We start from the raw sequence: 144,179 nt of genomic DNA on the forward strand, positions 1-144,179 counted from the left end.
CTGTTTCTTTTTCAAAATAAAGAATAAAAAATAGGGCTGGGGATGTAGCTCAGAGGTCGAATATCCCTGAATTCTACCCCCAGTACCACACACACACACACACACACACACACACACACACACACACACACCATAACATTGGACTGGAGGTGAAACTCGGAGGTAGAATACGCCTGGGCTCAGACCCCAGCTAACTATAAGCAGTACGAGGGTGGAAATGGGTCAGATTGCCCTGCTCAGCCATAGCCAGAGACTTCCAGCCTATTACTTTTCAGCTTTTTCTTTTCTTTTTTTTTTTTTTTTTTTTGGTGGTACTGGGGTTCCTGGAAGCCCTTCTACCTCGGGGCTACACTCCCAGACCTATTTTTACATTTTTTTATTTGGAAACAGGGTCTCCTAAGCCAGCGCGCGCGGCTGGCTTCGAACCTGCGTGATCCTCCTGTCTCTGCCTCCCAAGCGTGGGGATTACAAGCGTGCGCCACCACGCCCGGCAACTTTTCAGCTTTAAATTTTCCACAAGACACAATCGTACGCAGTTGCGCTAAGTCAGGGCGCGAACCCCAAAAGTAATCATCTCAAATTACTATGCGTGAGGAGGGGTGGGATTTCTGGACAGTGTAAAAATTCATCTTGTACTCAGGCATGGTGGCGCATACTTGTAATCCCAGCATTTGGGAGGCTGAGACTGGAGGATCATGGTTCGCAGACAGCCTCAGCTACTTGGTGAGACCCTCCGCCACTTAGTGAGACCCTGTCTCAAAATGAAGAATTAAAAAAAGGGCAGGGGGTGCAGCTCGGAGGTCAAACACCCCTGGGTTCCATCCTCAGACCCACACACACACACAAAATTCATCTTATAGCTTGGGCGTGGTGGCATGTGCTTGTAATCCCAGCATTTGGGAGGCTGAGATGGGAGGATCGCAGTTCTGGGACAGCCTCAGCTATTACTTAGTGAGGCCCTTTGCAACTCAGTGAGACCCTGTTTCAAAATAAAGATTAAAAAAATGACTGGGGATGTAGCTCGGAGGTAGAATGCCCCTGGGTTCCATCTCCAGTAGCACAAAAACAACAACAAAACAACAACAAAAAATAAACTTGTAGCCGACTGGACCCTTCACTCTCTCTCTTTACTCTGCTCCCAGACTAGCCAGCTCCGGAACCCTCCTGTGGAACTTACCCAATAATGCCTCTCATGTCTACCCTCTCTGTGTCCCCGAATGAAAGCTTTCCTTTGGGGAGACAAGAACAGAGGAAAACTCATGGCCCTGTAACAATATCACAAAACAGAACAAAACAAAACAGAACAAAAAAGCTACTATATCCCAAGCACCACCACCAAACACACACACACACACACACACACACACACACACACACACACAAAATGCCTTTGCAGCTGGGCGTGGTGGTACATGCCTGTAATGCCAATACTTGGAGGCTGAGATAGGAGGATCAAAGTTTCTCAAACTGCCTCAGCAACTTAGCCAAACACCTGCGACTTAGTGAGACCTTGTTTCAATATAAAAAATAAAATAGGAGCCAGGTATGATGATGCACGCTTGCAATCCCCGCAAGGATGAGACAGGAGGATCGCGGAGGTTTCAAGCCAGCCTCAGCTATTTAGCGAGGCCCTCCGCAACTTAGTGAAACTCTGTTTCCAAATAAACTATAAAATAGGTGTGGGGGTGTAGCCCAGAGGTAGAAAGCCCCTGGGTTCCATTCTCAGTAACACACACACACACACACACACACACACACACACTAAAAAAAAATAGCCTCTCTCTTGCAGCAGCCAGCACAACGTTCCTCCCCTCTGACTCTTTAAACAGCTCACTAGCACCTCGCTCCGGCTTTGCCTTCTATTTGTAGAAAAGGATCTGAGGTGCGGATTAAGATCGCTATGTCTGCTGGGGCCGGGTGCAGCTCAGTGGTAGAGCATACGATTAGCACGTGCAGGCTCTGAGCACAGCACAGTGCATGCTGTGTGGTAAGTCCTATGAACATCATACTTGAGCTTTCTGCTTTGTGAATGTGCCTGCAATATCTCACCTTACAAGACTCACAATAAGACTTTATTGTCAGGACTCACAATAAACTAGTATGCAAGGACTCTTATTATTGTTATTTGTATTTTGGTATTGGGGATTGAACAGAAGTGGGAGTTCTACCTCTGAGCTATATCCTTGGGCCTTTTTATTATATTATTTATTTTGGGGGTACTAGGAATTGAACTTAGAGGCAGTTTACCTCTGAGCTACATGCCTAGCCCTTTTTAGTTTTTATTCTGAAACAGGGTTTCCTGAACCTGTGATCTTCCTGTCTTGGCCTCCTAAGTACTTGGATGACAGGTATGTGTCACTGCTTCCTGCTCACTTGCTCAGGTTCAACCAGCCAGGCAGACAGTGGAGTCTGGATTTGAACGCAGAACAACCCATAAGCCTTCTAGAGCACCAATGGTCTCACAGGATAACAGACTTATTTCTTTATTTCTGATACTGGAGATGGAACCCAGGGGCATTCTACCTCTGAGCCACACACCCCCAGCCCTATTTTTTATTCTTTATTTTGAAACAGGGTCTCACTGAGTTGCAAAGGGCCTCACTAAGTAGCTGAGGGTGTCCACGAACCTGCGATCCTCCTGCCTCAGCCTCCCCAATGCTGGGATTACAAGCGTGTGCCACCACACCGGGCCCTCACTACTAATTTCTGACCAAGAATGGAGAAGCCGGCTAGAATGGATAATGGCTGTGGGGGGTGGAATGAGGGAGAAGGTAGGCTGGCTGCCTGGCTGAGAGGTTGGGGGTGGGAGGAGAGGAACTGTCTCAGTCCTACTGTGTGCATGAGCACACGCCACGTGTAGCAGACACATATATTGAGCCTCACACATGTACCTGTCATTGTATACACCAGGAGCACACAGACCATACCTACATCACACAACACTGCACACCACAGGTGCACAGGCACGCGGAAGCCTGTAGGAGTTTCAGGGAATAACAGCGACACCTGGTGGTCATTCGTGTGCAAAGACACTCTCCTTCCTTTAACTGGAGAAGTTAAAGCACCCTTGTAAAATCCCAGCATTTGGGAGGCTGAGACAGGTGGATCGCGGTTTGCAGACGGCCTCAGCTACTCAGTGAGGCCCTTTGCAACGCAGTGAGCCCCTGTTTCAAAATTAAGAATGGAAAATAGGGCTGGGGGTGTAGCTTGGAGGTCAAATGCCCCTGGGTTCCATCTCCAGTACCTAAAAAAAAAAAAGGGCTGGGGATATTATTCAGAGGTAGAATGCCTCTGGGTTCCAGTAACACACACACACACACACACACACACACACACACACACACACACTAAATAAATAAATAAATAATAAAAAATAGGGCTGGGGGTGTAGCTTGGAGGTAGAATGCCCCTGGGTTCTATCCCCAGTAACACACACACACACACACACACACACACACACACACACACACACACATAAATAAAATAAAAAATAGGGCTAGGGGTGTAGCTTGGAGGTAGAATGCCCCAGGGTTGTATTCCCCAGTACCACAAGGGGAAAAAAAAGAAGGAAGAAAAAAAAAAGAAAGAAAAAAAGAAAGAAAGAAAGAAAGGAAGGAAGGAAGGAAGGAAGACCAAGCAAACCCCAGCGGCCCAAGGAGCGCAGGCTGCTCTCATCAGCAGCAGGGTGGCCTCCCCATCCCCCCAGAGCCCAACATCTGCGGCCACTCCATCCCACAGCCCCTCCAGCATGGCCCACTTGTACCCATAAATGAGAGCAGGCCTCAGTTACAAAAACAAAACAAAACAAAAAACAATAGCAAACATTCAACAAAGGGAAATAGCCAGGCACTGGGCACAAACACCTCAGCCCAGACCGCAGGCCCTGGGCCACAGGCTGCCCTTTCTGTTGTTAAGCGTACCGGGTGCTGATAACGCGCAGACGTGGGCTGTCACCAATTAGAGGGCCGCTCACTGCGCCTCCCTCGCCACAATGCAGCAGGCCTGGGTCGACGGAGGAGGTCAGCTAGAGAGCCCGAGAGAGGGGAGGTTAATTGAGGCCACGGTGTGCGCAGCTGCCCGGGCACCTGAAATATTGTGTTCAAGTCTTTGTCTTCTCCACCTACCACTTGCTTGAAATATGAGCACTCAGATGCTTTAAAAAGAAATACCCAGTACAGAAAATTAGAAGAGTAGTCCATATCTTCCATATTTTCTGTTCTGTATTTTTTTTTTTTTTTTTTTTTGTAATGGGGATGGAAGCCAGGGGCATTCTATCTGTAAGTGACACCCCCAGACCTATTTTTTTTTGTGGCACTGGGGGTAGAACCCAGGGGCTTTCTGCCTCCGGGCTACATTCCCAGACCTATTTTATATTTTATTTGGAAACAGGGTCTCACTAAGTTTCTGAGGGCCTCACTAAGTAGCTGAGGCTGGCTTTGAACCTGCGCAATCTTCCTGTCTCAGCCTCCCAAGTATGGGGATTACAAGCGTGCGCCACCACGCCTGGCTTGAACTGAAAATATTTTTATCTCACTAAGTTGCTGAAGGCCTCACTAAGTAGCTAAGGCTGGCTTCGAACCTGTGCGATCCTCCTGTCTCAGGCTCCCAAGCACTGAGGTTACAAGTGTGCACCGCCACGCCCGGCTCCCAGCCCTAATTTTTATTCTTTATTTTGAAACGGCCTCACTGAGTTGCAAAGGGCCTCACAAGTAGCTGAGGCTGTCCTCAAACCATGATCCTCCTGTCTCAGCCTCCCAAATGCTGGGATTACAAGTGCATGCCACCATGCCTGGCTATCCTGTTCTGATTTTTTCTCCCTACCTCCCTTTTTATCAGTGGTAATGGGGATGGAACCCAGAAACAGTCTACCTTTGAGCTACACCCCAGTCCTATTTTATTTTTTTGAAATAGAGTCTCGCTAAGCGTCTCAGTACCAGGCAGTCCTCGAACCTGCGATCTTCTTGTCTCAGTCTCCCAAGTACTGGGATTATAGGCATGTACCACCACATCCAGCCTCTCTGCCCCTTTTTGGGTACTGGGGATTGAAACTAGAGGCGTTCTGCCTCCAAGCTACACCCCCAGTAGTCTAATTTTATTTTTTATTTGGAAACAGGGTCTCACTAGCTTGCTGAGAGCCTCGCTAAATTGCCAAGGCTGACTTTGAACCTGCAATCCTCCCGTCTCAGCCTCCCAAGTACTGGGATTACAAGCACAAGCCACAATGCAGACAGCCCTTTTGAATCAAGAAATAACACCATCCCTATGAGCTTCTCCTCCACCTGGGCTCAAGTCCTATAAACAGCTGGAAAGCAAAGTGTAGGGATGAAGAGGAGGAAGCGGCAGAGGAAGGACCTCCAGAGGCCGTACATCCCAAGATGTCTGGGTATCACAACATCCCAGAGCTGGACCAGGCTCCGTGGCACACGCCTGTAATCCCAGTACTTGGAAGACTGAGGCAGGAGGATCACAGGTTCAAGGCTAACCTGTGTGATTACTTAATGAGATCCTGTTTCAAATAAAAAAGAACGCTGGGCATGGTGGTGTATGTTTCTAATCTTAGTACTGGGGAGACTGAGACAGGAATATTGCAGGTTCAAGGTCAGCCTCAGCAATTTAGCGCCTTGTTTCCAAATAAAAATAAAAAATAAAATAGGGCTGGAGGTGTAGCTCAGAGGTAGAATGCCCCTAGGTTCAATCCCGAGAGAGAGAGAGAGAGAGAGAGAGAGAGAGAGAGAGAGAGAGAGAGAGAGAGAGAGAGAATCCTTCAAACAAGTCAAGTGGGAGGCCTTGGGCCCCCTCCTGACTTGACACCCGCTTGGCGTCCACCGCAGTCCTCCTCTTTCTGGTTGGGTGGGGAGATCTGGAAGCGTGGCCAGGACCCTGGAGTCTTTGTTTCTGGGGGCCCGCCTTCCTCCAAGGGCCCCATCTTCTTGCCTGTCCTTAAAGCAGAGCAGAGGGGGTCCCGGGCGGCGTGGCCCCCTGGATCGTTGCTTCTGGGCAGCTCTCTGCCCCTTTGGGACTGGGGTCCTCAGGGCAGGGTGAAGGAGAAAGAAGAGGCGTGGGGGGCTCCTGCCGCGTGTCTGCCCCCCCCGCCCCCCCGCTGCCACCCTGAGGTCCCCCAGCTCTCCTCGCCCCTCCTCCCCCATCGACACAGCCGGTATCTCCCGGGTCTCAGGTCACAGCGCAGGACGCGGGGCAGGTGCAGGCGCTGGGCAGGAGCCAGGGCGAGCGCGGGCCTGTGCTGCCCTCTGCCGGGCATCCGCGCTCACGGCACCCAGAACTCGAGGAGGAAGGAGCCCAAGGCCAGCCGGGTCGGCCGCGCTGGGGAGCCCAGCCCCTGGCTCGGCAGCGCCACCTGCTGGGCCCCCGCGGGGCTGCAGGCTGGGGACGCCCAGCCGCGTTTGCGGGTCACCAGCACTGTGGCCTCCCTCCCTCCCTCCCGGCGACTGAGCCTCAGCTTCCCTGGGCTCTGGCTCCTGCAGGTGGTGCTCCGACCGCGACCACACACCCTCCTATTCCAGAACAGAGTTACTGGGCCTGCGACTCTCGGGAGGAAAGAGCCTTGGAAGAGCGCTCCGCGCGGCCAGAGGAGGGATCCTTCCATAACAGTGATCTGATTCGGCCAGGCTTCTGCAGGACCTGCAAGGTCTGCGGATGGCCAGGGGGTTGTGTCCAAGCTTAGCGGGAAATACAGAGCCCTCGAGGTCCAGTTCCTGCTTCTCCTCCATGTTTAATCACAGCGTTATCCTCTCTACGTCTGTCGCCTTCCTGCCATTCAAAGAAGAGGCCTAGCACCCTCCAGTCCTACTGCGCGGATTTCCTGAGCAAAGCTGTACCGTTCATTAGCTGGGTTTTTGTTTGTTTGCTTTTGCGGTACTGGGGATGGAATCTAGCGGATTCTACCTCTGAGCAACACTCCATGACGACGACGACGACGACTACTTATTATTAATTATTAATTATTATTATTATTTTTATTATTATTATTGCTTTGAAACAGGGTCTCACCGAGTTGCAGAGAGGCCTCACTAAGTAGCTGCGGCTGGCCGGGAACCTGCAGTCCTCCTCTCTCAGCCTCCCAAGTACCGGGATTACAATTGTGTGCTACCACATCCAGCCAGTGTCTTCACCTAATAAACTGGGGGTGGTGGTGCACGCTTGTAGTCTCAGTGTTTGGAAGGCTGAGATAGGAGGACTGCAGGGGTGCGGACAGTGTGCGGTAACTTAGCAAGATCCCATTTCAAAATAAAAATAAAGGAAATGAGCCGGGCGTGGTGGCGCACGCTTGTCATCCCAGCATTCGGGTGGCTAAGACAGGCGGATCGGGGTTCGCGGACAGCATCAGCTACTTAGCAAGGCCTTTTGCAACTCAGTGAGACCCTGTTTCAAAATAAAGAATAAAAATAGGGTTTGGGGTGTCTCTCGGAGATAGGCTGCCCCTAGGTTCCATCCCCAGTAGCTCAAAAAAAAAAAAAAAAAGAAAAAAGGAAGAAAGAAAGAGAGAAAAAGAAAAAAGAAAAAAGAAAGAAAAGGAAAAAAATATAGAAAGGAGACAAATTGGATTGAACCGCGATCCTATTGTCTCAGCTTCCCAAATGCTGAAATTATTACAAGCGTGCACCGCCATGCCTGGCTTATTTTTATTTTTCCTATTTTTATCTCAAGAGGGCAGGAGGAGGAGGAAGAATGAGTAGAGAGAAATGTGTGTGGAAGATGGTCGTGGCTGCAATGTTGTCAGTTAAAAGAAAATAAAGGTTGGGAGTGGTGGCAGGCGCTTGTAATCCCAGTACTTTAGAGGCTGACAGAAGGATTGCCTTGTCAAAGCCAGCCCCAGCAAATCAGTGAGACCTTCAGCAACTTAGTACCACACACACACAAGTAAAGAAAAAAGGGAAAAAAAGAGAAAGAAATTATTGGATGCGATCTCTGGATGTGTTGGAGACGGGAGACAGGAGTGGGTCACGGGAGCTGGTGTTTGTGAGAGGGTAAGATGAGCCCAATAAGATGAATTTAGGTTATATCTAAGAGAAAAAGCTAAGCTGTCTTGACTTATTGGAGGAGCGCTTGTGAAACTGAGTCATTGTGGTCAGAGAGGCCAGTCTTAGGTGTATAATTTTGGAAGTGGGCAATTTCCATGGTGATGAGGTCCAGGTATCTGCAGTGATGTGTGTGGCTGGGTTACAAGAAGACGTCTCTGTGGATGAGAAATTCAAGCATAGGAGAGACAGGTTGGTAGACAGGCCGTCAGCAAGGAGTTGAATTCCCCAGGAATGGTGGGAGAGGACAGGCTGGAGCATCAGACCTCAGGAAAGTGCTAAGGCCTTTGCTATTCTTTTAGGACAGGGGGAAACCACTGGGCTGTGAGGTCGGACTGTCCAAGCAGGAAAGTGGGGTGGGAACAGAGCCACTTAGCCAAGGTGGGGCAGAGGAGAGACAGATGGCAACGAGGTCAGATAACAGCGTAGGAATCTAGGTCTGGAAGCAAGAGGAATGCGTACACGTGAATTGTTGAGTGTGGTGGCGCACGCTTGTAATCCCAGCATTCAGAAGGCTGAGACAGGAGGATCGTGGTTAGTGGACAGCCTCAGCTACTTAGTGAGGCCCTCTGCAACTCAGTGAGACCCTGTTTCAAAATAAAGAATAAAAAATATGGCTGGGGGTGTAGCTTGGAGAAAGAATGTTCCTGGATTCCATCCCCAGGAAAACACACACACACACACACACACACACACACACACACACACACACACACAGTTATTGGAAAACACTAAATTTTTTTTTCTTTTTTCTTTTGCAGGTCTGGGGATGAAACCCAGGGGCATTTGACCTCTGAGTCACATCCCCTGCCCTATTTTTATTCTTTTATTTTGAAACAGGGCCTCACTAAGTAGCCGAGGCTGTCTGCAAACCACGCTCCTCCAGTCTCAGCCTCCCGAATGCTTGGATTACAAGCGTGCGCCACCACGCCCGGCTCCAATTTCTGGCTTTGTTTCATTTTTCAGTGCTGGGGATGGAACCCAGAGCCTCACACATGCTAGGCCACTGCTCTACCCCTGAGCCACACCCCCAGTTCAGATACTAAAATACTAAGTCTTTGTGATACAAAATGACCGTTCTACACAAAGTTGGAAGTGGTAAAACTAAAGCCTATAACAGTACTTAAAGATATTCTTTGGGGTACTGGGGACTGAACCCAGGGACATTCTATCCCTGAGCTACATCCCCAGCCCTATTTTATTTTTACTTGGAAGCAGAGTCTTGCAGAGTTGCTGAGAGTCCCACTAAGTGGCTGAGGCTGGATTTGAACCTGTGATTTTCTTATCTCAGCCTTCCAAGTACTAGGACTGCAGGATTGTGCCACCATGCCCACCTTAAAGAATGTTTTTAATTACTTACTTAATATAGTCATTATTTATTTTGTGGCACAGGAGGTGGAACCTTGGGGCATTCTACTTCCGAGCTGTACCCCAGCCTGATTTTTAAAAATTATTTTGAAACAGGGTCTCACTAAGTTGCAGAGGGACTCACTAAGTATCTGAGGCTGGCTGCGAACCTGTGATCCTCCTGTCTCACCTCCCAAGTGTTAAGTTGGGTCCTGCACTCATGTGACTTTGTGTCACATGACCTCTGCAGGGCAAGGGAGGGGCTGAAACCCCCGCGAGAATTGGGCATTCCCGCGAGTAAACCCTCATCTCGCGAGATGCATGCCTTTAAAAGGAGAGCCCGCGTCCTCAAGCTTCGGACAGGCGCGCGGGCCCCACAGTGCCTCGCCCTGATCCCCGGGAGAGCCGTGCCATTAAAACTTTACATGCCACGTGTACCGGACCTCTCTCGTGTTTTTCACACTCCGCCGTACTCACTTATTTTTATTTTACTCGCATTTAATTTTTTATTTTACTTATCATTTGGTGCCGAACCGGGAGAACTCTTGGGTCCCTCCCCATTTTTTTCCTTTTTTTTTTTTTTTTTTTTTTTTTTTTCTCTTTTTATTTTTACTCTCTTTTTGAGCCCCGGACTCTCCGACCCGCCAGCAGCTCGACTGTGAGGTCCCACACCAGCGCTCCGCTTGCAGGCGTTGCTCCCACCACTGCCGCCGCTGCCGCCCCATGCCTGCCTGGACCGTAAGCCTTCTTTCCCAGCCCCGTGCTCTCCGGGAGAGCCGGCGGCCTTCTTCCCGCCCCGGGCTCTGCTGAGAGTCCGCAGCCATCTTTCCAGCCCCGAGCTCTGCTGAGAGCTCACGGCCATCTTTCTGGCCCCGCACTCTGCTGAGAGTCCGCGGCCATCTTTCCAGCCCCGAGCTCTGCTGAGAGCTCGCGGCCATCTTTTCGGCCCCGCACTCTGCTGAGAGTCTGCGGCCATCATTCCAGCCCTACGCTCTGCTGAGAGCCAGTGGCCATCTTTTCCTGCCCACGTGCTCTCTTCTGGAGTGCCGATGGCAATCTTCCACTGCCACTGCGGCCGCAGCCACCACCGCCGGGGCGTGCAGGCTCCGCCGGCCGCCAGGCTGCCAGTTCCACCCGCCCGGAGCCAGGCTCCTTGTGTGATGCTGGCACCTGCTCTGCTCCTGCCTGCCGCTTGGACCTCCTAAAACCGCTGTTCCCGCTTGCCCACGCTGCCTGCCGCTGGAATGGGACCGCGCCGCCCGTGGACTGCGCCACACCGCGCGCCTATGTCTTCTCCGCGCCTGGCGTTGCTTAGACCCGCCTGCTGGGGCCGCCTGCCTCCTCCATCTAGGTGGCCGCCACTCTGCTAAACAGCCCCCAGCCCGCCAAGTCCAGCCCGCGCTCCAACTGGTTCCTCCACTCAGACTCGCGCCCTGGCGCCCTTCACCCTGTGCCTGCCCACCCCTGCTGCCTGGGCCTGGCCATTCCGGTAAGCAGCCACATGGATTACTGGGGGGGGGGGGGATCGCCAGCTTTGGCCCGCCATCTTGCACACGTGGAATCACTGGGGGGCCGCCATCTTGGCCCCACCATCTTTAACCCCTCCCACCTCATGGCCTCACTGGAGGCCTCGCCATCCTTAACCCCTCCCACCTCATGGCCTCACTGGAGGCCTCGCCATCCTTAACCCCTCCCACCTCATGGCCTCACTGGAGGCCTCGCCATCCTTAACCCCTCCCACCTCATGGCCTCACTGGAGGCCTCGCCATCCTTAACCCCTCCCACCTCATGGCCTCACTGGAGGCCTCGCCATCCTTAACCCCTCCCACCTCATGGCCTCACTGGAGGCCTCGCCATCTTTAACCCCTCCCACCTCGGCCTCACTGGAGGCCTCGCCATCCTTAACCCCTCCCACCTCATGGCCTCACTGGAGGCCTCGCCATCTTTAACCCCTCCCACCTCATGGCCTCACTGGAGGCCTCGCCATCTTTAACCCCTCCCACCTCATGGCCTCACTGGAGGCCTCGCCATCTTTAACCCCTCCCACCTCATGGCCTCACTGGAGGCCTCGCCATCTTTAACCCCTCCCACCTCATGGCCTCACTGGAGGCCTCACAATCTTTAATCCCTCCCACTTTCCACTCCTAACCAATCCTAGGAGTCGGCGGCCATCTTTCTGGCCCGAGCCAGGCAGCTTGGCACTTGCTCTGCCTGCCAACCGCCTGCGCGGGCCAGGACCTCTGCCTGCCGCTTGGACCTCCTAAAGCACCATTCCAGCTTGGTTCTCTGGTCACCGCCGGGACCTCTGGCCGGTTTGCCCCACCCGCCCCGAGCCAGGCTCACTGGCGGTGCTCCTCGGGGCCCAGCCTCAGCGTCTGGCGTGTGCCTGGAAGCCATTTTGTCTCCACACCGCGGGCCCGGCAAGCCATGCCGCCTGTGCACCCCCACTGATCCCACCTGCGCCAGCCGCCAGTGCCGTCCACACCAGCCACCGGCATCTGCGCGCCCTGGCTCCACCGCGCCCCCAGCAGCTTCTCAGCGCTTCTGTCACAGCCAGCGCTGGCCGACATCACTATACTCCGGTAAACTGCCTCCTTCCCTTGGTTAGCGGGTTCCGGACTTGGGTCTTCCGGTCCACTGGGACCTTAAAATCCAAGCGCTTGGTGACCCATTGTCCCATGGTCCACTGGGACCACGCTGCGGATGACCAGGTCATCCTCCGGTTTTGAGAAGGAATGAAGACGTTCTTCCCTATCTCTTAACCTCTGTTTCCGAACGATTGAGCAGGGAAATCGGGGACGCCCATTTCCTGTTCTTCGTTTCCGCCCGCGAACCAATTATGAGGAGTCGAACCTTTATACTAGCAGATGCCCTGAGAGCCTGTCTGCCTTGATACGAGTTGGGAAATAGGTTGCGGTGGCCCAGGAACAGTTAGGAACTTTTCTAAGTGGTCTGGTATCCCTCCAAATGCTCTCCATCAGCTTCCATTTATTTTCCCGCCAGCTGCCATTTTGTGATGGCGCGTAGTCGCTGCCTGGTGATGTCACAGTCGCCATCTTGGCCTGCGCCAGACTGCAATTTTGCTGGGCGGCCCGCGTGGGCGCGCCCTAGGTGCTGTGGGAAACGCCGGGGCTGGGGCGACACCCTCTGCCCGTGGGGAGTATGCGTTGCCATTCTTGCCAGACACCAGCCCCTGGGTGCTCTTTGTGAGTATAGGTCCGTCACAGCTGACAGAACCTTAACATAGCATCTAAGTTTTAATTCCAGAGAGAAACAGGCGGAAATGGAGCATACACTCCGACTTTGCCAAAAAGCAGATCCCTGGTAGCTGCCCTTTGGCTGGCGGTGGCGGCTCAGCCCCCTGGAGCGCCACCTATGTGTGGAGGACTGCAACAACAACTACCTCCAGGAGCCTGCCTCAAGTGGGGCAAAGCCACGCCTACCAATCAGACTGCTCGGCGTGTGGCCAGGAGGGCCACTGGAACAGTGCCCTTGGAAAAGGGTGAGCCCCAGGTGCCTCAACACAGGGGGAGCACCTTTCCAGACCAGGCCCCGCCGCTGGCCCTACTCAGCCTGGCTGAAGACTGATGGCTCCTGGATCCCTCAACCTCCATCCTCTTTGCCAGCTCAGGGTAGCTCTCCAGGTACTGAGTAAGCCAGTCTCCTTTTTGGTCGCCTGCTCAATCTCATGATTTGTTTTTTTCTTTAATAGCCCTTGCCTGTTCAAGCCTCCTCAAGCGCACATCACTAAGCTGTCCAGGGTAACCTCCAATTCGCACTGCAGCTATGCACCCACCTGCACCCCCTTCTGGGGGACTGAACTCCCGACTCCTCCCGGCCTGGGGCCCCTGACGACGCCCCTTGACAGCAGGAAGAAGCTAGAGGGTCCAACGTCATCCATTATCCCTACCATCAAAAGGCCGGAATGTTAAGTTGGGTCCTGCACTCATGTGACTTTGTGTCACATGACCTCTGCAGGGCAAGGGAGGGGCTGAAACCCCCGCGAGAATTGGGCATTCCCGCGAGTAAACCCTCATCTCGCGAGATGCATGCCTTTAAAAGGAGAGCCCGCGTCCTCAAGCTTCGGACAGGCGCGCGGGCCCCACGGTGCCTCGCCCTGATCCCCGGGAGAGCCGTGCCATTAAAACTTTACATGCCACGTGTACCGGACCTCTCTCGTGTTTTTCACACTCCGCCGTATGCACATTATTTTTATTTTACTCGCATTTAATTTTTTATTTTACTTATCACCAAGTACTAGGATTAGAAGGTTACACCATTGCACCCAGCTTATTTTCTTTTTTATTTGGAAACAGGGTCTCATTAAGTTGCTGAGCCTGACTTGGAATCTATGATCCTCCTGCCTCAGTCTCCCAAGTACAAACATGTGCCACAGCTGGTTTAAAAAATGTTTTTAAAAGCCCATTTTTCTCTATCAAAACAGATTTCTCCGTGGAGCAGAATATAGCAACATTAACTTTAAAACCAGTACCACACACATACACACACACACAAAAGGATAAAATAGGGCTAGGGGTGTAGCTAGGAGGTAGAATGCCCCGGGTTTCCATTCCTAGTACTGGAAAAAAATAAAAAAGGGTGGGTACCAGTTTTTATGTTTGGTAAAATTCAGTAGTAAACCTTTCTGGGGCTGGAATTTTTTCAATAAGACTTTTATTTTATTAATTTTTTTTTTTTTTTTTTGCGGTACTGAGTATGGAACTCAGGGTCATGTTACCTTCGAGCTATACCCTATACCCTATTTTTTTTTTTTTTTTTGTGGTACTGGGGGTGGAACCCAGAGGCTTTCTACCTCCGGGCTATACTCCCAGACCTATTTTATATTTTATTTGGAAACAGGGTCTCACTAAGTTGCTGAGGCTGGCTTCAAATCTGCGTGATCTTCCTGTCTCAGCCTCCCAAGCATGGGGATTAAAAGTGTGTGCCACCATGCCTGGCTTGAACTAAAAATATTTTTATTTTACACACACACACACACACACACACACACACACACACACACACACACAGACACACACTCACACACAGTTCTTCCAAACAAATCAATTCGCAAAGTCTTAAAGAAGAAAAAAGAGCAAAAGGAAGCCTGTAATTAAATCGTTTAATTCTCACATCTCAAAGTCCCAGCCTGTAATAAGACAGCTGTCATTAATGTTCTCTCTGCAAACACGTACTTGACTTTTTACAAGCCAGGCGTTGAAATTATGCTACCTTCCCCAAATGAGAAGGTCCCTTTGCAGAAACCCTGAGCCTGCCAGAGAATCTGAGTGGCATCCTTTTGTTTTGAGAAGGGGTCATGCTGCCCAGTCTGGCCTCATTGCTGGGTTCAAGCTGTTCTCCTGTCTCCCTGATCCAAAGAAGTGGTCAGCTGGTACCAGGGCCCTGGTTTAATCCTGATTCTGATTTTTTTTTTTTTTTTCAGTACTGGGGATGGAACCCAAGGGCATTCTACCTCTGAGCTACACCCCAGCTCTATTTTTTGTTTTTTATTTATTTATTGTTTTTGGTGGTACTGGGGTTCCTGGAAGTCCTTCTACCTCCGGGCTACACTCCCAGACCTATTTTATAGTTTTTATTTGGAAACAGGGTCTCTTAAGCCAGCACTGCTGGCGCGATCCTCCTGTCTCCGCCTCCCAAGCGTGGGGATTACAAGGGTGAACCACTACGCCCGGCCTTTGTTCTTTATTTTGAAACAGGGTCTCACTGAGTTGCAGAGGGCCTGGGATTACAAGAGTTCACACTTTGGGTGTGCTCCTCCAACTAAACTGGTGGTCAGTGTGGTTACAAGACTGAGTGTTTACAAGCCTGGTGAGCTAGGCTTGCTTATGGTATGGTGGTTGCAGTGGCATTCACATGAAAAACGGACACATTACATTATACAATAACTCAGGCATCTTGCCACAGTGAATTTTCTTTTTCTTTTTTGCAGTACTGTGGATGAAACTCAGGGGAGCATTCTTGCTCTGAGTTACACCCCAGCCCTAGTTTTTTTATTCTGTATTTTGAAACAGGGTCTCACTGAGTTGTAAAGGGCCTCACTAAGTAGCTGAAGCTGTTTTTGAACCATATTCCTGTACCAATACTGGGAATGGCCTAGGGAGATTTGAGAAAGCTATGATTTTTATATTTAAAAAATCTGTGAAAGGACTTGGTTTCTGTCTAAAAGCAGGCAATGATTCCAATGTAAATTGACTTAGATAAAAGTAATTAACAAGTCAATAGGAGAGGGGAGCTAAGGTAGGGCTTCCTCTTTCTAAAAGACAGATCTATACAATCTATCTAGGTGCCTCTGTCAAAGTCTGGACACAGCACTGGGACATGGGAGTGAGGAACAGCAGAGGCAGCCCACCCTGTAGCTGGAACTTGACCTTGTTCCCTTCTCCCTCTCCCTGTGCATGCCCCTTGGGCATCCCGCCCAGACCCCAGCTCTCATCTTCCTGTGGGTGCAGTGCACCAGCCTTCAGGACCTCCTGGCCCTAGTCACTAGGTTGAGCCCTGTCGATGCCCATCCACCCTGTGATAATGGCCTCAATGCCCTGTGCCTCTGCCTTGCCCCTCCCCACTCGCCTCTGTAAAAATGACACACAGGCGTGACCCTGTCCCTGTCCATGGTCCTGAACCAACGCTCTGAGCTCAGGTGTGATTCCCTTGTCCTGCCCCTGCCAAGCCACGCAGTACGGTTCCGAAGAGAGGAGTGAGGATTGAAGAATTCCAGTCATCATCTTGTGGGCAAGCCAAACAATACCCTGGTATAACACACCCCAATCGTATCTCACAGACAGAACAACAGCATCAATCATTCTGAGAGAATCTTATTTTCATGACAACACACCTTGTTGACTCTGGGCCAAGGACAGTCAGAAGTACTCTTTTTAGTAAAGATTAGGGGAAGATCTTAATGGTTGCCCACACTCTACCCTCCATCAGCACATCCAGGCCCTTTCCGCGTGATACGTGAAGCTGATCTTACTCTCCGGCATCAAGTGGCCTGGCTCCCCGCAGTGTTGAGATACTGGCTAATGTCATGACCTCACGCTCCTCTCCCCTGTCGGGTCACAACGACACATCCCTCCTGTGCAGACCCACCTGCTGATGGGCCCCACAGAGCCGCAGTCCTGCAGCCCGGCCTGCCCACCAGCTCAGTCACTGCTGTAGTCATGATAGTTAGTCCTCTGTGCTGTTTGGAGCCTCAGCCCCTTTGCCCTGTGCCTCTGCCCCCAGCCTGGCTCCCCAGCCTCGTCGTTTGACTCCATGTCATCTGAGACCTGACATTCCACTTGACCTCCTTTATGGTGGAAGTCCTGAGCTTAATGTGATGGCCTAAGGCTGCCTGGCCCTCCCCCAGCACCCTGACCCTCCATCCCCCATGGCAGACTCACTTTCCAATGGACCCTGCCTAAATCCCCTCACCCAGGCCCTGTACTCCTCGCTGGCTGTATGACCTAGGGTCGGCCGTCTAGGACCAGGCCTTCTCTGTTATCTCCCTGTGGCTTTTGGTGCCTGAACTTGTCCCTCTGGGCCTCGCTGTGGGCCTGTCCCCAGGACTCCTGTAGAGGCTCCAAGCCAGCAGCTTCTTCCCAACCCCACCCCAGCCCTTCCCCAGCCCACTGCTGCCCCGGGCGGACTCTCCTGACCCCTTACATGGGGTGTTCACATCTTGTCATTAACCTGCCAAATTTCTCATCCCAGCACCTCACGAGCCCCCAGATCACCAAGATTTATTAAGCCTTAATGTCTTTTTTTTTTTTTTTAAAGATGATTGGATTAGAAACCTTTTATTTTTAGTTTTTATTTTGGCACTGGGGAATGAAGCCAGTAGCATTCTACTTCAAGTCACATCCCCATCTCCCCTTTTCTGTAGTACTGGGATGGAACCCAGGGTTATTCTACCTCCAAGCTGTTACGGTTTGGGAAACTGTCCCCAGGAATCTTTGCTAGACCCCTGGAAATAATTTCCCAAAAACTCCCCAAAGAAACAAAAAAACAGAAAAACAGAAAAAGAGGAAAAGATAGAAATACAGGAGACAGAAATACAGGTCCATACCAGACTGGCATGGAGGGGTGACTGGAAATGAATTCACCAAAGGGCTTACACGTGGACCGGACTTTTTATACCTATGACCTCCATCTTGTTTACTTAATTCTGACGTAGTCAACATCCCTGTAAGGTACCTCCCCTTACCCTATAAGGTACCTCCCCCAACAAGGTGTGGCAGGGTGTCTCCTTTCATGAAGGCCGACCCCTTCTACCATCTTAGCTAGCTTATCCAATCATGCAGATCTGTCTTTAGATATAGGCCTAGTTCTCCTCAATTAAGATCTGTCTTTAGATAGAGACAGGCCTAGCTCTGCTCTCCTATTGACTGGTTAATTGCTTTTAGCTAGGTTAATTTACATTGGAATAGTTGCCTGCTTTTAGGCAGAAACCAAGTCCTTGCATAGATTTGCCCCTCACCCAATTTTTGAAATATATTAATAATCATAGCTTTCTCAAATCTTCCTAGGCCATTCCCAATATTGGTATACAAGCTACACCCCTAGCCCTATTTTTTACTCTTAATTTTTTTTTTTCAAGGTCTGGGGATGGAACCCAGAGGCATTTGACCTCTGAGCTACACCCCCTGCCCAATTTTTTATTCTTTATTTTGAAACCGGGTCTCACTGAGTTGCAGAGGGCCTCACTAAGTAGCTGAGGCTGTCTGCGAATCGCAATCCTCCGGACTCAGCCTCCCAAATGCTGGGATTACAAGCTTTGTGCCACCACGCCTGAAACAGGGTCTCACAGAGTTGCAAACAGCCTAGGTTGCTGAGGCTGGCCATGAACCACGATCCTCCTGTCTCAGCCCCCCCAAATGCTGGGATTACAAGTGTGCAGGACCACACCCGGCTCCCCCATCCCCTTTTATTTATTTATTTATTTATTTATTTATTTATTTATTTATTTTTAAAACAGGATCTCACTAAGTTGCTGAGGCTGACCTTGAACCTGCAATCCTTCTGCCTCAGCCTCCCTAAAACTGGTATTACAGATGTGCGGCACCATGCCCAGCTTAGAATCCTCGTGAGAGGAAAACCTGGACATGGACGTGGGTGTGGAGGGAGGCAGCGGGCGAGCTGGAGGCAGGTCTGCAAGGCCGCAGTACTGGTGTTTGCCCCGGGGGTGACCAGGAAGCAGAAGCTGGAAGGGGCGGGGCTCGATGCCTGAACAGGCTTCAGAGAGCACAGCCCTCCCGACAACTGGAGTTTGTACTTACTTTCCAGACCTGTGAGACAATGAATTTGCTTTTCAAGCCACTCCTGTACAGTACTTTGTTCTGGGGGGCCCAGGAGACAAGTATGCCAGTGAGCAGTGACTTCTCCCACCGCCAGGCGGCCATCGTCCGCTTCCTGTGCCTGTTCCTGGTGTAAGTGGAATCGCATCGTGTTCGCCTACCGCATCTGGCTTGCTTCGCTTCTCGTCAAGTCCTCAGGGCTCGCCCACGCCGCGGCGCGTCTCAAAACTTTGTTATGGAGGAGCAACATCCTGCTGCGGATGCCAGCGCAGTCACCCGGCCACCTGTGGGTGCACCTGGGGCTATTCCGCCTCTGGTTTCTGTGACCGCGGCTGCTCTGGACGCCGGGGGTGAACAGGCGTCTGGGCTGGCTCTCGGCTGTGAGGTGCACTGGGTAGCGGCCCATCCACTATTTCTTTCTTTTATGACTGTGCTTTGGGGTCGTACTGAAGGAACCCCTGCCTAGTCAAAAGCCTAGAAATGTTCTTCCTCTGGAAGTTTTATAATTGGACCGCTTGTACTTAGGCCCACGGTCGATCCTCTTAGAATTTCCTTTCCCTCCCTCCCTCCCTCTCTTCTTTTTTACCTTCCTACTCCTGTGAAATTCCAGTTGTTCTGCCACATGTTGGAAAGACAAGCTTCTCCTCCACTGAGCTAGCTTGTCAACTCTGTAGAAAACAAAACCCCCAACACATGCTCCGCCCCACAGTGACAGCGAGCAGTCATCGTTCTGTCCGAAACCAAAGAGCAGACAAAATACACAAAACCATTTTCCAGGCTAGATATCAGGCAGTAAAGACCCGCAGCCCTGAGAGATGGACGCTTGGATACGAAGGGAGCCCTCCGCTGCCTGGCTTGCAGCCCTACCTGACAGTGTCCCCAGGACTGGGCCCAGGAGGGAACCATGGGGTCCAGCGGGTTCTCGGGGTGAGAAGTGGTGGTGAGTGCAGAGACAGCAAGGCAGAACACGGCCGGGTGCAGGGACCACGGGAGCCCCCGGGAGAACACTGAGCCTCAGAGCCAGGCGAGGGCCACCAGGGCCGAGAACCACCCAAGCTCAGGCTCGCCCTAGACCAAGAGAGGTGCTGTTCCCACCTGCCAGCCAGGCTGGGCCAACTCGCTGGTAGCTGGTGACAATTAGCCTGATGCTGCTGCTGCTGCTCTGGGCCTGACAGACCTCAACCACACCCTGAAAGGACTGTTTCCAATAAGTTACCTGTGTCCCAGAACAAGCCCAATAATATTTAGCAGTAAGTACCCAGCACCTACGAAAGTCCAACAAGAGGCTCAGGTATGCAAGGAGACAGGGATTATTAAGACATATAATGAGGACAGATCGCCCTCAGCTGCTCCTCATCTCAGGCAGGAAGCAGACAGCCTTTTACCATTAAATATCAGAATATCTCTAGGTGCTTTTGTAGATGCACCTGTTATGTTGAGGAAAGTCTGTCCTGTCCCTACTTTTTATCAAAAAAAAGTTGAGTTTTTTTTTTTTTTATCAAACATGAGTGTTAGATTTTTTTTTTTTTTTTGTGGTACTGGGGGTGGAATCCAGAGGCTTTCTACCTCAGGGCTATACTCCCAGACCTTTTTTACATTTTATTTGGAAACAGGGTCTCACTAAGTTGCTGAGAGCCTCACTAAGTAGCTGAGGCTGGCTTCGAACTCATGCGATCCTCCTGTCTCAGCCTCCCAAGCGCGGGGATTACAAGCGTGTGCCACCACGCCCGGCTATGAGTGTTAGATTTTTGTCAAATAATTTTTCCATGAATAAGAGCACATTTTCATTCGTTCTACTTAACATGGTGATTCATGGTAATTAACTTTTTAATAATAGCCTATAGATGTCATTCTCTTAAAGGCATATCATTAAAAGGTTTTTGCTGTAGTCAGAGCTGTATAGCCATTACCAAAACTCTGGGATGTTTCCATCACCCCGGCCTGCACCCTGTACCCTGCGTGTCCTCTTCCCATCGTTGCTAGTCCCCGGGAGCCACCTCCCTGCTTTCTGTGGCCAGGGCTATTCGACGGTCTGTAAAGACCGGCTCACTCGGCACTGCCGTTTCATGGCTGGATTCTTGCAGTTAGCCTGTTTTGAAGGCCCACTCAGACTCTAGCAATGGATTGAGATTTCTTTTCTTTTCTTTTTTATTTTTATTTTTGGTGGTACTGGGGTTCCTGGAAGCCCTTCTACCTCCGGGCTACACTCCAAGACCTATTTTATATATATATATATATATATATATATATATATATATATATATATATTTTTTTTTTTTTTTTTGTAGCCAAGAGATTTATTGGAGGGGCCGGAATGAAAGGAAGAGAGAGAGAAAGAGGGAGGCAGAGAGACAGAGAGACAGAGGGGGAGAGAGAAAGAAGAATCCGGAGCGACCTATTTTATATTTTTGAAACAGGGTCTCTTACGCCAGCGCGGGATCCTCCTGTCTCCGCCTCCCAAGCACGGGGATTACAAGCATGCACCGCCACGCCTGGCTGCATGCGATCTTATTTGGAAACAGCGTCTTGCATGTTTAAGATGAAGTCACTAGGCTTGGACTAAGTATGACTGGAACTGTAGTAGGGACACTGAAAGACAGGCAGATGTGTCAAGGATCCGGACCATAAGCGGGGGCTGCCCAGACGCCCCGAGGGACCGAGGCGAGGGAGCAAGCCTTAATGTCTTGACCTTCGTATTTTGGCTTATAACCACGGTGCAGAGCCCTTCCCCTTCCCCCTGTTCTGTGCAGAACTGCTGCCTCTTGGTCTCCGCCATGTCCTGGCCTTCGTCACTAGGACTTAAACCTTTTTGATGCCCGTTTACCCTTTGTAACTGGTGTTACATCCCCGGCCTTGTGACTCTGCCCGTTCCCGCCAGCCATGCCCCTCTGGCCTTAACATTGGCCTTACCCCGGCCCTGGCTTTGTGTCCTGATACAAGGGCTCGAGCGCAGGTTGGATCAATGTCCTCTCCCACCCAACTCCACACTGACTCTTTCCATCTACCCAAGAGCCTGCTGATCTAAAGATCCCACATTATATGACTTGGGATTCCAGATGAGCTCTTACACCAGACTGATTAAAATCCTGGATAATGTCACGACCCCAAATTCCTCGTCCTTTCCCCTGCACCTGTCACAGTGACATAACCCTTGTGTCCAGACCCACCTACTGACTGACCCTGCCCAAAGCCCCGGTCCCACACCCCTGGCCGTGCCCACCCAGCTCTGTGCACTGGTCTTTAAACCTCATGGTTGTACTGAGGTTTGTTATTTTTCTGTGCCAGTTGACCTGGCTCCTTGGTTTATAGTGTATCCATGCCAAAGCTGCTTCTCCCACCCTTTTACCCCAAGCTCACCCAAGCCCCAGACCAGCCCTCTGACTTACCTCCTTACATGTGGTTTTTGAACAACACTCTTGTGTATAACGACCACATTTGAACATTAAAAGAAATCCACAGCAGTGGGTGGGAAGTGAGATTCCTGGGTTCACCTAGCCCTGGATGGACCAGCTCTGAGCGTGAGCCTGGCCCTCCGTCCACCCAGCCCACAGGGACCTGCAGTGCCTCACCTGCAAAGAGCTCTCAGGTCCACCTGTTCATTCCACAGGTGCGCAGGGGAGATGATTTCTTCATTATTTGCATTTTGTGGACCAGACTTTAATTCTTTCTTAGTGTCACAGATAACCCAACATTGCTATAGTACTGTTCCAAAGAGCAGCACCAAAGATGAAGCTGGACATGGGAAGAGTTTTAACCCTTTCTTCTAGACCTGGTAGCCTCCAGCACTTTTAGGTTGCTGTATGAATGTAATGCCATCGGGGATATGGTAAGTACCTCGTATAGCTTTCTTGTCCTCTAAGTAACTTTGGAATCCTTTTCAACTTGTTTCTGTTGTATTTATGAGTTTATCGGTGGACAGATGAATTTGGAAATAACCGGCAGCGCACAGAATGGGCGCCACGTGCCAGCTTCACGTCGCTGGCTGTCTTTCCAAGAGAGGTCACACTCCTTGTGCGAGTCTGTCTCCTGGTTATATCTTGGTCTCTAGAAGTGACGCCGTCTGGGAGTCCAGTGGCCTTCAGTGTCTGGACTCCTTCAGAGTCCCCGGCGCAGACGCTGCTGCGTGGGCTTCGCTGCTCACAGCGCTACGAGCTGAAAAGGTGAAGCAGAAAAGTGCTGAGCAAAAGGGCTGATATTCTTTATGAGGCCCGGGCTTTCACTGGGAAACTCATACCGTTTTGTATCACATTGTAGGAAAACACAAAGTGTTGGGACCAGTGTTGGTTCAATAATCCGCTGCAATGGGTTCCCATCCCTGTAGCCCAAGTCCCTTCCTGATGTGATCCTCTAAGGCCTCCCATTCACAGGAGATTGATAGGTCAGGTCCCTTCCCCTCCCTTCAAGGGACTCTGCAGCGGGGACTGCAGGCGGAAACCCGGAAACCAGAAGTGGACACGTTGCTAGACTACAGGTGTCGCAGGAAAGACTCCAGATGACCGGCATTCCCATGCCGCTAGCCCCCACCCCTAAGACCCTGACCACATAAATACCCTCCCTTCCTCTCTGCTGCAAGACTGCTGACCGATCATCGGCTCCCTCCCCCATGGTTGGCAGACCTCACCCAAAGATGCCAGTTAATTAAAGAAGCCTGGTCTCACACAAAAACTTGGCTGGTTTTTGCGTTCTTTGCGACCCCCAACTCAATTTCAGTGCTACAGAGGTGACTTCTCCTTTTCTTGGAATCTGGGCTGGTTCCGTGACTTGATCTGGCCACTTGATGGAGTGCTGTGGATGTTGTGCATGCCCGTTTGGAGTTCATACCTCAAGAGTCCTTGTCTGCTCGGTGACTTGGCGCCTGAGCCTGGTCTAGCCTGCTGGAGGTGTGAAGCAGCACAGAGGAGGACCAGTCTCCCGGCAGACAGGGAGTCACCCTGTGGCTGATGCATCCTGCCAGCTGGCCCAGGGAAGACCAGAGGACACACCCAGCTGGTCCAGCCCCAGCCCTGGCCCACACAATCCTCAGTTCAATAAATATTTGGAGTGGCTTGGTCTACATCCAACTTTATTGTAAGTGTCCCGACTGCTTAAAACTTTGAATTAGTTCCTTGGAAGAATAGCAGTTATCCTCATTCTTCTACTTCTACTTTGTTTTTTTCTTTTCTTTCTTTCTTTTTTTTTTTTTGGTGGTACTGGGGATGGAACCTAGGGGCCCTCTACCTCTGGGCTACACTCCCAGACCTATTTTATATTTTATTTGGAGACAGGATCTCTTAAGCCAGCTGAGGCTGGCTTTGAACCTGCACAATCCTCCTGTCTCTGCCTCCCACGCGCGGGGATTACAAGCGTGCGCCACCACGCCCGGTTCTACTTCTACTTTGATGTTAGAAAATTTGAAAATGGCCGGGCGTGGTGGCGCACGCTTGTAATCCCTGCGCTTGGGAGGTGGAGACAGGAGGATCGCGCAGGTTCGAAGCCAGCCTCTCTGGCTTAAGAGACCCTGTTCCCCCCCCCCAAAAAAAATAGGTCTGGGAGTGTAGCCTGGAGGTAGAAGGGCTCCAGGAACCCCAGTACCACCACCAAAAAAAAAAAAAAAAAAAAAAAAGAAAGAAAAAAAAGAAAATTTGAAAATGAAGTGCAGGAAGAGGAATAAAATCAGTATATAACTCCTGAGATGTTTATGGACATTTCCCAGTCCATTTTCTAAATAAATTCCATTTTTATTTAATTTGAGATATTCTGTTTTTAAACAAAACATTTATTCTGAAATGTTCCTAAAACTTTTCCGTGCAGTTGATATTCAATAATCTTTAAATATTTGCTTAGTATTCCATCCTACATACAATAATTAGCTTGAAAAGACTGTCCACTTAAGCACTCAATTCTAATTAATTGGCATTATGAATAATGACATAAACATTCACATGGTAATATTCCTATCAATAATGTGTAGCAATATCCCCTCCACTGAACTCTAGCCCATGCTATATATTTACACAAACACTAACTTTGTGCAGATTGAAAAAATTAATTGTACACATCACTAGCTAGGAATCAATATTAAAGACTGTTATATCACTGTAATCTTATGATGCGCACATACGTTGCACTAATAAAAACTGCTGACTTAAGCCGGGTGTGTGAAGCACACTTAAAATCCCAGCATTCAGGAGGCTGAGACAGGAGGATCGTGGTTCATGGACAGCCTCAGCTACTTAGTGAGGTCCTTTGAAACTCAGTGAGACCCTGTTTCAAAATAAAGAATAAAAAAAAATAGGGCTGGGGTATAGCTTGGAGGTAGAATGCCCCTGGATTACATTTTATGAAAAAATTGCTGACTTAAAAAATACTCTTTAAAAGTAGAATTAAGTGAAATAATTAAAATTTAAGTGCACCATTTTGAAAGTGTTGAATGTATAACTCAACCCTCTATCAAGATATGAACCGTTAGTTGGGTGTGGTGCCCCCCTCCCCCCCCCCCCCCGCCTCTAATGTAGTCCTTAGGAGAATTGCAGGTTCAAGGCCAGCCTCAGCAATTTAGCCAGATCATATTTCAAAAAATGTACTTTTACGTACTTTTCTTGGTGTGTTATAGTCTCCCACCATGATGTAGTTCACAGTGATAGTGTCATATATGCACACACGGCGAGTTTTCCTCAGCTCCCTTCCCAGGCCCCCTTCCTCATACACTGGAGGTTGACATGGGTACTCTCACATTACACATAACAGTGGAAGCCTTTTCTTCATTAATCCTCTCGCCCGCCTCACCCTGGCTCCACTGGAGCTTTTCTTCCATTATCGAGATCGTCTCTCTGGTATCCCGATGACTTCATAGCTTCTACGTTTGAGGAAAAACAGGACGCTTTGATTTCTGTAAGTATCTAATCTCACTTTACATAATGTCCTTCAGGTCCACTCATTTCCTTTTAGATGATGTAATTTCTTTTTTTTTTTTTTTACCATAGCATTGAGTTTTCTTAGGGATTTCATTAAGGTTCAATCTCTAGGATTGAAGGAGTCCTAGTTAGGGACACAAAAGCCCATGAAGACTCCTCAGATCTCATAGTTAACACTGGCTCGGATTCTTTGGTGGGATCACCGCCTTGTTCCAGGTACATATTATAAAGACACTGCCTTGGCCCCTCGGGCTGGTAGGCAGGGTAAATCTCCCCCGAGCAGAAGATGAACATCATAAAGGCCACGAAACTGAAGAGATGCTTACACATGACATCCCAAGAAACGGGTGGAGGGTGTGTCCACACAGTCCCTGATATGCTTGTCTAGATCCCACGTATCAGTTCACCCCAATTCAACCTTAGGCCTGTGTGGTCCCACTGATACCACAGATCCCTCCTGTACTGTGAGCAAGCAGGGAGCTTGGGGTAGTCACCAGACCCCAAGCCATCATCCGGGTAAGGCTTGTAGTCTTCCACATGTATACTATACTTCTTGGCAGTGGCAGTCCATTTTTTGGGGGTCCTGGCAGCATGTCCTCGAACATGTGGAACGCTGTCCATGCCCCTAATGGCACCGCGCTCTGGACTGCCCTTCGCAGTCACTAAATTCCCAGGGCCCCAGCCCTGGCCGCTGCCATCTCCACCTTCCTCTAATTTTGTTCTTTATTGCTGAGTAAATTCTATTATGTGTGTGCATCATAATGGTGTAATCCATCTGCTGACTGATGTCTAGGTTGGTTTTTAAATTGTGCTGTTATAAACATGGATGTACATATGTCACTATAGTAACTTGGTCAGTCTCTTTGGAAAGATACCCAGGAGTGGTATTGCTGGACCATTTGGTGGATCCGTTCCCAGTTTTCTGAGGAATCTCCACACTGATCTCCATAGCAGCCGGACTAGTTTGCACTCCCACCCACAGCGTAGAAGAACTTCTATTTTCCCATATTCTCGCCAGTATTTATTGACATCTCGATGGTTGTCATTCTGGTTGGAGCTAAACAGAATCTCAGTGTAGTTTTAATTTGCATCTCTCTGATTGCTAATGATGTTGAACATTTTTCATATATTAGCCATTTGTATGTATTTTGCAAAGTGTCTATTTAGTTCAGTTGTTCATTTTTTGATTGGGTTTTAGTGTAAAGTCTTTTAAATACTTTGTATATTCTAGATATTAGTTCTTCATTAGAGGAATAGCTGGCAGAGATGTCTCATGTAGATTCTCTCTTTCCCTCTCTCTCTCTCTGCAATACTGGGGATGGAACACATAGGCATTCTAACTCTGAGCGACACCCCCGGCCCTATTTTTTAGTCTTTATTTTTTTAAAACAGTGTCTCGCTGAGTTGCAAAAGGCTTCACTAAGGCCGGGCGTGGTGGCGCATGCTTGTAATCCCTATGCTTAGGAGGCGGAGACAGGAGGATCGTGCAGGTTCAAAGCCAGCCTCAGCTGGCTGAGAGACTCTCTTTCCAAATAAAAATATAAAATAGGTCTGGGAGTGTACCCTGGAGGTAGAAGGGTTCCATCCCCAGTACCACCAAAAAAAAAAAAAGGCCTTGCTAAGTAGCTGAGGCTGTCTGCGAATCGCGGTCCTCCTGTGTCAGCCTCCCAAATGCTGGGATTACAAGCGTGCCACCACGCCCAGCTGGAGTCTCAGTCATTTTGAAGTGTGAGGAGAAGCTGCGGACTGGGGTTTTGTCACATTTTGCACTCACCAGAAGCAGCCAGCAGAGGGCAGCAGAGGCGGCCATACGAAGGCGGTTCCTTTGCCTCTGCGCGGTAGACCTGGAAGACCTGCGGGTGTGTGTGACCCAGGCCCGGGGCTGGGCACGCGGGTAAAGCCGAGAAGGAGCTCACAGAGACATGCGATCAGACCCTGCAATCAACAGCAGAGGGAAGAAGTAGAGGCTCCCTCTGGTGAGCGTGCGAGGGTGCTGGAAGAGGGGAGGCGTGGCCTCCCAGGACCGGGAGCCCCCAGGACCGGGGAGGGGTCAGAGGGCAAGTGAAGGCCCCAACATTTCTAGATGAGCCATACGAGGGAGAATGAGACCAGAGGCTTCTGTTGACTAATACCGATGTCCCAATGCCACCCCAAGCCTTCTAACCCAACGAGAGAGGGCGCGCGGGACATGGACCTTCCTCACCTGTGCCTTTCCCCGGGTGGTCCTCACTTCCCCCCCCTCAGTGCCAGGGCCGCCTCCGCCCCTGCGCTCTCCCTTCCATGCACCTTTCAGCTTGAAGTCCTCCTAATGCCGCCAAACCTCTGCCTTTCTGCAGGCATGCAGCCCGTTGCCATGGACACCAAGTGCTCCGGATCCTGCTCCCCAGGGTGCACAAAGGGATCAGGGCTTCTCTTGGCAGCAAGTGCCCACCCCAGAGGACAGTCCCTCCCCTTCCCCTAGCCCCTGTTAACTGGGCTGCACTCTCCTTCCTCCGGTGGGCCCTCCTGTGGCTCCCTCCCACTTTCTTCTTTAATAGCCAAATCCTCTTGTTCTTGTTTTTTCTCTCAATAGCCAAATTCTTTTATTTATTTATTTATTTATTTTTTGGTGGTACTGAGGGTGGAACCCAGAGGCTTTCTACCTCCAGACCTTTTTGACATTTTATTTGGAAACAGGGTGTCACTAAATTGCTGAGAGCCTCACTAAGTAGCTGAGGCTGGCTTCGAACCCGTGCGATCCTCCTGTCTCAGCCTCCCAAGCGCAGGGATTACAAGCCGTGCGCCACCACGCCCGGCAATAGCCAAATTCTTAACCTGGGATTCTCCAGTGTCAGCCTCCCAAGTACTGGGATTACAGGTATGCACCGTCAGTCATATCCAGCTAAAGATTTTTTTTTTTTTTTTTTTTTTTTTTGTGGTACTGGGGTCCTGGAAACCCTTCTACCTCCGGGCTACACTCCCAGACCTATTTTATGCTTTTTTTTTTTTTTAAATTTGGAAACAGGGTCTTTTAAGCCAGCCAGGCTGGCTTCGAACCTGTGAGATCCTACTGTCTTTGCCTCCCAAGCGTGGGGATTTCAAACCTGCGCCACCACGACCGGCTTAAAGAATGTTTTTAAAAACATTTCCCAGCCCGGCGTGGTGGAACAAGCTGGTAATACCATTACTTGGGAGGCTGAGACCAGAGGGTTGCAGGTTTAAAGACAGCCTTAGCAACTTAGTGAGACTCTTGTTTCAAAACAGTAAAATAAGCCGGGCGTGGTGGCGCACGCTTGTAATCCCCGCGCTTGGGAGGCGGAGACAGGAGGATCGCTCAGGTTCGAAGCCAGCTGAGCTGGCTAAGAGACCCTGTTTCAAAAATATAAAATAGGTCTGGGAGTGTAGCCCGGAAGTAGAAGGGCTTCCAGGAACCCCAGTACCACACACAAAAAAAAAACAAAACAGTAAAATAAGCCGGGTGGTTTGTAATCCCAGCATTCGGGAGGCTGAGACAGTTTGGGGACAGCCTTAGCTACTTAGTGAGGCTCTTTGCAACTCAGTGAGACCCTGTTTCAAAATAAAGAAGAAAAATACAGGCGCTGGGGGTATAGCTCAGAGGTAGAATGCCCCTGGGTTCCATCCCCAATACCGCAAAAAAAAAGTTAAAAAAATAAACAAAACAATAAAATAAAATGGACTGGGGTGTATTTCAGAGATAAAATGCCTGTGGGTTTAATGCACAGTATGAAAAAAAAACCCCACAAATAAATGAACAAACAAGAAAACACATTTCTCTCTCAAAACAGGATTCTCCATGGAGCAGAATTTAGCAGTATAATTAACTAGGACAAATCCTTTGGAAATTTTTATTTTTGTGGTACTGGGGGTGGAACCCAGGGGCTTTCTACCTCCGGGCTATACTTCCAGGCCTATTTCATACTTTATTTGGAAACAGGGTCTCACTAAGTTGCTGAAAGCCTCACTAAGTAGCTGAGGCTGGCTTAGAACCTGTGCGATGCTCCTGTCTCAGCCTCCCAAGCCCTGGGTTTATAAGCGTGTGCCACCATGCCCGGCTGGAAATTTTTAAAATGTGATTTTGGAGCCGGGTGTGGTGGCACACGCTAGTAATTTCAGTACTTGGGAGGCTGAGACAGGAGGATCATTCAGGTTTGCAGCCAGCCTCAGCATTTAGTGAGGCTTTTGTTGGGGTGCCAAAGATGTTGGGGTGAGTTCTCAGCTCAGGAACTCGGGGTCTGCAGGGTCCTTGGCTAATGTGATGGAAAGAATTTCAGCACGCGCCAGTTAGAGACATGGACAGAGGTTTATTGGGGAAAAGGGGAGGAAATTCACATTCAGGAGAGAATGCGGGCCCCTCAAGATGAGGAAGGCATTTTGGGGAGTTCAGGGTTCTCTTCTTTTTTTTTTTTTAATTTATTTATTTTTATTGGTGCACTGTATTCATACATCATAGTAGGATACATACTTTTGTAGACATACATGCACACTTTTCCCAGTCAGCCCCCACCCAATCCCCACCCCATTCTCTCCCTATCCCTCCCTCCCATGCTTGGCTTAGTAGTTGACATCTAGTATTATGGCAATTTATCTAAAATTAAAAATGATAATCTCACATAACAGTTTCATTTGTCTGATACCAAGCTTTTGATGACTTAAAGATAACATTTCAATATTTCTTTTTGCTTTCTTTCTTACCAGAGAATATTTTTTTTCTATTTTTTAGGTGAAACTATCATATATTTATATATTTATTTTTCAGAAAAAAATCTATCCTAATATGGAATATGGACTCTAGGTACCCAAAACGATCTTGAAAAAGAACAAAGCTAGGAGATATATATTTTCTGATTTCAAACCATATAAAGCTACAATAATTGAAACAGTGTAGTACTATTCTAAAGGCAGATATATAAACCATGGAAGTTAAATAAAAGCCTAGAGCTAAATTCTTCCCTATATTGTCAAGTTATTTTTGACAAGGTTTCCACAAACATTTGGTGGTGGAAATATTAATCTTTTAACTAAATATTGTTAAAAAATAATAATTACATGGAAAAGAATAAAATTGGACCCTTACCTAATCCCATATACAAATATTAACTCAAAATAGATAATAGACCTAAATATAAATCTTAAGACTATAAACTTTTAGGAGAAAATCTGGGTCATAAAACCTCACAACATTGAAATTGGCAGTGATTTCTTGGTTATGATTTCAAAGGCACAGGCAACAGAGGAGTATACAAACTCCCTAAAAAAAAAAAAATTGTATATCCAAAGACAATGTACACAGAGTTAACAGTTACTAATAGAATGGGATAAAATATTTCCAAATGCTATATCTGAAGGTGTATTAATATTCCAACTAGGAATCCTAAAAATTAACAACAATAAAGGCAAACAATACCCTTTAGAGATAGGTAAAAGACTAACATAAATAATGAATCTCCACAGATAACCAATCTTAGTTGTTTGTTGGATGGAAAATCTTGTTTCTCTAGTTCTGGAGTGTGTTACCTATTTCTTCTTTGTAGTTAATCTCTTTGAGTATTTTCTCTAGTGCTGGTTTTGAAGACATAAATTCCTTCAGTTTCTGTTTGTCATGGAAGCTTCTTATTTCTCCTTCTAATTTGATAGAAAGTTTTGCTGGGTAGGACATTTTTGGCTGGAAGTTGTTTTCTTTCAGAGTTTGGAATATGTTACTCCAAGCCCTTCTGGCTCTCATAACTTGGTTTGGGAAGTCTGGAGTGATTCTAATTGGTTTGCCTCTGAATGTCACTTGGCCCTTTGCTTTTGTTGCCTTTAAGATTCTCTGCTTGGCTTCCACATTGGTCATTTTGACAATTATGTGGCGTGGGGATCCTCTTCTCCGATCCTGTCTAAAGGGAGTTCTATAAGTTTCCTGGACCTGTGTATCGACCTCTTGCTCTATGTCTGGAAAATTTTCTGCTATTACTTCCTTGAAGAGATTGTTGATCCCTTTGGTTTCACTTTCTTTTCCCTCCTCTATTCCAATTATTCTTATGTTAGCTCTCTTAAAATGGGCCCATATTTCTTCAATATCAGATTCCTGCTGTCGGATATTTTTTTCTAGATTAGAAACTATGCGTTCATTTTTGGATTGCTCATCTTCTAAGAGCGAGATTCTGTTCTCCATGTGTTCTAATCGGTTGTTTGTGCTTTGAATTGAGGCCTTTACTTCATTAATTGCATCCTTTATCTCTTTTTGGCTCTCTCTGAGTTCTTTTCGAAGCACCTCTATTATTTCTACAGTTATTTTCCTGATTTGATCTTCTAGAAATCTCTGATTTTCAGTTTTATCGGGTTCTGATGTTGTGGGGTTGTGGGCATTTATTGCTCCAGTATTATTCCTCTTTCCCATGATTTCGGATGTTTGTGCCTTCTCTGGGTTCTTCCCTTGGGTCACTATGACTTCACTTAAGGTGCTCTGGATCTCGAGTCAGTAGTATCTCAGACCCCACTACACCTTTACTGGGTTGTATCACAGAGTCTCCGACCCAGAGAGTCGATAGAGGCTGCTTTAGACTGTGGGGGGTGCCAGGTTGCACGTTCTCCTATGGTGTGATATCTCTGCCACCGCCCCTCCCCCACTGGGTCAAGTCCCAGGGAGTACAGTACTGGGATTTGACTCACTGTTCTTGAGCACGCAGATGTAGCTGTACTGAACTCGTTGAATTCTCTGCTGCTGCCGCCGGTGGCAATATGGCGCCGCTGCTACGCCCTCGGCTGTGGGGCTGGTGTTTTTCTTCTTGGTTTTGGTTTCCACTCTGAATCCCTGCAGCGTGTGCTGAGCTCGGCCACTGGGAACTTTAGATGCTCTCTACGCGGAGAAATCCCGCCTGGCTGTTCCGCAGTGGCTCACCTCGGCTTGCTGTAGCCGTCCCGTGAATTCGCCGGCAGTATGGTGCTGCTGCCGCTGCGTCTGCCGCGTCCTCGGGCGATAGGCCGGTTATCTCCTCTGTGGCTCTGTTCTCAGTCCGCTTTCTCTCTGGAGCCTGGTGATTTTTTGTTTCACTGGTGATGGTGTTTTCTGGCTATGAAAGGCGCTGATTTTGTGGTAATGGAGGTTTGTTGTTAGCGGGGCTCTTAAGCCCCGCTTTTCTCGGTCGCCATCTTCCCGGAAGTCCCAGGGTTCTCTTCTTATAGGGGACTTTCGTGAGGGGTGGGCTAGAGACGGTATGTGAGGATGAGCTCAGTCCGGTAGTCCCGAGGCGGTTTATGGTGGGCAGGTGTCTGGCAGCCTGAGGGTGGATGAGCTCAGTCCAGTCGTCCCCAGGCGCTTCCTGATGGTCTGTGGTCTGGTCAGCCTTAGGGTGGATGATCTGGGGTTGATTGGGGTCCTCATTAGTTGATTGACAGCTAAGCTGGGATATCCTAAATTATAGGTTTTCTCAGAAATATTGTTAATTCTAGGATCTACAGGTTTCCCAGGAATTTATGGTAGAGTCAGGCCTGGGAAAGAGAACTGGTTTGTGGACTAGAGGCAGAAGCACTTCAGCTCCAGGTTCTTATATCAAAGTTATATTTTTTACTTTTCCTTCCTGTCTGTCTCCTTTCTACCTACTTGTTCCTTCTATCCTACATCACTTTCAGTAACTTAATGAGACCCTGTTTCCAAATAAAATATAAAATGGGTCTGGGAGTATGGTCTGGAGTAGAAAGCCCTGGATTCCATCCCCAGTAACACACACACACACACACACACACACACACACACACACACACACAATGTGATTTTGGTTTTTACAGTAATAGCAAATCACTATCTTCTATACACAATGAGTCAGTATTAAAATATTTCTCATGGAAGAATGAAATAGTAAGACATTATCGCTGTAAGAAAGGAAAGCAATATTTTCTATGGAAGTTACAAGATCACACAGAAACTGGCAGGCTTCATTTGGTAACCGTGGCTAAGGTGGCTATTTTGTGGCTTTTGTTCATGTGTCTATAGGTTCATGTACAAAAAATCCTGGATGTATTGTTTTTTCTTTTTTTGTAAAATCTACCCATGGAAAAACCAGCCAACAGGATTAGATTGTGAAGTCTTACTCTAGTCAGTGGGGGACAGCACAGTGGCCTCTGCGTTAGGGGATAAAAGACCCCGCGGACTGCCCGTGCTGGGTGTTGCTCAGGTTCCTGGCATTTCATTGGTGGGTGCTGGGTGATGCTTGGGCTGAACCAAGGGTCAGACAATTTTCGAGATGCTGAGCGAGGAGGACTGCAGGTTCGAGGCCAGTCTCAGTATTTAGCGAGACCCTCAGGAACTTAGTGAGACAGTTCAAAATTAAAAATATAAAAAGAACTGGGGGTGGAGCAGGGTGGTGGGGTGTCCCTGGGTTTAATCCCCAGGAGGAATAAACAGACAAGCAGGTAAACACATGTTGACTGTCCTAGTGTAACGGTAAAAATATGTCCTTAGAACAAATTTATTGAACCCGAGTATATTTACATTATACATTTGTATACATGGGTATTTAAAAATTGTACAATAGTTTTTCAATGTGCAAAATTTAGAAAATACAGGTAAGCAAACAAAGAAAAGCAACCTTAGTAAAAGTAAACACGTTTTTAGTAAGTCATCGTTCAGAGTTGGTGTGGGGGTTAAGAAAGCATTTTATACAAAACTGAGGTAGGATCGGAAAAAATAAAAATAGATACAAAGGAGACAAACCATAGAAACTAGTTTTTAATTAATTAATTAATCTATTTGTTAAATTTATTTTTTTTTTTGCAGTTCTGGGGATGGAACCCAGGGACATTCTATCTCTGAGATATACCTCCAGCCCTATTTTTTAGTCTTTATCTTGAAACAGGGTCTCACTGAGTTGCAAAGGGCCTAAGTAGTACCCGAGGCTGTCCGGAACCTCGATCCTCCCGTCTCCTAAGCCAGCGTGTGCGCGGCTGGCTTCGAACCTGCGCGATCCTCCGGTCTCTGCCTCCCAAGCACGGGGATTACAAGTGTGTGCCACCACGCCCGACACAAAACTATAGTTTTAAAACGTAGAAGCTTTCTGATCTTATCATCCCCTACAGGGCTGCTGCTCTCCAGGCACGAGTCCTCAGCAGCCCTGCGCCCTTGATCCCAGAGGCCCCTCCACCCACGGAGGTTCCTGAGGTGCTGGGTGAACAGAGGAGCCACAGCAAGGCCTGACACTTGCTGGGGTTCAGGTACCCCTGTACCCCCCCCCCCCAACAGGGGCTCTGAGGAGGTCCAGACCCCGACCCCACTGCGTGCCTCGGGCCACCCACTCACGGGGTCTCCTATAAAGAACCGCAAGACCCCAAAGGCCCCCTCTCCCTCTTGAGGTGGCCCGCGGTCTCCCTTGGGTCTGTAGCCCCCATTTTCCTAAATAAACCTCTTCGTCTCTGATTGGCATGTGCTGAAATTCTTTTCTGCCTCAGAAGCCAAGGAGCCCACCGATCCTGAGTTGCTGAAGTCAGAAATTAAACTACCCCCCATACTAACAACTGTGATGCTAAATCTCTGTTGTTGTCTTTCCCTAAATTTTGTAGTCGTAGCCGGGCGTGGTGGCACACGTTTGTAATCCCCGTGTTTGGGAGGCTGAGACAGGAGGATGGCTCAGGTTCGAAGCCAGCCTCAGCTACCGAGTGAGGCCTCAGCAACTTAGTGAGACCCTGTTTCCAAATAAAGTATAAAACAGGTCTGGGAGTGTAGCCCGGAGGTAGAAAGCCTCTGGGTTCCACCCCCAGTACTACCAAAAATAAATAAATTTTGTAGTATTAGAGATTAAACTCAAAGATGCTTTACGTTTACTGAGCTATATTGTAGCCCTTTTTACTTTTCTTTTTCAAATTTAAAACAAGTTCTTAAGTTTAGCTCTCACTAAGTTGCTGATGCTGGCCTCAAATCCTCCTGTCCCAGCCTCCCAAGTACTAGACAGGTGTGGCTACCACACATGACCTGTATGTTTTTTTTCTTTTTTTCTTTTTTTGCAGAAACCAGGGGCATTCTACCTTTGAGCTACACCCCCAGCCATATTTCTTATTCTCTGTTTTGAAACAGGGTTTCATTAAGTTGGGGAGAGCCTCACTAAGTTGCAGAAGTTGGCCATGAACCTGTGATCCTCCTGTCTCAGCCTCCCACATACTGGGATTATAAGCGTGCGCCACCACGCCAGGCGCCGCCGTGCAATTCTAAGCCCTCTGATGTGACCCTACTTTGCAGGGAAGGAAGCAGAAGCACGGACAGGTGGCGCGCTTCAAGTCCCACCATTAGGAAGTGCTCAAGTCTGGAGTGGCCTCCAACTCCTCCTGGGTAAAGCCGAACTCCTGTGTGACTCTGATGTGGTTTAACGTTGCCAAATAAGAAAAAAAGACAGTATGCACATCCAGATCAGATTCCCATGTTCTGGGTATATTTTTCTTTACTTACATTGTATTAATATTAGAAATATGTTATATAATTGAAAGGACAAAAATGTGAAAAAAAAATCGGGTTGAGAATGTAGCTCTGCAGTAGACCTCTGGTCTATCCATGCTTGAAGCCCTGAGTTTCATGTCCAAAACGGGGGGAAAAAAGCCCCCAAAAAACAAAAACAAAAAAAGCCAGGTGTGGTGATATACTCCTGTAATTCCAGTTCAGGTGAGGCAGGAGGATCTCAGGTTAAAGGCTAGCCTCAGCAATTTAGCGAGACCCTTGGCAAATTAGTAAGGCCCGGTTTCAAAAATAAAAAAAATAAAAATAAAAAAGGGCTAGGAGTGTAGCTCTTAAGTAGATTGCCCCTGGGATCTATCCCCAGTACCAAACAAAAGAGAAAAAGACAAAAAGGTAAAAAATATATTTTTGTTGGGCCTTGGTCTGGATAAAATTCACAATATCAAACTGAAGTTTTGTTTGTGTGGCACTAAGAATTGAAGCCAGGAGCGTTCTACCTCTGAGCTACACTCCCAGCCTGTTTTATTTTGAAACAGGGTCTCACTAGTTGTTGAAGCTGACATGGAACCTATGATCCTCCATCTTAGCCTCCCAAATATTGGGATTACGGGAGTGTGCCAATGCACTTGGCTGTGATTTTTAATTTTATTTTTTAAATTTTTTTGTGGGTTTGGGGATGGAAGCCAGGGGCATTCTATCTTTGAGCAACATCCCCTGCCCCCCCTTTTTTTGGTGGTACTGGGGTTCCTGGAAACCCTTCTACCTCTGGGCTACACTCCCAGACCTATTTTATATTTTTATTTGGAAACAGGGTCTCTCTCTTTTTTTTTTTTTTTTGGTGGCACTGGGGTTCCTGGAAGCCCTTCTATCTCCGGACTACACTCCCAGACCTATTTTTACATTTTTATTTGGAAACAGGGTCTCCTAAGCCAGCACGCGCGGCTGGCTTCAAACCTGCGCGATCCTCCTGTCTCTGCCTCCCAAGCGCGGGGATTACAAGCGTGCGCCACCACGCCCGGCTAGAGTGGGTACCATTTTAATGTTTGGTAGAATTCAGTGGTAAAGCCCTCTGGGCCTGGATAATTTTGAGACTTCTAAAATTATGAAGTCACTCTTTTCCCTTGCTATTGCCAGCTGCCATTTATTTATTTATTTATTTATTTATTTATTTATTTATTTATGGTACTGAGGATGGAACCTAGGGGCATTCTGCCTGAGCTTCACCCTCAGCCCTATTTTATTTTTTATTTGGAACAGGGTCTCACTAAGTTGCCAAGGCTGGCTTCGAACCTGCGATCTTCCAGTTTCAGCTTTCCAAGTACTGAGATTACAGGCATGTGCCACCATGCCTGTCTGCCAGTTGCCTTTAAACCTGTTTTTAGGTAGACTAGATATTCTCTCTTATGCCCACTTGAAATTAGTCTTCTCCCTTGTTATTCCCTGCCAGTTGCTTTTTAATCCTTTGAGGTAGAACTGAAAGTGCTAAGAATATTATCTCCTAAAGTCCATAACGAAGAAAATACATGTTCTCAAGGAAGACACACTGTTTGGAAGATTCAGATAAGCAGCTACCAAACGATCCAGTTATATCTCTATTCCTAGTCTTTGCTGTCTAGCTTTAATACAGACGAATATTTCTCTGTCATGTGGTTTCATAAACTTATGAACCAGAAATTTCATCGGGAGGCTGAGACAGGGAGATCGCGGTTGGCAGACAGCCTCAGCTGCTTAGTAAGGCTCTTTGCAACTCAGTGAGATCCTGTTTCAAAAACAAAAAAGACAAAAAAAAAAAAAAAAAGAAAGAAAAAGAAAAATGATAAAGACTAAAAACTAGGGCTGGGGATGTGGCTTGGAGGTAGAATGCCCCTGGGTTTTGCCCCCAGTACTGAAAAAAAAAAATGTCAGCCTGTCCTACATAAGATTTATATAGGAACATCTTCACTGACACTTGCAGCAAAGTTCTATCAGCACAAACTCAAGTTTTTACATTCCTCAGGAAAACGTGCACATATGCATATCTAGCTAGCTACCTGCCTATCTTTCAACCTATCTATGAAAATAATACCAATTCTCAACCTGTCAGAGGCAGGAGAGTGTGGAAAAACACTGAAAACAGAATTCTGCAGGGCTCAGCTCTGGTGCAAGCTCACCAGAGACCCCAATCTGTTTCTCCCACAGATAAAACTAGGTTGAAACTGATGGCCACCGAGTTCTTTGTGGTGCTAAATATACAATGACTTCTACAATAATACCATTCCTATTGCCCTTATTCAGAGTGGTTGAAATGAAAATACTTTTATTATATACACGCGTGCACACACACACACACACACACACACACACACACACACACACATTTCATTCTTGCAGAACAAATCAACCAATTTACAAAGTTTTAAACAAGAAAAAAGAGCAAGCAGGAGTCTGTGATGAGGGCCTGGGCCTGAGTGAGGCCATCCTCGCCCATGGCCATCCTCGCCCATGGCCGTCCACTGCGTCCACGCACCTGCCTCTGCACAGCCTCTCATCGCACTGAGGCGTCTGGTAAGTCCGCTGCCCCTCTAGCCCGAGAAGGTCACTTTTCAGAAATCCTGAGCCTGTCAGAGAAGCTGAATGGCACTTCGTCGGTGGTCTCCACGGGGACGTTACTTCTACCAAACCGGCAGGAGTAATGGTGGCTGTGGTAACTTGGGATGAAGGCGCTGGGCGTGCGGCTGCAGTGACACCTGTCCGGCGGCAGGACACTGTCTGCGTTCCCGAGATGTGAGCGGTAGACCGGGTGGAGCGAGTCCAGGGACGAGTGGTAGCGCGCGGCGCCGACGCTGGCCGTGGAGCTGTGGAAGGGCCCATCGGACATGAGGCAGGTCTGAAAGCAAGTCTTCCCGCCCAGCGCCCGGTGCATGTCCAGCTTGGCGATGAGGGGCTTGCCCACGTTCACCTCCTGCTTCTCCTCCACCGTGTCTTCCAGTCCCGAGTACTGGTAGGACAGGCACACAGTGAAGACTAGATGCTCCTGGAAAGGAAGAGAAATGAGGCTTACCTTTTTTGTGTGTGTGTGGGTGTGTGGTACTGGGGATGGAACCTCGGGGGCATTCTACCTCTGAGCTATACATCCCCAGCCCTGTTTTTTATTCTTTATTTTGAAACAAGGTCTCACTGAGTTGCAAAGGGCCTCATTAAGTGCAGAGGCTGTCCTCGAACAGTGGTCCTCCTGTCTCAGCCTCCCAGAGGCTTACCATTTTTATCTACATGAAAACATCAACCTTAAGATGTCATTCCCACACACAACAACAACAAACCACTCAGCCCCCTCCCCAGGCTCCAAATCCTTAAGGCATCTGCTCCAGCTCCCTTAAACCAAGAAAAGGCCGGCCACAGTCATCTTCCTTTCCCTTCATTCAACAGCTTGCAGTTTAGCAGAATTTCAGATCTTACTGCTAGGAAGAGTGAAAATTACAGAGGTCTACTCCTGATGAAGAGTAAAAAGGTATTTCTCTAAGCAGCGGGGCTGTGGCATCTCGTCCTCCCCTACTATCAGAGAGGGGGAATTATCCTTTCATGTCAAAACAATCTGGCTTTACACCTATGTCAATAGCTTAAGATAAAAAATATTATGAAATAACAACCCAAATCACAGGGAAAAGTATAACTGAGTACTAAAATAAAGAAATATAATAAGATAATTATAATAGACAATAAGTATAATAATAATTTTATAATAATAAAATAAATATAACTGGCTATATCTCAAGGTGAAGAAAGTTTTTTTTTTTTTTTTGTACTGGAGAAAAAAGAATATGAAAAAGGCCACTGGGAAGACCCGCTGCAGATCAGTTATCTCAACTTCAGGTTCTGTGTGTGGGTGTGTGTGTGTGGGTATTGGGGATTGAACCCATGGGGGTTCTAACTCTGAGCTATACCCTTGGCCCCATTTTTTTCTTTATTTTGAAAGTGTCTCACTAAGTTGCCAAGAAGTCTGGCCTTGAACCTGCAATCCTCTTGTCTCTGAACCTACAATTTTCCTGTCTCAGTCTCCCAAGTACTGGAATTAGAAACATGTGCCACCGCCCCGAGCATCTACTTCAATTTTCTTTTTCATACTGGGGATTGAGCCCAGGGGCATTCTACCTCTGAGCTACAGCCCCAGCTCTATTTTATTTTTTTTGTTTGAAACACAGTCTCACTAAGTTGCAGATGGCTCACTCAATTGCTGAGGTTGGCTAAGAACCTGTGGTGCTCCTGTCTCAGACTCCCAAGTACTGGAATTTCAGGTGTACACCACCATACTCGGCTGTGTGTGTGTGTGTGTGTGTGTGTGTGTGTGTTACTGGGGATTGAAGCCAGGGGCATTTTACCTCCGAGCTACATCCCCAGCTCAATTTTATTTTTGCTTTGAAACGGTTTCGTGAGGTTGTTGAGTCTTGCTGTTGCTGAGGCTGTCCTTGAACCTGCAACCCTCCTGTCACAGCCTCCTGAATACTGGGATTACAGGTGTGTGTGTGACACCACACTCTGCTTACTTTAGTTTACTACTTAGTAAAGCAGTACATCTATAGACTGGCAAAAAAATTTTCAGTTTCATACTGTTTTTCATTAGTAGCTATAAAAGTAGTGAACCGAGTGAGGTGGCACACGCCTGTAAGCCCAGACTTGAGAGGCTGAGACAGGAGGATCACAGATTAAAGGACGGTCTCACTCAGCAATTTAGTGAGGCTCTCTACAACTTAGTGAGACCCTGTTTCAAAATAAAAAATAAAACAGGGCTGGGGGTGTAGTTCGGAAGTACAATGCTCTTGAGTTCAATCCCCAAGGCCGAAACACAAAAACAAAGAAAACCAACAAAACAAACAAAAACACCCCCAAAAACAAGAAAAGTAGCAACCTTTAACTTCTGCAGTGAACTGAGTCGGGTATAGAGGCAGTGCTTGGGAAGATCCTTTGATACTAAATAGCTGCCGGTTTCTTCCGGAGTCCCTTTATTTGCCTCTTTTGGGTCAATATCTAGGTCCTGTATAAAAAGAGTCAGTGGATATCAACGGTGAGGTCGCTGAAAGTCGTAACACTACCTACGACATAAAACATCCCGACAGGTGCTGCGCTCGTGACTTTTACCTGAATAAGTAAATCCCTTACCCAGGACTGAATAAACAGGGAAAACCACATTCTATGATTATAATAGGAATTCCAAGTTCTCTACTCATACATTTTAAAAGTAAAGTTAGTCCTGAAAGGATAGTTTGCTTTTAAACTATTTCTCCAAGAACCAAGAACTGCATTAGTGTTTGACACCTAGAGTCTTTCTCTTTCTCTCATTTTGGGAAGGTACAGGGGGATTCTTTTGTTTAGTTTTTTGTTTGAACCCAGGGGGCATTCTACTTCTGAGCTATAACTCCAGCCCTATTTTATTCTGAAACAAGGTCTTGCTAGGTTGATGAGACTCACTACTTGTCCTCGAGCATGTGAGCCTCCTGACTCAGCCTCCCAAGTACTGGGATTACAGGTGTGCGCCACCACACTGGGCTCTGTCTAGAATTCTTTAAAAATAAATAAGCAAGCTTAAGTCAGTGTTTCTGTTTCTTTTTTTTCCCCCTTTAGAACCAACTGATTGGTGAAGGGTAAGAGGTGTTCCACTCCTGCAGAGGAAGCCCATGACTGCCCAGCCCAGTACACAAGGAAGGCTGCCATGAGTGGGGTGTGGTGGACCGACCTAATTGTGAGGCTCTGTGCTATGCCGTTACACTCACTGGGCAATGTTCTCTTACAAAGCCTCTATCAGGAGTAAAGGTGATATTTTGGATTTGTTTACAAATCTAAATATCTTTTTTTTTTTGTGGTCCTGGGGATGGAACCCAGGGGCTTTTTACCTCTTATCTACACTCCCAGACCTACTTTATAATTTTTTGGAAACAAGGTCTCACTAAGTTGCTGAGAGCCTCACTAAGTAGCTGAGGCTGGCTTCGAACCTGTGCGATCCTCCCGTCTCAGCCTCCCAAGCGCTGGGATTACAAGCGTAAGCCACCATGCCTGGCTAAACCTAATCTTATATAATATTCCTGCTAACTTCTTTGATTAGTCCTCAATTTGTCATACCTAAGTAGGAAAGTGGGGAACTATTCACAGGCTTTAGACCAAGACAAAATAAATATAACTAAATCCTTAGAAAAAACAGAACTAGATTTATATTCTTTCCATATACTATCAGAACTTGAGAAGTCTTATGCTTTTTTCTTTTCTTTTTTTTTTTTTTTTTTTTTGGTGGTACTGGGGTTCCTGGAAGCCCTTCTACCTCCGGGCTATACTCCCAGACCTATTTTTACATTTTTATTTGGAAACAGGGTCTCCTAAGCCAGCGCGCGCGGCTGGCTTCGAACCTGTGCGATCCTCCTGTCTCTGCCTCCCAAGCGCGGGGATTACAAGCGTGCGCCACCACGCCCGGCAAGTCTTATGCTTTTGAATAACTTACATTGGAAACAATAGTTTTAAAAATTATCTTGATATATGTAAGGCATATTGTATTCTTTCACATTTGATATTTAGGGTATAAAAATAAAGGCATCTTTTCTGAGTGAACTTTAGATATCTTAAAATTTGACAAACTCAAGGTATTTTTGCAGTTACTAAATGTTATGTCCAACAACTATAAATAAATATACACACACATAATTACAAAAATACATTTCCTCTATATTTACCATCAACTTTTTAAGTCCTTAAAGGTTTAGTCTTTAGGTTTTTCCCCCCCTGTGCCAGGGACTTAACCACAGCCTCACACAGGCTAGGCAAGCTCCCTACCACTGAGCTACAGCCCCAGCTCAAAAGTTTGGTCTTTAATATCAACTGATTTTAAATAAAAGAAAAAAGGCCATACTTACAAGTGGGAAATCAGTAACATAGGCATCGCACATTGTTATCTCAGGTGGTTTGTCGACTATACTTGTATAGATTATCATGACATTGGAAAACTCGGCTGCAAATCCTAATTGAATCTGAACACCACATTGAAACTTAAGGCACATACTTTCTGGAAGTTCTAAAAAAGAGCAATAAGAACAATTAATAGAGTGCTTAGGAGGTTTTCTGATAGACAATAAATATCCTCTATGAGGCAGAATATGGTTAGAGCCTTTTGCTTAATAGTAACACATAACCATTTTTGTTTAAGCACATACACAACATTTTTTTTGCTTTTTATTTTATATATCTCTATTGTTTTATATACTTTTATCAGGGCACATTTTTTTAAAAGCTCATTCTGCTGTATAAGCAAACCAAATAAAATAAAAGCTAGAATTCTTGTGTATTTGCATATGTAATTTTCTTAGTAAACAAAAGTATACAGGGCTGAAACAGGGCTGCTGGGTGTGGTGGCACACACTTGTAATCCTAGTACTTGGGAGCCTGAGAAAGGAAGATTGCAGGTTCTCAGCCAGCCTCAGCTACTTAGTGAGGCCTTCTGCAACCGAGACCCTGTTTCTCTTTTTTTTTCTTTTCTTCTTTTTTTTTTGTGGTACTGGGGTTCCTGGAAACCCTTCTACCTCCAGGCTACACTCCCAGTCCTATTTTTTTTTTATATTTTTATTTGGAAATAGGGTCTCTTAAGCCAGCAAGGCTGGCTTCGAGCCAGCACGATCCTCCTGTCTCTGCCTCCTAAGTGCAGGGATTACAAGCGTGTGCCACCACGCCCAGCAGCCCTGTTTCAAAATAAAGAATAAAAAATAGGCTGGGCATGGTGGCGCACGCTTGTAATCCCAGCATTCAGGAGGCTGAGACTGGAGGATTGCATGCTCGTGGACAGCCTCAGATACTTAATGAGGCTCTTTGCAATTCAGTGAGACCCTGTTTCAAAATAAAGAATAAAAAAGTGGGCTGGGGGTGTAGCTTGGAGGTCGAATGCCCCTGGGTTCCATCCCCAGTACGTACACACACACACGCACACGCACACACACACACACACACACACACACACACAGAATAAAAGTTAGGGCTGGGCATACACCTTGGAGGTAGAATGCCACTGGGTTCAACCCCAGTACTGGGGCGGGGGAGTACACGAATGATTGCAGGCGGATTTCGCTGTGGCCTCCATCTTCGAGACAAGGCTGTTGGCTTTGTTTCTTTGCTTTTCCTGTGCTGGGGATGGAGGAGCCAGGTCCTCAGGCATGTTAGGCACGTGATCCACCATGACAAGAATTCCCAAATGTCTAAGGACTCCAATTGTCACTGAATGGCCACCCTATAGTTTGTTAACCTTAATTATTCGGCTACTCTTGAATATCTGTACTATTTCTGGGTTTATTCTTCTATTAGTCAATATTTCTTACACATATTTAATGATTTAGGATTGTTGGATATAGATAGTTGATGGTTTCTTACATATGGAACAACTTGGTTCTATTTAGATGGAATGTAAGTATACTAGTTTCACCATAACATTTCTGAAACAGTATTATTAATTTTTAAAATGTGTCTACTCGATGGCATAAAAAATACATCATTTAAAAATCTTCTTTAGCCGGGCGTAGTGGTGCACGCTTGTAATCCCCGCGCTTGGGAGGCAGAGACAGGAGGATCGCGCAGGTTCGAAGCCAGACGCGCTGGCTTAAGATAGCCTGTTTCCAAATAAAAATATAAAAATAGGTCTGGGAGTGTAGCCCGGAGATAGAAGGGCTTCCAGGAGCCCCAGTACCACCAAAAAAAAAAAATCATTTGAGATTGTTAGTTAGGATTATAAGCATGTGTCACAACACCTGGGCTACGACTTTACAAAATAAGTGTATGATAGAACAATCTCGCAAGAAAGAAGCGGCCATACCATGAGCCTTGGCCCACTGCAGGTTCCGCACCATGGACTCTGCCGAGCAGGCCGTGCCCTGAATCGGGTCCGTGAGCGCTCTCTTCTCAGACAGGCTGCTCCGGATCTCTAGGGCCTGCTTGCCTTTGGTCAGGTGGCACTTACCCATGTCTGAAAGATAAGAAAGTAGACAAATGTTTAAGACCCCAAATTCTTTCGTTATGTTTTAAATATTTAAGCCAGGTTATATCCTCAGGATTATCTATGAACTCAATAAACATTCACTGAGCACCTGCTAACGCCTCAGGCATTGTTCAAAGTCCTGGGGATGTTGCAGTGGGCAAACCCATAAAAATATGAGACCATTTCCAAAGAGCTGAAAGCACAGATTTCCTCTAAGAGAGCAGCCATGATAATTATGTCTATATTCTGTTGAGAAGTACATTCAGTTAGAAAAACAAACAACTACAAACATATGAGAAAAGTTAAAGTACTGTGCCACGCTTACCTCCGGTACCTTTATTTTTAAAACAGGAAATCATGTGCTAAAACCACCTGGTTCCTCAGGCCCCGTCACCCCCACCCCCTGAAATAACCATTTCCCCATGCAGTATACACACTTAATTTTTCTCATGGTTAGGTACTTGTAAATAGCATCTGCTAAGGTTTGAGGTTTTGTTTTGTTTTGTTGGTACTGGGGCTGAGCCCAGAGGCATTCTGTTGCTGCTGGTGTTGATGCTGATTGACTGATTAGAAGTCTCTAGCATGAACAATGAAGTCATAATGATTTTTAGAGGAAATTATTATTATTAGAGAAAGAGGGCAGCTGAGAGGGCTGTGTATGGGCGTAGAGATATCGCTCCTACCTGTCCTTCTGCCAGCATCTTGCTTTTATTGAGAGTTTTAATTAAAACATTGCAATCACAGAAGACAGCAAAGCAGTCATGGGGTGAATCAGGAAAAACATCAAGGTAGTCATGGGTGAATCAGGGAAGGAAAGGGTAAAACTCTGGGAAAGAAGGAAGCTGTCAGGGTCCCTGCCTATCAGTCGTACTTGGTCCCTGGGTGGGCAGTTTGCCCCTCCCAAGCTGGACCCAGATGACCTCAAAGCTGATAAGTAAGAAGGCTCTCAACAGCATTGTAACTCCAAGACACATCCCGGCCCCTTTTATCTTTTACTTTTTTTTTCTTTTTTTTTTTTGGTGGTGTTGGGGATGAAACTCAGGGGCATTTTACCTCCAACTGACATCCCTGGCCCTATTTTTTTAATTACCTATTTTGAATCAGGTTCTCATTGAGTTGTAAAGAGCCTCACAGGGTAGCTGAGGCTGTCTGCAAACCACGATCCTCCTGTCTCAGCCTCCCAAATGCTGGGATTACAAGTGTGCGCCACCTCGCCTGGCTTATTTATTTATTTAATTTATTTATTTGCAGTACTGGGGATGGAACCCAGGGGCATTCTACCTCCGAGCTACACCCTATCTTTTATTCTTTATTTTGAAACAGAGTCTCACTGAGTTGCAAAGGGCCTAAGTAGCTGAGGCTGTCTGTGAACCGTGATCCTATCTCAGCCTCCCAAGTATTGGGATTATAGGCATTTGCCACAGCACCCAGCTTGTATTAGGTGTATTTTAATTTTAATTTGTTTTTGCAGTACTGGGGATAGAACCCAGGGGCATTCTACATCTGAGCTACACTCCTGGTCCCAATTGTTAGTCTTTTTATTTTTATTTATTTTATTATTTATTTATTTATTTTGTGTGTGGTACTGGGGGTGGAACCCAGAGGCTTTCTACCTCCTGGCTATACTATACTCCCAGCCATATATATATATATATATATTTTTTTTTTTTTTTTTTTTTTTTTTTTTTTGCGGGTTTGGGGATGGAACTCAGGGGCATTCAACCTCCGAGCTACACCCCCTGCCCTATTTTTTATTCTTTATTTTGAAACCGGGTCTCACTGAGTTGCAGAGGGCCTCACTAAGTAGCTGAGGCTATCCACAAACCGCGATCCTCCGGTTTCAGCCTCCCGAACGCTGGGATTACAAGCATGCGCCATCACGCCCGGCTGCCCTATTTTATATTTTTATTTTGAAACAGGGTCTCACTAAGTTACTGAAAGCCTCACTAAGTAGCTGAGGCTGGCTTCGAACCTGCGCGATCCTCCTGTCTCAGCCTCCCAAGCGAGGGGATTACAAGCGTGCGCCACCACGCCTGGCTTAGTCTTTTTATTTTTGAAACATGGTTTCACTGAGTTATGTAGCTGAGGCTGTCCACGAACTGTGATCCTCTGGTCTCTGCATCCTGAATGCTGGCATTACAAGATTGCGCTACCACGCCCTGCTTGTTTTAGGTTTTGAATTAAACAAAAATACATAAGCATAAGCATATTTTTGTAATGTGCCATTTTCATCCAACATGTTTTAGATACACACTTTTGTATATGAATACACATCAATTTAAATTTAAAACTCCATTATATTTTTCATATGTTAGGCCACAGTGTATTTATCCTACTTCTGTTTACTATGCTACTATTTTTTGTGTGTGTGTGTGTGGTACTGAGGGTGGAACCCAGTGGCTTTTCTGCCTCTGGGCTATACTCCCAAACCCATTTTATATTTTATTTGCAAACAGGGTCTCACTAAGTTGCTGAGAGCCTCACTAAGTAGCTGAGGCTGGCTTCAAACCTGTGCGATCCTCCTGTCTCAGCCTCCCAAGTGCTGGGATTACAAGCGTGCTCTACCACGCCCAGCTTACTATGCTACTATTAATAAATAAGAAAGCTAAGCTAGGTGTGTGGTGTGTACCTGTACCCCAGACACTTGGGAAACTAGGAAAGAGGGTCATTTACTTGAGCCCATGAGTTTGAGAGCAGCCTGAGCAACAGTGGGATCCCATCTCAAAAGAAAAAAAAACCCAAATGCTCAAGTAAATAAATAAAGTTAATAATATCTAGTCTGGCCTTGGGAAAGTAGATTGTTCATCTGGGGAAAAAAGTATAAAAGTAAGATTTATCCAAATAAAAGATAAGTCGGGCATGGTGGCGCACACTTGTAATCCCAGCAGGGGGGCTGAGACCTGGAGGATCGTGGTTCGCGGACAGCCTCAGCTACTTAGTGAGGCCCTTTGCAACTCAGTGAGACCCTGTTTCAAAATAAAGAATAAAAAATAGGGCAGAGGATATAGATTGGAGGTCGAATGCCCCTGGCTTCTATCCCCAGACCTGCCAAAAAAAAAAGATTATCTTTAGACACATAAAAAAGATTTTTTTTTTTTTTTTTGTGGTACTAGGGGTGGAACCCAGGGGCTTTCTACCTTCAGGGCACACTCCTAGACCTATTTTATATTTTATTTGGAATCAGGGTCTCACTTAGTTGCTGACAGCCTCACTAAGTAGCTGAGGCTGGCTTCGAACCTGCGTGATCCTCCTGTCTCAGCCTCCCAAGCGCGGGGATTACAAGCGTGCGCCACCACGCCCGGCTCATAAAAAAGATTCTACACCATGTTTCTGTTTTTCAACAACAGGAAAATTTTAAAAAAAGAAAGACATCAATATTTCTATATTTAACAATCCCAAACGAAGTCTAAGTTATATCAGCATGTTGGGGATTGGGTGGGAAAACCAAGAATGACAAGTGTGTACTGAAATTATTAGTTATTAGAGGAAGAAATAAAAAAATAAAAAATAGAAGAAAGAAGGCTGGGTGTGGAAGAGACTGCTCACTGAACAACTTTTTTTTCCTTTTCCAAGTAGGCAGACTGGGAAGCACCAAGGTCCCAGGCACAGCCATAAGTTACAATAGCTGAGGCTCAAACTTTAATCTGTCTGACCAGTGTCACCTCCTAAGTGATGCTGTTCAGACTGCCTGCAGCTAAGTCAGCAGAGAGAGGCTGAGGAGCTAGGGCAGCGCGGCTGAATGTCATGTTGAAAGCTGTTTTCTAGCCAGGCCTGGCGGCACAGGCCTGTGGTCTCAGTACTTGGGAGGCGGAGACAGGAGGATGGCAGGTTCGCAGCCAGCCTCAGCCACGTGGTGGAGGCCCTTAGCAACTTAGTGTGACTCTGTTTCAAACTCAAAAATTAAGTAAGGCTGGGGTGTAGCTCAGAGTTGGAATGCCTCTGGGTTCAATCCCCTGCACACACACAAAAGTTTTATAAAGTCAATACCACTTTCCAAAAACACACAGTACCAGTAAAAGCATAAAATAATCACCAAACAGGGAATCCTGAGTGGGTTTATCACCTCCCCCTCCTCTGCCCAAGTGGTTTTCTTTTTTTCTTTTTCTTTTTACCTTCTGCAACTTCATCCAGTAACACAGTAATTTTCTTTTGTTCTAATAATCTATCTTTCAAAAATTTCATGAAGATTCCATTTGCCAATCCAGAATGTTGGATTTCAAAAGCTTCTGCTCCTTGACACCTTAAAACACCAAGGAAGAGAGATGAAAAAGCCAGGCACAGAAAAGCAAATACCCACGTCCTTCCTGACATGTGGAAGCTAAAAGAATCGAACTGTAGACACAGCCTGGTGGGTTACCCGGCTGGAGAGTGGGGGAGGAGATGCTGGTCAAAGGGCAAAATCCTTCCAGGAGAGGAGGGGTGGGTGAGCAAGTATCAGAATTAATATGTATCTGAGGTGATGAACATGTTAATTAGCTCAGTTCCATCATCATACATGGCATTACTTTCTACTCCATACATATATAATTATAATTTTTCTTTTTTTTTTTTTGGTGGTACTGGGGTTCCTGGAAGCCCTTCTACCTCCGGGCTACACTCCCAGACCTATTTTTTTACATTTTTATTTGGAAACAGGGTCTCCTAAACCAGCGCGCGCGGCTGGCTTCGAACCTGCGCGATCCTCCTGTCTCTGCCTCCCAAGCGCGGGGATTACAAGCGTGCGCCACCACGCCTGGCTATAATTATAATTTTTCAAAACCCAATAACATCCGGACGTGGTGGCGTACGCTTGTAATCCCACGCTAGGGAGGCTGAGACAGGAGGATCGCACAGGTTCGAAGCCAGCCTCAGCTACTTAGTGAGGCTCTCAGCAACTTAGTGAGACCCTGTTTCCAAATGAAAATATAAAATAGGTCTGAGAGTGTAGTCCGGAGGTAGAAGACCTCTGGGTTACACCCCCAGTACCACCAAAAAAAAAAAAAAAAAAAAAAAAAACCAAACAAAAAAAACCCCCCAATAATAAACAAATAAAAAAAAAAACTTTAAAGAAGTAAACACTTGCCATATGGAGCGTCCTACGTACTGATGAGCCGCATCCTCTCCTCTGCCCCTAAAATGGCATCCTTAAGGAAAGAGTTCATCTTTGTTCGTTTTTTGGTTCTGAGGATTGAACCTAGAGGCATTCTGCCTTCAAGTTATCCCTGCAGCCCAATTTTATTTCTTATTCAGAAACAGGGTCCCACTAAGTGGCAAATGGCCTTGCTAAGTTGCCAAGACTGGCCTTGAACCTGCTAGCCTCCTGTCTCAGCCTCCCAAGTGCTGGGATTACAAGCGTGCGCCACCACGCCTGGCTAGGAGTTCATCTTTAAGCGAGAACTAGACATGTTGGTGTGCAGTGCTAAGACACCGGGGCGTGAGGAGCGAGCGCCAAGCATTTAAAGCTTTGTACCAAGAAGATGAAGGAGGCAAGTTTATGGGAGAGCTCTACCAACGCCTCCAACCTACATCTGAAAAGGAAGCGTGAAAGAGAAGCAACACACACACACACACACACACACACACACACACACACACACACACGAGGACTCTCAACATAAACCAAGCCTTCTTACGTGGCATATCCAAACACAATGTTGGCAGTGACTTTAAGTGCATCCAAGATTGGAATGGTGTCATCGTAGTCGTTTCTATTTATGAAGAGAGAAGGGGAGATACAAATGTAAAATGTTAAGCAGCATTCTTCTTCTTTTCTCCTGGTGCTAAGGATGGAACCCTGAGGCGTTCTACCTCTGAGCTACACCCCCCGCCTTTTTTATTTTAAAACAGAGCTCACTAGGTTATGAGACTGTCCTCAAATCTGCAATTCTCCTGTCTCAGCCTCCTAAGTACTGGGATTATAGGCATGTGCCACTATGCCTGGCTTTAAACGGTATTCTCCAAATAATATAAACGAAATACTGAAAAAATATAATACTATTTTTAGTATATATAATTTAAAATTACAGATTAAAAATTCTTTCATCTGTTCAGCTACTTATCTACCAAAAAAAAAAAAAAAAAATCTGGGGCTCCTATGCTGTGCCCATATCTTCTCTTTTGTTAGCTTATAACTGGAGGTGTGTTTGAATGCTGGCACTGGATTCTTTTTTGTTGTTGTTGTTACTGGGGATGGAACCCAGGGGCGTTCTACTTCCGAGCTATAACCTCATCCCTATTTTTTATTTTGAAACAGGGTCTCACTGAGTTGCAAAGAGCCTCACTAAGTAGCTGAGGCTGACCACAAACCTCCTTGTCTCAGCCTTCCAAGTACCGGGATTACAAGCATGAGCCACCACACCTGGCTTCTTCATTTTTTAAAAAAACTTTTTTTTTTTTTTTTTGCAGTACTAGGGATTGAACCCAGGGGCATTCTACCTTCGAGTTACACCCCCAGCCTGATTTTTTATTCTTTATTTTGAAACAGGGTCTCACTGAGTTGCAAGGGCCTCAGTAAGTAGCTGAGGCTGGCCTTGAACCGGGATCGTCCTTTCTCAGCCTCCCAGGTACTGGGATTACAAGTGTGCGCCACCACGCCTGGCTTAGTTCTCCTCTCTCAGTTTCAGTGTATCAGAAATTCACAAACCCAAACAGTTCTTAGTATCTCCCAGGTTTGCCTTACGTTTAACTTGTCATGGTTGATATTTAAGTCCAATGCTCTTGTAATACATATTTGAAATTTTACCTTTTTCTACACATATCCAACAAGAACACATTGAGTCCAGTGTCTTTTTCTTGCATCAGTTTCAATATATTTTGCACACATAGACAATTTTCAGACCTATATGGATTTGGGGCATCAACAGGGACCATAAAGCTGTTCCCAAAGTTTTCGTAACCATGTCCTGCATAATATAACAACCCTGAGAGGAGAGAGGGGAAAATGGTAGATGTTAATTCTGCATGAACTCTGCACCTAGAGTAGCACATTAAAAATAGAGCTTTGATTTCTTCAAGTTGATGCAGCATATTTAATAAGTTTGCCATTACAAGATGGGTGAGGTGGCGCACACTTGTAATCCCAGCATTTGGGAGGCCGAGACAGGAGGATCGCGGTTCGTGGACAGCCTCTGCTACTACTTAGTGAGGCCCTTTGTAACTCAGTGAAACCCTGTTTCAAAAATAAAGAATAAAAAATTAGGGCTGGGGGTGTGGCTTGGAGGTAGAATACCCCTGGGTTCCATCCTAGTACCGCAAAAAAAAAAAAAAAAAAAAAAAAAAAAATATATATATATATATATACACACACACACACACAATTACAAAGACAGTCAATGTTAATTTGCATTTTAACTTACTTCAGCATTTTTTTTTTTTTTTTGGTGGTACTGGGGGTGGAGCCCAGAGGCTTTCTACCTCTGGGCTATACTCCCAGACCTATTTTATATTTTATTTGGAAACAGGCTTTCACTAAGTTGCTGAGAGCCTCACTAAGTAGCTGAGGCCGGCTTCGAACCTGTGCGATCCTCCTGTCTCAGCCTCCCAAGCGCGGGGATTACAAGCGTGCGCCACCATGCCCGGCCACTTCAGCAAATTATTTACTTAAATTCTGAATTTTTTTGGGGGGGGTACTATGGATTGAACTCAGGAGCGTTTTGCCTCTGAATTATACCCAAACCTATTTTATTTTTTTAGTTTCAATCAGGGTTTCACTAAATTGTGGAGGGCCTCACTAAGTTGCTGAAGCTGACCATGAACCTGTAATCCTTCTGTTTCAGCCTCCCAGATACTGGGATTACAAGTGTGCGCCACCATGCCTGGCTAAATTCAGCATTTTTTTTTTTTTGGTGTGTGTGTGTGGGCTTGGGGATGGAACCCAGAGGCATTTGACCTCTGAGCTACTCCTCTTGCCCAATTTTTTTAATTCTTTATTTTGAAACAGGGTCTCACTGAGTTGCGGAGGGCCTCACTAAGTAGCTGAGGCTGTCTGAGAACCATAATCCTCTTGTTTCAGTCTCCCAAATGCTGGGATTACAAATGTGCACTACCATGCCCAGCTCTAAATTCAGCATTTTAAAACATCAAAATGCTGTCTGAAGTAACATTTTAATTCACAGAAGCAATACATTTGTAATTAATGATATAACATGAAATGCAATTTCATCTCATGTTGTAAAAAAAATAGGCAGCTAGGATATTTTTCCTGAATCGCCTGCCTCCTCTCTGAGGCTCGGACAGCCTGCTGAGGACAGTCTAAGGTTCATCTTTGTATTCCTGGCACGGGGAAGGAGTTTAATAAATATCTAAAGAATGAACAAGTAAACACAATTCAAGACGCTCAACATCATTAGTCACTGGGGTGTGAGGAACAAAACCACGCCAAGATACCGCTTCACAATGGCTAGTATCAAAAAGACAAAGACAGGTGCAGGTAAAGATGGAGTCACCAGCCGGGGCGTGGTGGCGCACGCTTGTAATCCCCGCGCTTGGGAGGCAGAGACAGGAGGATCGCGCAGGTTCGAAGCCAGCCGCGCGCGTGCTGGCTTAGGAGACCCTGTTTCCAAATAAAGATGTAAAAATAGGTCTGGGAGTGTAGCCCGGAGGTAGAAGGGCTTCCAGGAACCCCAGTACCACCAAAAAACAAAACAAAACAAAAAAAAAAGATGGAGTCACTAGGACCTCCGTCCATTTTTGGATGGAATAGACAGTGTCAAAACTCTGGAAAGAGTTTAGCGGTTCCTCAAAAGTTAAACAGAATTACCATATGACCCAGCAATTCCACTCCCAGGATACCAAAGAGGACTGAAAAGGTAGAGTCCCCCAAAACGTGCACATAAATGCTTACAACCGCTTTACCTAAAATATCCCCAAAGTGAACGCAACCCAAATGCCCCCCTGTTGATGAAAGCAAAGCAAACGTGGCATGTCCATGGAATGGGCGACCATCCAGCCTGAAAAAAAGTTTCTGATACAGACTCCACAGGGGGGACCTGAAAACATTATACTGAGTGAGAAAACCAGACAGAAAAGGCTGAATGATTCTCGACAGGTGACATAAGAAGAGGCAGCCTCCCAGGGAGGGAGTTCTGTGGGCTCGGGGGAGGAGAAATGTGAGTGGCGGCTGTGGGGAGTTAGGTATCGGTACCCAGGCACAATTTGGGGAATATACTGGTCCACTGAAAAATATACTTTTAAGAGAAAAACTGAAGGGCTTCTCAAATGTTCAAAATATGACGACTTAGCCGAGCGTGGTGGCGCACGCTTGTAATCCCCGCGCTTGGAAGGCAGAGACAGGAGGATCGCACAGGTTCAAAGCCAGCTGCGCATGCTGGCTTAGGAGACCCTGTTTCCAACTAAAAATGTAAAAATAGGTCTAGGAGTGTAGCCTGGAGGTAGAAGGGCTTCCAGGAACCCCAGTACCACACACACACACACACACAAAAGACAACTTACCACCAGTCCCTTTTACTGCTTCTAGGATAAGACAAGCTAAGTTTGAAATTCCATGTCTTTGCTTAAATTATTTATTCTTCTATCTCCCCAAATCTTAACCCATTTTTTTTCTTTTTTTTTTTTTTTGGATACTGGGGATGGAACCCAGGGACATTCTATATCCGAGCTACACCCCCAGCTCTATTTTTATTCATTATTTTGAAACAGAGTCTCATTGAGTTGCAAAGGGCCTTGCTAAGTAGCTGAGGTGGTCTGCAAACCGCCGTGCTCCTGTCTCGGCCTCCTGAATGCTAGGATTACAAGTGTTAAGCCAGGCGTGGCTTAACCCATTTTCTTTCTTTTTTTTTTTTAATTTTTTATTTGCGCATTATATTCATACATCATATTGGGGTAAAAAACTTGTGTGTACATACATGTACACATCACTGATTTAACCCCTACCCAATTCCCACCCCATTCCCTCGCCTTCCGTCCTTCCCTTGCTTGGCTTAGTGGTTGACTTCGATATGTTTAAGTACATTGTGTGTTTTAGAGATTTTCCTCTTCCCCCCTCCTTTCTCCTCCTTTAGGTTGTCTTGTTTGCTCCTCCATAGGATTTCCTTTTTCATCTAGAGTTCCTCCTATGACCCATTTCTCCCTAACTCTCACATATTAGGGAAAGCATCTGATTTCTTATTTTTTGTGACTGACTAATCTCGCTTAGCATTAGGTCCTCCAGTTCCATCCATTTCCCTGAAAATGATGTAATTGAGTTTTTTTTTTTGATGGCTGAGTAAAATTCCATTGTGTACATATCCCACAGTTTTGTAATCCATTCATCTGTTGATGGACATCTTGGCTGGTTCCATAGTTTGGCTATGGTGAATTGTGCAGCTATAAACATAGATACACATGCATTAGCCTGGTAGTTTGGTTTCTTTTCTTTTGGGTAGATATTAACCCATTTTCAAGGGGTATCTTGAGGCAAGTTATTACCTGGCTTTTTCTTTTTTTCCTTTGGTGGTACTGAGATTGAACCGAAGGGTTTCTATCTTCAAACTACCCTCAGTCCTCTTCTATTTTTATTTTGAAACAGGGTCTCTCTCTCTCTCTCTCCTCTCTCTGTCTCTCTCTTCTCTCTCTCTCTTCTCTCTCTCTCTCTCTCTCTCTCTCTCTCGGTGGTGATACAGTTCCAGCTCTTTAAAAAAAATTTTTTTTTAATTTAAAATGGGGTCTTGTTAAGTTGCTGAGGCTGAACTTGAATTATGACCCTCCTGCCTTAGCCCCCCAAATACTGAAATTATAGGTGTGTGCGCCACTCTATCCAGCTAAGGGACTATACTTTTCTTAGGAGGATAGATCATGTTCTTTTTGTTGTTGTTGTTCTAGGGATTGTATTCAGTGGTGTTCTATCTCTGAGCTATACTCCCAGACCTTTTCATTTTTTATTTTGAAACAGGGTCTCACGAAGTTTTTGAGGGCCTTGCTAAATCGCAGAGGCCGTCCTTGAACTTGTGATCCCCCTGTCTCAGCCTCCCTAGGACTGGGATTACAGGCATGTGCCACCAAACCCGGCTAGATCATGTCCTTTATTCTCGGTCATGTTCTTCATTCTCTAAGTCTCCCTGAGCACACTCCTGATCACGACTAGAGATATAATAGGGACCCAGTACGGTGAATTGCAGTGCACCACAGCACACAACCAATCAGGGCAGAGCCTGACTGGAAGCCCCTTTGTAAAAGGTCTGCTTTTCAGAAGTGGTATCATTCTGCTAACTTGAAACCACTCTTCTAGTAGTATAGGGCTGTGGTTTAGCTGGGAGGTAGAATGGCCCTGGGTCCCATCCCTAGCAACACACACACACACACACACACACACACACACACACACACACACCAGGAGATTTAAAAAAGGAAGTCACCAAAGAGATTAATTACTACGGACAGCATATTCTGTCTCTTTAAAAATTCTTCACCAGACATACCATGTTCTTAATATACTTAGGTTAAAAAAAAAAGAGTGAGAAAAACCATTCAAAATTTGCTAAAACTTTTTGCAGAAGTGTATCTTGAATCATATCTCTATAAACGTTTAGTTCACAAACCAATAGAGAGAGGCGCGGGGTTTAGCCAGTGCTAGAGCTTGCCTAGCATGCACAAGGCCCTGGGTGATTCCCTAACACACACACACACACACACACACACACACACACTCACACACACTCACACACACTCACATGCCTCATTCACCAACATTTCCTTTCTAAATTCTAGTTCCCACTAGGAAAATCTAGAAAATACCATGCAATAGTTAAAAAAAGGAAAATAAACACAATGTACATTGTTATAACCTTTTATGTTAAAAGCCCCATAAAGTATTAATTTATTTGTGTGTGTGTGTGTGTGTGTGTGCGCGTGTGTGTGTGTGTGTTGGGGGTAGACGACAGACTGAACCTGGAAGCTACCTCCAAGCTATACCTTCAGCCCTGTTTGTTTATTGTGTGTGTATGTGTAAGTAAATTGCTAGGTATTGAGCCCAGGAGCATTCTACCTCCAAGCTGTACCCTCAAATCCTTTTTATTTTTATTTTTTGTGGTACTGTGGATGGAACCCAGGGGCATTCCATCTCCCAGCCCTATTTTTTATTCTTTATTCTGAAACAAGGTCTCACTAAGTCGCAGAAGGCCTCACTAAGTAACTGAGGCTGACTGCAGACAGCCATTCTCCTGTCTCAGCCTCCCAAATTCTGGGATTACAAGAGTGTGCCACTACGCCCGGCTCTTATTTTTTGTTTTGAAATAAGGTATTATTAGGTTGTTGAAGGTCTCACTATGTTACTGAGGCTGTTCTCAAATATATGTTCTTCCTGTCTCAGCCTCCAAAAACTGGCGTTATAGGCATGCACCACCAGGCCCAGCCTATTAATTTACATATATGAATCTAGTTTTGCTATTTGGTCAACCTTGACTATGTGGTAAATAAAAAGTAGAATCATGAAAGTCAGGTAAGAATCCTAGTAAGAACAATATTGTTTTGACAAAACGAAAAACAGAAACATAAACACATGAAGCTAAATAGTTATGTTATACATATAATGAAGATAAAATTTACCTCCTTTATAAGAAAAATACAACTCTTCCACAGTGCGTTTACCTTACCTTTATCTGATTTTCAACTCTTACCCTAATTAGTACAATGAGAAGAATAGCAGATAATTGTAAAAGACTCTATCTCACCATAAACTCCTTTGTCCAAAAGTAGTAGAAATTCACCCACAGCGTTCCGCATCTCGTACTCAGTCAGGTCCAACAGTGAAACCACCTTGAAGTCGAGCTGTCTCAGTAAGTTGGTCAGTTCATACACATCCACCAGAGGCGCTTTCAGCTTGGGGTGCTCTCGGTAATTCATATTTCCAATCAAAAGAGCGACCTTGTCCTTTGCTGTGAAGAAGGAGGAACATTTAAAGGAAGAGATAAATATGAAATCCTATGGATATTATTATAATGAGAAAGTTGCTTTAAGACTGCTGCATTATTTCATTTCAAATAAGCTTATTACCTAATTTCAGTGTGTGTGTGTGTGTGTGTGTGTGTGTGTGTGTGTGTGTGTGTGTTATAGGGGACTGAATTTTGAATTCAGAGGCATTCTACCTCTGAGCTACACCCTCAGCCCTATTTTTCATTCTTTATTTTGAAACAGGGTCTCACTGAGTTGCAAAGGACCTCACTAAGTAGCTGAGGCTATCCTCGAAACACGATCCTCCTGTCTCAGCCTCCCCAGTGCTGGGACTACAAGTGTGTGCCACCACGCCTGACTCTGAGGGCCTTTTTAAGTTGAGGCTGGCTTTGAAATTGCAATCCTCCTGTCTCAGCCTCCCAAGTACTGGGATGATAGGCATGCGTCACCACGCCAGGCCCTAATTTCATTTTAAAAATATTAATTTATGCAGGAGGCTAATATACCACCAGGAACACAGGAGGCTAAAACACTAAACAAATGAAACTTCACCAGGGATGCTTTGAAAACCAGGTAAAGGATATTTGTTAGCTGCATACGAAACAGAATGGTAACCAATATAAAATATGCTTTATTTAATCACAAAAAGTAAAGAATATAATATTTAACTAGACTTTTAGAGCAAATTTAAACAAGCAATATTTAGAATTAGGTTCTCATCAAATTAGGTTTTGCTGAGAATGGAAGAGGTAAAAACAAAAGTAATACATGAAACGGGGATGGAAAAAGTTACATGGGCGCGAGCAAGGGGAAAGACCAAACTGGAGAAAAGCAGAGAATTTGCAAGGGCTGTATTCTTTGTTTCTGCAGGGGCCACAGAAGGGATGGTCTCCTCCCAGCTTCTTTTAAAAATATTTCCTGTTTGCAGGTTGATAAGGCTGCTGGAAGGGTCTGGGAAGGTTTTTTTTTTGGTGGTACTGGGGGTGGAACCCAGAGGCTTTCTACCTCTGGGCTATACTCCCAGACCTATTATATATTTTATTTGAAAACAGGGTCTCACTAAGTTGCTGAGAGCCTCACTAAGTAGCTGAGGCTGGCTTCAAACCTGTGTGATCTTCCGGTCTCCGCCTCCCATGCGCTGGGATTACAAGCGTGCGCCACCACGCCTGGCCTGTGAGGGCTTTTGGTTAAATGTCATTCTGTACTTCATCTTTTAAACTTAATGACTTTGCTCAAAGACAGTGGGTTCTGATAGAAACAGGTTTTGGGGGGCGGAGGCGAAAGACTTGTATCTATGACTTAAAGTAGCCGGACCTGGGGGTGCATGCCTGTAATTCCAGTACTTGGGAGGCTGAGATAGGAGGATTGCAAGTTTGAAGGCAGCTTCAGCGACACAGCAAGACTCTTGGCAACCTAGTAAAAAGGGCTGGGTATGTGGCTCAGAGGTGGTCAATCCCCATTACTAAAAAAAAAAAAAAAAAAAAAAAAGTAGTTGCTAGTTTAGTCAGTACTCGGGTCTGGCCTGAACAGCTGTGACAGCTGGCTGCAGCTTAGGGCTTAAGAGATTTCTTTGATGGCCTAAGGTGGGGCCAAAAGGTGTAAACAAGTCTACTGTGTCTCCAGTCGTATGAAAGCAGAATGCAATGATGTATGCAACACAATATTTAATAACAATAACTGATTGAGCCACTGGCTTATATATTTCCTATCCTATACTTCTCATTTTTTTTAACTTAAAAAATTTTAAATTCAACATTGTTGAGCATACAGCTTTTTCTCTTTCTTTGTTTCTTTTGTGAAACTGGGGATTGAACCAGGGGCATTCTATATCTGAGCTACCGCTCCAGCCCTATTTTATTTTTTTATTTTGAAACAGGGTCTCACTGGGTTGCTAAGGGCCTCACTAAGTAGCTGAGGCTGGCCATGAACCTGCGATCCTCCTGTCTCAGCCTCCCGAATACTGAAATTACAAGTGTGTGACACCATGCCTGATGAGCCTTTTTCTTATTAAAAAATACTGTATGTTTGTATATATATTGTATACATATGCATATGTCTATGTCTACGTATGCGGACAGCAGCCTCATACATCCTGTTGGGCTCACAATCGTTGAATAATCGATCTATATGGCCACCTTGAAGCATTTCTCAGATTTCATGCCAGTCATTGTCATAGACTGTGTATAGGAAATAAAAGTACAATGTACAGAATGTCAATTTGAGAATTACATGTCGTAAAATGTATGTATCAACAATAAGTGCCCATAATCCTCTTAAAAATTTTCCCCAATGATAATTTTTCTTTGTGGTATTGGGGATGGAACCCAAAGGACATTCTACCTCTGAGCTACACTCCCAGCTGTATTTTATTTTTATTTTGAAACAGGGTCTCGCGAGGCTAATGAGAGCCTCATTACTTGTGGAGGCTGAACTAGAACCTGCGATCCTCCTGCCTCAGCTTCCCAAGTACTGCGATTACAGGAATATGACACCATGACCGGCTTCAGTACTTTTTGATAGGTAATTCTCACGATGTCTGAGAACACTTTCTTCAATTTGACGGTAAGAAGATAGAAGGTAAGTAAATCTTACCTTGCCCAATCTACTTGTAAAGCAGTTCCTGGATGATGGGGAACAGGGGTGGATTCAGAACAAAGAAGCAGAGCCTGTGGTTGAGATAAGGGCCGACAAAGACCTATTCCAGGAGATTAGTTGAAGAAAGGGAAAGAGTGAGGCTTTAGAGAGGAGACAGAGGGAGTAAAATCTGAATTTAAAGAAGTACAGAGCAATAAAGAGATCTCCCAACAGCAGCTATACGAGCAATTTATGAACAGGGGCGAGAGGTGGCGCTCAGAGCGCACGTGAGCACGCAGGAGGCCGGGCGCGGGCGGCACTGTTCCAGTGCAGTGTCACACTGAGCGGGACATTCTGATGGGAGCAGACCTCTTCCTTTTTCATCTTGACTTAAATCCCTAACAGCTCCTCAGGGCACTCGCTCCGTCAACTGTCCTCTCTTTGATGAAGCCCCGAACCCTCTAACCTTCAATCTCAGGAGATCCCTCTTCTCAAAAGCCAATAGCCTCATATTTTCCCAATCTCTAAAAGAACTTTGAACATATAACCTGTCTACTGAATCTCGGATCACCACGTTATTCCTGAACAAATTAATATGTGTGGTACGTTTTCATGTGTTCACTTCTGGATCCTTCTTTACCCAATTGATGATGTATTTTACCCACATTTGAAGCCCAGCATAACTCCGTAACTGGCTCATATTTAGGAAAGCACTTTCAGTATTTCACTTAAAAGCATCAATCAGTGAATTTAACGAATCACTGAATCCAGTGGACGCATTTGAACCTCCAGCATAACCCCGTAACTGGTTCATATTTAAGAAAGCACTTTCAGTATTTCACTTAAAAGCATCAATCAGTGAATTTAACGAATCACTGAATCCAGTGGACACATTTTAGACACCATTTTACCTGACTTCTGCATGCATCAAAATGTTGACTGTTTTTATGCCTCTTTTAAATGGTAATCTGCTAAGCTTTTACCCCATGAATCTCTTGAATTTTCCATTTTCTTGGTTTTCTACTTAATATATTCTTCTCCGTGCCATTCTTTAAAGGTAACTGTTTATTTACATTTTCTGCTAATTCTTCTCTTCCCACTGAAGACGGGGAAACAGACTCCAGAGCTTACTGCACCTCTGCAGTACATTCCTAATCTCTGCCCCACTGGGGAAAGGTTCGTCATTTCTTCCCCCTGTGAACTACCTAACAAGCACCTGTTCCTTTCTTTTTTTCATTACCAGAAACACAGATATCATTTCATCCCAGAAGCAGAATCCATAATCTTTTGAACGCCTTCTACAATTCTTTACAAATATCAAAAATAAAAATATGGTCCCAATGTTATTCAAATGTTTATAAAAACAAGTTAAAATGTCTTAGATCCTTTCATGGTCATGATGAAATTGAGTTAAACGCTATCATTATATTTGATCTATATTTGATTTAACCTCTACTCACCCAAAGGCTGATCAGTAGTTTGTTCTTTATTATCTATATAAAGATTTAAAAAAAAGAAAACATGTTATTGTTCATAAACACTGGGGCAGTCTACCTCTGACCTACACTCCCAGCCCTTTTAATTTTGAAACACCGTCTCGCTAAGTTGCTGAGGCTGTCCTTGAACCTGTGATTCTCCTGTCTCGGCCTCCCGAGTACTGGGATTACAGGTAGGTGCCACAGTGACGGCTTTGGACCACTCTTTAAACTCAAATATTTGGTTTCCCTGAATCTTGGGTAGTGAAGAAAAAGAAAAAGGGCTGGGGAAGAATTTAAAACTCAGTAGTTCATATATGCAAAAGTTTTAATGAAATTAACTTTACAATGTTCATTAACATATCTCTTTTGTTGTTTTATTTTGGAGGTACTGGGGTGGAATCCAGGGGTATCTACCTCTGAGCTACATCCCCAGCCCTTCTAGTTTTTTATTTGAAAACAGTTTCCCAAAGTTCCTGAGAGCTTTGCTAAGTTGCTGACACTATCCTTGAACCTGCAAGACCCTCCTGTCTCAGCCTGCCAAGCACTGGGATTACAGGCATGCACCAGCACACCTGGCTTGTGGTGTTAATGGTCATGAAAAAAACACAAATTTTGGAAAAGGAATTCTCTATCTACCAAGAGAAATAATTTCTAGGGTGGTTCTCAACAGTTTATTTTTGGATGTTTGAAGCAAGTCTAAGGTTTCGTGTGAATCTGAGAATAGTCCAGCAAGGAGAGCGGTACGTGAGTAATGGTGGCTTTCTGCTTTATTTGCCTACGCACAGTCAGCACAATCGAAAAAGCATTCAGGATTATATATGTTCATTCATGAAATAAAAAACTAAGCAAACTGAGGTTGGCGAGGAGCTCAACAGTAGAGCAATTGCCCAGCATGTGTCATGTATCACATACACAAAAAAGGCAGAAACAAAGAAGAAAAGAGAAGGAAGAAAGAAAAAACCAAGCAAAGCAATTGTGCTGGTAAGATAATAAGAAATAACAGGACTTTCTACAAATCTTAAGTGATAGAACTGCCTTCCTGATATATTCCTGGACAAATTTACTTTCAAATAATTTCTAGGTTCTATCACTACCTTTCAGATGGCAATGTCCGGTATTAATGTCCTCTATCTTTATATTATTCTCACTACTAATATGCCTTTTAATCCAGTTGAAGGCGTTCTGCATACCACTACCAACTGTCAGTCTCTCTCTCTCTCTCTTCTTTTTTGTGATACTGGGAATTGGTATCCAGGGGCATTCTACCTCTGAGCTACATCCCCAGCCCTTTATCATTTTTTTTATTTGAACGGGCTCTTGCTAGGTTGCTGAGAGTGTGGCTATTCGCTGAGGCTGTCCTCAAACCTGTGGTTTTCCTGTCTCAGCCTCCTGGGCAGGCATGCATCACCACGCCTGGCACTGTCAATCTCTTATGGCCCAACTACTCTGCATCACGCCAGCTAGCCCCACTCACGCACCTCTTACTTCAGCTGAAGGCGCTCGCCCAGCGACTTCAGATGTATTCTAGTTTGAGTGCTAGAGCCCAGGTCTGACCTGATTGGGAATGTGGTCCAACACTCTTTCATTTTTGCAGTGCTGGGGAGCAAATCCAGGGCCTGTTGCGTGCTGGGCAAGTACTCTCCCACTGAGCTCTACCCTCGCCCATCACACGTTCAAACATGCCTCCCTTACTCCAAATTAAAGATCATGCACTGTCCCCAGTAACTTCCTTCTTATAAGGATAAAAAATTAAAAACACTGATAAAATGTACATCGATGTTTTCTTGCCTCAAATATTTTCTACATTATGGTTTTATAATAAAAAATATTTTTGTTTCACTTCCATGAAATTGAACTTCAACCCTAAACTTCATTGTTTCCACAACAACAACAACAAAAAAGTTAGTAAGAGTGTATCTACAGGATCTTTATTGTATTTTATTTTTTATCTCTCTTTTTAAAATTCCTTATTGGTGTACTGTAGTCATACATCTTAATGGGGTACAAGATGGTGGAGGCAGACATGCACACATCACCCAATTAGCCCTTCCCCAATTCCCACCCCTTTCCTCCCCCTCCCCCTTCTCATGCTTGGCTCAGTGATTGACTTCGATACGCTTGTTAATGTACATCATGTACATTAGAGAATTTCCCTCATCTCCCTCCCATTCCCTCAGTCAGGTCGCCTCTTTATTGTATTCAAAAACTTAAAACAAATATTTTGTTTGTACTACTCACCAGGATGCCCCAAATTATTTAATTCATCTAAAAGAGAATAAGAGAAAATTGATTAACTTTAAATAATCTGCCAATTTAGCACAAATAGTAAGATTAACCAAACAAGTTGTTTCTGTGTTCTTAAACCATATTATAAATGTTTTTATCAATTTAAAGCTTTTCAAATCAAATAAATAAGTCTTACAAATAGAGAACAGAAGAGAACACTGGTGGACATCATTCTGAACTATTGCTGATTTCACGAGATGACAAAAAGCTAAATAAACTCACTCAGAGTTCATTCAAAGTTTTGGTTATTCTGGCCAACTATGGATAAAAAAGAGAGAAGGTCTGTCTATGGCCTCAACTATAAGCTTTTTGCACCTAACTAACAATCTCAAATGATTTATTTATTTATTTATTTATTTATTTATTTATTTATTGGTGGTACTGGGGTTCCTGGAAGCCCTTCTACCTCCAGGCTACACTCCCAGACCTATTTTTACATTTTCATTTGGAAACAGAGCGCGCGGCTGGCTTCGAACCTGTGCGATCCTCCTGTCTCTGCCTCCCAAGCACGGGGATTACAAGCGTGCGCCACCACCACGCCCGGCTATCTCAAATGATTTAAAACATAAACGTTGAGTTTTAGAAGATAAAATCTAAGAAAGCACTGCAGGAGAGTGCAGAAGGTGCCTGTGTAGCCGAGCCTAGTTTCTCGGTAGTTAGCATCCTCTGTGAGCACGGTGTATTCGTCAGACTAATGGGCCGCTCGTGTTCTTCTTGGTCTAGACTCCCTTTTGGTCACTGACAGCTGCTCGGATGTTCCTTCCTCTGATGACTTAGATGGTTCTGAGAAGTCAGACATCTTGTAGGATGTTCCTTCCCTGGGATTTTCCTGATATTTTCTCAGGCTTACTTGTGGTTTCTCAAGGTACGACATTGTTTTGGGGAATGAAGTGGTTTCAGAGTAACATGTATCACTGTGGGCCATCTCATCATGGCCAAAGGATAGTTTAAACTATCCAAGCAAATATCCATGAAATTAGAGTCATTTATTATTTTTTTCTTTAAAAATTTTATGGGGAGGCCGGGCGTGGTGGCGCACGCCTGTAATCCCCGTGCTTGGGAGGCAGAGACAGGAGGATCGCGCAGGTTCGAAGCCAGCTGCGCGCGCTGGCTTAGGAGACCCTGTTTCCAAATAAAAATGTAAAAATAGGTCTGGGAGTGTAGCCCGGAGGTAGAAGGGCTTCCAGGAACTCCAGTACCACCAAAAAAAAAAATTATGGGGATAAAAATTAACTGTAAATCTTACACTAATTTTTTTTTTTTGTGGTACTGGAAATTGAACCTGGGAGCATTCTGCCTTTGAGCTACACTCCCAGCCCTATTTTTCAATTCTTATTTGAAAACAGAGTCTCATTAGGTTGATGAGAGTCTTGCTTCTTGCTGGCGCTGCCCTTGGACCTATCATTCTCCTGTCTCAACCTCCCAAGTACTGGAATTACAAGTGTTCACCACCACACCTGGCTCAATGTTATACTATTCACGGTGTTGTACAAGAATTTTATCCTTCTATATAACATAAAATCAATTTAAGAGGGTCTTTACTTAGGGCGCAGCGTATGCACAACTTCTTCCTTCAGTCTTAGACTAGACTCATTTCCAGATGCTTAGGTCAGCACCTTAATCTACTTTCTTTCAGTGTGGTTGTTTCATACATTAGATTTTGACATATTCTATATTCCATCTCGGAGCTTCTTCCTCTGGCTTCTTAAATGGTTGTTTAAAATCTGTACACGTGCATTCACTATTAGGATTATCATACAGGATAGTTTCACTGCCTAGAATCCCTTCTGTTTCATCTACTCAGTCCCACACCTTTTCCTAATCAAGAATAGTTAACAAAATACATAAAATGAAATAAACAGCATAGTATTTTGTAGGTCAAGAGAGATAAAATATAGGACACTGTTCACAGTATGTGTCCATCCATCAACTATAAAATATCTTAATTTTATAGACTTTTTAGAAAAAAAGTTGGATTTAATTTTTCTGTCTGGAATTTTTGGAGCAACTTCACAGTTTTTATTTTGCATGTTCTGAACAGAAAAACAAAACAAAAATAAAACTAGTAGTTTTTACCACTGAAAAGATCACACTGTGCAGGTACAGAAGCAGCACCGCAGGGTGATTATCACATGCATTACCCAAAGCCCAACAGCAGCGCTCACATCTACTGTTAGAGGTGTCCGGTGTTAGGGTGTTTAAAAACCATGCAGTCAGGCAAAAGGAAGCAGGAGAGAAAGAAATCATGTGGCTTCCCTTACACAGGGCTAACAGACCATGGGGTTGGAATTCCCTCTGGTGAGAGAATTCTTGTTTACAAGTACGTATCAGGAATGAATACAGTATTATTGCATTTCAAAGTAGATAGATAGAAAAACCAGGAAAAATATGATTTAATATTATTTTCTTACTTTAATCACGTAAAGCCTAAGATTATGTAATAGTTTGAAGAGGCAGAAAATGAAAAAAATACTTTGCTATCCAAAGACCTAATTTTGTAAACTAATGTAATATCATAGTAAGGGGAAGTGATCTGAGTTTTAATATTTACTCTTATAATTTAAGTACAATGCTTTGATTAATTAAGACAAATAAGCAACTTGTATTTAAATAGATTTTCAGTTCTATTTTCAGTTCAGTTACAGATTATGGTCAAGGTCACATGATAGATTTATCCAGTCTCATAGCTTCAAAAATCTTAACATTATTTTAAAAATATTTAATATTTGATAAAACATGTATTAAACACTAAATATTCTATTTTGAAACCTTTTATAGAGTTTACAGACTCATTTGAGAGCTTCTTATCATACCTAAGGGATAAAATAATCTGAACAAATGTTCATGACAATATAGCTATTTTCATACATTTTATTAACACTAAAGATTAACACTAAAGATTAATCACAATGTTCATTGTTAAAAACATGTTATACAGGGGCTTTGTCCGTTTTTTTTTTTTTTTTGGACTAGGGATTGAACTCAGGGGCAATCTACTTCTGAACTGCACCCCTAGCCCTTTTCATTTTTTGTTTTGAAACAGGGTCTCGCTAAGTTGTGGAGAACCTTGCTAAGTAGAAGCTGAGACCGGCCTTGAACCTGTGATCCTCCTGTCTTGGCCTCCCAAGTACCGGGATTACAGGCGTGTGCCACCGCGCCTGGCAGGAGTTTGTTTGTATATGCAACAGAAAATCAACTGAAGATTATTTTTGTGGTGTCTGTGGCAATTTATAAGACTTCAAGAACTAAGATACAATATCCTTTAAGCAAAATCATTTCTTAGCAGCAGTATTTTTTCCATCCCGGCACCCAGTAAGTTAGAGCACTCCGCCAGTCCCCAGAGTAACCAGCATGCAGGAGACTTGGTCTCAAACCAAAGAATTACACTACCTTCAGTGCATTCCACTGCCTCATCTGTTCTTCCTTGTTTCAGAGAAAACAAATTTGAATATATTATAACGTGTGATCTTAGGAAGGGCCGTCATTAAGCAGAGAGATAAACACGCAACACACGTATTAACACCTTCTACTTCTCACAACGTAACTGCAAACATATTAAACTTAAATCCAAGCTCCCAAATTATGCCGCTCATAATGGGGACTGTTAATGGATAAATACTTTTTTCTTTTATATCTCAGTGATGTTTGCTTTTTAAAATGTTTTATTACAAATCTTTTCCTACCAGATTAAGTTTTTGTATTTGAAGCTTTAAGGAAACTGTTTTTGATATATCTATTTAATTTTTTTTTTGTGTGTGTGGATCTGGGGATGGAACCCAGGGGCATTTGACCTCCGAGACACACCCCCTGCCCTATTTTTATTCTTTATTTTGAAACCGGGTCTCACTGAGTTGCAGAGGGCCTCACTAAGTAGCTGAGGCTGTCTGCGAACCGCGATCCTCTAGTCTCAGCCTCCCGAATGCTGGGATTATAAGCGTGCACCACCACGCCTGGCTATTGATATACATATTCAAAATAAAGGATAACATACAAAAATAACAAAAGTTCTTTAAACAGCTCTCTTTCTTGTTCTTTTTGCTATTTGTATATGAACTCAGATTATGATTTTAGTCTCAAATTTCTACATAAACAATATTAATTCCTCATACTTAACACACTTTTTTTTCTCTTTTTTTGGTGGTACTGGGGTTCCTGGAAACCCTTCTACCTCCGGGCTACATTCCCAGACCCATTTTTATATTTTTATTTGGAAACAGGGTGCCTTAAGCCAGAGAGGCTGGCTACAAACCTGCGTGATCCTCCTGTCTACGCCACCCAGCAGCAGGGAATACAAGCGTGTGCCACCACGCCCGGCCTTAACACACTTTTTTTTTTTTTGGTGGTACTGGGGTTCCTGGAATCCCTTCTATATCCAGGCTACACTCCCACATCTATCTATGTGTGTGTGTGTGTGTGTGTGTGTGTGTGTGTGTGTGTATATATATATATATATTTTTATTTTTTTATTTTTTTTTAAACAGGATCTCTTAAGCCAGCGAGGCTGGTTACGAACCTGCACAATCCTCCTGTCTCTGCCTCCCAAGCGCAGGGATTACAAGTGTGCGCCACCATGCCCGGCCTTAACACACTTTTAAATAATACTGGGTAAAAAACAGAATTTCCTTTGCTTAGATGTTTCCGTTTCAGCTTGTACTACATCCCACTTGCTGTGTGAGTGTCACTGCTTACCTATGGTGACTTCTGCCATCTTGCTATCTTGACTGTCTTGATCATTGTATACACGGCACCAGTACGTTCCCTGATGTTGCAAATCCACGTACGGCACCTGTGTTAATATTAGAGCACGCAGATATTTCCTCTTGAGTTTTAATGAAATTGGCTTGGAGAAAAAGTCATTCTGTATTAAGGAAAACTCCAAACATAACATTTCAAAAGACTGTGAGCATCCTTAGACTATTCCATTCACCAACCTAAACACTGGCAAGTGAACAGAAACACGACTTCACCAATGGCACATTTGGTGTGATTCTGTCTGACATTTTACACGGAAGTCTGGGTTGAATTCTAACGCCTTTGCAAATCTTAACAACCAATTATTAAAGCGCAAAAAACTTGAAATAAAAGCCGGGCGCGGTGGTGCATGTTTGTAATCCCAGCATTTGGGAGGCTGAGACAGGAGGATCACGGTTCACAGCCAGCCTCAGCTACTTAGGCCCTTTGCAACTCAGTGAAATCCTGTTTCAAAAATAAAGAACAAAAAATAGGGCTGGGGGTGTAGCTCAGAGGTAGAATGCCCCTGGGTCCCAGCCCCAGTACTGGAAAAAAAATTGAAATAAAAATATTAAAAATACAAAATACCCCAAAGAATATAAATTTTAGTATTTACTTTTCATTTTCATTGTACCGTTTTATACTTTAACCTTCAAAAAACTCCCATTATTAAAGTACCTACCATGTATAGCTTCTTTGTTTCATGAATTAATGGCGATTCATCTTTGAACCATTGGTAGTAAGGAATAGGGCTTCCAATAGCAACACACTGTAAAACCAGTGTATCGCCTGGCATCAGCCTTTGGGACTTTGGATCAACACAGATTTGCAGCCTGGATTCAGAGAGGCCATCCACACTTTCTTAAATTGGAAGAAAAAAAACCTCTAGGTTAAAATTAGAATAATTTCTCTCTATAATAAAAAAACAATAGATGTGTCCAAGTTCATGATTAGTTTTGACACCTCTCAATCTCGGTACGGTGGAGCACACCTGTAATCTCAGTATCTGGGCGGCTGAGACAGGAGGATTTAAAGTTTGAGACCAGCCTCAGCAAGTTAGTGAGACCCTGTTTCAAAATAAAAAAATAAAAAGGACTTGGGTGTAGACTGGAGTTATAATGTCCCTGGGTTCAATCCCTAGTACCACATGCATGAAAAAAATCTCAAAACAAACAAAAACACTTCTCTAAGTTTCAAGAAACCACAGTACTCCCAGAAACATTAAGAGATATTCTGTGGATAAAAGAATGATGCGGGTAAGTTTAGAAAATTCTGGGTTAAAAAAGTTAACCGGCAGGCGTACTCAAGAAAATAGAAGTAATGAGGAGAAACTATTTTGAGTTACACACACATACAGGCACACTCAACAACCCACGTGGGATCAAACATAAATGGGCAGTGACTTTGCATTGGACACAGTCCATCTGAGAGCTTGTGGTACTATGTTGATACTTTGAGGTTCTTTTAAGAAAAACAAGTTAAGACAACCAACCGACCGACCGACCAACACTAAATTTCTTTTGTCACTTACTCTGGAGGCTCTCTGTTACTTCTGTCACATCCAGCTGCGACCACTGGCTGAACTCAAAGGTGAGATTATTATTCACGCGGCAGACATAAAAGCCTGCATCTTTTACATGCACCGCGTTAAAAATAAGTTCTGAGGCATTTCCGTATGGAATCTGTGAAAGAATCAACAAGGGAATGAAGGTGAACGACTCTTCAAAAACACATCTAAAGCATGCTGCACAGGACCTATGAGGTCAGCATGGAGCTTGGCGAGTCTGTCTCTTTTTTCCCCTCCAAGTTCTAAAATAGCATTTTATTATTTAGGGCTGATCAGAAATCCAGTCTTTCCTAAAAGCAAAGTGGGTTGTCCCCCAAATGCCTTCCAGAAGCTTGCCAACAGAAAACCACCTGCTCTGCCATTCAAACGCTTCAGTTGCTCAGTACTCAAAGAATTTGCGACTGCAACCTGTGTTAGCTAAGTCGCCTATAACACGACACACATCAGGGCGGCGAGAGAACCCAGAGGGTCCGACGCGCCTGTCACTTTCAGTTCTCACCAAAGCATGTGAATACCCGGGCAACGGATTTCACCTCGAGAGCCACTCCTCATCTGCGACTCTGAAGAGGACAGACTCCTGAACCCAACATACTGGGCTGCTTTGAGGGAAAGGTATGGCGGGTGTGTGGGTGGCGGAGGGCGTGGCCACCCCGCTCTGCCCCTCGTCACCACCGTCTTTCCAACTTGGGCACGTTGCCACGGAGCTTCCTCGAGTGGCTACATCCCATTTCTACCTTTCTCTAGTCAGGACACATTTTATGAATGATATACTTAATGTAGATTTTTTAATGTGTGTGGTAATGGAGGTGGAAGCTAGGGGCATATGACCTCTGAGCTATACTCCCTGCCCTATTTTTTCACCTTTATTTTGAAACAGGGTCTCACAGAGTTGTGGAGGTCCTACTAAGTAGCTGAGGCTGGCTGCAAACCTATGATCCTCCCATCTTCTTTTTTGTGATACCCGGGGGCATTCTACTTCCGAGCGACACCCCCAGCCCTATTTTTTCTTTATTTTAAACTCTCACTGAGTTGCAAAGGGCCTCACTAAGGAGTAGCTGAGGCTGTCTTCAAACCACGATACTCCTGTCTCAGCCTCCCTAATGCTAGGATTACAAGGTTGTGCCCCACGCCTGGTCATGATACTCTTTTTTTTTTTTTGGTGGTACTGGGGTTCCTGGAAGCCCTTCTACCTCTGGGCTACACTCCCAGACTTATTTTATATTTTTTGAAACAGGGTCTCTTAAGCCAGCGAGGCTGGCTTCGAACCAGCGTGATCCTCCTGTCTCCGCCTCCCAAGCGCGGGGATTACAAGCGTGCGCCACCACGCCCGGCCCATGATACTCTTATAGTAGATTTTTTACATTGCTTTTCTTTCAAAAAGCATTTATTAAAATCAAAGCAAATTTGCAATTGGAGAAAAATGGTAAAAAATGCCTTTTGCTGCCATCTCACAAGAGCCGAGGTACATATTTAATTTTTATAAATCTCTGGTGAGAAGAGTTTATTTATATGGCCAACAGCGCCAAAGCCTAGATGCAGCCTTTTTACTTCATTCTAAGACTGTTCTACCTTTCTTTTGTGTTAAGGGCTGGAAATAACGGTACAAGTCCAAATCTACAAATTTCTTCCACTGCATAAAAAGCGATCCATATAAAGAAAGAGCATCATCTCATGGCTCTTTTATTTGGTTTCAGATTTGCGAAGTTAGCCTTAGCATCAAGTTTAGGAGAAAGCTGAATGACTACGATGAGCAGGTTGGAAAGAGCGTGTGTGGAGTTTCAAGGTGCGGTGGTAAAGGGAAGGGAGTGAGGGCCGGGGAGGAATCAGGAAAAAGGCCCACGAGAGCGGGACACCAGCGAGAAGTCCCTCTTCGCAGGGCGGCTCAAAGAACTTTCAGGGAATGAGAATTCTTATATGCTATTTTAGTTTATTTTTACACTTTATTGGTGCAGTACAGTCTCACATCATAATGCAGACTTTCACAGGGATAGTGACACATCTGCACACAACACTTGGAAGTAGCCAATCTGTCCATAAGTGGAAAGGAATGTGAGCCTGCATTCTACTCACAGACGGGCGGGGTTAGAGGTCTAGCTCCGTGATCTCGCTAGTGATCCAGGCATGTCCCTGTGAGGGTAGCATAACTCACAGTAGCCGAGCTAAGGAACAGTCTAGGGGTCTGTTGGCAGACGAGTGGGTTAGGAAATGGGTAGAGACACAAAATGGAATTTTACTCAGCCCTGAAGGAGAACAAAATTATGTCACTGACAGGAAAAAGAATGGAACTACAAAATACGCTGCTGAGTGAGATTAGCCAGGCTCAGAAAGTAAGGGTCGTGTGTTTTCTCTCATATGGTGGACACCAGACAGAAAGCGGGGAGCAAAAAAGACTTCAAATAAACGAGGAGAGAGACTGGCAGAAGCGTGGGAGGGGAGCCGGGCGCGGGGCGCACGCTGCAATCCTAGGACTTGGGAGGCCGAGGCGGGAGGATCACAGTTTGCGGCCAGCCTCAGCTACTTGGTGAGGCCCTTTGCAACTCAGTGAGACCCTGTTTCAAAATAAAGAATAAAAATAGGGTTGGGGGTGTAGCTCGAATGTAGAATGCCCCTGGGTTCCATCCCCAGTACCGCAAGATAAATAAATAAATAAAATAAAATAAATAAAATAGGGCTGGGGGTGTAGCTTAGAGGTAGAATGTCCCTGGGTTCAACCCCCAGTAATGCATGCATGCATGCATAAATAAATAAATAAATACATAAATAAATAAATATTTCATTATCTTTCTGTATAGCCTTGAAAATCTTTTAAGTAAAAATGTTGGTTGGAACAAAACCTGTCTAAAGAACTTTGTAGAGATACCTTAGAATGTACTAGGATTTTTCCTACTTGCCAACACTATTGCCCTAAGTTATCCCTATTTTCCATAAAGTTTAAAAGTAGAAAATTTATTTTATGATTGCTTATTTTTTTACAAGAAAATATTAGAATTATGTTATGATAATGATTATTGAATACCGAATAATATTAACAATGTCTATTAGATTTTTTTAACCAAATGCCTAAAATCTCCTTTGGGACAATAATATTGATTGATTTTCTATTATTTTCGATTCTTACAAAAAAGGAATTAGAAGACATGATAAAAAGTTACCTCTTTATTCATTTTGAACCACTGATATTGTACAAAAGGATGTCCAGTTGCCCGGCAACTCAGTTTCACAAACTGTCCAGCCAATACTGCCTTGGATTCTGGGTTTACAGTGATCTTTAATCCTTAAAAAAAAGTTAAATAAATAGTCACACAAAAAGTTCTCCTTGTATATATATATATAACAAAATAAAGAAAGAAATCTCTTGGAAATAACTTGTAATATTTATTTTTATCACAAATCACCCCTTTACATCTTCTTCCACATCCTTTAATGAGTTTGTGAGTTACAGGCTTTGTAAAACCACAGAGCACGAGGAAAGAGACTTACCCACAAAAGGCTTTGATTTACTTGATTTCCACATGAGTAGGGAACAAAACTATTTGCCATATTTCAATTCTTAGATATGTTTCTTCCCACATCTAACACTTCTTGTGCAGTAAATTAGGTTTTAATGATCTTTCCTTTTTCCTTTCCCTTTCCCGAAAACCAGTTAAGCCAGTTTATCTATTGTAAGCTTGGCAAATGTAAAACTTCCTGGTTTTGTTTTTTTTTTTTTACTGTCAGTGGTCTGAATATGTTGCCCAAAATTCTTGTGCTGGACAATTCGCAAGAGCCAAAATATGGAAGCAACCTAGGTGTCCATCAACAGATGCAAAATTATGAGAAATACACACAATGGAGTTCTACTCAGCAACAAAGAACAAAATCATGTCATTCGCAAGATGGAAAGACCTGGAGAGCATTATGTTAAGTGAGAGCAGCCAGGCATCGAAAGAGAAGGGACGTATGTTTTCTCTAATATGCCCAAGCTAGCGAGTATTAGGGATACCAGAGGGACTCCAGATAATGGACGGGAAACCCCAGCAAAGACAGAGAGGAGGGGTAAGGAAGGAAGAAGGCTGAGGTTGATTAATGGAGGAGCTACATTCGAATATGTGTGAAAGTGTGAATGTAGCGTGGTTAACCTGGACACTCATTGTGGGGGGGGGGAGGGAAAGAGGAGGGAGGGCACCAAGGACTGTGTGGAGGTATGCCACTGTCAATATGATCCACATTATGATGTGAAACTATAGTGTACCAAATTTAAAAAAATTCTTGTGCTGAAAACTCAATCCTTAAAAATTAAAAAAAAAGGCAGGAGATGTAGCCCAGAGGTAAAATGCTCCTGAGTTTAATTATACTTGGACTTCCCAGTCTCTAGAACAGTTGGAAAAAAATTTTTGTTCATCATAAACTACCCAGTGTAAGGCATTCTATCATAGCAACCCCAAGTAGATGAAGATGATACCATCAAAACAGTCATCAAACAAGTGTATTATGATTTACCATCAAAATGCAACCTATTTTAGAAGCAAAAAGGCTCAGGAATAGCAGGGTATAAATTTGATACTTGTGATGCAAACATTTCTCATGTGGGGGATAAATACCAGCATCAAAAACTTGGAAAACATTTGACAGGAGCTTCGAAGAAAATCTTGGCATCAGAAATGGGACACGTGCACTGCACTCTCAACTGCTCACCGTGGTAAACACACTGCCATGTTGTAAGGCCGAACAGGCAGGGAAAGGACTTGAGGGCCCCTGCCAGAACCAGCCAGGAAACGAGGTCGCGAGACAAGAGCTGGGCGAGGGAGCCTTCTGAGCGAGGATTCCCAGCTGTCCAGCCTTCAGGTGATAGTTTGAGCCTCATGAGAGACCTAATTTGGATTCCTATCTTTATAACTTATTATAATAAATGGCTGCTGTTTCAAGCTTTAGGCTTTGGGGTAATTTTTTTGTTTTGTTTTGGTACTGGGGATTGAACCCAGGGGCATTCTACCTCCAAGCGATCCCACAGCCTTTTGTTTTTGTTTTGAAACAGGGTTTGGCTAGGTTGCCGAGAGTCTCACTATGTTGCTGAGGCTGGCCACAAACCTGTGCGATTCTCCTGTCTTGGCCTCCCAAGAACTGGGATGATAGGCGTGTGCCACCATGCCTGGCTTGGGAAAATGTAGTGTGCAGCAATAGATAACTGACGGTATAAAAAAAAAAAGCTAGGAAGTTTTACATGTGCCAAGCTTACAATACATCAAACTGGGTTAACTGGTTTTGGGGAAGGACGAAGAAAAGGTCACTAAAACTTAATTTCCTGCATGTAGTTTTGTTTTCTTTGCTTATCTCTCCTGAAAATGACCTCATAACAGTGTTTTCCCTTCATGACCAGCAATGCAAAGGAGTAGCAGCAGCAACAACAAAAAGCCTCACTAGATTCTAAGTGGTGAGGAGAAAATACAAACAATAGCAATCTTATTCTGTCAAAGATACTAAACTGTCTATAAAAAAATCTACAAAGTAAAATAGGAATGTGAAGTCCATACCAGAGAGATAGGAAATCAAAGTAAGACTGGAATAATTATTTATCACATACGTAGCACATTCGAGGGTCAGGAGAAATCCTGAACAACCTTTGGTAACGAGAGTATAACTTCTCCAAAGGAGTTTATGGCTCTTGACAGGTGAGAGCCTCTATGTTCATCAATCCCTTATGTTGAGGCCGGATTAGCCCAGATTGGATGCGGTTCACAATTTTTCTGAATTTTTTCTGAATGGTAGTCAAGTCAGAAAATGAGGCCAGCAAATCAGTAGCACGGAATTTTAATGTCACCGTATTTACCACTCATCTGCCTAGGAAGTCTGACAGTACGGCTTTGAGAGACACACATTCTGATTTTCAAGTTTAGGGACAAAAAGAGGGAGAAAAAGTCGCACTGACGAAAGGAATAAGATTAAACCTGAAGAATATAGTTTTGGCTACCCTGGCTAAAATATAAAGATCTTACAAAGATCTCAAAATGCATCTGTCTCCAATCCCTCCCAACACAAACTGACTCCTCTGCCAGGCCCCACACGCCTCCTCCCCGCAGGATGGCCAAGCAGCCTCGCAGCCTCCGCCTTGGCCGGGGACTCAGGTCAGGATCTCAGCAGTTCCTGGAGCGCCCCTCTGCCCTCTGCGCGCTACACATGCGGTCTAACTGTGAGTCCTGTCCATTAGGCCGTGTTCTCAACCCAAGCCACCATCAGCTCTGGAGTAAAGTACCATTATGGCCTGTTTGCAAATGTCTTAGCGACACCCCCAGCCCTTTTGTTTTGAGACAGGGTCTCGCTAGTTGCTTCAACTGGGTCCAAATTGGCAATCCTCCTGTGTCTGCCTCCAGAGTCTCTGGGATTATTAGGCCCCAATGTCTCTTTAAAATATAAATTATTCTATATCACTCCTGCGATAAAAACCCTCTGCTGCCTAATAAAACACCGACGCCTGACCGTGGCCAGGCGGTCCCACGCGAGCGACCTCTCCTCACCCCTTCTTGTCCTCCCCCAGGCCCCCATGCTGCGGCCTCTGGGTCCTCCTTCTCCTAAGCCAAGCTGTCTTCCAGATCTTCCCCCTTACCAGTCTTCTGCTGGGTCTCCTACTCCAAGCCCCTAGGTTTCATTTCCTGGCAGCCTCTTTCCTTTCTCGTCATTTAGATCTCTTACTGAAATTTTACCTCCTCTGGGGAAAAAAAAAAAATCTCTAAATTAGCTACTCCCCTGTCCCCAGTTCTCAATCACATTTGCCCCGCTTTGTCTCCTCCGCCGCACTCATTACTACCTGAAATGCCCGTTCTTACTGTGCCTGTCTTACCTAGTAAAACAGAAGCTCGGTGTGAGCAAGGACCGTGCTTGTCTTAGTCACCCGTCTATCCAGCACCTAGAAGAGCGGCTGGGAAATGATGACAGTGGGCGCTCACACACAGCTGCTGAATGAATGTGCACAATAGGGATAAAAGTTACCGTAATGGCAATTTTATTAGAGCAGCAACTATTGCTATACTTAGCAATAACTATTTTATACCACTAGGCATTTTTTATTATTAACCTTCAAAATATCCATTCAGGTAGAGCTAAATTAAATCTATATTACAGCCAGGCACAGTGGCCCACACCTGTAATCCCAGTACTTGGGGGGCTGAGACAGAAGGATCATGGGTTCAAGGTCCCTCGGCAACTTAGTGAAACCTGCTTCAAAATAAAAAATAAAATAGGGCTGCGGGGTATAGGTTGAAGGTAGACTGCCTCTGGGTTCAATCTCCAGTACCCTCATTAAAAAAAACCCAACAACTCTGTTACAATAAAAAATAAACAACGTGCAGGAGGTCACTTAAATGACCTTGAATAGCTGATTTGACCTTTCTGGAACTAATTTCCCTTTTTTCATTGTAAAATGGCAGGAGCAGGATGCAAACCTAGGTTTTCTCGACTATAAAACTCTATGCTTGTAATCCCAGTACTTGGGAGGCTGAGACAGGAGAATCACAGGTTTGCAGCTAATCTCAGCTACTTACTGAGGCCCTCCTCAACTTAGTGAAATCCTGTTTCAAAATGAATAGAAAATAGGACTGCGGATGTAGTTTGAAGGTAGAATGCCTCTGGGTTCAATCCCCAGTACCACGAAAGAAAAGAAAGAAAGAAAGAAAGAAAGAAAGAAAGAAAGAAAGAAAGAAAGACCCAAACCCTCTATGCTAAAATATCCATTCTACATAGTGATCCCATCTTCTGCCCCCGTAAGTGTACCTTACTGAAGGAAGTGTGTCTGGCAGAGGGCAATTTCATACCATGACACTACTCAAAAATTTACCCTGGCAAATGTTCTCTGTGACTATAAAAAGAGACAAGAGAAAGTCAAAGGCCTCCTCCTCCCTAGAAGTCTTACAATGGAATGAAAGATGTAACTGGAAGGAGATGATATTCTGAAAGGTATCCTTCCTTTTTGTGGGACATAAGACTAAATAATTTTTGTGGGGGAGCTGGGGATTGAACCCAGAGGCACTGTACCTTTGAGCTATACCTCCAGCCCTTTGTTTTGTTTTGCATTTCGAAATAGGGTCTCACTAAGTTGCTGAGGCTGGCCTTGAACCTACGATCCTCCTGTCTCAGCCTCCCAAGTACGGGGATCACAGGCATGTGCCACATCACCTGGCTTACTGGATGGTTTTTAATGCACATTCCAGCTCACAGTTTATAAATCAGCCCTACACCAAACTTTAATAATCTAGCCTTCAACAAACAAGCATGTATATTTATAACTTATTAAACCAAAGACTACACATTGAAAGGCAACATGAGATTTGGAAACCACCCCTGGTAAGTAGTAAAGAAGAGAAGTTGCAATACCTTCCATCTTAACCACACACATTTCCTTCCTCCCACGCGGTCTTGTGCGACAGGGAACTATGGTCAACCCTTAACCGCCCCATGCAGCGCCCACTAGTCAGAAGGTGCTGAACAAACGTAAGGAAACGGTCTGGTACAGTGCTAGGCAGGATGATGTATCACGGCAGAGAAATGAAAGTTCTATTTTCAATGGTGAATGCACAGCTTCCTGGCAAACAAGCATATTTTCAGATAACATCGGCAAAGAAGTCAAGAGAAGTTACTTGATTTCCTGTAAGCCTGGGAGAATGTGGCCAGGTATGATGGAACTAAGGATTAAGCTTTCAAAACACACACACACAGAGTCATGATATTAAACAATACAACAAAACTGAAAGCACTACTAGAATTACAAAAAGGTAAATTAGGGCGCGATTCTTGATTTGGCAAGAAAATTCATTGTAGGTTTAAGTTATTCTCACAAAGCACATAAATACTGATGTCATTTACAAATGCCTTTTCCCGACACAGACCTGCCGGACGTATTAAAGTGCCCTTACTCTCACAAGCCATGAATCAAACATTTTTTTTCAGCTCCCATCTAAAAGAACACTGCCTTCTCAAAACTACTCTGAAAACTTCTAAGCTATAACAGAAAAGTACATATGCACGACATTGTTCCAGAATAAATATCTTTCTTCCGTTAAAAATCTCCCCTTTCACACAGCCAATGTGTGTTCCCCACAAGTCAATTTCCATTTGTATTTGCTGTGGCTACATCTAGTTTCTCCATCACATCTCTTGTTCAGTTGCCTAAAATCAAATACTCCATGCCCAGATACACCTTTTTTTTTTTTTGAGGATTGAACCTAGAGGCAATCTACCTATGAGCTACACCCTCCAGTCCTACTTACTTACTTTTTATTTATTTATTTACTTATTTATTTATTATTTTTTTGTGTGGAACTGCGGATTGAACCCAGGGCCATTCTACCTCTGAGCTACACCTCCAGTCCAATTTTATTTTTATTTGGATACAGGGTTTCACTGAGCTGCAGAGGGCCTCACTAAATTGCTGAGGCTGCCCTTGACCTGTGATCTCCTGTCTCAGCCTCCCAAGGGTGCGCCACCAGACTGGCTTTCTCATTCTCTCTCTATTTCTTGCTTATTCCCATTCCCCACCTATACCATCTTTATTTTTTCTCATTTCTTGGTTATTTTATTTTTGGGGAATAATCCACATTTTCTGATATCCATGAAACAAAATATCCATGGAATAAATTATTTTTATACAGCATTAGAATACCTCTCCCACTCCCTACTGGGGATATAACCCGGGGGGCATTCTACTTCCGAGCTATACCTTCAGCCCTATTTTATTATTATTATTATTATTATTATTATTATTATTAATTATTATTATTTTGGTGGTACTGGGATTCCTGGAAGCCCTTCTACCTCCGGGCTACACTCCCAGACCTATTTTTACATTTTTATTTGGAAACAGGGTCTCCTAAGCCAGCGTGCGCGGCTGGCTTCGAACCTGCGCGATCCTCCTGCCTCCCAAGCGCGGGGATTACAAGCGTGCGCCACCACGCCCGGCCTTTATTCTTTATTTTGAAACAGGGTCTCACTGAGTTGCAAAGGGCCTAAGCAGTCAAGGCTGTCCATGAACCTGCAAATCCTCCTGTCTCAGCTTCCCGAATGCTGGGATTACAAGGATGCACCACCACGCCTGGCTGCATTAGGATACTTTTTAACTTGGCAAGGAAAAAGCCCATTGAAACCCAGAGGTCAGCCTGGCATGGTAGTGCACATTTGTAATCCCAGCATTTGGGAGACTGAAACAAGAGGATTATGGTTCTCAGACAGCCTCAGGTACTTAGTGAGGCCCTCTGCAACTCAGTGAGACCCTGTTTCAAAATAAAGAATAAAAAAATGGGCTGGGGGTGTAGCTTGGAGGTAGAATGCCCCTGGGTTCCATCCCCAACACTGCAAAAAAAAAAAAAAATACATAGGTCAAAGAGGCAGCTGCAGTAATAATCCATAACTAAGTTTTTCAGCCTAGAAATTTCTAGCATTATGAAAATGGCATTGAATTTATGTAAGGTCAATAGACCTAGTTTTTTTTTTTTTTTGTTGTTGTTGTTTGTAGTACTATGGATTAAACCCAGAGGTATTCTACCTCCAAGCTACACCCCCAGCCCTCTTTTATTTTTTATTTTGAAACATGTTTTCAATAGGATACTGAGAGTCTTGCTACATTGCTGAGGCTGTCCTTGAATCCACAACCCTCCTTTCTTGCCTCCCAAGTACTGGGATTGTAAGTGTGTGTCACCACACCAAGCTCAGACTCAGTGTTTACCCCTACCTTTATCAATAGGTGCTCTCAATGAAGCATCTTTTAAATGAATAATGAACTAAAATGACAATATCACAACACCGGGGCTGGAAAGATGCTTCAGATTCATTTTGATGCAACCCATATACAGAATGTTAATTCTCTTAAATCTCCCACATTTCCAGCCTCTGCTCTGTCCATCCAGGTAAGTGCATTGATCTCTGTAACCAGAATCGACAGAGCTCATAAACCTGGACTCAAAGTATTTTCACTTAAAATGAAAGAAACAAGAGCATCTTGAATTATATACCTAAATTTATTTACATTTTCCATGAATATAGGTGCCATTACGAGTTGCTTTGGTATCACAGTATTTTTTTTTGTGTGTGTGTGTGGTACCAGGGATGGAACCCAGGGGCATTCTACCTCCGAGCTACATTCCCAGCCCTACTTTTTAATCTTTTATTTTGAAACAGGGTCTCACCAAGTAGCTGAGGCTGGCTGCGAACCTGCGATCCTCCTGTCTCAGCCTCCCTAGTACTGGGATTACAAACGTGCACCACCACACCTGGCTCACTATTTTCTTTTTGATATACTTTTACCGCATTATAGTCTCACATCACAATGTAAATCATGTTGACAGCGACATTCATGCTCACAGCACTTGGAGGGACCCCTGGGTTCCTCCGCATCCCCACACAGGGTACTGAGACTGGCTTTGGTATTTTCACATATGTACACAAAGCCAATGGTGGCAATTCCTTCATTGGGATCACAGTCTTTGAAGCTTAAACAAAAGAATAAAGACCTGAAAAGAATCATTACAGATCTCTGGCTCAAAACAATTTCAGCATGTTCATTGGTTTCTTTGTTCAATTCTTACTGAAATGTCCAAAGGAATAGAAACAGGGAAACAGTTTATCAGGGCCGGTAAAGGGGATGGCCACCAGCTACAGATGAAAACCTACGCCATTTTCTCTAACATGTAGTTCCAGTGACACCTGACTGACCCATGTGCTACGGAAAAGTCCAATGAGAGAGAACGCCAAACGGGAAACGTCAGTCCCATGGGCTTCTTCAGAAAGTGGGTTGGAACCAGAACCTAGAGACGGTGAGAATGAGTTTCCCTGCCCCTAAAACTTCATGTTGATCACAGGACCATCCAGCAGCTTCTGGGCTATGAAAACAAGAGCTATCAAAACATATCCAGAAAACGTGGTCAGCTTCTCAAAGGCAGAGAAGCTCCACACCGCAGTTATCTCCCGGGTTATCTCTGGCTGTTGTTTCAGAACAACTGGAATGGAATACAGCAAAATCAGACTGAAATTCCTTCTTTAGTCAGAGTAAATTTACAGTTTCCCCTTCTTGCATTTGGATTGAAAGGCCTGTTCTGAGGCGTAGTCAACACCATCTTTTTGTTTTGGGCTAGAGATTGGACCTACTGGTGTGCTACCTCCAAGCTACACCCCAAGTCCTTTTTTATTTTGAAAGAGGGACTCCCTGGGTTGCTGAGACTCTTGCTAAATTGCTGAGGCTGGCCTCAAACCTGTGATCCTCCTGTCCCAGCCTTCCAAGTACTGGGATTAAAGGCTTGTGTCATCACGCCCAGCTGCTCAGAGAGTCCTTGACAGAACTTGTCTTACTAATACTAACCAGACTTCTACCAGGGAAAGATCATCCGAATTTCTGAGGAATATTAACTAATACTCTCCAGTAAAAGGGCATTAGCTACAAAACAGAAAAAAAATGATTAGAATATTTCTGCTTTTCACTAAGATTCAGGAACTCAATATACTAAAAAAGAAAAAAGTAGAGATGAGATGAAAGTACTTTAATATACTTTTTTTTTTTTTTGCGGTAGTAGAGATAGAACCCAGAAGCATTCTACCTCCAAGGCCCCCCCCCACCCCCTCAGCCCGCGTGTGCTTGTAATCCCAGCACTTAAAAGGCTAAGACAAGAGGATCGCAGGTTCGTGGACAGACTCAGCTACTTAGCGAGGCACTCTGCAACTTAGTGACACCTTATTCCAAAGTAAAGAATATATACTTGTTTTTGCAACTGTCTTGGATATATTTGCCTTCACTGTTAAACTATGACCTTTCGACATGTAGAACTAATTTTTTTTTCTTGTGGTACTGGGGATGAAACTCAGGTACATTCTACCTCTGAGTCCTATTTTTTTTACTCTTTATTTTGAAACAGGGTCTCACTAAGTGTCAGAGGGCCTCACTAAGTACCCAAGGCTGGCCATGAACCTGTGATCCTCTTGACTCAGCCTCCTAAGTACTGGGATTACAAAGGTGTGCCACCACATGAGCTTGGCCATGTAGAACTATTGTTTCATTCATCTTTTTTTGTGTGTGTGTGAACTGGGTTGGAACCCAGAGGCTTTCTACCTCTGGGCTATACTCCCAGACCTATTTAATATTTTATTAGAAACAGGGTCTTGCTAAGTTGCTGAGAGCCTCACTAAGTAGCTGAGGCTGGCTTCGAACCTGTGTGATCCTCCTGTCTCAGCCTCCCAAGCGCAGGGATTACAAGCGTGCGCCACCACGGCTGGCTTGTTTCATTCATCTTAAAATTCATAGTACTAGCAGGCCAGGCGTGGTGGAGCACGCTTGTAATCCCCGCGCTTGGGAGGTGGAGACAGGAGGATCGCGCAGGTTCGAAGCCAGCCGCGCTGGCGTAAGAGACCCTGTTTCAAAAATATAAAATAGGTCTGGGAGTGTAGCCCGGAGGAAGAAGGGCTTCCAGGAACCCCAGTACTACCAAAAAAAAAAAAAAAAAAAAAAAAATTCATAGTACTAGGGCCCTAGGCCCCTGGGTGGGGCTTGAGGGGGCAGGCCTGGCCTCCGGAAGGACTGGGCCAGGCCGCAGGGCCCTGGGCCCCCGGGCGGGGATCAAGCGGGCACGCCTGCCCCCGGGGAAGGTTTGGGCCGGTCACAGGGCCCTGGGTTCCCCGGGCAGGGGTCGAGGGTGCACGCTTGGTCCCTGGAAAGACTGGGCCAGGCTGCAGGGCCCTGGGCCCCCGGACGGGGGTTAAGGGGGCACACCTGGCCCCTGGAAAGACCGGGCCAGACCTCAAGGCCCTAGGCCACTGGGCGAGGATAAAGCGGGCACACCTGCCCCCCGGGAAGGTTCGGGCCAGGTCGCAGGGCCCTGGCCCCCGGGCGGGGGTCAAGGGGGCACGCCTGGCTCCCAGAAGGAACTGGCCAGGTCGCAGGGCCCTGGGCCCCTGGGCGTGCATCGAGCGGGGCACGGCTGCCCCCCTGAAGGACTGGGGTGGGCCGGAATGCTCTGGGCCCACGGGTGGGGGTCGAGCAGGGCATGCCTGTCCCCCGGAAGGTCCAGAGGTCCCAGCTGCAAGGCCCTGGGCCCCTGGGCGGGAGTCTAGCAGGACACACCTGTCCCCCGGAAGGACCGGGGTCTGGCTGCAAGGCCCTGGGCACCAGGCGGGATCCAGCAGGGCATGCCTGCCCCTGGTAGTTTTGGAGGTCTGGGCCGCAAGGCCCTGGGCCCATGGGCGGGGGTTGAGCAGGGCCTGCTTGCCCCCTGGAAGGTCTGGAGGTCTGGGCCGCAAGGCCCTGGGCCCATGGGCGGGGGTTGAGCAGGGCCTGCTTGCCCCCTGGAAGGTCTGGAGGTCTTGGCCGCAAGGCCCTGGGCCCCGGGAGGGGGGCGGATGGCCCGGCCTACCCCCGGGAAGGCATGGTGTCGGGCAGGAGGCCGAGCCCAAGTTCTGGGAGGCCCGGTACCAAACAGGAAACCTAACCGCGGGTACAGAGGAGCCCAGCTCTGCTGTGCTACACCAGGCCGTGGTGTGCTTAGAACAGCAGAATCTGCTCTGCATGGTGAGACTGTTGAACTCCGCTTTTGGAAGTGAGGAAAGAAAAAAAATTCATTGCTACAGAGTGCCTGATAGCCACAACTTCCTCAAACCACACATACTGTCTTGTCTTATTAAAAAAAAAAAAAAGAGGAAAAGAAAAAAGAAAAGAAAAATATTGGAGAGGAGTCGAGATGGCCGCAGCGGCAGCCAGTATACTGGAGATGCAGACAAAACATATCCAACTGAACTGGAACTTTTGGAAAAAATCCCCACAAAAGAGGACTGCTTCTCCTCTACATCCTTAAGAATCCTGGACATCACCTGTTAGGAGAGAGTTTAGCAGAGACCCAGGAGGAAGGCGGTGTGCACAGCGGTGGCCGCGATGGCGGTGGATTTGGGAGAGGCAGAGATCGGATCCAACCCACCCTGATCTTCTGAAGAAATTATCCCAAAGGTGGAATGCTACCATTGCGCATGCTTAGGAACACTGGACAACACGCAGTGTGGGAAAATAGCTTGGGAAAGATTTAAAATGGTGGAGGCAGCGCCAATGGCAGCGGCCAGTACTCAGGAAAGGCAGAGTTCTGATGCAATACACCTGAAACTTTTGAAGAAATAACCCCAGAGGCAGAATGCCACCACCATGCACCCTCCGGAAAGTGGGACAACCTGCTGAGTGAAGAGGGTGCTCGGATTGGAGCCTGCCGAGAGGTGAGGCCGGTGATGGGGCCTTCGAAGTCTGGATTGGAGCCTGCCGATCTGTTAGGCTGGTTCTGGGGCCATTGAGGCCGGGATCGGAGCCTGCCACAAGGCAAGGCCGGTGCTGGGGCCTCCGAGGCCGGGATCGGAGCCTGCTGAGGGGTAAGGCCGGTGCCGGGGCCAGTGAGGCTGGGATTGGAGCCTGCCATGAGGCAAGGCCACTACTGAGGCCTCCGAGGCCGGGATTGGAGCCTGCTGTGGGGCAAGGCCAGTGCTGGGGCCTTCGAGGTCTGGATTGGAGCCTGCTGATGGGTTAGGCCGATGTCAGGGCCAGCGTTGCCGGGATCGGAGCCTGCCACGAGGCAAGTCTGGTGCTGGGGCCTCCGAGGCCTGGATTGGAGAATGCCGAGGGGTAAGGTCGGTGCCGGGGCCAGCGAGGCCAGGATCCCAGCCTGCCGTGAGGCAAGGCTGCTACTGAGGCCTCCGAGGCTGGGATCGGAGCCTGCCGAGGGGTTAGGCTGGTGCCAGGGTCAGCGAGGCCAGGATCGGAGCCAGCTGTGAGGCAAGGCCAGTGCTGGGGCCTCCAAGGCCAGGATCGGAGCCTGCCAAGGGGTTAGGCTGGTGCCGGGACAGTAAGATCAGGGTTGGAGCCTGCCGTGAGGCAAAGCTGGTGCTGAGGCCTCCGAGGCTAGGATAGGAGCCTGCCGAGGGTTTAGGCCGGTGCTGGGGCCTCCGAGGCCAGGATAGGAGCATACCGAGGGTTTAGGCCGGTGCCAGGGTCAGCAAGGCCGAGATCGGAGCCTGCCGTGAGGCAAGTCTGGTGCTGGGGCCTCCGAGGTTGGGATCAGAGCCAGCCGAGGGGTTAAGCTGGTATGGGGGCCAGCAAGACCAGGATCGGGGCCTCCCATGAGGCAGGGCTGGTGCTGGAGCCAGCGAGGTTGGGATCAGAGTCCTCCGGGTGGCCAGGCCTCTACTGGAGATGTCAAGAGTGGGATTGGAACTTGCAATGTGGCATGCACAGAGAAATATCACAGAAAGTAAAAACCAGTTGCTTCCCCTAGCTAGCAAAATCTAGGAGGAAAGGGGTAACAGGAGGAGGTCGAGTTGCAGAAAGGGCCCTATAGCGAAGCAATTAAGGTGACCAGTCAGAGGGGATGGGATGGGGGAGGATAGAACCTCTTTAAAACTCAGGAGGTACATAAACAAATGTATCAAAGATAACCACCAATCAAACATGGTATCAAGGGACGGGGAGGGAATGGGATGGGGATTGGATGAGGGCCAATTGGATGATGTGTGTTTGTATATCCTCTTAAGTCTTGTACCCCAATGTCATGTATGATTACAATGCACCAATAAAAAAATTAAAAATAAATAAATTCATAGTACTGAATGCCTGGGATAGCAAAGGTATTAGAATACAGTAAATCTTTATTGAGTGGATGAGCAAAGCCACACACTAAGGTGGGTCTATGGGAGTGCACATTCTTAATATAATCCCTATGGTTTTCTCATCTTTAGTAAAATATTAAAAATTTTCTTTATAATTTTTATACTTCTTTACTGTAGTACTCATAGAGTAAGTTTTAGATTATCCATGAGATGCAGATAGTAAGTTAACAATAAATTACTTCTTCCTAAAATTACTGAGTTTTTATTACATTCCCCAAATATTTCCTGTATATGGAACCAAGTTTGACTGAAATTAAGTCATGTATTTGTTTATATGTAACAACCTGCCTGAATTCTATTTATTTATTTATTTATTTATTGCTATACTGGGAGTGGAGCCCAGGGGCATTCTACCTTCAAGATATACACCCAGCCCTATTTTTTATTCTTTATTTTGAAACATTCAAGTAACTACTTGAATAATAATAACATTCAACAACATTCAACAATGTTGATAATAATCAACATTCAAGTAACAACCACTTCCTATGGACACTACATAGCTCATGTGACATAGAATTTCACAGAAGCAGTGCATTAGTGGTAAAGTAGAAACTGTTTCCCTAGCCAGGCATGGTGGCACACACCTGTAATCCCAGTATTTGGGAGGCTGAGACAGGAGGGTTGCAGGTTCATGGCCAGCCTTGGAAGCTTAGTGAGATTATCAACAACCCAGTGAGATTCTGTTTCAAAATTTAATAAAATAAAATAGGGTTAAAAGGTATAGCTCAGAGGTAGAATGCCCCGGGTTCAATTCCTAGCACTATTGGGGGGGGGCAAGAAAGCAAAAGAAACTTTTTCCTATTTTCCATCAAATGCAAAAAAGGAAAATGAGAGGCAAAATGGATTTTTTTTGGTGGTACTAGGATAGAGCCCAGAGGCATTCTACCTCCGAGTTACACTCACAGCCCTATTTTTTTATTCTTTATTCTGAAACGGGGGTCTCACTAAGTTGTAGAGGGCCTCACTAGGTAGCTGAGGCTGGCTGGGAACCTGAAATACTCCTGTCTCAGCCTCTGAAGTACTGGGATTACAAACATGCACCACCATGCTTGGCTCAAAATGGATTCTTTTAAAGGAAGATTACTGATGTTTACTAGGTTATACTTTTATTAGTTGCTGGCTTATCAAAAATCAAAATATAAAGTGCTATTTAAAAGTTCAGGCAGGTAGCCAGGTGTGGTGGCGCACACTTGTAATCCCAGCATTTGGGAGGCTGAGACAGGAGGATCACAGTTTGCAGACAGCCTCAGCTATTTAGTGAGGTCCTTTGCAACTCAGTGAGACCCTGTTTCAAAATAAAGAATAAAAACTAGGGCTAGGGGTGTAGGCTAGGAGGTAGAATGTCCCTGGGTTCCATCCTCAGTACTGAAAAAAAAAAATCAGGCAGGAGCCAGGCATGGTGTCGCATGCCTGCAATATATTTGCAACTCCGTGAGACCCTGTTTCAAAATAAAGAATAAAAAAATAGGGCTGGGTGTATATCTTGAAGGTAGAATGCCCCTGGGCTCCACTCCCAGTATAGCAATAAATAAATAAATAAATAAATAAATAAATAAATAAATAGAATTCAGGCAGGTCGTTACATATAAACAAATACATGACTTAATTTCAGTCAAACTTGGTTTCATATACAGGAGACTTTAAAATCAGGAACACTAAAAACATTAACAACAACAAAATAGGAACAGGAACACTAGGTCGCAGGCCCATGACCATAGTCCAGACTTTAAGAGATCTGAGGTCCCTGTCACTGTCTAGAAACAATCCAACACATCTCTACTTCACGTAACTCTTCTGACATCGAGAGGCCGAGAACTCGGCTTATTTTATCCAGCTGGCAACCAGCAGAATAATTAAGAATAATTACTGAAAAAGAAAATGAGGTAGAAGTGCGTTTAGTTCTTAGAGAGGCTTATGTTTTCAGAGGCCTTGGAGTTCTATAAAGTATGAGAGTTTGGTAGTGAAGTTGGCACCCTAGACTCGTGGATTTCAACCATCACAACTACTGGGTATTTATGAGTTGAGGCACTAGGCAAAGAAAAACTTAACAGTAGCATCTTAAGAAGGATACTGCTGGTGACAGCAGCTGCATACGGGGGCATGTGCACCCGCAGCTAGTTACTCGTAGCCCATACCTCCTGGTATGAAGAGGCACTTGGCAACAGAAGCAGAGGACTGGATCCTCTGTATATTACAAGGAAGTATTTGCATCTACAGTAGGGTTGTAAGGCAGCGTGCGTTGGGAGCCCAGGTCTCTTCTATGGCCCTTTCTGTTCCTAGTAGATGCTTTGGTCCTGTCCCCAGTATCTGTTGCCTTTGCTGTTTTTCCATCTATCAGGTCTAATTTTGTTTGGGTGAACATGTGGTTCCTGGAAAGCTGACTCAACACCAGGACATGGAACGTGGTGATCAGCACATTCCGTGTCCTTGGCCACCGGAACAGGGTTGGGGGCTGATGCGTGAACAAAGCTAGCTGCAGAGAAGGAATCTTCTGATTTTCGCTGGGAATGCTGGGACAAAGACGAATGAGCCCGGGAATACTTAGCAGACATCTTGGGCTCTGTGGAGCATCAGCTGTGGAGGGAAGCCAATGCCAAGAACAGAAGACCAAAGTCAAACACCGATCAGCTCCCTACAACAGGTGTGTTCTCTGCGTCTCATCAAGCCTAGTCTGCTCCTAGGCTCTTCAGACAAAGGAAGTCACACATCCCGTTTATTACATCAATTGGAGTTGGGTTTTCTGGTACATGTAATTGACAGCTCACTGCTATACAGTGTATCCCTAATTCCTCATTATATCATGACCATGTTGGCTTTATGATGAAGTGGCACACATCAAAATCATGAAAAATAGTCGGGCGTGATGGCGCGTGCTTGTAATGCCCGCACTTGGGAGGCAGAGACAGGAGGATCGCACAGGTTCGAAGCCAGACTCGCTGGCTTAAGAGACCCTGTTTCCAAATAAAAATATAAAAATAGGTGTCTGGGAGTGTAGCACGAAGGTAGAAGGGTTTCCAGGAACCCCAGTACCACCAAAAAAAAAAAAAATCATGTAAAATAAAGCCAGGTGTGCTGGCAAATGGTTGTAATCCTAGTACTTGGGAGGCTGAAGATGGGAGGATCACAGGCTCAAAGCCAGTCCCAGCAACTTAGTGAGACCCTGTTTCAAAATAAAAAATAAAATAGGGAGCCGGGTGTGGTGGCGCACACTTATAATCCCAGTATTTGGGAGGCTGAGACAGGAGGATTACAGGATTGGAGCCAGCCTCAGCAGCTTAGAGAGGCTCTCAGCAACTCAGTGAGACTGTTTCCAAATAAAACATAAAATAGGTTGGGGGAATAGCCTGGAGGTAGAAGGCCCCTGGGTTCCATCTCCAGTACTACCTACACACATACACACACACACACACACACACACACACACACACACACACAACACACACACACACACAGAATAAATAAATAAATATGTAAATAAATAAAATAGGGCTGGGGGTATAGCTCGGAGGTAGAACATCCCTAAATTCAATATCCAGTACAAAAAAAAAATCATGCAAAATAGAGAGCATCGAGTCCTTAGTCTACGGCCCTTCCAAGCTTGACTGGCTTCTCTGTGTCCAGTGGGACACGTGGCCAAGCGGGCCCTGGGAAGTGGGCTTGGAGTGCGGCTGCTGTCGGGCAACTGTGATGTATGGCCTCCCTATCTGAAACCACTGCAACTGACTAGCTCTAGCTGTAGCTATGGAGAGAAGGAACTGTTTCCTATTCTCTCTTCACTTTGGAAGTGAGAAGCCTCACTCAATACTGGTGTATTCAGGAAAACTACATATGGTTAACATTACAAGAGCATTGTGTCAGCCAGGCATGGTGGTGCATACCCACTGTGATCCCAGTACTTGGGAGGCCGAGACAGGAGGATCACAGGTTCAAGGCCAGTGTCAGCAAGAAGTGAGATTCTCAGCAACCTAGAGAGATACTATTTCAAAAGAAACATAAAAATAGGACTCGGGTATAGCAGTCAGAAGTAGACTGCTTAATCCATGGGCTCAATCCCTAAAACAACAACAATAACAACAACAACAACAACAACAACCACCCAAAACTAACAAGAATACTCTTGTGTTGGCAAAAAATTGAATCACAGTGAACATCTGTCCCATCTTCTTTACCATCCACATACATACAAACACACAAAGTATGTGTATTCACTTTTTTAGATGTCCTCTTCTCATGTATTTATAGAAAGCATACCTCTAAATATTTTAACATAAATCTCTCTGGAACACAGAAAATTCTTCTATAGAACTACAATGTTGTTATTGCAAGATAATTCCCTAATATCAAATATGTAGGTTATATTCAAATTTTCCTATTGTTTAAAATATGTCTCCCATAGCTGGCTTTGTGTGTGTGTGGTACTGGGGATGGAACCCAGGGGCATTCAACCTCTGAGCTATACCCCCAGCCCTACTTTTTATTCTTTATTTTGAAACAAGGTCTCACTGAGTTGCAAAGGGCCTAATTAGCTGAGGCTATCTGCAAACAGATCCTCCTGTCTCAGCCTCCAAAATGCTGGGATTACAAGCGTGCGCTACCACAGCCGGCCATCGCTGGCTTTATGATCTACAATACAAATGATATTCATGTATTTTTATCTGTTTTTTGTCTTCTTTGGTCTCAATATTAGGAAAAATGAACCTTGATATAATTTCTATTCTCCAAAAATATTTAACAAAATGGACCTGGTCAAATGAGCCATTTTTCTGTAAGCCCGACTTCATGAACTTTTTGAGACTATTCCTAAGGGGAAAACATACCTGGGGGGCTGAGAAGCTGAAGACCCTCAGTGTGTTCCATCGCTTGTAGGAGGTCACTCAGTTCCATCACCGTACAACCCTTTTCTCCCATTAGTTTCAGTAAACACAGGCTTGGGCTGCCTTCAGGCTCCAGCACCTTAAGAGAACACTGCTCCAGGTCCAGACAACTGAAAGTGACACAATGAATTCTAGTCAACAACATTCCTCGGAATGATAGATCTATTAATGATCTGGACCATTTCAGGCGCTACGGGGAATAAACCATAAGTTGGTGAGAGACAAGAAGACAATTTACATGATCAGTGCCGGTGCCCTTTCCTCCCCCTTCTTCCTCTCCTCCTCCTCTTTATTCCCTTCTCCCACTCAGTTTCCACGTGTACTAAATCAGGAGAGTGCAAGAGAAATCTTGAAGCAGGAAGTACGAGAAACCGAGCCTTGATATGGAGTGGAATCGTTGCTTTTAATTTGAAAACGGAGAATAAGAACAAAAAAATTATTTTTCCTCTTTCTCTGAAGATGAGGAAGTCTAAGACGACACAGAATGAAGGTGCTAGTGAGCTAGATTCTACTGTCTCCCGAGAGGAATGCGTCCTCATTCCATTAGGGAGTCCAAATAGTGCAGATCTCAGCACGTGCATTCCAAATCTCAGCACATGAAGTGCTCTCGATGGGCAGAAAGAGAAGCCAGCGTCTCCAAAACGACGCTGGATAGAACAATCAGTGTTACAAAGTTGGAAAGGAGTTAAAATGCCCAAGTTAAGGAACAGAGAAGAAATAATATAAGGATTAATCAGTTGCAGGAGGAGAAGTGTTAACTGAGAGAGCAGCTGATAGGAGAAGGTATGTTAGATTATAGACATGTTGCTTTTAAGATGTCTGTCAGTCACTCACATAGATACAGAGATACAAAGTCTGGGCCCTAGGGAACTACAAAATTCAGAAACTGAGCAGATCGAGACTGGGAACCTTGGGTTAAAACTTTTTTTTTTTTTTTTTGGTGGTACTCGGGGTGGAACCCAGGGGCTTTCGACCTCTGGGCTATACTCCCAGACCTATTTTATATTTTTATTTGGAAACAGGGTCTCACTAAGTTGCTGAGAGCCTCACAAAGTAGCCGAGGCTGGCTTAGAACCCGTTTGATCCTCCTGTCTCAGCCTCCCAAGTGCGGGGATTACAAGCGCGCGCCACCACGCCCGGCAATGGGTTAAAACTTTAATACACATTCTCATTCCTATTATACGCTGACTGAGGGCAGGATTTCTGTTACTAAAAGAGTACCTTCTACAAAATAGGTATTCAATGACTGATGAGTTTTTCTTGGTCCATGTTCCACAACCCATTTCTTAGCTCCCTATTAAGCAGAATTTAGTCATTTTAGAGCCCACCCATCCCAGCTCTGCCCGTCCTTGGGGTTCAGATGTTCCACCTTCCACTGAATTTGCATAGCTTGGGCTAGACACTCAGCATCTGTACCTGTTCACACTCATAGCAAAGAGTCACCAATATTAGTTCATTCTGGAAAGGATAGATCAGGGCTGGGTTTATATGAAGGACATTCCCACACGTACATGGTTGCGGGAAACTATATGCAAGCAGTCATCGTGAGTCATTGATAACCATCTGAAAACATGTGTAATTATTCTTAACCTCTGACGGATGGACCTGAATGGACTCTTCTTATGGTTTGCTTATTTACATTCCTGAATAAAAAATTGTTTTGTCTGAGTGAGGAAAGATATCAAGAGTCAAGAAAAAAGTGAAAAGAGGAAAAAAAGAGAAAGAGGCAACCTGTTGAGATACTCGGGCTGTGGGAGCCAGGGACTCCTTCACATCATCCTGGAACATGCTATCCAGTGGGATCAGACTCTCTCCACAATCCCCACATCTAGAGAAAAACACCCCGCTTTCTACCATCACAGATGTTCGTCTCCCACCATTACAAAATCACTTTAAAGTAACTTTTTTGGGGGGGGATAAAATAGAGTAAGAATCACCAGCTGACCCAGATCTTTGGTTGTCAACTCCCAAGTTTCTGGTGCCGTGTGTGTGTGTGTGTGTGTGTGTGTGTGTGTGTGTACCTCCAAGCTACACCTCCCAGCTCCATTTTTATTTTTATCTTGAAACAGTGTCTCACTAGGCTGATGAGAGTCTCACTACTTGCTGAGGCTGTCCTCGACCCTGTGATCTTCCTGTCTCAGCCTCCCAAGTATTGGGAATACAGATGTGTGCCACCATGAATACAGCCAGTGCCAACTTCTTAAATGGCACCTTAGTGCTGATCTCCATAGGTATGACCTTAATAGTTCCAGATTCTCCAAAACACCTCACCCCAACTCACCTCCATGGAACTAACCTTCCTCATCACGAAGGCTGCTGCAACTCACCTGTCTCCTCAGACCTCCCGCCCGGAATTTTTGGATTTCACAAATGATTGCCCTTCTCTGCGTGTCCTCCTCCTCCTCTAAACTATTCCATGGAAAAATGGTCTCAAACCTTTCCTTAAGTTCCCCAAAGAAAGCTAATACCATTTTCAGCCTTTAGTAAAAGGCGACTGAAGGCCTGGGGAGAAAAACTGAATACCTGGCATCGGGTACCCACTCCTTTAACAATTCCAGCCGCAATGCTTCTTCCATGCAGAGCCTTACTCCTCTTCTTCATTACGTAGTAGTAGTCCTCAGTACTAGGTCCTATCCAGGAAGCCCAGACACTCCCCTAACTAACTACATTCCTGGTTAATTCCATAATACTCTGGAGATCTGCCCCCCCCAAAGACAACATTTTTTGCATCATGATAAATGTATACATTCAGAGATGTATAGACCGAGACTAATAGTATTTTAAATTTTCTTTGCACAGCAAAAAGCCCAATGTGTTTTTCATAGAAAAGAAAGAAAAGTATGCCTCGGTCTGCTACACTTTGCTAGCTTGCCCTCTCTACCTCAGTAATTTCTGCGCGGACAATAATCCCAAATCATCAAATTACATTTTGTCTCAACAAAACTGAAACTCCAAACCAGGTGTGGTGGCGCACACTTGTAATCTCAGCATTTTGGAGGCCGAGACAGGACAATCGCATGTGTGCGGCTAGCCTCAGCTACTTAGTGAGGCCCTTCACAGCTTAGTGAGACTCTGTCTCACAATAAAGAATAAAATATAGGGCTGGGGGTGGAGCTCAGAGGTAGAATACCCCTGGGTTCAATCCCCAGTACCACAAAAAACAAAAATAACAAAATCCCGAAACTCCCGATGATTGGGAGGGTTAAAATAAATAGTGCATATAAACTCTTAGCACATCATATACTTAAATAATAAACACCAATTTTTTTTTTTTTGGTGGTCCTGGGGTTCCTGGAAGCCCTTCTACCTCTGGGCTACACTCCCAGACCTATTTTTTTTTATATTTTCATTTTTGGAAACAGGGTCTCCTAAGCCAGCGCGCGCGGCTGGCTTCGAACCTGCGCGATCCTCCTGTCTCTGCCTCCCAAGCGCCGGGATTACAAGCGTGCGCCACCACGCCCGGCATAAACACCAATTTTTATCATTACTTCTACCTAACAAAGCAGTTAATATTATTGCAAATGTCCCCAGATTCCAGTCCATTATTAGATAAGCCCTTCTGAATAGGAGTGAAATAATTAACTTTTTAACTTCTGGGACTTCTAGATAATAACAGGCCCTTACTACAAGTTTGAATAAATGACTCTCTGATCAATTCAACAAGTACTTGTTGTCTAAGACAAATTTTATGCATAACACAGAATATTAAGAAATGGCTCTTGTTCTGAAGTAGCTCATAAGGATGTGTACACAGAGTCATAGCACAAGACAAAGTTTAGTCATTTGATAAATTTAAAGAACTGCTGAGGAGTTCAGAGGCAGGCCCAAATCATAACAGTGGTCTCCAAAGGTGGTTCTAAGAGTGGTCTGGGAGCCCCTACTGCAGCTCCTGAGACTATTTCAGGAGGTCCATAATGTCAAAACAGTTTTCATAATAATACTATGACCTTATTTAACTTTTTTTTGTTCATTCTCTCAGAAATGTACACCGGACTTCCCAGTGTTCCATAACCTGTGCTATTCCAACAGAGTGAAGGCAGAGAAACACATAGGAGAATCCAGCTCTGGGACAATAATGATCCAAGAAAATAATGAGATTTTCAAGATGCAAACCAATGCCATTTTTCTAATGAACTTGATTTGTTTTGGGCAAGTTTGTTTCCCAGCAAAAATGTTATTTCTGTTACCATGTGATGGGTTATTTTTCAAAACAAATCAGTATCTTAGACATTTCTTGGTTTCAATTTCAAATGTGGCAATGACCAGTATAACCAGTCTATACAATATATATATATATATATATTCATATAAATGTATATAACTTACATAAAAGCGCCTTGTGTCTCCTCCTCCTCAATAATTCATTCATTCATTCATTTATTTTGGAGTGCTGGGGATCCAACCCAGGTTTTTGCACAAGCTGCTCAAGCACTTAATAATTCTTAAAGAGCAAAAAGGAATCCTGAGACTAACATGTCAAGAATAGCTAATAGACTGGTCCCAAGCTTTCCGGTGTCAAGTGGAACTTGGTTTTATCAGTTCTGTGGTTTTTCTCATCAGGAACATAGTTTTACTTAAAAGTTTATGTTCAGCCAGGCGTGGTAATCCCAGTACTTGGGAGGCTGAGACAGGAGGATCACAGGTTCGCGGTCAGTCTCAGCTACTTAATGAGACCTTGTTTAAAAAAATAATAATAATAAAAAACCGGGCTGGGGCGGTACAGCTTGGAGGTAGAATGCTCCTGGGTTCCATTCCCAGTACCCTCCCTCAAAAAAAGTTTCTGTTCATGGGGCAGTCCAGAAGAGAACCTGGTGACTCGGTTTGATGAAGATACTCACTCAGTTCAGATTCAGTCTTTCCCTCCTCCTCTCTCTATAAAAACCTTCAGGAATCCCTGCAGCCCAATCCTTGGCTTTGATGCCCTCAACCTGCACAGCTCCCTTCCAACCTTCCTTAGGTCTTCCACGGCTGGGTCCACATGTCTTTCTTGTGCATTTTAAGTCGAGAGTACTTACACCTTGCAAATCGATTTCATTTTCTCAAAATCCTCGGGGTCAACCTCCCTGTCTCGCCTTCAGCGCCAGGGGCCGACAGTAGGAAGCGGGTGTGCAGCAGCCGCGCCCCCTCCCGCCTCTCCCAGCCGGGGTCCCACCTCTCCCAGCCGGGGTCCCACCTCGCCGCCCTCTCCTCCCCAGGGCCCGCGGGTGGCGGGTGACCGGCGCTCCCCGCCCCCGCGCTCCCCGCCCCGGGCTCACCTGAGCCGCAGGCGCCCCCGACTGCCCGCCAGCTCGGCCAGCCGCCGCCAGCCCCGGCCCTCGGGCGCGCGGTCCAGGCTCTCGCTGAGCCTCCGCAGCAGCGGCTCCCGCAGGCGGTTCAGGGTGGCCGCCTGCAGCGACCCCGGGCACAGCTGCACGGCCGGGGGCGGCGGGGCCTGCAGCGGATCCCCCCACAGCGACATGGCCCCCGCCGGGCCGGCCTCGGCGCCCTTCCGCTCGCCCCTCGCCCGCCTCGCAGCCGCAGAGCCCGGGCGGAAGGAGAACTCGGGCGGCGCTGCGCTTCCCTGCGCTCACAGGAGGAAGCTCCGCTCCTCGCCCCGCGAGACAGGTTGGCCCCCGGAGCTACCGGCGCAGGGGGCGTGTCCTGGGCGTGTCCAAGAGAGGGTGCGGCCAATGGTGGACGGGCTCGCTGGAGGGCGTGGCTAATAGAGGACGCGTCCACTGGAGGGCGTGGCCTATAAAGGCCAGGTCCACCGGAGGGCGTGGCCAATGGAGGACGGTTCCATCGGAGGGCGTGGCCTACGAAGGACGGTTCCACCGGAGGGCGTGGCCTACGAAGGACGGTTCCGCCGGAGGGCGTGGCCTATGGAGGGCGGCTCCACCGAAAGGCGCCGTGCGCATGCGCGTATGACAGCACACCCCTGTGCAGCCAGAGCCAGCTCGTTGCGGGAGGAAGCGGCGAAGAACTACGCCCAGTCGGCTCCTCCACGTCGAGGAAGCCCGCGCCGTAGGGGCTTCCCGAGGCCGTGGGAGGAGGCTTGCCTCACCCCGGATCCCGAGCACGCAGTTCGCTGGCGCCGGCCCCCGCGCACTCAGCTCACTCACTCCCCGACCTCCGCGTGCTGGGCGACGCCGCCGGCTTCCCCATTGGGCAAGCTCAGCGGGCGCTTCCTCGTTGTAGGGTTAGAGGTGAATGGCATTGCCAAGGGGAAGTGTCGGAGATGCAGATGCGTGCAGAGGAATTGGCCGAAATCCCTGCCTAGACACTCTCTCTCCCTCCCTCCCTCCCTATATATATATGTATAGGGAGAAATGGAGGTTGACCCTGGAAGAGGATTATGAGAGAATGAAATCGATTTGCAAGGTGTAATTGCTCTCCACTTAAAATGCACATGAAAGACATGTTGGACATAGCCGTGGAAGACCTAAGGAAGGTTGGAAGGGAGCTGTGCAGGTAGAGGGCATCAAAGTGAAGGATTGGAGCCGGGTGTGGTGGCTCATGCCTGCAATCCCAGCATTTGGGAGGCTGAGACAGGAGGATCCGGGTTCGCGGCCAGCCTCAGCTACTTAGTGAGTCCCTCCGCAACTTAGTGAGACCCTGTTTCAAAATAATAAAACGTAGGGCTGGGAGTGTAGCTCGAAGGTGGAATGCCTCTGGGTTCCATCCCCAGTAACCCCCCCCCCCAAAAGAGAAGGATTAGTTGCTTCACACACACATGTATATACGTGTATATATGCATATATGTGTATATATCTACACACGTGTGTATATATACATATATCTACACATATATATGCATATATACATAGATATACATGTTTTATATGTATATCTACATATACACACATATATACATATTTATACATATACGTATAAATGTTTTATTTTTATATAAAACATATTTATAATTGTAATTATGTATACTATGTATAATTATATATATAAAATTAAAAAAAACTCAGTGGTCGGGTAAAGGGTAGAGGTGAGCGGCGCAGCACCTGCCTAGTAGGAACAAGGTTCTGGGATCCATCGGCATCACACATAAACAACTGAGCTGAGGCGGATCTGGATTAATCAGATCTTGGAAATGATTGTTTCCTCTGGGTGAGACTGCCACCCACAGTCTTCATAATCAAAGCAGATGACGTTGTGGAGGATTCCTTTTCCTGGAATGACCCAGAATAGACGAACCCATAGATGGCTACGCCTGGGCTCTCTCTTAGCTTACGTTCAAGGTCACTGTCCCATGACTGGGGACTAGAGGTTAGTTTGGGATCAAAGCCATCAAGTCTGGAGCGTGACTGGCCAGGTAGCCCCGAGACACCAGCCTTCCTGGCCGAGTTTCTGGTGCCATTAGCTCTGCATCACCCCAAACTGGGGTTTTCTGCAGCAGTAATTTGGATGCCCGACTTCTCATACCTGTTGGTGAGGTCAGTGTTCCGTACAGGCTCCACCACATTCTAGCACTATTGGTCACCAAGCCTTTTCACTCCAGTATAAGTTCAGAGTTCAGAGTGCACTGTAATGGCTAAGAGCAGGACCAGGAAGAGTGCTGGGTTCCGGTTTTAATGCCTTGAATGAGTTACTTAATTTCTGAGCCTCATCTGTTACCATGAGCCTGAAGTGGACTTTCTATAGGGTTCTTGCCAGAATCCAAGGATTTGATGTACATAAAGCACTTAATTCAGTGACTGGCTCATAGTAGATACCTTCAAGTACCAAATGCTGTCTCACACTCACCTTGACTTGGTCAACCTTCCCAATCGCTTCCTGTGCCTTTCTGTTTTATCATCAGTCACTAAACAAATATCTTCTCAAGAGTCTATTACCTACAGGTGCCGATTGTGGAAATTAGGTGTTCTAGTCCACTGGAATCCTATCTTTTAATTTAAATGCAATAGATTCTTTCTTTCTTTCTTTCTTTCTTTTTTTCTTTCTTTCTTTCTTTCTTTCATCAAGAGGAAGCTTTAATGTAATCCTGGAAGGGACTCTCTAGTCTTCTAGTCCACTGGAATCCTATCTTTTAATTTTTTAAATAAATTTTTATTGGTGCATTGTAATCAAACATCATAATGGAATATAAGACTTGTGTGGATATCCAAGTATACATCATCCAATTAGCCTTTGTCCAATCCCCATCCCATTCCCTCCCCCTCCCTCAATCCCATGCTTGATTTAGTGTTAAACATTGATATACTTGTTTACGTACATCTTATGTTTTAATGAGATTCCATCTTCCCCCTTCCCATTCCCTCTGATTGGTCACCTTAATTGCTCCTCTATAGGGCTCTTTCTTCCACCAGATTCCCTCCTATTACCCATTTCTTCCTAGTTTTTGCATATTAGGGACTATCTTTTAATTTAAATGTAGTAGAATTCTTTTTTCCCTCCCTCCCTCTCTCTCCCTTCTCTCCCTCCTCCCTCCCCCCCCCCTCTCCAGCGTCAAGAGAAAGCTTTAATGCACTCCTGGAAGGGACACTCTGGCAGATCAGAGCCGCCTGTGCAGTCTCGGGTGGATGTTTTGATGTCCTGGGGACAAAAGGGGGGTCAGTTCATGAGAAGTGGAATAGTTAGTTGTTGATTGGGTAAAATTGGTGCAGTTTTCAGTCTTTCATTAACACATCAGGCCGATGGGGTCGTTTCTGTGGCTGGCTCAGCGTCGATAATAGAGATGAGGCGTTCCCTGTGTGCTCTTTTTTCAGGGATGGCCAGATGGCTGTCTTGGCTGGGGAAAGCGCCTCCAGAGGGTAGCTCGTGGCTTTGGGTTGGTTAAAGTTTCATTTCCGTAGACTTTGACGTATGAAACCTCTGAGTTACACTCAGTTGGCTTAGGTAGGGACCTGAGGCTCTGGAGTGGTCTCAGTCTAGTGGCCTCCCAATGGACTATAGTAACACGTGGTCACTCATTTCTCCTGGATCTTCTCTTGAGACCTGTGTGCACAGACCACCTAGGCATACCGAGATCCTCCCGTTACTGGACTCTTTGCAGAACACTTTGAACGTCTAATATATATCAATTCCATATTAGTGCTTGGGAAAGGGAGAGGACACAGATTTCAAAGACATAGTCCCTGCCTTCTAAGGACCCATAGTGTAGGTGAGCTCACATGTCATGGATAAAAGCTAATATTAGCCTGTCATCCCAGTACTTTGGAGGCTGAGACAAGAGGATGACAGGTTTGATACCAGCCTCAGGAACTTAGCGAGATCCTGTTTAAAATAAAAGAAAAAAAAAAAAAAGAAAAAAGGGGCTGGGGGAAGCTCAGAGGTAGAATGCCCCTGGCGTCCATCCCCAGCACCTAAACAAACAAAAAAGCTAGTATTTGTTGAATGCTTTAGTAGAATTCTTTTCTAAACCTACATTGTGCAAGGTGTTGCTTAAGCATTTTCTCATATATGAGGATGGGTTAAAATAGGGAACATGTTAGTACCCTGAGCGGATCTTTCCCATTTCTATACAGTGCTTCTTTACAATGGCTAACTCAGCTGGACACTGTGTTGCTCCCCCTCCCCTTTCTCATTCCCCTACCCAAGCCAGGGTATCCCTCCTTTCACCCTACTCCCAACCCTGTTCTCTGTCTTGCCTTTTTAACCTACCAAGTCACCATATCCATCATCATCCATCCTGTCTCCAGGACTGACATTATATTTTATGATTTTTTCCCCTCCTCATGTTAGTATTTCTACTACACAAGTTTCAGTTATGTTCTGGGGTATAAGAGCATAGGAGAAAGATCACAGCCTTGACAGTTGGCCCTGAATTTGAATCTTGAGGCGGTCACTTATTAGTGGTGTGACCTTAGGTGAGTTACTTAGTTTCTCTGAGCTTCACTTTATTTATTTATTTTTTTGATGGCACTGGGGGTGGAACCCAGGGGCTCTCTATCTCTGGGCTATACTCCCAAACCTGTTTTATATTTTATTTGGAAACAGGGTCTCACTAAGTTGCTGAGAGCCTCACTAAGTAGCTGAGGCTGGCTTTGAACCTGTGTGATCCTCCTGTCTCAGCCTCCCAAGTGCTGGGATTACAAGCGTGCGCCACCACGTCCAGCTACTTTCTATGTCTGGAAAAAAAAAGTGGAAGATAGTCAGGCATGATGGTGCACGCTTGTAATCCCAGTACTGGCTGAGATGGGAGGATCACAGGTTCTCAGCCGTCCTCAGCTACTCACTGAGGTCCTCCGCAACTTAGTGATATCCTGTTTCAAAAAAAAAAAAGAATAAAAGAGAGCTGGGGGTGTAGTTCAGGTAGAATGCCCCTGGGTTCCATCCCCAGTACCCCCCCACCCACAAAAAAGTAGAAGTCAATAGTATCCAATAGCATAGTGTCAGGAAAAAGCAAGTTCAGCATATACAACCTCATGCACTGCATAAGGATGGGAATATAGTCAGAGAAATTAGGTGATTTCATGTGAACTTTCATGTGATTTATGTGAACATCACCTTGTACTTATGACACACCTAGGCAATATGATTTATGGGACCACAGTTGTATATGGTCCATCATTGACCAACATTTTGTTATGCCATATATGACTGCATTAGTACTCCCAAAATTGCACATTAATTTGGGGAAACAATGTAATCATTAATTCAATATTACTCTAATCTTTGATATGTCTGTTATAATAATTCATCTATTAGTAGTTTCAAAATTTCACACTAATTTTGGGAACAATCTAATCACTATCTCAGCTTCTTCTATATCAACAATTATGCTTATAAAAACACAGGAGAAAAATTGAGAGCAGAGATCTGAGTTTTACATATTCCTTGAAAGTTCATGCATGTCAGCTGGGTGTGGTGGCACAGGATTGTAATCTGGTACTTGGGAGGCTGAAACAGGGGAATCACAGATTTCACAGCCAGCCTCAGCAACTTAATGAGGTCTTGTTTCAAAAAAAATTAGGGCCGGGGCATAGCTCAGAGATATTATATCCCTGGGTTCAATCTCCAGCATCCCCAAAACAAAAAAAGTTCACACATGTCTATAGATAATTACCGTGGGAGTCCATCCTCATTAACTGATAGTGATTTAGATCTTTGTGAATCCATATGATCTGCAGGAACCTCGTGGTTCCATTCTATGGAACTCTACTGAGGTCATCTTCAAAACACTCAGCAGATGTGGGAACTGACTCATAGACTTGGTTCTTCTTTGTTGTTTGTTTTATTTTGTTTTTTCCTTTACACATTTTGATGGTACTCCAAGCAAAAATGCCAGAATCATACTGAGTTTTTCATAGCTGAACAAGTTTTAAGCAACCCAGTCCAAAAGAATACCTGGACTGTAGGTCCTTGGATCTGTTTACAATGGAGAAAAGGAAATGAGACTTATGTGACTTCAGTGGCACTCATTTTCTCCCAACCCTGTTCCAGGCTGGAACCCGCTGTGACGTCTCTGACTCAGCCCCTGTGGTGGGGCCACGCAGGTTGCCCGCGGACACAGGGCGCGCCATCCACATCCCTGCCAGCCCATTCTTGTCGGCATCTAAAGGACTATGGGAATTTTCTCATTTCAATTTCATCTCTAAAAGGAGAAATTAAAATGGCCCATAAATATATGAAAAAATGTTCAGCATCATTAGAAATCAGAGAGATGCAAATCAAAACTACCTTGATATTTCACCTAACTCCAATTAGAATGGCAATCATTAAAAACACAAACAACAACAAATGCTAGTGAGGATGTGGAGAAGTGGGAACCCTAGTACATTTCTGGTGGGATTGCAAGTTAGTGCAACCACTTTGGAAAACAGTATGGAGGATTCACAGAAGACTGCAAATGAACCTACCATAGGATTCAGCAATATAGCTTCTGGGTATCTACCCAAAAGAATAGAAACCAAACTATCAAACTAATGCACGTGTATCTATGTTCGTAGCTGCGCAATTCACAATTGCCAAACTATGGAACCAGCCAAGATGTTCATCAACAGATGAATGGATTACAAAACTATGGGATATGTACACAATGGAATTGTACTCAGCTATAAAGAACAAAAGTATGTCACTTGCAGGGAAGTGGATGGAACTGGAAAACATTATGCTAAGTGAGATTAGTCATAAAAAGTAAAAATTGAATGCTCTTCCTAATATGTGGAAGCTAGGGAGAAAATGGGTCATTGGAGAAACCCTAGATGAAAGAGGAGAAACCATAGATGAGCAAATAAGGTGACCTAACTGAAGGGAATGTGTGTGTGTGGGAAATTCCCTAATGTATATAATATACATTCACAAACATATCAAAGTCAGTCGCTAAGCATGAGAAGGAGGGATGGGGAAGGAACAGGAGAAGGGCTTAATGAGTGATTTCTCTACCGTCTTGTATCCCATTAAGATGTATGACTACAGTCCACCAACTGAAAAAAAAACCTTTGAAGTTGTAACCAAGTGTCACACTAGTATTCCATGCCCTACTTTCAGGATGAATTATCTAGACCTAAATACTTGATGTTGTCCAGGGCAAAGATTACACTTGCTTATTTAAATGTATTCATTCACTCAATTACTAGCAAATGTGCACTGGATGCCTACCCATCAACCTAGCGAGAGCCTATTTCAAAATAAAAGGTAAGCTGGCGCTGGGTGTGGTGGTGCACGCTTGTAATCCCCACGTTTGGGAGGCGGAGACAGGAGGATCGCGCAGGTTCAAAGTCAGCCACGCTGGCTTAAGAGACCCTGTTTCCAAAAAATATATATAAAAATAGGTCTGGGAGTGTAGCCCGGAGGTAGAAGGGTTTCATCCCCAGCAGCATAAAAAAAAAAAAAAAAGTTAGCTGGGTGTGGTGGCACACACTTGTAATTCCAGCATTTGAGAAAGGAGGATCTGGGGTTCACAGACAGCCTCAGCTACTTAAGTGAGGTCCTTTGCAACTCAGTGAGACCATGTTTCAAAATACAGAATAAAAAATAGGGTTGGGAGTATAGCTTGGAGGTAGAATGCTCCTAGGTTCCATCGCCAGTACCACAAAAAACAAAACAAAACAAAACAAAAGGTAAACTAGGTCTGGAGGTGTAGCTCAGAGGTAGAATGCCCCTGGGTTCAATCTCTCGTGTAATAATGATGATGATGGTGATGCTGATGATGATGGGAGGAAAGAAAAACAGAGGGAAGGAAAGAAAGGAGAGAAAGTAAGAAAGAAGTAAATTTATTTAGCCTGAAGTTTTGGTAATAATAAAAAAGGAAGAAAAGAAGGAAGGAGAGAGAAAGGAAGAAAGAAGTAATATTTTATTTGTTTATTTATTTGTGGTGAGGGTGGAGCCCGGGAGCTTTTCCACCTCCGGGCTATACTTCCAGACCTATTTTATACTTTATTTAGAAACAGGGTCTCACTAAGTTGCTGAGAGCCTCACTAAGTAGCTGAGGCTGGCTTCCAACCTATGCGATCCTCCTGTCTCAGCCTCCCAAGTGCGGGGATTACACGCATGCACCACCATGTCTGCTTAGAAGTAAGATTATTTTGTAGCTCGCAGTATGGGAAAAAAGGCCAAGAACCACTTGCCCCCTTGGTTTGGCTTCTGGTGAGGCCTCCCTGGGTGTGTCACAACACAGCAGATGACATCCTGGGGAGTGTGTAAGGAAGGGATAGATCACGTGGTGAGACAGGAAGCTAGAGGATGCGGGGAGCCAGCCTTTCTCTTTCACTTATTATTTTTGTAGCTCTGGGGATTGTATCCAGGGACATTCTACCAGCCCTATTCTTCTTATTATTTTTTAAATTTTTGGAACAGAGTCTCATTGGGTTGAGAGTCTCACTACTTGCTGAGGCTGTCCTCAAAAAAAACCCTGCAAACCTCCTGTCTCAGCCTCCCAAGTACTGGATAACAGGCGAGTGCCACCATGCTTGTCAAGCCTTTCTCTTTTATAAGAGTCCTCTCTTGAAGGAATTACCTGTGGTCTGACAAGGGCATTGCTCCCGGTGACTTCCTATTTCTGGACGATAGACACAGTATGAAATTAAAATGCAAATAAGATTTATTGGGGAAAAGCCGAGAGGCAGATACGTATTTAGTTGGCTCAATAGTTTAAGTCATACCTAGCCGGGCGTGGTGGCGCACGCTTGTAATCTCAGTACTTGGGAGGCTGAGACAGGAGGTTTGCAGGTTCGTGGCCAGCCTCAGGTACTTAGTGAGGCCCTCTGCAACTTAGTGAAATCCTGTTTCAAAATAAAGAATAAAAAATAGGAGGACAGGGCCTAGGGGTGTAGCTCAGAGGTAGAATGCCCCTGGGTTCAATCCCCAGTACCGCATAAAAAAAAAAAAATACCACGAACGCATTGTCCGTTAGTTTTATTTTGCTTCTCCTATGTTAACTATTAAATTTGTTCTGCAAATCAACATCAGCGGAGGCTTTGCTTTGGAACCTTTTTAATAGGCTAGTTGAAATTATGAGTAAAAGGGAATTTATTTATTTATTTGTTTGGGGGGAATTTATTTAAAATATGTTCTCATTCAAGCTTTTCACTTAGCGACTTTAATGAGTTTTATTTCATGTGGTTTTGCTGTATTAGATTAGAGCTCTGAAAGTCTTGGAGATTTTTATGGGATCATAATAAAGTCGGCAGCCAATAATTACTAAATGACGAGAATAACTTGGCATGAATACCATTGGCCCTCTGTATCTTAGGGTCCCGCATCCACAGACTCAAAAAACGGTGGGTGGAAAATATGTTAAAAATACGCTTGTACTGAGCATGTACAGACTTTCCCCTTGTCATTATTCTCTAAACAATACTGTACACCAACTCCTTACCTAGCTTTTACATTGCATCAGGCATGATAAGGAACCTAGAGATGATTTCAAGCTTATGAGAGAGCTGAGCGTGGTGGCATGTGCTTGTAATCCCAGTTCTTTAGAGTCTGAGACAGGAGGATCACAGATTTGAGACCAGCCTCAGCAACTTAGCAAGATCCTGTTTCAAAATAAGAAATAAGCCGGGTGAGGTGGTACGTGCCTATAATCCCAGGACTTGGGAGGCCGTGACAGGAAGATTGCAGGTTTGAGATCAGCCTTAGTAATTCAGCAAGACCCTGTTTCAAAATAAAAATATTGGGCTGAGAGGCAGAATGCTCCTGGGTTCAATCCCTGGTACAAAAAAAAAAAAAAAAGAGAGAAAGAAATGAAAACAGGGCTGGAGTATAGCTCAGTGGTTGACTGTCCCTGGGTTCAATATCCAGTACCATTAAAAAATTAATAAAAGAGCTGGGCATGGTGTCGCACGCTTTGTAATCCCAGCATTTGGGAGGCTGAGACTGGAGGATCGCGGTTCGCGGACAGCCTCGGCTACTACTTAGGCCCTTGCAACTCAGTGAGACCCTGTTTCAAAATAAAGACTAAAATATAGGGCTGGGGAAGTAGCATGGAGGTAGCATGCCCAGTACTGCTAAATAAATAAATAAATAATGAAAGTACATGAGAGGGTTTGTGCATAGAATATATGCAAATATTACACCATTTTATATAAGGGACTCAAACACCTGTGGTTTTTGATATTCACAAGGAGGTCCTGGAACCAAGCTCCCAGATAACAAAGTATACATTAGTGGCCTGTTTAACACTACATGGAATGCCAGCCCTAAGACACCGCAGCCAACCTAGTCCAGCACCCTCCATTTTGGGCAGGTGCTGTGTGGCCTAGAGAGGTCCCAGGCCCAGCCCAGACACCCTGAAAGAGAACATCTGCAGAGGGACCCTACGAGAGGTGGCTCCCAGCCCTCCGGGTGATCTGACGGCGCTAATGTCTAAGAACCGCCCCCCCACAAGTCAGCTTCGAGACATCTCGGGGCAATAACTTCTCTTAGCTTACTCTCCGTCGCCTCGAGGGTTACTTCCCGTTTCACGTCTAAATTTATCTCTCTAGTGCTTTGAAGAGCGGAGACTTCAAAAATGTCGATGCTTTTTTCACATTCTTTTGTAACAGCCAAGGTGGGTTTCAGCAGGAGGCAGAACCGGCGCTAACACAGGCAGGGACAGGGAGAAACTGGGCTGATCTTTTCTCCTCTTCCCCTTAACGTTATTTGATAATTGAATAATCCACGATCCACTCCAAAGAGGAGCCTGGGTTTGTTTGTTTGTTTATTTACTTATTGGTCCTGGTCATTGAACCCAGGGGCATTCTATCACTGAGCTACATCCCCTGCCCTGTTCTATTTTTTCCTTTGAAATAGGATCTCAGCCTCCCAAGTACTGATATTATACTGGCATGGGCCACTGTACCTAAAAATATATATTAATATATTACATTAATAATAAGTCAGCTGGGCGTGGTGGCACACACTTGTAATCCCAGCATTTGGGAGGCTGAGACAAGACGATCACCGTTCACAGATAGCCTCAGCTACTTAGTGAGGCCCTTTGCAACTCAGTGAGACCCTGTTTCAAAATAAAGAATAAAAAAAAATAGGGTTGGGGCTGTAGCTTGGAGGTAGAATGCCCCTGGGTTTCATCTTTGATACTGCAAATTAATAATAATAATAATAATAATAATAATAATAATAATAATAATAAAGGACTACAGGTTGAGGGAGACTTTTTGGAGTGATGATGAGAATCTCATGTATCTGAACAAAGCAAGATCGAAAAGAGAAGGCTATAGCCCTTTGGGAACTGAACATGGATGAGGGCTAAAGATGGCCCCAGTTGACTGGCTGTGACTTAGAACACGATGTTTATTTCAGGAGACTCAGCTGGAATTTTCTTTTTAGTACTTTCTTAGTTTGATCATCTATTAGGATGATCAAACTAAGTGTTAAAGTTATTAAAAAAGTGTTAAAGTTCACACATCTTGACCACGTACAACAATACCTTTGGAAGGATTGTGTTCTTAAATGTCCTCCAAAAGCTCATGTGTGGGTATCTGGGTCCCCAGTGTGGCAGGTTCTGAGGTGGCCTTTGGGGAGATGATTGAATTATGAACTCTCTGACCTTGTGAGTAGATTTATCTATTGATGGATTCATAGTTAAATGGGCTATTGGTACGTGCTGGAAATTTTAGAGGGGGTGCTAGTCAAAAGAATTAGGTCACTGGCGATATGCCCTTGAAGGGTGTATTTTGCTTCCAGTCTCTTCCTCCTCCTCCTCCTCCTCTTCCTTCTTTTTTCCTCCTCCTCTTTCTCTTCCTCTTCCTTCTTTTTTTCTCTTCATCCTCCTCTTCTTCCTTGGCCACCATGAGGTGAGTAGCTTGCCTTCATCACAAGTTTCCTACAGTGATATTCTGTCTCACCAAAAATCCAGAAACAAAGCCAAGGAAAACACAGACTGAAAACTCTGGAAGTAGGAGCCCAAAAGCTCTCCTCCTTATGAATTGCTTCTCTCGGGCATTCAGTCAGTGACTGAAGGCTGACACCTCTTTGTTAACTTGGCATTTTCCCAAGTTCACTGGTATCCACAAACTAGGAAAGTGTTAAAGTTCGCACATCTTGACCATGTACAGCAATACCTCTGGAAGGATTGTGTTCTTCTTCCCAGGAGAAGTGTTTCATTTTGTGCTCGCCCTTCACTTCCTGAAGGGAATGTCATCAGGCCAATGCCTGGCTGGACATGGTGCCTCGTGCCTGTAGGATGACCCTGCAAGCCCAAGAGTTCAAGGCCAGCCTGGACAACTTAACAAGACTCCCATCTCAAAACAAACAGTATCAAGCCAGCACCTAAAACTTCTCACATGCTTTTTTTTTTTTCTCTTCAGTACTGGGGATAGAACTCAGGGCCATTCTACCTCCCAGCTACACTACCAGCCTATTTTTTTTATTATTTATTTTGAAACAGGATCTTGCTGAGTTGCAAAGGGCCTCACTAAGTAAGCTGAGGCTGTCCGCAAACCAAAGGGATTACAAGTGTGTGCCACCTTGCTTGGCCAAAAAAAGTTTTGATTTTTTCAAAAAAATGTTTTTTATATGATAATATGACTGGCAGCTTGGCAGCCTTCTAGCTCAATGGTCATTTGTAACATCCGTTTGACTGATGGTAACTCAGTTTCAGCCCTGTCTTCTGGGTTCTTTGGTGAATAATGACTAATTTTGGTGACCTGAATTGAATTTTAAATGGCAAATGCCTGTAATCTAGTATTTGGGAGGCTGAAACAGGAGGATTGCAGGTTCAAAGCACCTATTTATCCAAACGATAAATAAAATCAGTCTGGGGGGTAATCTGGAGGTAGAATACCCCTGCATTGTATCTCTAGCACCAATCAATCAATCAATACATAAACAACAAATAAATAAATAGCTCCTATTTCATCAAATGCTTCAAAGCCATTTGCTTTGCAAGACTTTTGGGAACAAGACTCTAAAATGAGGAGTGAAGACTAAAGCAGAGACAGCGTAACCACTCGGAGACGATTGCCTTGGATGCACGTCAGTACCACCTCCCTCTACAGAACGCAGCAACACGGGCCCTGAGTTTTGATCGTAAACTTTGAGTTTTTACTCTGCTGTTTCCTCCCTTTGTGGTTAGCCACTTAGGAGGGGATTTCCGGAGATACAGGCTCTACGGTTTGTTTCCCAAAATATTTTGCATTGTTTTGGGTGCAAGAGTATGTTGCCTACCCGGTGACACCTAGATCTCCCAGCACTCAAATGATTTATAAACATAGTCACATGATTGTGACCTACCCCAGCGGCGAGGGAGGGCACCTCTATCGGGACTTGGTTTCTCATAAGAAAACTAAAAACAATTCTTTTTGTACATGTGTGTGTGGTATTGGGGATTGAATCCAAGAGGCTCAACCTCTAAGCTCTACCCCAGCCCTATTTTATTTTTTTGTTTTGAAGTGGGGTCTCGCCTAGTTATCGAGAGTCTCATGAAGTTGCTGAGGCTGGTCTCAAATCTGCAGTCCTCCTGTCTCAGCTTCCCAAACACTGGGATTACAGAGGTATGTCACCATGCCTCCATGCCTGGCTCATTTTTTTTAATTGTGACAAAACATACATATAACATAAATTTTCCCTTTAAGCATTTTTAAGTGTATGATTCAGTGGTATTCAGTTTGCCCTATTGTGTAACCATGACCACCATCCATTCCCAGAACTTTGCATAATCCCAGACAGACAGACACCTTGTTCCCATTAAACAATAACTTCCTGTCTCCCCTCCTCCCACTCCCCAGGAACTTCCATTCAATCGTACTTTCTGTCTCTATGAATTTAACTACTCCACAGACTTTCTACATGAAGCCATGCAATATTTCTTTCTTTCTTTCTCTTCTCTCTCTCCCCTAGGGATTGAACTCAGGCAGGGGTATTCTACCTCCAAACTATACTTTCAGCGGTTTTTTTTTTTTTTTTTTCTGGGTCTGGCTATGGAACCCAGGGGCATTTGACCCTCAAGCTACACCCCCTGCCCTATTTTTTTATTCTTTATTTTGAGACAGGGTCTCACTAAGTTGCAAAGGGCCTCACTAAGTAGCTGAGGCTATCCGCGAACTGCGGATAACCTTCAGTCTCAGCCTCCCAAATGCTGGGATTACAAGCGTCAACCACCACGCCCGGCTACTTTCAGCCCTTTAAAAAAAATTTTTTTTTAAATTTTGAAACAAGTCTTTGCTAAGTTGCTGAGAGTCTTGCTAAATTGTTGAAGCTGGCCTCGACCCTGTGATCCTCCTGTCTCAATCTCCCAAATACTGGGATTACAGGTATGCACAACCATAGCTGGCTAATATTTGTCCTTTTGTATTTGGCTTATTCATTTAGCACAGTGCTTTGTGGGTTCATCCATGCTGCAGCATGGATCAGAATGTCATTCCTTTTTAAGGCTGAATAATAATTCATTGTGTATTTGTGTGTGAAACATCTCACATTTTGTTGATCCATTCATCTACTACCTACTGATGGACATTTGAGTTATTTCCACCTTTTGGCTTTTGCAGATATGCTGTAATTGGCATGTGCACAGGATCTGTTTGACCTTCCTTCCTTCCTTCCTTCCTTCCTTCCTTCCTTCCTTCCTTCCTTCCTTCCTTTCTTCCTTTCTTTTTTTTTTCTCTTTGTTTCTTTCATACTGGGGATTGAACCCAGGGGAACTCAACCTCTGAGCTATACCCCAGCCCTATTTTATTCTTATTTTGGAAGCAGGGTTTCCAAAAACCCTGCTTAGTTTTTCTGCTTTCAATTTTTGTGTGATATATACACAGCACTAAAATAATTGTATTGTACGACAATTCTGTTTAACTCTTTGAAGAACGTAAGAAAGGAAAACTTCTGAAGTATATTTTTCATCAGTAACTATAAGTTGGCTCTCCGGGCCCCAAAAGTGATCTAAGGAATATTTCAGAATGTACCATTGCCATTTAGAGCCAGGGGGTCCAGGGTCATGGGCAAAGCCTGTCAACTCTCTAGAAGTTGATGTTCCTAAGACAGGGCATAGTGGGGGCAGCAGTGCAGTGTGGGCGTCTCTTGTCTGGGCCCAAGATTTCTCTGTATGGAAGAGCTCCAGGTCTACTCCTGGAAGGATCTTATTTTTTTTAGGGAAACTCCAAAAGTAGGCCTGCATTCTTGGACTGAAGCAGATTGGGGCTTTTACAGAACCGGACTAAGTACTACAGTTGGTCTTGTCACGACTAATACTCCCTCTTCCTAAACGGCCAGATGGCATCCATCCAAGTCCTGTCAACTTATAATCCTGAGCACAACTCTTCTCCATCTCCACTGCTGTGATCCTCGTCCAAATTGCCTTCAGTCCACTTGTGAATCCCTCGGCACTCCGTCTCGCTGGACGTTGACTTGAACTCTTGTTCTCACGCTGTAGCGGCAACGATCCTTTTGAATTCCAATGTGATCACATCAAAAACTGGATTTTGGGCGAGCACCAACCAAGATGACTATAGAATCTATGTGGAAAAGCAAACAGATAACACTCGGGAAGTGCTGGAAAACGCAAGAGTAATGAGAAGAGACCAGTGCCACCAGATATCAAAATAGATGACAAGAACCCTGAGTGCAAAAATCAAAGGAGCGGAATATAGAACCATAAACGAGACCCACAGAATGGATTTAATGAGCTTAAATAGTAATAAAGATGCCATTTGGAATGAGTGGGAAGTGAGTGTGTGTGTGTGTGTGTGTGTGTGTGTGTGTGTGTGTGTGTGTGTTACTGGGGCCTCTGTTTTAGTTTTTATTTGGGGTTTTATTTTAGGGTTTCACTAAGTTGTAGAGGCCCACACTAAATTGTTGAAACTATCCTGGAATGGTGCTTTTCCTGTCTCAGCCTCCCAAGTACTAAGATTATAGGCAGGTGCTACCACACCCAATTGAGTTTTGATTTTGAATAACTGGGTGTTGAAATGACAGAAAAAATATATTTATTTATAAATTTTTATTAATGTATTGTAGTCATACATCTCATTGGGGTATAAAACTTGTAGAGATATACACGCACACATCACCCAATTAGCCCTTACCCAATCCCTAACCCCTTTCCTACCTCTCCCTCCTTCCCATGCTTGGTCTCCTGATTGATTTTGATATGTTTGTTTAAACACATCATGTGCTTTAAAGAGTTTCCCTTCCCCCTCGCGTCCCCTTGGATAGGTCACCTTGATCGCTCCTCTGTAGGATCCCTACTTCATCTAGAGTTCCTCCTGACACCCATCTCTCCCCAGTTTTCGCATATTGGGGAAAGTATCGGATTTTTTATTTTTTTGTAAATGCCATAATTTTGTTCTTTATGGCTGGGTAAAATACCATTGTATACATATCCCATAGTTTTGTAATCCACTCAACTGCTGATGGAGATCTTGGCTGGTTCCATAGTTTGGCAATGATGAATTGTGCGGCTACGACCACAGATACTCACGCAATAGTTTGGTAGTTTGGTTTTCATTCTTATTCTTCTGAGGATCTTCCCTACTATTTTCCAAAGTGGTTGTACTGATCTGCAATCCTACCAATAATGTATTGGAGTTTCTACTTCTCCACATCTTATCATTTACAGTTTCTTTCTCCCCTGGAAGTCTTTCTTTTATTTTCCACACTGATTCCTGCTTACTGAAAACCTAAAAACCAGAAGGTGAGTAACTTTGATGAGATGATCCACGCACAACCCATTTATTTTTAATAGAGTTCACTTGGATCTGGGAGCTGCTGAGAGATGAGGTGATGCAGCGGCAGTTTCAAGTGCTTCCTGACCGCATGCTTGCAGGGACCTGCTGGCCCTTTGCTGTGGGGCAGGCCCCGGTCTTGGCCTCACTGTGTGGTAGGCCCCAGTCCTGGCCTCGCTGGCTCCAGTCCTGGCCTCACTGAGTGGCAGGCCCCGGTCCCGGCCCTGCTGATTCCAGTCCTGTCCTCGCCAGAGTGGCAGGCACCGGTCCCTGTCACCATGGGCAGGATGTCTGCAGAGGTTCCCATTCTTCTTCCATTTTTTTTTTCTTTTTTGTGGGTCTGGGGATGGAACCCAAGGGGATTCGACCTCCAAGCTACACCTCCTGCCCTATTTTTTATTCTTTATTTTGAAACCGGGTCTCACTGAGTTGCAGAGGGCCTCACTAAGTAGCTGAGGCTGTCCGCGAACCGCAATCCTCCGGTCTCAGCCTCCCAAATGCTGGGATTACAAGCGTGCGCCTCCACGCCTGGCTTCATTTTTTTTTTTTTTTAAGTAGGAGAAAATGGTACGTGTTCTTTATAGAAACTGGGAGCCTGAATACCTAACAGCAATGGATTTTACTTCCCCTCCAAAAGTGGAGGCTTACAGCTTTACCACGGAGAGTGGGATCTGCTGCTTTAAGCACACCACAGCCCCCAGCGCGGTGGCCATGAGCACCGAGGCCTCCCGGAAAGTGCGGCACAGCCAGCCAGGTCCAGCCAGGCGGGGCTCCCTCTGATGCACCCTGAACATTTTTTTTTTTTACATAGTATGTTGTCCAGAATTTCTGAGCATGTGTGGCAGGAGCAGTCTACTTTCGGGGAGTTTTCTTCAAAAATTCAAGGTGGATTGGATTGGATCTGTATGCTTCTCTCGAATACTGGCTGCCGCCGCCACCACCATCTTGGTTTGCTCTTTTCTTTTTTTTTTTTGTAGGAGGAAACAGTACATGTCTTTTGCAAAAGCTGGGAGCCTGAATACCTAGCAGCAATGAATTTTGTCTCCCCTCCGTAGGCGGAGGTCCACAGCTTCACCAGGGAGCGGGATCTGCTGCTCCAAGCACACCACGATTCCCAGCGCTGTGTAGATGAGCACCACGGCCATGAGCGCCGAGGCCTCCCAGGACACTCGGTGCGGCGGTCCTGGCCGGGCCACGTGGGGCTCCATCCGTCGCGCCCTGAACACTTTTCTCACACAGTATGTTGTCCAGAATTCCTGAGCATATGGGGAAGGAGCAGTCTACTTTCGGGGAGATTTCTTCAACAGTTCAAGGTGGATTGGATTGGGTCTGTCTTCCTCTCCCAAATAATGGCTGCCGCCGCTGCCATCTTGGTTCATCTCTTCTCTCTTCATTTTAGATTGGACATCACGACTGGAAATGTCTCTGTATGTTGTCCCAATCAGATATTAAACCAAAATCTGTTGTCCAGGATTTTTCAGAGGAATACATGTCCTATTTGGCTGCTGCCAACTGTTGCTGCTGTGGCTGCGGCTGCCGCCATCTTGGCTAGAAGTCAAATATATTGTTTTTAAACTCATGCAGCACCTCAAAACAAATTCCAAGTATATAAAATATTTTATTTATTTACTTTTTATGGTACTGGGGATGGAACCCAGGGGCATTCTTCCTCTGAGCTACACTTGAGTCATATTTTATTTTGAAACAGGGTCTTACTGAGTTGCAGAGGGCCTCACTAAGTTGCTGAGGCTGGTCTCTAACCTGCCATCCTCCTGACTCAGGCTCCCAAGTACTGGGATTACAAGCATGCACCAGTGCATCCTTTATTTATTTTTATTTATTTTTATCTGTAACTTTATTTATTTTTTTATTTATTTTTATTTTTATCTGTAACTCAGTGAGACCCGGTTTCAAAATAAAGAATAAAAAATAGGGGAGGGGCTGTAGCTCGGAGGTCGAATGCCCCTGGGTTCCATCCCCAGACCCACACACACAAAAAAATAAAATAAAAAAATAAAAAAATAAAAAAGTGGTGTGCAGAATTACTCCTCACTCTCTACTACCTCCAGCTTTGAGCTGGCCTTCATCTCTGCCTGTCTGAATCTGTCAGATGAGCAGCATGAGGAAGTTGGGTGAGGCAACTGTGCAAGGCCCTTGACTTTGTTCTTGTTTTTCCAGGAAAGAGATTTCCTCCAGTAACTTAGAGTGGAAATAGAAATGGGGTGGGGGAAAAAATCTGAGCTGTAGGCTGGAAGTAATGATGTAATCTCAACACTTGGGAGGGCGAAATGAGAGAATCAGAGGCTTCAGGCCAGCTTCAGCAACTTAGCAAAGTCCTCAGCAACTTAGGGAGACCTTGTTTCCAAATAAAAAAATAAAATAAAATAGGGCTGAGGGTGGAGCTGAGAGGTAGAACACAGTTGGCTTCAATCCCCAGTAACAGTAACACACACACACACACACACACACACACACACACACACACACACCTGAGCTCTGATAATGCTTGATGGATGTTATATAGACAAGGGAGATCCACACAGATGCCTATTATTGGCATAATATTGTGCTAATCTGGGTGGAAAATCTGGTGAAATGGGAAGGCAGGGTTCTAGCCTTGTAGGAGTTGACTAATAGCGGGAAAAGTTGTAAGTAGCCATGTGATGCCACTAAATGCTGAGAGGAGGTTGTGGAAGGCAGTTGCTTGAGGCCGCTTTAGTCTTGGCTCTGGTCCAGGGAAGAAGTGAGGTGTTCCCACCCAGAATTCTCGGAAAAACTGCCTCCATCACTACCCCGGAATTTAGGAATTCAGGGAACTCAAAGAGTTAAAATGTAAGAGAGAGAGAGAGAGAGAGAGAGAGAGAGAGAGAGAGAGAAGAAAAGAAGGAGAAGGAGAAGAAGAAGAAGAAGAAGAAGAAGAAGAAGAAGAAGAAGAAGAAGAAGAAGAAGAAAGCAGAGGGAGGGGAAAGAAGGGAGGGAGGAAAGGGAGAGGACAAGAGGAGAGGAGAAGAGAGAGAAGAGAAGAGAAGAGAAGAGTGTGTGTTCAGGGAAGGAGGTGCAGGAATACAGGAGCAGCTGCCTGGAAGGGGCTCCTTAAACAGAGCCAACAAGGACAGGGAAGGAACGGAGAGAGAATAATGGTTAACGTGGGTGTTTGGGCACAAGGAGGAGATGGCTTGGTTGGAATAAAGGGGGCCAGTAGGGGAGGAGGGAGTTCAGTCAGAGCAGTTCTATTAAGGGCTCAGAGTACTATGGCCCTGGGATGAGCCCCCTTTGATCGTCCAGTTTGATGCAGTCATTTTTGTTTATGTTTTTCAGTGATACTGGGTGCTGGGGTACATGAGGGCAAAGAAAACAGGGTCCTACAGCAGGGAACAGGCTTTATTTAGGAATAAAACCTGGAAGGAGTATCTAAGCAGGGAGAGAGCCCAAGAGAGTCAGAAGCCCGTCTCCTCAGGGACTTTTGATGGGGCAAGTAAGGGGAGGTTCAGGAGTAGTCGTGTAAGCCGTGGGTTGGTGGGCTAGTGGCCAGGTCATCTCGGGGCAGGGCAATGGTCAAGGGGTGTTTCTTTGTTCTCAGTTCTCCTTCAGCAAGGCCTCATGGGCAGGCCTCACACTCAGATCTCACAGTGCCCACAGTGGGGATTGAACTCAGTGTCATTCTACCTCTGAGCCACATCCCCAGCCCTTTTTTATTTTTATTTTTATTTATTTATTTATTTATTTATTTATTTATTTATTGATGGTACTGAGGTTGGAACCCAGGGGATTTCTACCTTTGGGCTATACTTTCAGAACTATTTTATATTTTATTTGGAAACAGAGTCTCACTAAGTTGCTGAGAGCCTCACTAAGTAGCTGAGGCTGGCTTCGAACCTGTGCGATCCTCCTGTCTCAGCCTCCCAAGCGCGGGATTACAAGCGTGGCCACCATGCCCGGCCCCCAGCCCTTTTTTATGCTTTGTTCTAAAACAGGGTTTGCTAGGTTGTTGAGAGTCTTGTTATATTGCTGAGACTGTTCTTGAACCTGTTATCCTCCTGTCCCAGCCTCCCAAGTACTGAGTTTACAGGTTTGTACCACTACGCCCAGCTCAATGACAACTTAATGTAGGAAATACATTCTCATTACCAATCCACTGAGGTAAGGGTATGACTGACCACTGATAAGAAAGCTGAGGAGCCGGGATGGTGACATATACCCATCATCCCAGGACTTAAGAGGCTGAAACGGAGGGTAGCAGGTTTGCAGCCAGCCTCAGTAACTTAGGCCCTGTTCTAAAAATAAATAAATAAATAAATAAATAAATAAATAAATAAATAAAATAAAAAGAGCTGGGGGGATGTAGCTCAGAAGTAGAACACCCCACGCTGGGCGTGGTGGCGCACGCTTGTAATCCCCGCGCTTGGGAGGCGGAGACAGGAGGATCGCGCAGGTTCGAAGCCAGCCGCGCTGGCGTAAGAGACCCTGTTTCAAAAATATAAAATAGGTCTGGGAGCATAGCCCGGAGGTAGAAGGGCTTCCAGGAACCCCAGTACCACCAAAAAAAAAAAAAAAAAAAAAAGAAGTAGAACACCCCTGGGTTCAATCCCCAGTACAAACAAACAAACAAACAAACAAACAAACAAACTTGGCGCATGTTTGTAATTCCAGTACATGGGAGGCTAAGACAGGAGGATCACATGTCCATGGGCAGCCTCAGCTACCTAGTGAGGCCCTCTGCAACTTAAATGAGACCCTGTTTCAAAATAAAAGAATAAAAAATTGGGCTGGGAGTGTAGCTTGGAGTTAGAATGCCCCTGGCTTCAGTCCTCAGCAACACACACACACACACACACACACACACACACACACACACACACACTGAGGAAACCAGGTAGGAAGTGCCTGTACACTCCCTTGGAAGAGTGGATGATTCCGGAATCAGAACTACAGTACTGGATTCTGCGCTGACTTACCAGGTCAAGGGGTTTTGGGCCAGATGGAGAACTGTAGGTGACTGTGTTGGCATTTCCACATGAGATTAATGTGCGTCCGCGGACTCAGTACCCGATGACCCCCACCCCCCCAGTGTGGGTTGGGCCGCTGAGGGCCCAAGTAGAACTGCAGGTAAAGAGAGGAAGAATCCATCCTTTTGGCCTCCTGCCTACCTGCTTGAGCTGAAACACTGCTCTTCTGTCTCTGGACTGGGATTTATTTATTTATTTATTGGTACTGGTGATTGAATTTAGAGGCATTCTACCTTTGTGCTATACCCCAGCCTAATTTTTATTTTATTTTTTTATTTTTTTGCGGGTCTTGGGATGGAATCCAGGGGCGTTTGACCTCTGAGCCACATCCCCTGCCCTATTTTTATTCTTTATTTTGAAACAGGGTCTCACTGAGTTGCGGAGGGACTCACTAAGTAGCTGAGGCTGTCCACGAACCGCGATCCTCTGGTTTCAGCCTCCCGAATGCTGGGATTGAAAGCGTCATCACCACGCCCCGGCTTCCTATTTTTTTTATTTTTATTTTTATGTTGAAACAGTGTCTCACTGGATTGATGAGAGTCTAACTACTTGCTGACGCTGTCCTTGAACCTGTGGTCTCTCTGTTTCAGCCTCCCAAGGAATGGGATTACAGGCTGCACCACCACACACGCCTGGACTGAGGATTGATTGATTGATTGTGGTACTGGGAATGGGACCCAGAGGCATTCTACCTCCGAATGACACATCCCCCAGTCCTATTTTTTTTTTATTATTTATTTTGAAACAAGATCTCACTGAGTTGCAAAGGCTTCACTAAGTAGCTGAGGCTGGCCGCGAACCGCGATCCTCCTGTCTCAGCCTCCCGAATACTGGGATTACAGGCATACGCCACCACGCCCGGCTTGGACTGGGATTTAAATCATCAGCCACCCTGCTTCTCAGGCCTTTGGATTCTGATTGGAAAACCACACCACTGGCCTTCCCGGGGCTCCCGCTCTCAGATGGAAGGCGGGGAGCCTTCTTAACCTCGGTGTCGCGTGAGCCAGATCCTCGTAAGAAATCCCATCATAGGCATTTCCTGTAGCGTCTGTATCACTGGCGAACCCAGTCGAATGCAAGGACCTCCAAGAGCCTCAGAATTCACGCCTGGGTCGGCTTCATTCCAGGATGGCAGAGGACTCAGGAATGTCAGGCTCAGTTGTCGTAGCTTTATTTTGGGTATCATGAGCAAGGAAGATGAGTGAAAACAACAAAAGCGTTCTAGAAGACTGGCCCGATTCTCCCGCCACCTTGACGTTGGTGGGGGATCACACGCTGTCATGTTACACAAGGCACAGCATAATCAGATGGCCCAACAAGCGGGAGCCACACGAGGCGGCTGGGGACAATTCCTGTCTTAGGCTGTTGGCTCTTGGCTCTTGGGTATCTGTCATGAGCAATATCAAGTTCGGGGGACTTACTCACTTGCTTTCTGCTTCTTAGGCTCAGGGGACTGAAAACCCAAAGGAATCATTCAGAGACATAGCTTTAGCAAGTAGGTCTGATGTTTTAATGTGACCCTATAAAATGTCCATGATAAGCGGGGCGTGGTGGCTCACACTGGTAATTCCAGCATTTGGGAGGCTGAGGCAGGAGGATCAGGGTTCAAGGACAGCCTCAGCTACTTAGGCCCTTTGCAATTCAGTGAGACCCTGTTTCAAAATAAAGAATAAAAAATAGGGCTTGGGGTGTAGCTCGGAGGTAAAATGACCCTGGGTTCCATCCCCAGAACCAAAAAAAAAAAAAAAAAAGGTCCATGTTACCCGAAGTCATCTACAGATTTGATGCAATTCCTATCAATAAACCAATGACATTCTTCACAGAAATAGCAAAAATAGTCCTAAAATGTGTATAGAATCATACTCTCAAATAAACATCAAAAATACCCTAATGTTGGACAAGATAAGTAACGAATCCATTAATTGTTTTATTCTACTTTCAAAAATATTTATTGAGAGCTGGGCATGGTGGCACACACTTGTAATCCCAGTACTTGGGAGGCTGAGACAGGAGAATAGCAGGTTTGTGGCCAGCCTCAGCAACTTCATGAGACCCTGTTTCAAAATAAAAGAATAAAAATTGGACCGGGGGTGTAGTTCAGGGGTCGAATGCCCCTGGGTTCTGTTCCCAGTATCCCCATTACCACAAAAATGTGTTTATTGAGATATATTATTTTATATAATTATAAATATTTTATATTTACATAAAATAAAATTATCCCATGCTTAGTCTATGTTTCAACAATTTTTAGTATATGTATGGAGTTGTGTAATCACTACTATTATCCAGTTTGAGAACATTTCCATCATCCTTAAAGGGTTCTCTATGCTCATTTGCAGCTAATTCCACTTGTACCCTAGCCCAAGGACTACCAATCTGTTTTTTTTTAAATTATTTTTAATCTTGAAACAGGGTCTCACTAAGTTGCAGAGGGCCTCACAAGATACAATGAATTTTTATATATCTGTTTATATAGGAATATCATGCTGGATGTAGTGGCTTATGCCTCTAACCTTAGTACTTGAGAAGCTGAGACAGGATGATTTCAGATTCAAGGTTAACTCAGCAATATAAGGAGGCCCTCATCAACTTAGTGAGACTCTATTTCAAAATAAAAAGGGCTTGGGTATTGCTTGGAGGTAGAATGCCCTTGGGTTCAATCCTTAGTAGCAAAAAAAAAAAAAAGTTTTTATTTTTTATTATTTATTTATTTATTTATTTATTTATTTATTTATTTATTTTTTGGTGGTACTGGGGTTCCTGGAAGCCCTCCTTCCTCCGGGCTACACTCCCAGACCTATTTTATATTTTTGAAACAGGGTCTCTTACGCCAGCACGGCTGGCTTCGAACCTGCGCGATCCTCCTGTCTCCGCCTCCCAAGCGCGGGGATTACAAGCGTGCGCCACCACGCCCGGCAAAAAAAAAGTTTTTAAATGTGACTTTGCTAACCTTGTTTGGTTAGTTCTAGAGGTTTATCTGTCCATTCCTTGGGATTTATGACATCCGTCATATCATCTGTGAATGAAGATGGTTTTATCTCTCCTTTTCCAGTATGGATGCTTTAATGTTTTTTTTCCTTATCGGACTGACAAGAACCTCCTGTACAATACTGAATAGATGGAGCAAGAGTGGACATCTTTGCTTGGTTTGTTCTTTTTCTTATTTTATTTTTTTGGTGGCACTGAGGATTGAACCTAGGGCTCTTGGTTTGTTATAGAGAAAGATTAATTTGGTTTTTCACCATCAAGTAGAATATTATCTGTGTTTTGTGTGCTTGGTAGTTGATATTTATCAGGTTGAGAAATTCCCTTTTATTCCTAGTTTTTTGACATTTATTTATTTATTTATTTATTTATTTTTGAGATAGGACTTCCTGTGGTACTCAGGCTAGATTCTAACTTTCAATACTTCTGCCTGTGTCTTCTGAGTAGATGGGATTACAGGTATGTATCATAGTGTTTGGACATTGAGAGTTTTTAATCATAAATGGCCGTTGGGTTTTTGCTCTGCTTTTTCTGCCTCTGTTGAATTGATGACATGTTTTTGTTGTTTATTCTAGTAACAGTTTATTGCATATATTAACAGGGCAACAGTGTGCAGACTTTCAGATATTAAGCCATCTTTGCATTCCTAGGACCAATCCCTGTCAGCCATGGTGTATAATCCTTCTTATGTAGTTCTGGATTCAACTTGGTAATATTTTGTCAATAATTTTTTAAAAATTTTTATTGGTGCATCATATTCATACATCATATTGGGGTTAAAAACTTGTGTGTACAGACATGCACACATCACTGATTTAACCCCTACTCAATTCCCACCCCATTCCCTCCCCGTCCCTCCCTCCCTTGCTCAGCTTAGTGGATGACTTCGATATGTTTAAGTACATTGTATGCTACCATTTGATCCACAATACCACTTCTGGGTATCTACCCAAAAGAAAGGAAACCAAACTACCAAACTAATGCATGTGTATCTATGTTCACAGCTGCACAATTCACCATAGCCAAACTATGGAACCAGCCAAGATATCCATCAACAGATGAATGGATTACAAAACTGTGGGATATGTACACAATGGAATTTTACTCAGCCATCAAAAAAAAAAAAAAACTCAATTACATCATTTTCAGGGAAATGGATGGAACTGGAGGACCTAATGCTAAGCGAGATTAGTCAGTCACAAAAAATAAGAAATCAGATGCTTTCCCTAATACGTGAGAGCTAGGTAGAAATGGGTCATAGGAGTAACTCTAGATGAAAAAGGAAATCCTACGGAGGAGCAAACAAGACAACCTAAAGGAGGAGAAAGGAGGGGGGAAGAGGAAAATCTCTAAAATAATTTTTGCATTTATGTTTCTGAAAGATACTGGTTTTTAGTTTAGGTTTCTTGTAACGTCTTGGTAGCAGGCTCATATTCAGTTTCTATTGTCTCTCCTTTTTTCTTTGTAAGAGTATATCTTTCTTGATTATTTTCATGTCTCATAATTTTTTGTTGAAAACTTGACATTTTAGATAACATACTGCGGCAACTCTCTATCAAAATTTTACAAATAAAAGGGCAAAACACTAGTTGGATGACAGAGCCTATTTACAATCAATTACATATAAAATGCTTTTGTATGTGTGTATCAGTCATCTTTCAACACTATACCAAAATACCTGATGCAGCTCCTTGTGAAGAATAGATGTTTATTGAGCTCAGAGTTTTGGAGGCTGAAAGTGTAAACGGCCTGGCCCAGGTTCTGTGTCAGGGCTGCCCCTTGGCTGCTCAGGTCATGGTGAAGAGCAGTGGAAGGAGCATGTGGGAAGCAAGATTCCATCTTGAACCCGGAGGCAGAAAGAGCAAAAAGGACTAGGTTTGATTCTCTTATAATGACCCACTTTTGAGAACCCAAAATACCACCTAACTGAATTTCAAGGGCTTTCTCCAATGACCAGAGGTGGTCCTATTAGGCCCGACCTTTAAAAGCTTCCGCCATCTCCAATAGAGCCACCTTAGGGTCCAAGCCTCTCAATTATAAACCCGGGGTTGGGAGGGAGGCTGGTACAATTAAACTATATAAAAAGCATAGAAATGATCAAAAGGAAGAACACTCCTATAGCAGAGTTGACCATAAAAATTAAAGAAGACAATCCATTAAGTAAAAGGGGCCAATGAATTTATAACTTCAACAGTAATCAAAGAAATAAACATTACAATGAGATAGCAATTTTGAACGTCGGATGGGAAAACCATTTTCGTTATCCTATTCTCACTTATCTATTTATTTTTGCAGAGTTGGGCTCAAACCCAGGGCCTTGTACATGTTAGACATTGCTTCTACCCCGAACTACACCCCCTCAGTGCCAAGAATTGCTTTTTCAGTGAGATAGACGATACATTGAAGGATTTATATGTAAGAATGCTTTTTACATCATTATTTATAGAAGTAAAAATTATATAAACAATCCAAATATCCGGTGGTAGAATACTAATTAAAGTATAATGCATTCATATGATAGAATAATGTGCAAGCTTTCCTGAAGAATTCTTAGTGACCTGTTTATGGTAAGTGAAATAAAGAAAACAGATGAACACTGTGGATGATAACGACTCAAAAGGTCTGTGCCTGTATGTATGTGTGTAAGCATGCACAAAGAGAAAATGAAAAGAGCAGAAGGAAATGCACCGAAATGTTAAAAGTGGCGATCTCTGGGTGATTTGGGAATGAAAATATTTAAACTGAAAATATTAGAGGCAGGCATGGTTGTGCATGCTTACAATCCCAGTACTTGGGAGGTGGAGGTTGAGACAGGAGGAGTGTAGGTTTGAGGCCAGCCTCAGCAACTTAGCAAGGCCCTCAGCAACTTAGTGAGACCCTGTTTCAAAATAAAACAGGGCTGGGAGTATAGCTTGGTGGTAGAATGCCCCTGGGTTCAATTCCCAGTAAAACACACACACACACACACACACACACACACACACACACACACGCCACATAAAATATTAAAAAATTTAGTAGGGGGTATGTATTGCTTTTATAATCAGAAGTCAAGTCCTAAAATATAAACCATTATGACACATTTACTCTACATACATACACAAATATTTTTCAAAATATAAATTTCTACACACTACCCAACTAGTTAATTTTATTTAGTATTTGTGAATGGGGACTATAGTTCAACTTACAAATCTATGAAAATTAAAATTTTGCTTCTGTTCTGAGAAGTAAACTTTTTTGTGGTAATTTTTTTTTTTTTTTTTTTTTGGTGGTACTGGGGTTCCTGGAAGCCCTTCTACCTCCGGGCCACACTCCCAGACCTATTTTATACATTTTTTAAATTTGGAAACAGGGTCTCTTAAGCCAGCGCGGCTGGCTTTGAACCTGCGCGATCCTCCTGTCTCCGCCTCCCAAGCGCGGGGATTACAAGAGTGCGCCACCACGCCCGGCTTTTTCGTGGCTATTTTGAAAATGAAATTGAAGCACTGGAATACACCATGAAAGAATATTATCTAGAAGTCATATGGATGTGTGTGTGTTTCAGGTACTTACATTCTCATATTTAGTGTGATTGAACTTTAACCTGGTTTTGATGTGTTGATATAAGGTTGCTGAAATATAATACTTTAGGAACATGATAGATTAAATACTCCTGTGTCCTATGAACCTAACTGCTATTAATAATTGTGATACTTTGGGGAAAAAGAAATTCCAAGTTCCAAATACATTCATATGTTTGGAAAACTTCCTCTCAGATATATTAATTCTTTTCAATAAATAAGCAAATGAGCTGAAAAGATGCATCCCAGATATGCCAGTTCTGATAAAATTATATTTTTATTGATATTTTTGCAAATATTTTACAACTTCATCTTCTCTTGAAAAATTTTCTAGAAATTATTGCCTAGGATGAAAAGTGCCATGAGAGATCAGAGTATATTTTATGTTATTTTTTGTGATACTGGGAATTGAACACATGGGCATTTGGGGAATCTACCTCCAAGCTAGACCCCCAGCTATCTCTCTCTCTCTCTCTCTCTCTCTCTCTCTCTCTCTATATATATATATATATATATATATATATATATATTTTTTTTTTTTTTTTTTTTTTCAGTACTGGGGTGGAACCCAGGGGCATTCTACCTCTGAGCTACACCCCAGCCCTATTCTTTATTCTTTATTTTGAAACAGGGTCTCACTGAGTTGCAGAGGGCCTCACTAAGTAGCTGAGGCTGTCCTTGAACTGTGATCCTCCTGTCTCAGACTCCTAAATGCTGGGATTATAAGTGTGCGCCACCACGCCCGGCTTCCCAGCCCTATTTTATTTTTAAATCAGGTCTCACTAAGTTGCTGAGGGTCTTGGTAAGTGGCTGATGTTGGTTTTGAACCAGCAATTCTCTTCTCTCAGCCTCCCAAGTACTGAGATTACAGGCATGCAGCACTGCGCCTGGCTCAGAGTGCCATTTATAACATATATCTTTGGCCTGTGTGGTGGATCTACCTGAATGACTGACAGAATTTTCCATAGGTGAACTGACAGAAGGTTGCAAAGCCTGGGTTGCGTCCACTAGGAGAGCCCATGGTCCCTGGAAAAGGATGAATGATGGGGTGGCTGCTGTCAGTGCTGGGGAGAACCGTCCTCAAATGTTGACAGCTCTGTGCAGCAGGAGTGACCTGCTTGGTTACAGCTTGGCCGAGGACCCTGGCAGCACTCTCACCTGACATGTGATTGGTACTAAGCCCCAGCCAAGAATGTGTCCTGCAGGGAAGGGGCTGACATCATTTGTGTTACCCTACACCAGCAGGCAAGGACCCTTGGTGCCAGGAGGACTCAAGGAGCAGATAAAGTCCTCACATACCAATCCTAACCCATGATATGGGAGCAAAGAGGGGCATAAGAACCTCATGAATTTGCTCTAAGTACCTGGCTGCATTCGGAATTGACTGGATCCCATGCCCATCAAGCTGACGGTGGCCAATGACCAGAGCAGCTGGTCATCCCATTCATTTGTGGACCCCCCAAATAATAGCAGCTGGGATTTTGGCAAGCCCAAAAGGCTTTCAGAGAGGAAATTTTAAAACATCTGATATGGAGCCAGGCGTGGTGGCACAGATCTGTAATCCAAGTACTTGGGAGGCTGGGACGGGAAGATTGCGGGTTCAAGGACAGCCTCAGCAAGTAGTGAGACTCTCAACCGAGCAAGACCCTGTTTCAAAATAAAAATATAGTGCTGGGGGTATAGGTTTGGAGATAGAATGCCCTTGGGTTCAATCCCCAGTACCCTTCCCAACACACACCAAAACAAAACAAAACAAAACAACAACGACAACAAAACCTGATATGAAAATACATTTCGAACTGTTTCGCAGAAGGGAAATCTCCATACAAATGAAGCTTCTCCCCCTTTCCTGTAGCTTTAGAAAAATAGAGTACTTAAAGTATTGTCTGCCAGGTGTGGTGGTGCATGCCTATTATCCCAGCCCTTGGGAGGCTGAAACAGAGGACTGCAGGTTCAATGCCAGCACATGGTAACTTAGTGAGACCCTGTTTCAAAATAAAAAATAAGGGCTGTAGCTCAGAGGTAGAATATCCTAGGTTCAATCCCGAGTATCACAAAACAAAGCATAACATATTGTCTTATGCTCCATATTACTTTGCTTTGGAATGAGGCTAAATATTTTTATCTCTTTACGTGTGTGTGTGTGTGTGTGTGTGTGTGTGTGTGTGTGTGTGTGTATTACTAGAGATTGAACCCAGGGGCATTCTACCTCGGAGATACACCCTCAGTCCATTTAACATTTTTTCTTTTGAAACAGGGCTAAGCTGCTGAGGCTGGCTTCAAACATACGACCCTCCTGTCTCAGCCTCCCAAGTCCTGGGATTGCAGGTGTGCACCAACATGCCGGGCCTATCCTTTTACTTTATTTTTTGGTGGTACTGGGGTTCCTGGAAGCCCTTCTACCTCCAGGCTACACTCCCAGACCTATTTTATATTTTATTTGGAAACAGGGTCTCTTAAGCCAGCGTGGCTGGCTTCGAACCAGTGCGATCCTCCTGTCTCCAACTCCCAGGTGCGTGAATTACAAGCGTGTGCCACCACACCCGGCTCTCTTTACTTTTAATAACAAACCCATATATTTTTTGATGCAATAAAGGTAATCAACTTATGCTTTTTGATTTTCTTTTCAACATCTTACTCCTTCCATCCCTCTTTTGAAGAATTATAGAAAATTCAGAACAAGTGTGTTGGTCTCGTTGAGTTGAATTCCAAGTTCTCTGATTGTGATTTTCTTCTCTCTCTGCTGCACCAAACCTGAGATTAAAACAAAAATTCCGTGACTGCAGGCTTATGAAATGAATAATGAAACAAATACAGTTAAATCTTTCTCTCTCTCTCTCCATCCATCCATCTTCTTCTGCTTCTTATTTTATCGAGAGATGAATTTTAGAAATTAAAAGAATTGGTCTTTCCATTTGTGTGTGAGAAATAAAATTAAGTTGTATAGTGCGTTTTAACTTTTGCATTTTTTTTGGTACTTCAGATTGGACTCAGGGACATTCGACCTCTGAATTCAACCCTACCTTTATTTTATTTTTTTATTTTGAAACAGGATCTCATTAAGTTGCGGAGGCTGGTCACGAACCTGTGATTTTCCTATCTCAGCCTCCCAAGTACTGGGATTAGGCCTGCACCACCATGTCGGGCTTCAATTATTATCTCATCTTTTGCTTTGGGACATTTGTTCATTTCTGGCTTTATCCTCTTTGGATATGAGTGACAATTTTGCTTATTCTTTATCCCCACACCTCCTATTCTCTGCATTATCTCGCCTTGTCTGGAAAAAACCCCTGCTTTAGATAAAAACCAATTAATACCCATAGTCACAAAAACCAGGTAATTTCTGCATCCTGTTGCATCTCACAGATGTGTTTTCAAAGAGACAGGAATTATTTTAGACCTGGCTTCCAGTATCTTTCTTCTCCTATGAGGTGAGGCTGGCTGCACATTGTAATGTCAGTTCTTGGGAGGCTGAGACAAGAGGATCTCAGGTTTGAGGACAACTTCAGCAACATAGCAAGACTCTCAACAACCTAGTGAGACCCTGTTTTTCCAAATAAAAAGTGAAAAGGCCTAGGAATGTAGCTCAGAGGTAGAATGTCCCTGTGTTCAGTCCTCACGACCACAAAACAAACACCCACCACAAAAACCCAGACCACATCCATTCTATAGTACACTTCTTGCTGTTTAAGCATTCCATATGATCTCTTTTGTCTTGATTTCATCAAGTTTAGTGATGTCTACATTGTGCTATGCAAAACCACTTTGCTTTTGAGGATCGCAGTGCTCATCCTGGAGTGCAAATTTAGAGTTATGCCCCTTTCAAAGTCACCCACTTGTAACTGCTAAATTTAGCCGTCTCTGTGTCTCACAAGAGGTTTCTTTCAAAGCTGTCAGTTTCCAGGTGCCATGCATTAAAATACTTTTATCATGAGGCAAAATAGCTGAGACCCTGTTACAAAACAAAGAATAAAAGAAAATTCATGTCTGAATTTTCTAGGTTTTTCCTTGGATTTAGACAAAATTCCATCAAAGAAATGCCCACATCCCAAATCTCTTTTGCCAAGGAGAACAAGTCCTGACATTTTGGAGAAATAGGGGCCACGGTAGTTCTTCCGTGGATTTCTTCTAATTTTCATCCATTCTCTTATTTCTTACTATTGTTGTCCAAATAGAAATAGGGTAACCGGGCGCGGTGGGCGCACGCTTGTCATCCCAGCATCTGAGAGGCTGAGGCAGGAGGATCGTGGTTCGCGGCCAGCCTCAGCTACTTAGTGAGGCCCCTTGCAACTCAGTGAGACCCTGTTACAAAATAAAGAATAAAAGATAGGGCTGGGGGTGTAGCTCGGGAGGCAGAATGCCCTTGGGTTCCATCCCCAGTACCACACACACACACAGAAACACACACACACACACACACACACACACACACACGGAATAGGGTGTGTGGTTATGTGTATAAGTGTGTGTGTGTGTGTGTGTGTGTGTGTGTGTACAAGAGAAAGAGAAGAAGAAGGAGGAGGAGGAGGAGGAGGAGAAAGGAAGAGAGAGAGAGAGAGAGAGAGAGAGAGATGGGGCAGGGAGGGTGGAGGAGGGGGCTCCTGCCTTCCTCCTGTGGCTTCGGCTCAGAGAACTTCAGAGGACGGCTGCAGTGCCATTTCTAAATGAACAACGCATGACTCTTCTTTGCACCTCCTCCGCACCCTCCCCTCGGGTTTCCTATGTGCACTTCAAATGCCCTATCCCTCGGTAAGAAAGCCAGTTGCTTTACTGCAGCCTTTTAATTTACCCAAGCGATGAGCCATTGAACTCTTTGCACGGGCTTTTCAAGGAGCTGTCTGTCTGTCTCCTTTGCCCAGTGGTCAGTGACAGCCCATCTGGGTTTCATCAGCTCACCGGGCCCCTTTGCCAGGGCCTCCCCGGCAGCGTCAACAAGTATCACACCTACTGCAGAAACGGCCCTCAAGTTTCATCACAGTGATGCTAAAAAATACCCTCCAGCTTCAGCAATGACCTAGTTCATTCAAGGGCAGAAAAAAAAAAAAAAGAAAAGCTCTGCTTCTAGAACTTGCTTGGGCACAGAATTTTCCCTCTCAGGAAGACATGAACTTTTTGGGAAATAGACCTGTTTGTGGAAAAGATCCTGATTTTTGAGTCCCTGTTTCAGGAACGGGGAAACCCAGTCAATGCCTCACACACAGCCTGGGGAGCTCACCACCGAGCCAGCCCTCCAATAACTTTTCTTGGACTAACAGTACTAAAAAGTAAGTACAAAGGCTTTGGTTTTTATATAGGGAATATCTGTGCTTTAAGTATATAACCGTTTACATTTTTTCACAGCAAAAAGCAAAACAAATCGCTTGAATTAGAACATAGACGAAACAAGCAGAGGCTGGATGGGATAGAGAATAAAACCAAATTCTCTTGGTTTTGCACTTTGGGTCCACGCGACCCTTTTGGGAAACTATGATTATTTTAAAACGTTTGTTTATCTTGGCTAGACAAGAATCAAGACGATTTCTTTTGAAGCATGTCTGTCTTAGCAAACTAGAAAACAAACAAATATAGAGAATGACTCAAAAGAGTGGTCTCTAAAGGGTTTGCAAAGCAACGCCAAAAACTGGGACTGTAATGCGGGTAACTCCAGCCTCAGGTACTTCTGCCTCAAATATCTGAGCATTTTAGTCCAGTGTGATTTCTTGTCCCTTGGGTTATCTGAATGAGGGGACATTTCCCCTTTCCAGGAGGACACAGCTGTGTCTTGTCTGATAACAGATAAGGCACATTGCTGAACAGCTATGAGACATTTCAAAATGGCTCAGGGAAACATTCATTCACTCATTAAACAGATTCTTATTTAAGACAAAAAGTCATCCAAAAAAAAAAAAGAATCTGCTGATTAAAAGTCACCATGTTTTATATTTTTAATGAACACAGCTACTTCATAAGCATGGTTTAAGGGTGTCAATTACAGACATCTGACAATCATTTAAAAATAGATAAAAGCCAGAGAAGCAATTAGAGCGGCTTCTGCTTAAATGATCTCCCCCCCCCCCCCCCCCGCGCCCCACCTTCCCCTTGTGCAAAGGTAGCTTTTCTTTTTGAAGATCGACTATCCAGGAATGGTGAGTGGGTCTGCCTACTCTGAAGGCACAAGATGCAATTTTTGTTGTTGTTGTTGTTGTTGTTTTTTGTTTTGGTACCAGGGATTGAACCCAGGGGCATTCTATCTTTGAGTTACACCCCACCCCCACCCTCTTAATTTATTTTTTAAATTTTGAAACAGGGTCTCGCTAAGTTGCTAAGGCTGACCTTGAACCTTCGAGCCCCCCCTCCAAGTACTGGGATTAAAGGTGCGCCATACTATGCCGGCTGTATGGTACATTTGATAACAGCATGCTAGCTAAGAACGCAGAAAAAACTTGTCTGCCCTGAGCCTTCTGAATCGGGTCCTGAATGCTGTGAGCTACTCTCTGAATTAGCAGCTCGACAAATCCTGTACTAAAAGGCACTGCTGACCAATAAACAAGTTCAGATCTTGGAATCAGGATTTAAAAAAACTGTAATCATTTTAGCTTTCAAATTATGTTGCCCTTTTGAAGTTTACAAAGCATTCTATAAAAAACTGGAAATGTTTTTAGGTAGGGTGAATTTTTTTTTTTTTTTTTGTGGTTCTAGGGATGGAAGCCAGGGGCATTCTACCTCCGAGCTATTTTTTATTTTTTATTCTTTATTTTGAAACAGGGTCTCACTGAGTTGCCAAGGGCTTCGCTCAGTAGCTGAGGCTGTCTGCGGCGAACCGCGATCCTCCCGTCTCAGTCTCCCGAATGCTGGGATTACAAGCGTGTGGCACCACGCCCAGCGGGTAGGGTAAAATTCTTATTTTGTCACCTGCAAAATTTTCTTCCCTCCAATTAAATTAACTTTGAACAGCCCATGCACGTTTACGTGTAATGTAGATGTCGGCTAAGCAGGGAGGAGGAAGCTGCCAGCATCCTTATCTGGATGGTGCTGAGGGAATTCGGGTGGTCCTCGGGAAGCAAGCCTGGGCTCTGGAGTCAGACTTGGCATCAACTTCTGACTCCAGCACAGTTTTTCCAAATGTCAGAACCCCAGTTTCCTCATCTGCGAAGTGAAGAAAACAACCCTTTAACAGGATCAGTGGAAGACCTGATGAGTAAATATACCTAAATAAATTTATCGAAGGTATCTGTCTCTTTGTAGCTTCTCAAAACCTTTGTCCATTCAAAGCCTCTCTCTGTCTCTGTCTCTCTTCACTAAGACTTCAGAATATGATCATCATATTAACTATATATAGTAATAGAATCAGGCAAGGTGGTACACACCTGTAATCTCAGTATTAGGGAGGCCGAGATAGGAGAATTGCAGGTTGGAAACCAGCCTTAGCAACTTAGTGAGACCCTCTTTCAAAATAAAAAATAAAAAGGGCTTGGGTGTAGCTCAGAGATAAAAGGTAATAGAAATTATGCCTATTGACACTGGTGTGGGGTTAAATGAAACATGAAATTAGATATTTTGAGGAAAATTCTGTACTTGGAAACAATTCTTTACTTGTAAGTATAATTTTAAAATATTATTAGCCGGGCGTGGTGGCGCACGCTTGTAATCCCAGCATTCGGGAGGCTGAGACCTGAGGATCATGGTTTGCAGACAATCCTCAGCTACTTAGTGAGGTCCTCCATAACTCAGTAAGACCCTGTTTCAAAATGAAGAATAAAAAAATAGGGCAGGGGGTGTAGCTTGGAGGTCAAATGCCCCTGGGTTCCATCCCCAGACCCGCAAAAATAAATAAATAAAATATTATATTTAAGCCGGGCATGGTGGCACACACTTGTAATCCTAATACTTGGGAGGCAGAGACAGGAGATCGCACAGGTTATCCCCAATACCACACACACACACACACACACACACACACACACACTATATTTACAATATATTTGATAAATAAAAAAAATCTTTTGGAGGTTTTGGGGATGGAACCCAGGTGCATTCTACCTCTGAGCTACACCCCCAGCCCTAATTTTTATTCTTTATTCTGAAACGGTTTCACTGAGTTGCAAAGGATCTCACTAAGTAGCTGAGGCTGTCCGCAAACTGCGATCCTCTGGTCTCAGCCTCTCAAATGCTGGGATTACAAGCGTGTGCCACCATGCCTGGCTTTTTTTTTTTTTTTTTAAACGTGGTCTCACTAGGTTGACCAGTCTCACTACTTGCTGAGGTTATCCTCGAACCTGCTATCCTCTTGTCTCAGCCTGAAAGTACTGGCTTCTTTTTAAAAAATTTTTGGTTTTGAAATAGGGTCTTGCTAGGTTGCTGAGTCTCACTACATTGTTGAGGCTGTCCTGGAACCACCTGCCTCAGTCTCCCAAGTACTGGGATTATAGGCATGCACCAGCACTCCAGGACAACAGAACAGTCCTCCTTCCTCCCCTCCTCCTCCCCTCCTGCTCCTTCCCCCTCCTGTCCTAGTCCCCTCCTCCCCCACTTTTTTTTCCTTTTTTGCAGTGCTGGCTCTTGAACCCTGGGCCTCACTTGCACCAGGTAAGCACTTTACCACTGAGCTACACCCTCAGCCCCCACATTGCTTCTTGTTTTCAATCACTGACCTGGCCTTCTTCCTCAGAGATGCTGAGGTCACTGGTGCTCAGTGCAGTGGAGAACACAGAAGACAAGCCGGCCAATTGGTACCACCCTGCAGGCAAACAGTTCCCAGGGTATCTGTGTTCGTGAAGGTGGGTGTGGCGCCATACACTGAGGTCAGCTGTCCATCATTTTGGAAGCGGCTGTTTCCTCCAGCTGAGGATTTCAGAGAAGCCTTCAATGGAAGCAAGTGTTTGAGCTTAGGCATTTGAAAAGTGGTGGACTGAGCCAGGCCTGGTGGCACACGCTTGTAATCCCAGTACTTGGAAGGCTGAGACAAGAAGATCACAGGTTCAAAGCCAGCCTCGGCAACTTAGTGAGACTCTGCTTCCAAATAAGAAATAAAACAGGTTGAGGATATAACTTGGAGGTAGAATGCATCTGGATTCAATCCCCAGCACCAAAAAACAAAAAGAAAAAAAAAAAGGAAAGAAAGAAAAGTGGTGAGATTTGAACCATTAGAGACGGAAAGTCATGAAAAACTAAACAAAAATATGAAGGGCAAAAAGAAATGAACGAGCTGGGCATGGGGGTGCACGCCGTGCTCCCGGCTCTTGGGAGGCGGAGTCAGGAGGAGCAGGTATAAGGCAAGCCTCAGCAACCTAGTGAGACCCTGCATCAAAATAAAAAATAAACCAGGTGTGATGGTGCACACCTGGAATTACTATGGTTGGGAGGCTGAGACAGAAGGATCTCATAGGTTCGAGGACAGCCTCAGCAAGTAGTGAGACTCATCAACTGAGGGATACTGTTTCCAAATAAGAAATAAAATTGGGTTGGGGGTGTGACTCAGAGGTAGAACGCCTCTGGGTTCAATCCCCAGTACCACAAACAAATAAATAATGAAAAGGACTTGAGGTGTAGCTTGGAAGTAAAATGTCCCTTAATTAACATCCCTGGCATATGCACAGGCATGCGTGCGTACACAAACACACATACAAAATAATAATAATAATAATAATAATAATAATAATAATATAAAAAGGAAAGAAAAGAAACAGGAAAGAGAATGAGAGTGAGATGAAGACTAGTTTGGGTGGGTTTGGCTTTCAGTTCTCAGCACCTTCTTGGAGAAGCTTTCTTGAACTAAGCCATCTCGTCTTACATCTGTTGTGCCTGTAACTTGGTTATAACCTGGTGTCCATCATAGAGCTCTGGAATGGGGAGCCAATGGCGGGAGTTTCAGGAACCACGGGCAGCTGGGGAGAAAGTGGGGCTGCTTCAGCATGCCTTCTAGAAGTAACACGTCTTTAGCAGCATGGGGATTTATTGCTCACACAATGGAAAAGCCCAGGAGTTTGGTTTCTCTGCATTTCTGGGGGCCCCGCTTCTCTCTGTTTTAGTTTCAACCTCAAGCCAGCTCCTGCATGGTCTCAAGACCGCTCTCTCTCAAGAGTGCTACCCTAGCCGGGCCTGGTGACACACTCCTCAAACCCCAATACGGGAGAGGCTGAGACAGGAGGATTGCAGGTTGGAGGACAGCCTCAGCTAATTACTGAGGCTTTCAGCAACTTAGTAAGACTGTTTCTAAATAAAAAATACAAAATAGATCTGGGAGTGTAGCCTGGAGGTAAAAAGCCCCTGGGTTTCAGCCTCAGTACACACACACACACACACACACACACACACACACACACAAAGAAACAGTTGGGTTATCTTGCTGTGTATGGTGGTGCACGCTTGTAATCCCAGTACTTGGGAGGCTGAGACAGGAGGATCACAGTTTGTGGACAGCCTCAGCAACTTATTGATGACTTCTGCAACTTAGTGATACCTTGTTTCAAAAATAAAGAATAAAAAATAGTGCTAAGGGTATAGCTTGGAGGTAGAATGCCATTAAAAATATTAAAAATTTAAAAAAGTGCCGGTTGTGGTGGTGCACGTTTGTAATCCCAGCATTCAGGAGGCTGAGACTGGAGGATCGGGGTTCAAGGACAGCCTCAGCTACTTAGTGAGGCCCTCTGCAACTCAGTGAGACCTCATTTCAAAATAAAGAATAAGGGGCCTCCGAGGCCGGGATCGGAGCCTGCTGAGGGGTTAGGCCGGTGCCGGGGCCAGCGGCCGGCATTGGAGCCTGCCTTGAGGCAAGGCCGCTACTGAGGCCTCTGAGGCCAGAATCGGAGCTTGCCGAGGGCTTAGGCCGGTGCCGGGGCCAGCGAGTTCGGGATCGGAGTCTGCCATGAAGCAAGACTGGTGCTGGGGCCCTTGAGGCCTGGATTAGAGCCTGCCGAGGGGTAAGGCCGGTGCCGGGGTCAGCGAAGCTGGGATCGGAGCCTGCCATGAGGCAAGACCGGTGCTGGGGCCCCCGAGGCCGGGATCGGAACCTGCCGAGGGGTTAGGCCAGTGCCAGGGTCAGTGAGGCTGGGATGGAGCCTGCCTTGAGGCAAGGCCGGTGCTGGGGCCAGCAGGGTCTGGATCACAGGTCCACCGGGTAGCCAGGCCACTACTGGGGCCGTCAAGAGTAGGATCGGTACTTGCAATGCAGCATGCACAGAGAAATATCGCAGAAAATAAAAACCAGATGCTTCCCCTAATTAGCAAGAACTAGGAGGAAAGGGGTAACAGGAAGAGGTCGAGTTATAGAAAAGGCCCTATAGCGAAGCAATTAAGGTGACCAATCAGAGGGTATGGGATAGGGGAGGGTGGAACCTCTTTAAAACTCAGGAGGTACATAAACAAATGTATCAAGGTTAATCACCAATCAAGCATGGGATCAAGGGAGGGGGAGGGAATGGGATGGGGACTGGATGAGGGCTAATTGGATGATGTGTGCTTGTATATCCTCTCAAGTCTTGTATTCCAATGTGATGTATGATTACAATGCACCAATAAAATAAATTAAAAAAAAGAAGAATTAAAAATAGAACTGGAGGTGCAGCTTGGAGGTATAATGCCTCTGGGTTCCATCTCCAGTACCAGGGGAGAAAAAAAGTGCTCAGGGTATGGCCCAGATAGAATGTTTCTGGGGTCAATTCTCAGTACAATTAAAAAAAAAATTGAGATAAGCCTTCCATAGGGCAGCCTCACCTCTCAAAGGAATGACCCCTTGGGTACAGTACCACACACCCTTGCCCTTTTTATTGACTATAAAACTTCTTCTCCTTCTCCTCGTCCTCCTCCTCTTCCCCCTCCCTTTCCCCTCTTCTTCCTCCTCCTCCTCCTTTTGGTACTGGGGAGGGAACCCAGAGGTATTTTACCTCTGAGCTACACTCTCAGCCCTATTTTTACTTTTTTATTTGAAAACAGGGTCTTGCTAAGTTGCTGACAGCCTCAGAAGTTGCTGAGGCTGGCCCCAAACCTGCATCCTTCTTGTCAGCCTCCCAAGTGCTGGGATTACTAGAGTACACCACCATGCCCAGCCTGCTGCGATGCTATCCCCAAGGCACACTTTATTTGCGGAAACAATACTGAAGTTTAAAAAGTGGCAAAAAAAGGGCATGTATTGAAGGACAGGTTGCTAAAGCTAGCAGACAGATGGACTACACAAGACTGTTTCTGTCACCTACAAAAGACCCTCCACACACCTCCCTCCTCCTTCCCCTTTTTCTTCCTCTTTATGTTACTGGGGATTGAGCCAGAGGTGTTCTACCTCTGACCTCCACCTTCATCCCTAATTTATTTTTTATTCAGAAACAGGACCTTACTAAGTTGCTAAGAGTCTTGCTAAATTGCTGAGGCTCATTGGGCGTGGTGGCGCACGCTTGTAATCCCCGCGCTTGGGAGGCTGAGGCAGGAGGATCGCACAGGTTCGAAGCCAGCCTCAGCTACCTAGTGAGGTTCTCAGCAACTTACTGAGACCCTGTTTCCAAATAAAGTATAAAAAAAAAGGTCTGGAAGTATAGACCGGAAGTATAAAGCTCCTGGGTTCCACCCCCAGTACCACACACAAAATAAATAAATAAATAAATAAAATAAATTGCTGAGGCTGGCCTCAAATCTGTGATCCTCCAGTCTCAGTCTCCAAGTACTGGGTTACAGGAGTATGGTTTGCACATTTATTCTTAATTAATGTTCTCCCCTCTTAGAGTCTGCTAAGCTACTTTTTGTCTCTTGTTTCTTTAAAAAAATTTCATATAAACAGAGTCATATAATGTGTTGCATGTGTCTGGCCCCTTTGAGTATAATGAGAGTGTAACTGAGGTTCTGTGTGTCTTATCAACTCTATGTCCTTTTCCCCTTTTGGTCGCTCAGTTATGTCACATGTAACTAGTTGGAGACTTAGGTTGTTTACAATTTTTGGTCATTCTGAATAATCTTGCAAAGAAAGTATACACATCTTTGAATAGATATATGTTTTCAGTTCACTTGGCAAGATACCTACCAGTGGAATTATTGGGTCATTTGGAAAATTTGTGCTTAAGTTTTAAAGAAACTTCCAAATTGTTTTGTGAGCGCTATCTGTTCTATTTTTACAGTCCTACTGGCAATGCACGGGGCTCTTGTTCTTTTCCATTTTCTTGCTGGCGTTTAGCTGTTTATGAAAACCACCCTCCTGGGTACGTTGTGGCGCGTCACTGCGGTTGTACTTGTGTTCCCCTGATGACTGATGGTGTGAGCGTCTTTTTGTGCATTGACTTTCTTGCCTTTCTTTTCTCCTTCTTTCTTTCTTTCTTTCTTTGACAGTGCTGGGGATAAAACCCAGGGACATTCTACCCCTGAGCTATACCCTTAGCCCTATTTAAAATAATTCTTTATTTTGAAACAGGGTCTCACTGAGTTGCAGAGGGCCTCACTAAGTATCTGAGGCTGTCCTTGAACCGTGATCCTCCCGTCTCAGCCTCCCAAATGCTGGGATTACCAGCGTGCGCCACCATGCCTGGCGGGTCTTGCCTCTCTTTCTCATATCCAGTCCTAAAATCATACCCGAGATAGAGCGCAATCCTTGGGTTCCAACAGACCCGGGCTCATTCTCAGCGCCGCGGTTTGCAGGCCATGAGAACTCAGCTCGCTACATCAACCTCTTCCCGAAGCTTCCAAGTTACTCCTGTGAAGCAGGAAAGAGACTCCACCTGGGAGGCTCGCTGGGAGGATCAGCTGTGGTCATGCCTTACAAAGTACCCAGCCTCGGGGCTGAACCAGGGTAGACATCAGACCCTGTGAATTGTCCTTCCCTGTGTGGTCCGTGTCTAGCTCCCTTCTCCGCCATATGCCAGGAACCCTTCTTTGGAGCCAGTAGTACTTCCCCACCAACATGGGGCCGGGTACTAAGGGGCAGTGGGTATAGCATTCAAACTAGCAATTCAGATGGCAAAATCAGGGACACATTGCCATTGGATTACTCTGGGTAATCAGAACTAATCCCTCCTGTCCCCAGTGAGAAGACTCCCTGACAGCTGTCTGTCCTGCCAGCTCCGTAAGGGCTCCTCCCCGTGCCTTGCTTGCAGGCTGTGACCTCTTTCCTGATCTCTCGGCTGACAGTAGGCTTCCTGCTGACAGAGGCCTGGCCACCGCCTCTCTGTGCAGGACAGATCAGCCAAAATAAAACTTGGCATCACTCGAGCTTTCTAAATGCTCCGAGAACCCGTCTATTGCCTCTTGCTCTCCGTCCCTTTGAGAGAAAGATGTCGCTATTGCATTTTTGGTGATGTTAAACGCAAAGCCGCCGAGAGCAGCCGACATCCAGAGAATGTTCGCAGTGCTGTTCAAAAGGGCTTTATACGGATGGAACCCATTGCCAGAGCAGCCAAATCAAGTCCTTGCTCTTACTGTCTTAGTCTCATGGATGAAGAAATTAAGGCAGAGAGAAGCTAAATAAGCCAGTAAATGGCAGAGCTAAGATTTGAGCCAAGGAAGCAAGGTGCAGGCCTCGGCGCACAGTCAGCATGCCATGCTCCTGCACTCAGGGCCCCGCCGATCTTGACCACCTATTCAAATGCGGTTTGTGAATACGCGCCCATCTGGCAGCTCCGTTTCTTGCTATCTAGTCTAATGAACTCTCTGCCCTAGAAGACGCACACATCACAGCCAGGAGGTTCACTGCGGCACCAGTAAGCCAGAAAACCCCCAGCCAAGATGCTCATTGTCTCAGTACAAGAGCAGAGAGAAGAGTGTGCCACTGCTGCGCTCTGGGATGCGAATGTCACTTAGAGGATGTGTGTGTGTGTGTGTGTGTGTGTGTGTGTGTGTGTGTGTGTGTTTTCAATACTAGCGATGAAACCCAGGGGCATTCTACCTCCGAGCTACACCCCCAGCCCTAGTTTTTATTCTTTATTTTGAAACAGGGTCTCATTGAGTTGCAAAAGGCCTCACGGAGTAGCTGAGGCTGGCCGCTGAACCGTGATCCTCTTGTCTCAACCTCCCAAATGCTGAGATTACAAGTGTGCACCACTACACCCTGCTGTGGTTTTGTTTTTGGTATTGGAGATTGAGCCAAGGAGAATTCTGCTAAATACCAGCCCTTTTTATTTTTCTAAACAGGGTCTCACTAAATTGTTGAGACTGGCCTTGAACCTGTGAACCTCCTGTCTCAGCCTCCCAAGTACTGAGATTCTAGGGACGCACCACCATGTCCAGCTTCATCTAACAGTTTTTAAGAAAGGATGGAGCCCTTTAGGGTTAGATTAACATTATAAGATTCCTGAAATCCATTATAAAGTAAAATAAGCAGATCGCAGAGGAAGTATATATGATCAATGCCATATTACAATAAAATTATCTAGATGATTATATATGTCACAAACAGAAAATAGAAAATGCCTCAAAGAATACCAAATCCTTAAATTTGGGGAAAGTACTGAGATATAGGGATTATGCCTCAGGGTGGGGGACATTATATGTATTTTTTTATGGTACTGGGGTTCCTGGAAGCCCTTCTACCTCCAGGCTACACTCCCAGACCTATTTTATACATTTTTATTTGGAAACAGGGTCTCTTAAGCCAGTACTGCTGGCTTCGAACTTGTGTGATCCTCCTGTCTCTGCCTCCCAAGCATGGGGATTACAAGCGTGCACCCCCACACCTGGCTATATGTATTTTTACGAACACAGTTAATATTCATTTAAGCTCTGTTACATACTTAAAGGCATTTAATATCTTTTAAAAGTATGAAACTTGTCCTGGTTCTGACAGCTATATAAGGAAGGAAGGAAGGAAATGAAAGGGAAGGAAAAGAAAAGAAAGAAAAAGAAAAAAAAGAGGCAGGCATGGTGGTGCATGTTTGTAATTACAGTACTTGGGAGGCTAAATAGGAGGATGACAGGTTCGAGGCCAGCCTCAGCACCTTAGCAGGACTCTCAGCAACCTAAAGAGACCCTCTTTCATAACAAAAACATAAGAAGGGTTGAGAAAGTAGCTTGGAGGTAGAATGCCCCTGGGTTCCATCTCCAGTACCACTATCAAATAAAAATAAAGAAAAGAAAAGGAAAGAAACAAGAAAGGAAATGAAGAAAAGAGAAAGAAAGCCAGAAAAACCCAGTGTCCTTCCCAGCACACACCACCTCCCTCAGGTTGTCTGTGAAGCCCACCTCGGCTCCCTCTAGCAGAGAGTGATACATCTGTGCTCAAGTGTTCTCACCCTTGGGGAAGCCACGAAATATGAGCCAGCGCCTGACTTAACTGTCCCTTTCTTTCCAGAGAACAGTCAGTGCTTCAGTGCCCCATGGCTGAGATGCACGGGGTAGCTAAGCCGACTATGTGAGTCAAATGGTGTGTGTGTGCGTGCGTGCGTGCGTGCGTGTGTGTGTGTGTGAGTATTTTCGTGTGTGGGACGACATTGTCAGGAACTAGTCACCGAGGCAGGAGTCACAGGTGACCCGGGGGTCCTCGCTGGCTCGGCGCCCTTTCGTGCAGGGCGTCACAGCCTGGAATCTTGCCATCCCGCCTCGCTCTACACACGTTTGCCCATTCACTGGTGTATCACTTAAAAAAAAAAAAAAGAGTCATTGTGGTAACCCACAGGCAGAAGAGGAAGCTGAAGAAATGGACCAAGTCTTTCCTTAAAGCCTCCTGATGACTAGTATGAAAGCCGATTATGTAACAGAGTCTTAAAAGGCAACTGAAAGCATCATTCCAGTCCGTAGAACATTATCATTATCTCCTTTACAGGTGAGAAAAATAGGCTTACAGCCTTGCGCAGTAAAGTGGGTGAGCAGGGAATAGATTTGTGCCTGGCAGCTTATATTTGGTCCCCAGGCCTCTGATGCCTCCTGGCCATGAGAGCCTTTCCAAGCCATGAGATCGCCCATATTGTTGGGCCGGTCTCCCAGGAATGTGGAGAGACAGGGTAGCCATCACTTTGCCCGACAGATGCTCCTAGGAAGTGTTGCAAACTGGGTATAGTAGCACGTGCCTGTAATCCCGGTATTTGGGAGGCTAAGACGGGAAGGGTCACAGGTTGGATGCCAGCCTCAGCAACTTAGCAAGGACCTCAGCAACTTGGAAAGACCCTGTTGAAAATAAAATAAGAAAGCTGGGTGTGGGGGTGCACGTTTGTAATCCCAGCATTTGGGAGGCTGAGACCGGAGGATCACCGTTTTGTGCAGAGCCTCGGCTACTTAGTGAGGCCCTTTGCAACTCAGTAAGAGACTGTTTCAAAATAAAGAATAAAAAATAGGGCTGGGGGTGTAGCTCAGAGGTTGAAGGCCCCTGGGTTCCATTCCCAGTACCATAAATAAATAAATAAATAAATAAATAAATAAATAAATAAATGGGCTGGGGGTATAGCTTGGAGGTGGAATGCACCTGGGTTCAATCCTCAGGACCACCACACACATAAAAGGTTTGCAGATTGGCAAAAAAAAAAAAAAAAAAAAAAGAAGAAGAAGAAGAAAAGAAACAAATGAAGTGCTGATGGAGGACACTACAACATGGATGAACCTTGAAAACAAGTGAAAGATTCTATCTCTCTAAAATGTCCACAATGGGTAGCTCCGTAGAGACGGACAGCAGATGACTGGGAACCTACAGCGGTGTGTGTGTCGTTCTGGGCTTGGAAATGGCGCACCCAGGAGGTGAAAGCTAAGTGCTTTCAGGCCTTGGCAGGGATGAAAGCATTCTAAACTTGATTGTGGTTATGGTTGCGCGCCTCAATATAACAAAAGCCACTGAGCGGTACATTTTAAATGAGCGAAGTGGTGGTTTCTGGATTGTCCCATTGAAGACTGAAGCTGTTTTAAAGAGAGACGTGTTCAAGAGACAGCATCACTGTGCCCAGCCAGTCTCAGGAGCATTTCTAACTTGAAGCCACGGTTTCATGTCTTTGCCAATCCTCGTTCCATCCTGGAGCCACGTCGGGGACAGCAGACGCCCATGCACACGATTTGCAGCACTGATTGTAAAGTGCCGTAAACACTTACAACGGGGCCCCGGGCAGGCAGCTCAGTGGTCAAGCACGTGCCTATCGTGCTGTGCGAGAGCCCAGCAACGCGTGCACAAAAACCGAAAACAAACTTAGATTGTTTCCTCCTGCCTATGCTTATATTTAGTCCTAAAATTATTTGCTTAATGATGTTGAGCCGTAACTGTTTATCGCAAATCAGTTCTACACCCTGGTTTCCATCACCAGTTTACATCTAGAATGTAGAATGAGAAAATACACTACTACTGGCAGAAAAGCTGTCTGTTTTGTAAGGGTGGGCCCACTTTTCCTTAGTACTGTGGGGATGCTATGCTTCTATGCACTTTCCTTGGTTTTCTGTGCACTGTTGGGTCTGCAGAACTCTGAAATATTCATTTATTTATTGCAGTAATTCATTGATTTCCTTTTCCTTCCCTCTTTTCTCCTCCCCTCCCTTCATCTCCTTCCTTCCTTCCTTCCTTTCTTCCTTCCTTCCTTCCTTCCTTCCTTCCTTCCTTGCTTCACTGGGGATGGAATCCAGGGCCGTCAGTAGGCTGAGCTACATCCCAGAGCTACCGAGTTTTTCTTAAACATTTTCATTCTGGCAAAAGATGGGTGTCATAAAAGTTGTCCTTTTGAATATTTTAGGTACTTCTTTCAATCTAGTTGGGAACAAC

The 144,179-nt window shown here is 45.0% G+C and overlaps 1 protein-coding gene and 1 pseudogene across 2 annotated transcripts; both read right to left on the reverse strand.

Annotated features, from left to right (window-relative positions):
- Positions 1-25,662: 25,662 nt before the first annotated feature.
- On the reverse strand, positions 25,663-26,267 carry LOC308276074 (NADH dehydrogenase [ubiquinone] 1 beta subcomplex subunit 8, mitochondrial-like; annotated as a pseudogene). Its single transcript has one exon. The product of its transcript is annotated as an NADH dehydrogenase [ubiquinone] 1 beta subcomplex subunit 8, mitochondrial-like (transcript).
- A 12,294-nt stretch (positions 26,268-38,561) lies between these two features.
- On the reverse strand, positions 38,562-97,436 carry MALT1 (MALT1 paracaspase; the record flags this gene model as incomplete). Its single annotated transcript, XM_080714483.1, has 17 exons — positions 38,562-38,999; positions 40,869-40,994; positions 42,859-43,016; positions 44,799-44,948; positions 49,073-49,200; positions 50,573-50,647; positions 51,682-51,859; positions 57,605-57,808; positions 61,859-61,891; positions 64,115-64,141; positions 67,553-67,585; positions 68,852-68,948; positions 69,576-69,754; positions 70,425-70,575; positions 73,613-73,734; positions 91,922-92,088; positions 97,234-97,436. 17 exons carry the CDS (start codon positions 97,434-97,436, stop codon positions 38,562-38,564), a joined length of 2,469 nt encoding a protein of 822 aa, XP_080570609.1.
- Positions 97,437-144,179: the final 46,743 nt, after the last annotated feature.

Source organism: Muscardinus avellanarius, assembly GCF_963383645.1.
Source record: "Muscardinus avellanarius genome assembly, chromosome: 17".
Lineage (NCBI taxonomy): Eukaryota > Metazoa > Chordata > Mammalia > Rodentia > Gliridae > Muscardinus > Muscardinus avellanarius.